General features: G+C 35.9%; 8 protein-coding genes across 13 annotated transcripts in view; 5 read left to right on the top strand and 3 right to left on the bottom strand.

Annotated features, from left to right (window-relative positions):
- The window catches only part of LOC106068826 (tyrosinase-like protein), a 10,745-nt gene extending 9,389 nt beyond the window's left edge, over window positions 1–1,356 (top strand). For both annotated transcript variants that reach the window (XM_013228331.2, XM_056036544.1), the window contains exon 6: window positions 478–1,356. In XM_013228331.2, the coding sequence (XP_013083785.2) occupies window positions 478–972 (495 nt within the window). In that variant the 3' untranslated portion in view covers window positions 973–1,356. The remainder of the gene's footprint in view (window positions 1–477) is intronic.
- Window positions 1,357–8,960: 7,604 nt separating this feature from the next.
- On the top strand, window positions 8,961–25,123 carry LOC106052987 (ribosome biogenesis protein bop1-like). The gene is made up of 20 exons (XM_056036185.1): window positions 8,961–9,055; window positions 10,919–10,984; window positions 11,936–12,157; window positions 12,259–12,410; window positions 14,455–14,572; window positions 14,855–14,956; window positions 15,090–15,212; window positions 15,307–15,417; window positions 15,586–15,747; window positions 16,001–16,081; window positions 16,691–16,760; window positions 16,998–17,130; window positions 17,679–17,773; window positions 21,835–21,920; window positions 22,260–22,373; window positions 22,752–22,826; window positions 23,819–23,921; window positions 24,097–24,181; window positions 24,557–24,664; window positions 24,773–25,123. Exons 1-20 carry the CDS (start codon window positions 9,017–9,019, stop codon window positions 24,924–24,926), a joined length of 2,199 nt encoding a protein of 732 aa, XP_055892160.1. The 5' UTR covers window positions 8,961–9,016; the 3' UTR covers window positions 24,927–25,123.
- Window positions 25,124–36,372: 11,249 nt separating this feature from the next.
- LOC106052988 (uncharacterized) lies at window positions 36,373–39,418 on the bottom strand. Its single transcript, XM_013208463.2, has 2 exons — window positions 39,194–39,418; window positions 36,373–37,347 (listed from the first exon to the last, which is right to left on the bottom strand). Exons 1-2 carry the CDS (start codon window positions 39,390–39,392, stop codon window positions 36,803–36,805), a joined length of 744 nt encoding a protein of 247 aa, XP_013063917.2. The 5' UTR covers window positions 39,393–39,418; the 3' UTR covers window positions 36,373–36,802.
- A 722-nt stretch (window positions 39,419–40,140) lies between these two features.
- LOC106072385 (uncharacterized) lies at window positions 40,141–61,836 on the top strand. 2 transcript variants are annotated; one of them, XM_056034668.1, is made up of 10 exons: window positions 40,141–40,402; window positions 41,821–41,886; window positions 42,017–42,155; window positions 44,139–44,353; window positions 44,576–44,917; window positions 46,164–46,574; window positions 49,020–49,139; window positions 49,539–49,655; window positions 51,049–51,177; window positions 57,448–61,836. In XM_056034668.1, the coding sequence occupies exons 1-10, from the start codon at window positions 40,348–40,350 to the stop codon at window positions 58,428–58,430; spliced, it is 2,577 nt and encodes an 858-aa protein (XP_055890643.1). In that variant the 5' UTR covers window positions 40,141–40,347; the 3' UTR covers window positions 58,431–61,836. The 2 variants fall into 2 exon arrangements, with proteins under 2 accessions (XP_055890643.1, XP_055890644.1); XM_056034669.1 differs by having other exon boundaries at window positions 40,141–40,435.
- A 2,172-nt stretch (window positions 61,837–64,008) lies between these two features.
- On the top strand, window positions 64,009–72,624 carry LOC106072386 (uncharacterized). 3 transcript variants are annotated; one of them, XM_013232749.2, is made up of 12 exons: window positions 64,009–64,078; window positions 64,725–64,915; window positions 65,381–65,513; window positions 66,998–67,126; window positions 67,543–67,637; window positions 68,102–68,213; window positions 68,824–68,912; window positions 69,104–69,280; window positions 70,821–70,981; window positions 71,104–71,290; window positions 71,798–71,909; window positions 72,255–72,624. In XM_013232749.2, the coding sequence occupies exons 2-12, from the start codon at window positions 64,742–64,744 to the stop codon at window positions 72,470–72,472; spliced, it is 1,587 nt and encodes a 528-aa protein (XP_013088203.2). In that variant the 5' UTR covers window positions 64,009–64,078; window positions 64,725–64,741; the 3' UTR covers window positions 72,473–72,624. The 3 variants fall into 3 exon arrangements, with proteins under 3 accessions (XP_013088203.2, XP_013088202.2, XP_013088201.2); XM_013232748.2 differs by having other exon boundaries at window positions 64,031–64,156; XM_013232747.2 differs by having other exon boundaries at window positions 64,035–64,160.
- Window positions 72,625–75,022: 2,398 nt separating this feature from the next.
- On the bottom strand, window positions 75,023–91,440 carry LOC106072384 (integrator complex subunit 10-like). 2 transcript variants are annotated; one of them, XM_013232744.2, is made up of 17 exons: window positions 91,271–91,440; window positions 86,893–86,960; window positions 85,696–85,799; window positions 85,051–85,190; window positions 84,337–84,421; window positions 83,847–83,993; window positions 82,645–82,789; window positions 82,119–82,276; window positions 80,072–80,138; window positions 79,072–79,220; window positions 78,888–78,970; window positions 78,658–78,723; window positions 78,449–78,502; window positions 77,412–77,597; window positions 76,924–77,086; window positions 75,992–76,088; window positions 75,023–75,322 (listed from the first exon to the last, which is right to left on the bottom strand). In XM_013232744.2, the coding sequence occupies exons 1-17, from the start codon at window positions 91,415–91,417 to the stop codon at window positions 75,160–75,162; spliced, it is 2,022 nt and encodes a 673-aa protein (XP_013088198.2). In that variant the 5' UTR covers window positions 91,418–91,440; the 3' UTR covers window positions 75,023–75,159. The 2 variants fall into 2 exon arrangements, with proteins under 2 accessions (XP_013088198.2, XP_055890645.1); XM_056034670.1 differs by lacking the exon at window positions 91,271–91,440 and adding an exon at window positions 88,192–88,240.
- A 20,927-nt stretch (window positions 91,441–112,367) lies between these two features.
- Window positions 112,368–128,105, top strand: LOC106062071 (sodium/bile acid cotransporter 4-like). Its single transcript, XM_056035941.1, has 6 exons — window positions 112,368–113,540; window positions 117,565–117,739; window positions 118,450–118,592; window positions 122,993–123,235; window positions 123,972–125,208; window positions 127,540–128,105. The coding sequence occupies exons 1-5, from the start codon at window positions 112,641–112,643 to the stop codon at window positions 124,497–124,499; spliced, it is 1,989 nt and encodes a 662-aa protein (XP_055891916.1). The 5' UTR covers window positions 112,368–112,640; the 3' UTR covers window positions 124,500–125,208; window positions 127,540–128,105.
- Window positions 128,106–135,516: 7,411 nt separating this feature from the next.
- On the bottom strand, window positions 135,517–141,133 carry LOC106062070 (uncharacterized). Its single transcript, XM_013220336.2, has 3 exons — window positions 140,967–141,133; window positions 138,017–138,092; window positions 135,517–137,677 (listed from the first exon to the last, which is right to left on the bottom strand). Exons 2-3 carry the CDS (start codon window positions 138,074–138,076, stop codon window positions 136,616–136,618), a joined length of 1,122 nt encoding a protein of 373 aa, XP_013075790.2. The 5' UTR covers window positions 138,077–138,092; window positions 140,967–141,133; the 3' UTR covers window positions 135,517–136,615.
- Window positions 141,134–144,179: the final 3,046 nt, after the last annotated feature.

Raw genomic sequence — 144,179 nt, 5'->3', positions numbered from 1 at the left:
AATTTGTCCTAGCATAATGGATGAGGAATGTGCCTTTATCTTTGTCTTTCTGAGTATTTTATTAAATTTTGTTTTTGTATTTGAAGATTATGGTTCAGTGTTTAATGTTTAATTGCTACTTTACTTTTGAGTCTTCTGTCCTGAAGGCTTTCTAAATTTAGTGATTTTACTAAAGTTGTTACTCTAAGACAAATAGGCCTATGTTAAATTGATTATGGGATCAAGCCAGTATTGAGGACAAATCTTATAAGGTCAACTTGAGGAGTTTCGCAAAAAATAAATTGTTGTCCTAGCGTTATAAATAGTTCTAAATGTGCTAGGCTATATATAAAAAGTGTAGATAACATAGTTAGACATAGTTATATATTATAAGAAATAAGATGATTTTGTCCAGATCTCAATCACATGAGCAAAAAATGCTTTATCAATATTGAATTAATTGTTTGTTTTGCCATTGTAATCCCTCCTTGACTTCAGGTACAAAGTGCTGCCTATGACCCGATCTTTTGGTTCCACCATTCTTTTATCGACTGCATCTATGACAAGTTCTTGAAGAAGCAAAGAAAGCTCGGCATCGACCCCATGAGAGACTGGCCAGTGGAACACGGTGACAATACCACTCATGGGCCATTCGCCCCCATGAGGCTCGGCAGTTTGAGAAACATTGACGGAGCCCAGGAGTTCTTCAGCCGCGAGATCGTCAGGTGTGAGCCCATGCCTGTCTGCACTGTGGACGATCAGTGTGGTGAATACATGCGATGCGACAAGTCAAGACAGAAATGTATTTCAGACACACTGCGACCCGCCACCGAGATGGGCCCCATGTGGAGTAGCGTCGAAAACCTTTTGGCGTCCCTGCAGCAAACCAAGTTCGCTTCTCAAAATGATCCTTTAGCAGCATCTAGCTTTGGATTTGGTTTTATCTTCCAGCAGATGGAACAGTTCGCTTACCCAGCTGCTTCGAAGATATAATTCATCACTCGATGAGACATAGAGCCGATTTGATTTAATTTATATATATGTAACTTTATTTAGCTTAACAAAATGAGTAGGCTATAAATTTTTAAACCACCTCTACGTTAATTTAATGAAATATAATTATAATTTTAATTTTTACTATACTTATTACTTCACTTATTACTGATTTTATTTGCTGATACGTAAATAAGAAATACATAATAGTATAAAAACAAAACGCGATATAAAGTGTGCGACTACAGTGCGACGGAAAAAAAAGACGTGATTTATAAGCTGTAGATTGTATGTCGCATAATAATTAAACAAATAATTTACTTATTTTTTAAGCTTCATTTTTTTTTATGTTGACTGTAACATTAAAAATTCAACATAAATCTATGTTGCTTTTTTTTCCTAAAATAGCTAGGCCAAATAAAAAAAAATGGTTTACTAAACTCTTTAAAGCTTCTATGAATTATTATGTGGCAAGATTCATGCACGTGGAATCAGGTAAAAACTTGTGTAGTAGTTAGCTTCCAAGTACAGATAGTTGGTCGTTATAACTAGAGAAATAATGACTGTGTCAATTATCAGTGGGGCTACAGATATAAAAGGGAAAGTTAAAATTATGTGGTCAAATTGTTGTTGTTTTTGTATTATATTAAGACACTTCTTTAAAGAAAATGACACATTAAAATAAAATTCAAATTGCTAAATTTACATACCTACATCACCAGTAACAGAGCAGACTTGATTTTGCATTTATTTCTTTTACCTTAGTTTCATTTATTATTCACTTCCTATAACTCCTTATATGGGCGTAGGGAGGTGGGGGTGGAGTCTAAACTCCCAGAAATAAAATATTTCTCACATTGATCTGTTATCCAACTAGACGCTGGGCCTCATCGAGAAAGTGAATCAACGAGAATTCAGTTACAGCTTAAGAAGACTTCAAGCAAACACAAGATTCCATTTTTAACTTCGTTGGATTAACTTTTTGCGTCTTTTTCATGTTCTTTTCACTCATTCTAGGTAAAGACTTTACCATCTCTTCAGCACAGATTAATTTCCCTTATTGCAGTGTTTCTCAAACTTTCCCCAGTAGCGCCTCCTAACATTAATTGACCGGCATCGACTCCCCCCCCCTCTTCTCACCGGGAGATGACACAGTCATGACGTCATGTACTATACACGTCCCCCCTTCCAATGCCCCATCTCCATCAGAAAATGCATTTCTGAAGCTTAGAATAAAAGAAAAAAACACCCCATGCTGGCGGAAGGGGGGGGGAATTATAATGCTGTTTTACTAACTCCAGAAATAATCTATTTTAGTGTGCAAATGGCTTGAAAGTTATCTTCGATACACTACTTCCGATTGAAAGAAAAAAACAACTGAACGGACTATCTGTAATGAACATTCAGTCCAAAGATTAAGGAAGAGATAAGTCTGTGAATAAGAGATCCACCTGTGACCTATATAATTTGCTGTAAGGGCCTATACTTTGTTGGCTGAGCTTTGATTCGATGATATTGTTTCCTTTGAGTATCAAAGATGGGATTTTTCTCCTGATGTCATTTTCGAAAACCTCTTTAAACTGAAATGCAAATATAGCTCAATATGAGTGTCGGCCTTAGACAAAACCAGAGCATTTGAAAATGTTCACATAGAAATATTTATACTGGCCAACAAGAAGATTATATGGCTAATTTTTCTCTCGTATTATGTATTGCTTTATAGGGAAAAACACCTTTGTCGTTATAAATTATAAGCGATTTTGATCTTCACCCAAAAGAAAATTTTCGGTTTTAAAAGTCCTGGCGATAGGGCGTTGTGAGCATGGTGGTTGAGTTGTAAGGTGCTTGGCTTCTGAACCGATAGTTCGAATCTTGGAGAAGGCTGAGTTTTTAACTTCATAATTTTTTTTTAGGACGCTCTGAGTCCACCCAACTCAATTTAAAGAGTACCTGACATTAGATGGGGAAAGTAGGCCAAAAAGGTGGTTGGTCGTTGTGCTGGCCACATGATACCTCCGTATTTTACATGCTTAACACATCAACTAAACATATTTTCTTTTATACTTAACGGAAACTTTTGAACATTTTTACGAGTGTTTCTCACTTTGAATAGTGATGCTCCCCTAGACCAGTGTTGCCTAATCCATATTTTCCCTGGGGTCTATATACATTTGAAATATTTTGGAGAGAAAGTTAATGGGTGGGGGGTGACACCCTGAGCTAACCGCAGGAGGCGACATTGGCCCTATAGAGATGCTACTTGATGAAGGGTACCGCTGCAACTTCAAGATAAGACTATTTTAAAAATAACATTTAAGACGATAACGGTTAAAAAGTTAAATATATAATTTTAAAAATACATCGCTTTTGATTTTGTTATGAAACTGCATACATTGAGTTTATAAAAAACATTTAGAGGAATATTGATGTGTAAGCCTATAATAAGCCTAATAATAGAAATATGTGATATTAGTTGTTAGTTAATCGAATCATTCTCTTCTAGAATGTGAATTGAACCTTCACTTAGATCTGATTGACAGTGGCGTCACTATGGTGGTGCGGGGGGGGGGGGGGGTGCTGTCCGCACCGGGTGACACCCGTTAGGGGGGGGGGGGGGTGACATCCAAGTGAAAAAATGCACTTTTAGAATAACTGCCAATTTTTTTAAAATGTTGTTTGCTAAATATTGGAACATGTTATTCACAATTAATATATATATATATATATATATATATATATATATATATATATATATATATATATATATATATATATATATATATATATATATATATATATATATATAGGCTCCCTATATATATATATATATATATATATATATATATACATATATATATATATAATATTTTTCAAATATTTCGGTTAAGCATGTTTTAATTTTTTAATGAAACTTTACAAATAGTCCAAAACGTTACATCATACTTTATATCAAAAGCAGTTGTGAAACCTTACTTTCAACTGTATATTATCTGCTTGTATATAAACACTGCTTTGATTTTTAACAATGTTTTTATCGAATCTGTTGAAATAGTAGCTAGCGCCGTAATATCAGGATGCCAACCAATAGCCACTGTTCAACAAATGACGACATTCTTCAGGCATAAAATATTACAGAAATCTCACATATAATTAATGTAAATTTTGTAGAATTAAAAAAGTAAATAAGTGGTAATTGAGATTTCTGAAGATAATGCTGTAATTTCAGAAGTTGAATGTAATAGAAACTCAATCAAGATGAAGGAAATGTTACAATGAATCAGTTGAATGATATAAATATTTTAGTGGATAATTTCTTCTTGTCGTGTGACAATTTCACATGAATTGCGCTGAAAATTATCCAGAGGAAAAGGAAAAGTGCGCCAGTTGTTAAAAGAAGGGTTCTGATGCTTCCTATTTGGGATGATTCAGTCACTTTAATATCAAGAAATTGTATGTTTTTTTTTTGTTGTTGTTGTTAACTATTATCTATGCTATAGAAAATGAAATACAAATTAGTAATTTAATTTAATAATTGGTGGAAATAAAGTCCGAAATTGGAATATCGAAAGATGTATGAAGAATAGTTAAAGAATAGTCCTCAGGATTGGGAAAACAAAGGCATCTGGCTACAAATACAATTGACAAGGAAGTCGTTGCTATAATTGATGTAAAGAAGAAAAACAATGGAAGGATATATTTCACCGACTGTTTCTATAAAATCAGAATCTTTAACATTTTGTGACCATATTAATAACGAGTCTTTATTGAACATAGAATTCCCATAGGATGATGGAAATGTAGTATGGATAAAACCCATAACTGAAAGTGTATCTATAATGTTGACAAGTTTATAGGCCTACATGTCTTAGAAAACCACGTAAGAATTCAGAATTTTTCAGGCATCTCCTAACCAAGTCAGAGTACCAAGTGACTGGAAAGAAGCTCACGTCACCCCCCCCCCTTTTTTTTCTTATTTAAAAAACTAAACTCAGGAAAATATAAAGAAACTGGAACAGACACAACATAGAGCAGAGAGATTCATAACTAACGAATATTCACTTTTGACTAGTGTAACACCTTAAGTAAAATCACTAAATTTAGAAAGTCTTCAGGAGAGAAGACTCAAAAGTAAAGTAGTAATTATACATAAAATACTGAACCATAATCTTTAAATACAAAAACAAATCTAATAAAATACTCAGAAAGACACAAAGATAAAGATACATTCCTCGTTCCATATGCTATCACAAATTTGTACAAATGCTCCTTCTTCTCTAGTGCTATAAGAGCATGGAATGGGTTGCCTGAGCCAGCCAGGAAAACCAGTGACTTGGCAAAATTTAAGTCATTGGTTAACATGCATGACTATAATAAATGCATGACACGTAGGACATAATCATCTTCTTTTTTTAAGTAACGTCTGCATTATATAAGATAAGATAAGAATTGCTGTGAGCACAGTTGCATTTTGTTTGAAAGCACACCTGACATAGTATACACTTATCCAATTCATAAGTTATAAGATTTTAAGGGTAGAAAAAAAGCTGGTGAGATCTAATTAATATATTAAAATGTCTAGAAATGGGTGGGCTTGAATTTGTGATATGTCGAGATCAGAATGTAAAAAATGCAGCTTCGGTGTATGGAGCCATGAAAGAGTACAGGAAACTTTAAGAACAAACAGAATAGCTATTTAATAGATGTGTATAACATTCACTTATTCTATGTGGTCAACATTTTTTTTTCAGAAAATGTTTCTTGCCTAAAATTTTTAGTACAATAGAAATGATTTTTTCGTCCTAAGATTATAGCCTTTAGAGGTGCAGCTTAAGATCTATTGTCAGATTTCTTTTATTTTACCTATCCTTGCTTTATGTTTTGTTTTTTTGTTTTTTTGTTTTTTTTTGAAGGGAAGGACCAAGATACGTATAAAAGTATGCCTACCTTTAAACTATTGACAAAGTGGTGGCTAATCCAACTTTTCCTTTACCAAAAGCATAACACATTCGTCAATGTAACAGGCGACACTTTCACAACGAGCAAATTTATTATAAATGAAATCATTATTGAGATTAATTTAGACTGATTGATACGTTTTCAAGTTTTAAATCCAGAACAGAAAAAAAATGCAATTTACTTATAGTTATAGTTTTCTTTTATAGTTGTTTGACAATCAATTAATTTAGTTAATTATAAAGCATGTGTATTATGGCAAGGGGCGGACTGGGTATCAAAATCGGCTCGGGCACTACCATAAAAACCGGCCCACAAATGGCATGTCATATATTTTCGGTGGGGGGGGGATTTTTACCCCACTCCGCAATATATATATATATATATATATATATATATATATATATTTATATTAGTGTGTGTGTATATGTAATTAATCTTCATTACATTCAGATCGTTCATTCTCTCAAACGTTTTTTCTACTCTAGAAGACTCTCTTCCTATAATTAGTGGAAAGACAGTATACACCGCCAAGGGACAGCTAGGGAGTCCGGGGGAGCGCTGCGAGTTCCCCCAGTGGGGGTCCGGGGAGCCCCGGAACCAGGCATCATTTCCGTTGTTTTAAGCTTTAAAAAATACATATTCTGAGGTATATACAGCGCAATTAGCCTGCTACTCTTCCACTAACAAAAATTCAAAAACTAAATTTGGTATTCACTGGAGTTCAGCGACTGGTAGAAAATGGTAAAATGCTTTAGTTTTATGTACTGGAGGGGGGAGGGCAACCACAAAATCCCTTTTGGCTACGCTCATGAAATTTTGTGATTGTAGTTTGCTTAAGTTGGATGCACTGGGGCAATAAGTAAAGTTTCCCTTTCAGACAATGAGGTCTGAGGCAAGTGATGGTTTGAACCCCTCCCCTCCCGACTACGCCCATGTGTTCTATTATAGTTGTAAGCCTAAATCTCTTTAAAATATATAAAGTTTGATAACGCATCGAAAACTGGATGGGTGCATTCGTAGGATTACATAATGTATTCTATTTATACATGCATGTAGTCTGAAAACTATAAACAACTATAGCAGCCTCAATGAGTTTGAAGCTTTTTGGTATTACTTATAGATCACAGACGTTTCTTTAAAAAATAAGATAATTTTCATCATTAATGACTTCATACTAAACATTAGTTTGCCATTAATTACAAAAAGTATAAAAATTTATTTTGATCTAGATTTATTTTTTAATTAAATAATATTTTTTGTAAGCCTTAAGTGTAGTATTTTTAGATCTATGTTTTAAAAAGAAACAAAAAGAAAACTTACTATTTCTTTTCAAATCGCAGAAAGTAGAACTTTATATCCATATTGAGCTGTGAATAAGTTGGGCGGTTTGCAATTTTGCGGCTGTGTGTCTGTGTTCAAGTTAATTTCTATTAAGTATTGTTAAAGAGCTAATTGTAGCGCCTATTTTTTTATTATTTTTTTTTTGCTTGGTTATATCAATGTTTTCTAACTTAACCTATCTCTCATCCCTCTTTTTCGTTAACTGACAATGGAACCATCAGAAGACGGGGGAGGGAAGGAGCCCAAAAAAATGGGTGCGCCATCAAAGGCCCATGCCGACCAGCAAAATGTTTAGGCCAAACACAGCCTCGAAGACATCAAAGAAGACCATGCCGCTCGTGCATAGCAGAAAGTACAGTCTAACGTTTTGCAAATGATAATACGTAGCCTACAGTGTATTTTTCTTGATATTCTTGTTGAATTTCAAACAAAATTAATTGTAATAATAATTAAAAAAAAAAAACAACAAGAAAACGTGTTCGGGCCTTTGTGTCTTGCTGCTGTCACTTTTAAAGTTGTCTGCATTGAAATTTTGTTTCTTTGGTCGCGGCCAGACCGGCCCATTTGGCACCGGCCCACCGGGCATTTGCCCGTTTGCCCATATAGCCAGTCCGCCCCTGATTATGGCTCAGCAAACTAACAAAAGACCTGAATTCTTTTTAAAAAGGGGGGGGGGAGGGCGGGGTGACATAATATCCTTAGTTGACGCACAGGGTGACACCCACCCTAGTGACGCCACAGTGATTGTCAATACATTTTAAAGCTAGATTTATAGCTTGAACTCGTAATATATGGAACAAAATGTCTTTTTATTTTAAAATTAGATCTATTGGTTTTGAAATTCAAAAAAAAAAAAAAAAAACATGATGTCTTGAACACAGACATTAAAATCTCGGATGCAGTCTGGGAACCGCTGACATAGTGCCTTAGCTATTTAACTTAAAGTTGGCAAGTGTCAACATTTAAGGGGAGGTATCCCTGAAAATCTTATTTTTGTTATTTCTGAAGCTAGGCCTTTGAAATTTGTTATGGTAACATATAATGAAAATCTAAAATAAATAATGCTAAAAAAAATATTTTTTTGAATGATGGTTGCCATGGTAACGGCGGCCATATTGTTTATTGTATACAAATTAAAACTCTGAATTTTGTAAAAACTATTGATCAGAAATACATGAAATTGAATTAAAAGATAAGAAAAAAGAATCCTCTAAATTGATACAACGTCAGAATTAAAGATTTAAGTATGTTAAATTTTTTACACATTTTTGAATTTTTAGTATTTTTTAGACCTAAAAAAACAGGATAAATATTAATTTAAAATACTTTTTAAAAAAAAGTAAATAAAATATTGAAAAAAACTCATTGTACGAGTAATGTTAATGATGTCCTTAAGAAGCGTTTCAAATTTCATCAAAATCTATCAAGTAGTTTAGGAGAAATTCCTAGTAAAGCACAATGACATGTGCAAAAACTAACATTTTGAGAAAAATTACTTTAAAGTATAAATTTTATTAAGATTTTGTCTCATAGCCCTTACAAAAACATTAAAAAAACATGTTTTAGACACAGATTTAAGCAATAAAAATGATTGTAATGTAAAGAAAAATGATTGATCTACTTAATTATGTTATTAGTTAAAAATCGATATCCTAGACCTAAAACTCAATTTTCTCTAGGGATACCTCCCCTTAATCTATCACAGCACAAAGTTACGATAAATTAGAATCAATATCAATTTGTAAACATGGCATCGCGAGTGAGCATGGTTTCAACGAAATTAAAGGTTGGCAATTAGATCTAGACAAGATGTAGATCTTAATTAAATCTGTTTCATTTAGATCTAAATCAACACTATAAAAAAATATAGAAAAATAATTTTTAGCATAACTAGATCTGGTCTAGATCATATTCATGAAGAATTCTTATCTAAATCTAGATCTAAATCCCAAGTCGGGCCAAGTTCTAAGACGTCTACATCTAAGTCTAAGTTAGTAATCTCAGAGTTCTGTCTGAAATCTACTAAGATCTAGAATAATCTAGATCTAACTAACTAGATCTAAGACTAAAATGTCTAAACTCTAAACTAATATAATAAATATTAATAAAGAATAATTATAAGTCCTAACCTAAGTCAGGCTAAGTCTAAGTACTAGATTTACTAGATTCTAGATCTAGATCTACTAGATCAAGATCTAGATCTAGTAGTTAGTAGAGTTAGAGTACAGTAGTTAGACTTAAAGTTAAAAGTAGATTCTAGATCTAGGCAATCTAGCCTATAGTATAGTGATAGTCAGTCTAGATCTATATACTAACTTTAATTTGTACTACGCCTTTACTATTTTTACTGTGAATAGAGAATAGACTTGTTTTTAATGATTTAACTGTATAGGACTATAGGTCTAGAATTTAGCCCTTGTTATATAAAGTAAAGCCCTAAAGCCCCACCAAAGGGAGAGTGATCCTTAAAGTTAAAGGATTACGGGCACGACTTGGATTAAATTGTGCAGATGTGCCTAAACTCAATCTAAGACTAGAGCTAGAAGTAGTAGATTAGATAGATCTAGATTCTAGATTTACTAGATTTAGAAAGCTCTAGACTCTAGAGTCTCTAGATCAGACTATTTAATTTAGTTTAAAAGTGGACGCAAATTGTTGACTTAAGTCTATGGATGGCTGCCTGGTCATGTATTATGCTCTTGGGACATGTCATTTAGCCGTTAGGTGGTTTTGAACCCTGCATACTGAAATCTCTCCCCCCCCCCCCTATTTTGAAGCTGGTGATACATATAACAATAATTACACAAAACTAATTTTACTATTAACGGACAAAAGTCTAGATGGTTCTTTACATAAAAAAATTAAGGCTGAATTCTTTTATTTACTTAGAAATATCTAATTCCATTTCTAATCTAGTTTTTTTTTTACTTGTTCTAGATCTATCTATCTATGTCTAATGCCATGACTAATGATACATTATCTAGATCTATGATCTACAGATCTAGAATAGCTCTAACTCTAATACTATTTTTAACTTAAAGTCACATTTAATTTAGCATACATAATCTATTAGCCTACATAGATCTAGATAGTGAAAGTCATCATAAATCATCTTTAGAGTGTATTTTATAGATCTAACTTCTAAGAGTCCAATGCATTGATATCTAAATTTCTATAAACAAAAACTTTAAATGGATTAATTCACAAGAAATAGATTATGAAGTGATTCTAATCATAAATAAATTTAAACTAGATTCTAGATATATAGATAATTTAGATTTAGTAGATCATATTAAATGCATCAGTTTGTATGCAAGAAGTCAGAACTGGTCCCTTGGGGGGAAAAAAAAGGGCCTTAGAAACAAAAAGTCAACAGCTGTCTACTCAGGCTCTAGATACGTGTGCCAATTATAATCACTAGATGCAGTCAAACATTTTGAGGAGAGATATAGACATCACATCCTCTTGTGGAGACAAAAAAAAAAATACAAAGCTGAGCCCTTGACCCTCTGGATATAGAAAAATACTGTCTTCATTGATAGCCATAGAGATGAACATTATATATAATAGGCCTATATACATGCTGTGTGAGTGATAGTTTGTTAGTAACTTGTAACTCACCATCTAATAGTCCTTTTTTTTTCTAAAGCAGGCCACTAATGGAAAGAGAACATTAGATCTTGATGGAGAGGAAAAGGAGGAACAACAGCTAATGGTCAGTAACAATTTTCTTTAAAAATTGATACATACAGATGATGCAGTTCTAATTTACAATAATGTTTAAAAACGTTTTAAATTAAATGTTAAAAATCTGCTTGGGCCCTTATTTGCTATTTTTATTTTTAAAAGGAAATTATTTTCTTTAATTTACGGAATAATTATGTTTTAGAATAAATTATATACATTTGAAAGAAACCTAATCTTTTTATTTCATGCTACAATCAGAACTAAAAAAATATTCTAAACCCATTTAGGACTATATCAAAATTGACATTTTAGAATATCTTAAAGACAAACATATTTTGATTACTCCCTTGCTTCTCAAATTCTTGGCATTGCTTTAAAAAAAATCTAAGTATAAAATATCTGACTAACATTTACTGTTATTCTTGTTATGGATGAATTTGGATCTTACTATCACATTTGTTTTTCACCAAGCACATCAGTCTGACAATCTTTCCACACATTTATTCATATTTTTCTAGAAAAAAAAAAGACATACCCTCAGATTCATGCTATTCCAGCTCTGATCATTATAGCTTTTGGCTTAGTTTCATTGCTAAATTTCATTATTTTAACTAATTACTTGTATGCCTGTATAACCCTTGGTCAGTAAATTTCATTCTTTAGTTTAATGAGTAGATAATAAGCTTTCATATCACATTTCTATATATATTCTATCTAAACTCTTCAAAATTATGAATAATTAGCAACTTATCACACATATTGAGATTTTTTTTTCTATAGCATTTTTGTTCATTACATAAGAAATCTGTTGGATTGTGCTTGTTCTCAAATTGGCATTCATATTTCAATGTCTTCTGATGGTCACATATGGTCACATATGGTCTGCTTTACTGCCACAAGGCATTAACAAAATGTATGAAACATTTACTTTCCTGATTTGTGTTCATTATACATTTTAAACTTTTTTTTTTTTTTTAAGATGAAAAATCATGTAGACGATGTTGATGACTCTGATGATTCAGAAGATTCTGATGATGAGACAGCCGATGAGAATGAGGACAGTAGCAGTCAAGATGAAGTCTATGAGGAAGAAGATGAAACCAGTGAAGATAGTGAAAGTGAAGATGAACAGCCTGAAAAAAAGGATGATGAACCAGAAAAGCATGTAGATGAATATGAATATGATTCATCTGATGAAGAGGCTAGTGATGAAGTTACATTTTTTTATGTAGATAGAAATGGTGCTCAGTGTAATTTTGATTTATTTTCATTTAGTTGTAACATTTTGTTTCTATCGTTCAGGATGTTCGTAACACTATTGGCAATATCCCCATTGAATGGTATAATGATTATTCACACATTGGCTATGATGTGGAAGGAAGAAAACTTTTAAAGCCAGAACATGGTGATGCTCTTGATGAATTTTTACAAAAAGCTGATGACCCTAATTATTGGTAACCTAACCTATTGACATTATCATATTTAGAATGTTAGAATATAATTTGCTATATTAATTTAGTATCATATTTAGAATGTTAGAATATAATTTGCTATATTAATTTAGTTAGTTCATATCTTTTAAAACTATTGGTGACCTATCCTTTTCACCATATCTTATTAAGAAATTAATTTGCTACGATCAGTTAGTCAATTCATATTTAAAAAAAAAAACAACTTATTTTCAGTAGGATGAATGTGAAAGGTTAAACAAGTCTCTATGCTATTGTTTTTTTCTTGTGTTGTTGATTTATTACAAAGTATAGAAACCAGATGTTGATTTGGTGACAAAATGTCCTAGCGTAGCTTGAGATCCATGAAATATTAGGTCTATAAGCACAAGTCCTCTTTAGAAAATAGATTAATTTAATATTAAAAACTATTAATCACATAGAATGCTTCAGGTATACAAGCACAATATCAAAGAATTGAAATCATAAATCCATTTTAAACACTTGCAAACCTGCAAAATGCGTATTTGTTATGCAAAATCTCCCAAAAATGACAGCCAGTATGCAAATACGAATTTAATCAGTCGCGTTACGCATTTCGTATCTTTTTTTTTTTTTTTTTTTTCCCTCTCTAGACTAGCTTACGAGCGGTCACGGAGATCACGCTAAGCTGTTCTATGATGAAAAAAAACAGAAAGGTGGGGTGAACTCATTGTGCCCTATACGTTGATTGGATGAAAAATGTGGGAGTGGTGGGTTGGTACTATTCAGTTAGCTACTACAATAACATGACTTTATTTTCATTAGAAATTAATTATTTTGGAGCTTAAAAAAAGTCGAATGCAAAAAAAGAATTCCTGATTCCCGTATTCATTATAATCAAAAATATCAAAGCGCTATTGATTCAAAATACCGTATTTTAGCTAGATCTTAGATGCCTAGATTCTAGATCTACATAGTCTTATAGTAAAGTATAGACCTCTAGATTTAGATCTATATATATGGATCTAGATCTACTAATTATACAGTGAGTTAATCTAGAATCTAGATGTAGCTACTGTCTAAGCTAGATTCTCCAGATCTACATTCTAGATCTTGGCCTACGTTTGTTACAGATTCACAGGATCAGTAACACTTCAGAACTAGACTAGATAGATGATAGATCTATCTACTATATAAATTCTAGATCTAGCTTATTGATCTTATTTATTTTAGATTTAGGTTCTAGATCTATCTAGACTAGAAAGAAGTGCAATGACTAGGTCTACATCTAGATTCTAGATGTCTATTCTGGTCTAGTATCTCGATCTCTAGATTCAAGTCCCGATCTTTATTACTATTACTATATTCTATATTGTCTATTAGAAATTAATATAAATTAATGTAGTATATTAGTTAGTAGGTATATCTGGACTCTGGAGGGACTTGAGCTCTGCAACTTCTAGATCTATATTTAGAAATTTTAGATTCTAAATTTACTAGTGACATTTTGACACATATTTGATTTAAATTATATGTCTATCTATCTATCCATAGGCCTATATATTACAGGCCTATATCTATATAATACATATATATACACATACACACCCCCAGTGTTACATTTGACATAATAGTCAATCACACAAGTGTTTCACATTCTGTTGCCAAAATACACATTTTGACTATCAGTGTTACATATTTTTACTTTTTTAGGTAGGCAGGTCTGCACTTGTCTTCCCTTATTCATCCTATTTTTTTAAATCTAGGATCTAGAAATATCCAAAGTCTGCTTATTGTGAAGTGCTAGGCTTATTGTTAGCACCTTTATTTTAGCTCTGTCAGAAACGTTCAGTGATTTTGAGAACAATTGTTGTTTGCGCCAACCATTAACAGGGGGCAACTCCACATTATTATAATTACTACTCTAAACCAAGCTATTTTTGCCTGACTTGTTCCATGCGTATGCTGTCGTTCTGCCTTGTGTTGTTTGCAATATAGCATTAAATTTATGTAAAATGTATTCTAAAAGTAGCTGTTTCAAACACAATATTTCTATATAACTTTTCAGGAGAACAGTGGTGAACAAAATGACTGGACAGAAAGTTGTGCTTAGTGATGCAGACATTGAGACTATCCAGAGAATTCAGGCTTCCAAACACCCAGCAGGATCTGAGGGATTGTATGAAGTAGGTGTTATCCATTTCTGTTAATAGCAGACACTTAGTTAAGAATCCCATTGATTTGTTCTTTCTTTTGTTTATTCAACACTTTCTAGACATTAATTAAAGGTTCAAATTGTCAGGGATGGCAGTAAATTTTTTTTATTGATTGATTTCTGCCAGATATTGCACCATCATTAACTTTTTTATTTTATTTAAAGGTTTTTCTTTGCTTTCTCACAAATTTTTTTATATAGTTGCATGGCAATAGTTATTTAGTCTTACCTTAACCATTTTGTGTTTCAACAGCCATGGGTAGACTTTTTCTCTAATGAAGTCATGAACATGCCAGTTACAGGACGACCTCCAGACAAAAGAAGTTTCATTCCTTCCAAATGGGAAAAACAAAGGGTGTGTATTGCATGGCTAGTTAACAGACAGCTCAAGTTTTATCTGAAAATTTAACAAAATAAACATGTAATTTTTTATACATGTGTAAAAAATAATTATTTTTGTCTACTTTATATATCTTTTCATTGATCAGGTCGGTCAAATGGTTCATGCACTTAAAATGGGCTGGATGAAGCCCAGAGGTGAGATCAGAAAAATGAAACTTGCTCAAGATCCAAATGCACCATCTCTTGATTTATGGAAAGAGGATGCAGAAGTATGTTTGTTTTTTATTTTTTTTTTTTTTTTGTTGTTTTTTTTACATTTTGTATTCATCAATTAATAGTCATTTTCTTGTTTGAATGTTTTAGCCTGAAATAACCAAAAGGTATAGAATGCATATTCCTGCACCAAAAGAGCCTCTTCCTGGACATGCTGAATCTTTCAATCCACCTGAGGAATATCTTTTGGATGCAGAAGAAGTAAGACATTGTTTGACATTGTATGTAAAAGAGATGAAATTCTTTTAATAGATCTTTCTAATTATTTGAAGCTAATTTTTTTTTCAGTTACATATTGTTGTTTTTATGCTTTAGATATTTTATTTTAAACATTTTAAAATTATGGCACCATAAAATTACTTTGCATAGGAAGCTAAATGGAATGATCAAGAGCCTGAAGATAGGCGCATGAATTTTAAGCCTCAAAAGTTTTCTTCTTATCGAACTGTTCCCAAATATGGACTATTTATCAATGAAAGATTTTCAAGATTGTTGGACTTGTATTTGGCAGCAAGACAGAGAAAAATGAAAGTAAACTATATTTATTTTTTCTTTCATGTTGTAATTAGCACTCAGTATTCATTTTATTTTGTGCATTTTAAAGTTCATTTTGTAAACCTGTCAATTGTGTCTTCTTTTTTTTTTTTTAAGTTTATTTTCATTGACAGTAGTAAAGTCTACTTTGTAATTAGCTGTAAGTTGGACTGAATTAGTTTTGACTGTTGATATTGTATTAGAAAGAAAAAAAAACAGTGTTGAGTGATAACATTTGTTATTTTTCAAGATGAACGTCAACCCTGAAGATTTAATACCAAAGAGACCAGATAAGAAAGACTTACAACCTTATCCTACAAAAGAAGGAATGGTATGTAGAGATTTTACTGAATATTTTTACAGGGTTAATAAAAACATACCGAATTGGTCTAATGTGTTGTGCAACTTTATGTCAGTTTCACTTAAAGGATTCAGTCTTGAATGTTTCACCCTGATAAATTTACCTGCTTTGCAGAAGTGCCAGAGTTTTCTCTCTTGAGAGCTTTCCTTTGCTGAAGGGATCATGTGTCATGATGTCCCACTTTCAACCTTCCCGGTGTGATTCAATGAAATGCTATTGGTTACATCCAACATTCATTCACTCATATGCTGGAGCTTTTGAGGGAATTCCATCATATTTAAGAAGCCCAAAGCCTGAGTAGCTTTATACTCCTAATTTTGTTTATTGAGGTTGAAACCTTTAACGACACCAGATGTTTGAAAAAGGAATTCTTCTTTTTACATAAATTGTTTTACTAGACTGACAAGCTCCATTTATTTTAATGCTACTTAAAAGCACTATTGCAACATTATTCTTGTATTTCATAGATATTTTATTGAGTTTTTTTTTTTTTATGTTTTGCATAATGCTTTTATTTTATGCTGTTCGCTATTGTACTTCTAGAGAATAATAATCTTACTATACAATATTTCCACTCAGGTTTACAAAGGACACACTGATATGATTCGAAGTATATCACCAGATCCCTCAGGACAGTGGCTTGTTTCAGGTTTGTAACATTGAGATCAGTTTTTAGTGTTGCACTTGATTTTCTCACAATGTCTTAATTATAACTTAACTGTTCACTTTTAAATTTATTTCTTGGAAGCCCAGGTTGAATGGAAAGCTCTCTTACATCTGATAAACTGGTGGTATTTTTTTTTTTAATGGGGAGTTGGGAGGGGGTGGGGGTAAAAATTACATAGGCAATGACCAGTTGTCTAATGAATGTGAACATTTGTTTCAGGTTCTGATGACTCAACACTTAAATTGTGGGAAGTTAGCACTGGACGTTGCATGAAGACCTTCAAGATGGAAGATAAAGTAACTTATGTTGCATGGAATCCAAATCCTGCCATTAATTTGGTGGCAGCTGTTGTGTATGTAATGTATTAATATTATACATGATTTTATTGGTTTAAGCTTTTCATAGTATTGTTTTTAATATATATTGATTTACAATACCCTGAACTCCCACTCAATAAGATTTCCATAATATGGATGGCTGCCTTGTCAGTTGCCAGTTGGTATGTGCTCTGGCCTGTCATCCCAATGGTCCCTGCTGGAAGTTTAGACTAGCATGTAATAATCTTTAAAATCTGAAGGATCTTCAGAAACATGTAAAACAAAACAATATGTTTGCATATCATGAACATTTTTGTGTCAGCCTTAAGTTTGCATAGCCCTGGTTTTCTTAAATTACTCCCCTTGGAAGTGAATAGTGGGGTTTTACTTCAGTGCTTACTTAGCAAAGGAAGTCAGTAGATTTGTGCAAAATGAGTTTAATCTACTATATTTAATTAAATTATAAATAGCATTCATTTATTTGGATTAACAAGTTAGAGAACTTTAATATTTGTGTTCTTGTCTTGACTGGGTATTATATTTAGTACAAACATTGTCTTATGTTTTTATTTCTATTCACTAGTGGTTCAGATGTCATCATAATAAATCCTGGTCTTGTAGACAAGCTAGTGTGTTCAAACACTGACAACACACTGAACAACTTTGAAGACTCAGGAGGTATGTGCATTGCCAGCAGATTTATTAAGGGGGTCAACGGGTCAAAAATAATCATTTTTCATTAAAAAAAATCGATTTTTCAAAAGTTGCATATTATGTTAGAATAATATCTTATAAATGATATAGTTTAGCTAAAATCATTAAAATAAAGGTATTTTAATGTAAAAAATGAGTTTGAAAGGGGTAGGGGTAAGCTAATTTTGCTCTAAATGTTGAAAAAATCGCCGTTTTACGATGCCGATTACCGCGTAGCCTGCCGTAAAAGTGGGTCATGTTTGGTGTCTTTGAAAAGCCTACGGTCAGCTCTACAAGTCCATTTCAATCACTCATTCATCTAAAAATAACCTTAGCCTTGAAACTAGTTCAAACTAGACCACTACATGTGTCTCTATTCAAATCCGATTGGATCATGATGTATATTTTTGAAATAAACGATTTTGATTGGTTCCTTCCCGCCATGTGGTTCCGATGTTTACAGCAACAATGATGGCGTCCGTGAATCGATAGGAGACCCTTTTGGATATTGTATGCTATCTTTGCCATTATTATTTACAGTAAGTACATGTTTCCTAATATTTTTTATAGATCTAGATATAGCAATATCATAAAAACACAAATCTAGGGGTCGGACAAGCACGTATTCAGTGTTTAGGTTGTACTAGATCTAGTTTTAGTTACTACACTTAGTTGACTTAGTTAGGCTTGGGCTAGGCTAGTCTAACTAAGGCCTAAGGCTACCCTTCTAGAAACTAGATCTAGATTCATATTCTAGATGCCTTAGTTACCCTTAGTATTTAGATTGATCTAGTAACCTCTAGTTCTACAAAATAGATCTAGAAACTTGATTTCGTTTTGGATCTATATAGGTCTATCTCTATCATCTATCTTGTCTACTTTAGTCTAGATCTAGATCTCCATTTCATGAGCAGTAAGATCGTATCCACTGCAGAAGAGAAGATAAGATTCTAGATCTAGAAGATATTTAGATCTAGATCTATATATCTAGATCTATACATCTAATATAGTCTAGATCTAGTTGTTGCTTTTTCTAATTCTAGATCTAAAATAACTTTGATGACTCAAGAATAAATAGTCTGAGTAGTGAATAAATGAGTAATGAGTGAGTCCTAGTTTAGATTTATTTACTAGATTTCTAGATCTAAACTTTACTGGGCTACAATGGCATGCATACATTAACTTTTTTTCTTTTATTTCCAGTCTCAGGTTCTCCTGACTATAATCAGAAGTAATGATCTACCTAATCTGTTACAAGGATTTATAGACATAGATCTACACACATTGGGAATTGTAGGTAAGAAAAAAAAGTTTTGTCCATTCAGTTTTTTCTATCATTCTTTTTAGTTCTTGATTATATATTGAGTAAATAACACTAATGCTATATTTATCATTTGAATATTTTCATAATAGGCTATTTAATTTATATTTTCATTTTCTTTATATCAACAGATCAAAACAACACATGCAGTGCACTGACCCTTCCTCTTGTTGGAAGAAAACATCACCACATACTAGTACCTCGTCAACCATCTACCCTGTCTGAAAGCTGCCTAAATACTGCAGTATGACATAGAAGTACTTCATAATCAAACACCACATCACATGCTGCTTATCACATATATAGCAATAATTTCCACTTTATAGACCTTGATCTATATCATGTTAACAACCTGGGATTCTTTTCTCGTTGGATACTGTCGTTGACCACCACCTCCAGTTACAAAGACTCTTACATCATTATAAAGTTCTACCTAACTTATTTCATTACAAGATTCATCATCAAGCACTGCATGGTTCCTGATGAACCAATTTAGCATCAGCTACTGTTTCAACATACATAAGGACCAGAGTTTTTCTGTCGTTGTAGCTGTACACATGCAATGAGCTTCAGTCTCGCCTTGTCACATTATATCAGCATTTCTTACCATCTATAACATTTATACTGCACAGCATACATATGTGCATTATCAGCTCAATGGCTATATATAAAAAGCCATATCATATTACAATGAAGGACTATCTACTATAAAGGCACTGCACTCCACAATTATTCAGCCACCTAAAACATACAAGTTGCATTTATTTTCAAATACTGGTGCCATTCTTTACTGGATTTATTATTGTGTGTACTCTATCAAACCACTAGTATGAGTACAAATAACATTAGGTGCTTATGAAAAAAAATGCAGGCCTGAAACCTGAGAAAGACTAGATTCCAAATTATTTGAACTGGTGTAGGTAATTTTTTTTTTTTACTTTGAAAAACTTCTTGTGTATAAACCACATTCATATAACGGTATTAATTATATTTTAACTATTTATTTACTTATTATTTGCATGTATTTATAATTAAGGGATACTTTATCTTGATTTTTAGTTGTTTTGGGGCTTACATTAATGTCTGACAAGTAAAAATTGGACTTATTATGTCTTTTTTTTTTTTGCGCTGAGGGGGGGGTGTTGGGAAACCATCTAAAATAAATTTTTAACAATATTTTAATAAATTCTGTGTTTGCTTCTATTCCTAAACGTTACATGAGCTAAATAAAACATCTTTTTGAACAATATACATGCATATCTTGTTTTTCTCATTCATTGAAACTTTAATTTTGATTTTTCTCAAAATGTCAATTTTACATGGGTATGTGTTCTTAAGAATCACTTTCCTCAAAAACTATCAGTTCATTTATAATAATATTTGGTATACGTGTTTAAATATGGTCTTAGCACAGGATGACAATAAAAAATGTCATAAAATGTTTACAGGAAAAGAGTAAAAGACATTTTAATTGGTTACAATGGCTGAAAACACTGTCCGCAGAAGGGGGTAAAATTTAAAAATTTATATAAAAAAATCTATATACATTTTTCACAATGTCTCATTGTCATCCTGTAAGGAGATAGGGTGTCTATCAATGTACCAAATTTCAGACCTATAGCTTTAATGGTTATTTCAGAAACACATTCTTAGAAATTAGATGATTTGATGAAAAAAAGTTGAATTTCATTTAAAAAATATTTTTTAAAGGCATATTATGTGTTCCTATGGTCAAATACATCATTTGAATACATTAAAAAGTCTAAAATGTTAAAAACAAAAAAAAAAAGTTTTCAAGGTAGATGAACCTAAGAAAGGGGATATAACTCTGTATAAATCTATTTTAAAATAGAAATAAAAATCTTCCTTTTATAGTAGAGAGAACTAACCCTTATGATTAGCATCTTGTATTTTGTCTTGATTATGTCTACAGAGCTCATTAACATTTGAATATTACATCAGATTTAGTTACATTTCACAATCAAGTTTAAATAAATCTAAAATTAGCAAAATAGATCCTAAGATAGATTTTATCTTCACTATCTCTATTAGCTACTCAAAATAAAACACCCCTATCATTATTTTCTTATTCTATATTCCAATCATAATCATTTAATTTTCCTTTTGTAGCCTAAACTAAACACTAGCCAAATAATATGTTCCTTTTTCATAGGCTAGTGAGAAAATAAACTACTATTTTCACAAAACCATAAAATTGCTTTCTAATATGCTAGAAATACCAAATAAACACATAAAAATATCTTCACTATTGCTCTCTAAGTTCAGAGTTTGTAAAGGATAAAATAAACAATTGAAAGCTAACAGTGCAGTCATCAATAAAACCATTGTCTAGCAGTATCTGTGACTATAGTTGTGAAAACTGAATTCTAACCTCTGTTGCCTTGCAGCTATACCCAATCATGGGAAAGGCTTCGGTAGTCAACCCTGAGTAAAAATCAGGAGCTGGCGACCCTAAGGCAGTTTGCAGATCCTAGCCCTACACTCTGGCAAAACCTGGAGAGGGGGGAACTGATTTGTGGGCAACATTGTTCCCACCTTGCCTAATGCCCAAGCATTCATCTCATTTCCATAAGATGATCCATAGTCGCTTCACGACTGAAGGAGGCCATATTTAGTTGTGAAATGGTTTTAAAAAATATCACACTGAATAGAATATTTTCTTGTTCAACTGAACTGAACTCTTTATTTTATTTTATATTTCTAGAAAGTAGCAAGTCAGTGGTGGTTTGGTCATCCTACGATGTTGAAGAAAAAGACAAAGGATTTAGGATAAAAGTATCACATACTACGGTAAATTTTTCATCCTGTTCTTAAACCTAAAAAATGTTTCATCCTTTTTGTAATGTTTTGTTTCAAATTTGTAAAACAAAAATAAAAACGTTACCCATAAAAAGATTGTGAAGAAAAAAAACAACATGTTCTATAAAATGCATTTTAATTAAGAATTTATCCAAAGACTCCACAGCAAACATTAGATGCAATACCAAAGTTTTTTGTCCATAGCCTATAAATAAAATCTCCATAATGCTTATTTTGAAATCGTGGTAACATAGAGGCTTTTATAAAGGGTATTTAAACCATATTGTTTCATTTAGAATTCCATCACAATTATTCTTGGTCTGCTTCTAGGCAATTGTTCAGTTTACCTGGCACAATAAGGGAGACTACTTTGCAACAGTTCAAAAAGATGGAAATAAAAGTCATGCTGTTCTTATTCATCAGCTTTCAAAACGTCAAACACAGGTTTTGTTTTTTGATTTCTTACCATTGTTAGTCACTCATGTACTTTCTAATTATCATTTATCTATTGTAAAAAATAATAATAATAATAATCTTTATTATACATATAAGGAAATTTGACTTACAATTTGTGTATTACACCAAACAAAACATTATAATTATAGAAAACCAAAATAAACATTCATACCAGACTCACTCATAATTTACATAATGTGTACAAGCCTCCCCTCTCACTGTTTTTTTTTGTACTGGTAGATATTCATGGAATCTAAATTAAAGTAACTTTGTTTTAATTATATGCAATTTTGTTCTTTTCTACATGTTGAAAATACATTGTTGTGTTATGTGCTTTTTTAAATTAAATAATTTTTTTCTTTATAGGCACCATTTTCAAAACCAAAAGGACTAGTTCAGCGTGTCAGCTTCCATCCTTTACATCCCTATTTCTTTGTGGCTGTAAGTGAAAGTTTTTTTCTTTTGTATTTATTTATTTAATATTGAATCTCACTATTCAGGCTCTCTGCAAACTGCACCACATGACACCATGAACTTAAAGAACTTGACAACTCTGGTCTCCGAAATAACATAAAAGTTTAATGTTCAATAAATCATCATCTAACTCCATTTGAGTGAGGGCTTGAGATGCTTAAATCCTCTCATGCAAAAGCCATGGGCTGAAACTCTGCTGTCCTGCGTAGTGCATACATGTCACCATACAGGTCAAGAATTTTTGGTTTCCCAGACCTGTTCAATAAATCACAGCCAATACTGTACAAGTGGAAACACGTATCGCTGACTGTACAATGTTCTGACGTGGATATCTGAACAACTGTATGAACTCTGTACTGTTGTAGCAAGAACTGCTGGCTTCGCTGTACCTTGTTGAACTCTGTCATAATGTACTGAATCGTAGATCAGGAAGTTGTGTTAATCACATGACCACATCTCTCGTGAATGTCCTAAGTTCTGTTTACAACGCCGATCCTTACCGAAATGTCATGTTCACACTTGTCTCGGCTGACAGATACATCATGTTACTGTTGACCACCTGTGTGGCGGTGCCCGAGGCAATTTGCGTTGGCTATCTACACACACCATTACCCCCATCTGTGCCATCGCCAGGTTTATAACAATATTTTTCAGCATTTCAAGGTTTCAGCTCCATCCCTAACATTTCTTTTTCTATTAGGCTGTAAATAAAATTAACCTTTTGTCTAAAGCAAAGTTGGAAGCATTTTAAATTTAAAAAAAAATATATCTGTATTGTAAGCCTCATTTTAACCTGTACATTATGATACTTACTATGAACAGTTTTATTTTCAGCCATGTGAAAAGTGCTGGACAACTTTCTACCTTGTTCTTAGAAGTTTATTCTTTCCCTGTTTTAGTACATTACAAACTAGATATATTTTAAGTATAAAAAATAATCAATTTACTTCATGTTTCAGACTCAGCAACACATACGTATTTACAATTTAGTTAAACAAGAACTGCACAAGAAACTGCAAGCCAATTGTAAATTTATCTCATCAATTGATGTCCATCCTGGTGGTAGGTTGTGTTCATCTCAAGTGAGATCAGTTTTGTTAGACATAATGAGAGACAGTCAAACCTTATAATATTTACTAGGAAATGAAAGGTTCACCATATTATTCAATATATAAATTCAAAGTGTTATAATTATTACTTGTGTCATTTTTTAAAACTTGTATGTTATTTCCTACAGGTGACAATGTGATTATTGGAAGCTATGACAGTAGACTGTGTTGGTTTGACCTAGATCTATCAACAAAACCTTATCAAACACTCAAGTAAGAATACCATTACCTTCATACTCAATTCATGGCTGTCTTATTTCTTCGGAATCATTTTGTTTTTGTCTCACTTAACACTTAGTTGGCAGGAGGCTTAAAATTTTTTATTATTGTAAACTGTGATGCCCAGAAATGTTACAGAAGTCTGCAAAAGTGATTTCTTGGTTTAGAGAAAGAAATAATAAATGACCAAGACCTAACTGAATGTGTGCATCTTAAAGCTGAGAACACTAGTTACCCAATGTCTCACACCCTTCAGTAGCATCCTGTGAGCATATTTAGCACTCAATCTTGTCCATCCTGAAGACTTACTTTTCCTATTTAAAAATTTGTAACTGATAAGTACACATTGTTGTTCTCATTGTTTCACAGATACCACAAAAAAGCTTTGCGTCAGGTTGCCTATCACAAACATTATCCACTATTTGCCTCTGCATCAGATGATGGTTCTGTTATTGTTAGCCATGGTAAAGTTTATAGGTAAGTTAATATTTTGAAGTGGTCAAAGTTATGGATACAATCAGCCTAGTATCTGTCTCCATTTGAAAATGTCTATTCAACAAATAACATTTTATTTTTACTTTGCAGTGACCAACTCCTAAATCCTTTAATTGTTACAGTCAAGGTTTTGAGAGGTCATAAAACTGCTAACCACCTTTCTGTTCTGGATTGCAAATTTCACCCAACTCAACCTTGGGTATTTTCTAGTGGAGCTGACAGTACTATCAGACTTTATGTTTAGTAGCCTGTTTTGAAGGCAGCAAATTTTTGGATGTGAGACTGAATATGTATGCCTGGTTTTGTGTTGGTTTTAAGTCTAATGACTGACAGGATTGAAACTATAGTTCACCAGCATTTGGAAAATGATATTGAATGCTCTTTATTGATTAGTTAATTTGACATATATTTCATACTTATGAATATAATTGGTGAAAATTACATCTTTGTTGGCATTTTAAAATAGTTGTAATAGTCTTGCAATTAACTTTTTGCAGCAGGCATTAGAAATAGAAAAATATAAATGGCGCCTTGGATGCATCAATGTTCCACATTCAAATCATTGAAGAAAAGGTTGCTTATTTAAAACTAGAATTGATAATTTAAATATTGGCCTTTAATAATAAATGCTAGATACCAATTCATCAAAAATTGCTACTTCCAGATTGAAGAAAAAAGTGTTAGCATGTTAGAAAAAAGAAAACAAGGATTGCTTTTAGTAAAGCAATGAAACAAAGCTTTGATCATTGGAAAAATAAGCTCCAAGGCTTGAAAGCTGTGTGTTTTAGTTGAAGTGCCTCTATTGTAAACTGCTTACTAAAAAATCAACCATCTTAAAATAAGTGAAAGATATTCCATTTAACAGTCAGGAATAATAATACATAACATAGTACCTGGTATTTTTAAAAAACGAATTAGATTGGATGGTTGTGACGAGTAAAATGTCAAGTTCTTTTAAATAATACTTAAAGACCATATCAATTAAAAAGTTATTTATTTGAAGACTTTTCATGATGAACTAAACAATGTCAATGATGATAAATTGAACTTGAACAGTGCCAGCTCAATAAAAAGGAAATGAGCTATAATTTATAATTTTAACACTATGTGTTTTAATGCAATGTCACGAAGTGCTTCCTTCACACTAGAATTATTTAATATCTATACTATAAAGTAGAATGTAAGGCGTATTTATGTATGTATGTATGTGCCGAATAGAAATCAAAACCGTTTGACCAATCTTGATCAAACTTGGCAGAAATGTTCCTTGGGTACTAACTTAGACCGTAGTGTATGTATTGTAGCCCTAAAACAAACTTAAGACCCTCAAAACAAACAAAAAAGTTGACCGAGTCTATGAAAGTATAGTATCTTATAAATCTAGGCCATGTTTACCATGTTGACATGAGAAAAGATCGAAAGGATTTAGACCTAGATCTAATTTTAAGAACTACACTTTGCACAGATTGTTTTTATACTTATACACATGAAAATTACAAAATATAACCTATTGATTTCATTATTTAATAAAAATAAGCTTCAAATTTGTGTTTCAAAAGCATTTTTACATAAATTCGTTCCTTATATCTGCGAATTTAGAATTCCTGACGTACATTCTTTCATTAGACATTACCCGAAAGGTTACAGTTACACATCTCTCTATTCCTAGGTCTAAAACTAATTCAACTCTAAGATCATAGAATTTCTCTTAAACACATGAACATACTAATTATAGTCCATTCATTTCATATTTTAATCAAATTAACATTCAAATTTGTTTTTTCTAAAGCATTTTTGCATGCATTCGTTCGCCCTAAAGCTGCGAAGCCGTGTTATGATATATTCTAATAGTTTCATTCATTCGCGTAGATCTAATTAAAAAGGTCACGAATGCGCACGTCCAGAAGAATTGAAGAAATAATTGTAAATAAAATAAATGAGAAATGGACGAGCTCTCATCCAAATCACAAGAAAGATGACGCTTACTATAAGCTGCCCCGACAAGACCAACGTCTAATCTTTCTACTCATGGTTTGATACAGCTTGCAAAATTGCTATTGGTGATAGGAAAAAACGAATGGCTGCATTTATAAAGAATCCTTACCAGGAAAACCTAAAGCTATTTAGGATAGCTAGAGCAAAGGCTAGACAAACCATACGGTCAGCCAAAAGGAATTCCTGGAGGAATTTTGTCGACAGTCTGGATGCCAAAACTTCTGCTAGAGCGGTTTGGAAGGCAGTAAGACGAATCAAAGGGAAAGAATCAAATGCAATAGGGCATTTGAAAAACCAAGGACGAACTGTCACGTCCCCCAGAGAAATAGCTGACTGCCTTGCATCCTCAATAGCAGATAAATCATCCACTGCACACTACACGCCAGAGTTCCAAAAAGTCAAAATCAGGAAGGCACCCCATTGATTTCAGATCTGAGAACAACGAAGATTATAACAAACCGTTCTCGCTTGAGGAACTGAAGGACTCGCTGGACAAATCACATGCCACAGCGCCAGGAGAAGATGAAATCCATTATCAGTTGCTCAAGCATCTTCCCGAACCCTAATTGGCGACCCTGCTAAAAATCTATAACTGTGTGTGGCAAACAGGCGCTTTCCCAAACAGCTGGAGGAAAGCCACAGTTATACCGATACCTAACCGAGAAGAGATGGGTCTGACCCAGCTAACTATCGACCAATAGCACTAACAAGCTGCATCTGCAAAACCATGGAAAGAATGATTAAACAGTAGGCTGGTCTGGTACCTGGAGAGGAATAAAGTGATATCCAACTACCAGTGCGGATTCCGGCAGGGGCGGACAACAACTTAAGGGACACCTTCCCTGCTTTGTGAGGGAATTCCTAAAGGACCGGAAATTTCAGGTTCGAGTGGGCAACTCCACTTATGACTAGGAAATGGGTGTACCCCAGGGCAGCATTCTCTCAGTTCAACATAAAAATAAACAGCATTATAAATGCTCTGTCCCCTGGCTCTCTGTATGTTGATGACTTTGTCATTCTCACATATGGCAAAAACATGAACACTTTAGAAAGAAAATTACAGTTATGTTTAAACAAAATTCAAAATTGGGCAAACGATAATGGTTTTAAATTTTCGGACTCCAAAACAGTTAGTATGCATTTTTGTAATTTAAGGGGACCCCACCCAGACCCTGAACTATTTATACACAAAAAGAAGATCCCTGTTGCTATTGGTGATAGGAAAAAACGAATGGCTGCATTTATAAAGAATCCTTCCCAGGAAAACCTAAAGCTATTTAGGATAGCTAGAGCAAAGGCTAGACAAACCATACGGTCAGCCAAAAGGAATTCCTGGAGGAATTTTGTCGGCAGCCTGGATGCCAAAACTTCTGCTAGAGCGGTTTGGAAGGCAGTAAGAAGAATCAAAGGGAAATAATCAAATGCAATAGGGCATTTGAAAAACCAAGGACGAACTGTCACATCCCCCAGAGAAATAGCTGACTGCCTTGCATCCTCAATAGCAGATAAATCATCCCAAATTTTTAGGCCTCACCCTAGATTCCAAATTAAATTCTTCCCCCACATTAAGGAACTTAAGAAGAAATGCCAAAAGTCATTAAACATACATAGAGTACTCAGCCATACGGACTGGGGAGCTGACAGAGATACCTTGCTGCTGCTATATCGGAGTCTTATCCGATCCAAGTTGGACTACGCATCCATAATATATGGAGCAGCAAGGAAGTCTTATCTAAAAATACTGGAACCCATTCAAAAAGCTGCCCTGCGTCTCTGTCTCGGCGCGTTTCGTACATCACCTATCCCAAGTCTCCATGTGGAGGCTGGGGAACTCCCCATGGACATAAGAATAAAAAAGCTTGCAATGCAGTATATAGTCAAGCTAAAATCCAACCCCACGAACCCTGCTTTCGACTCCATATTTAACCCTAAAGAGGTAGAACTATACAATCGAAGGCCTAACGTCATACAGCCGTTGGGCCTTCGAATGAGAGAACCCATCCAAAATTTAACCCCACCCATTGACCGAATCTCTAAAATAGAAAGCCCACAGCATCCTCCTTGGCTAATGAATAAACCCAAATTAAATTTATCCCTCCTTAATTTCAAAAAAGAAAATACAGACCCAAGCATACTACAAGTCCACTTTAGGGAACTGCAGGAGAGCTACGGAGATTGTGGCATCATCTACACTGACGGATCCAAAATGGATGGAAAGGTCGCGTGTGCCTGCTCCTTTCGGAACAAAATAATCTCCCGTAGACTCCCCGATGGCTGCTCCATCTTTACGGCCGAATTACATGCAATATCGCTTGCACTTATGGCCGTCAAATAATCTGCTCCGACTCCAAATCTGCATTGCAAGTTTTTGGGTGGATGAAGACTGACATCCCATTGGTACATAAGAGCCTGAAGCTATTGGACCAAATAACAGCCGACCATAGGGATGTCACCTTCATCTGGGTCCCCTCCCATGCGGCATTGAGGGAAACGAAGCCGCAGACAGAGAAGCAAAGAGAGCCCTAAATCACGCGGTGTCAGCAACCCAAATTCCCTGCTCGGACCTGAGACAAAGTATTGCCTCTGCCACCTACCGAGAGTGGCAGGACCGATGGGAGGCTGAAACTCACAACAAACTCAGGCAGATTGTGGCGGATGTCAGGTGGCGGCCCACATCTAAGGGTCTAACAAGGCGTGGTAGCTATACCATGTCCAGACTTAGGATTGGCCACACCTACATCACGCACTCCTTTGTACTGAAGAGAGAGGAGCCCCCACTTTGTGAGTACTGTAATTTCAAAAAAGAAAATACAGACCCAAGCATACTACAAGTCCACTTTAGGGAACTGCAGGAGAGCTACGGAGATTGTGGCATCATCTACACTGACGGATCCAAAATGGATGGAAAGGTCGCGTGTGCCTGCTCCTTTCGGAACAAAATAATCTCCCGTAGACTCCCCGATGGCTGCTCCATCTTTACGGTCGAATTACATGCAATATCGCTTGCACTTATGGCCGTCAAATAATCTGCTCCGACTCCAAATCTGCATTGCAAGTTTTTGGGTGGATGAAGACTGACATCCCATTGGTACATAAGAGCCTGAAGCTATTGGACCAAATAACAGCCGACCATAGGGATGTCACCTTCATCTGGGTCCCCTCCCATGCGGCATTGAGGGAAACGAAGCCGCAGACAGAGAAGCAAAGAGAGCCCTAAATCACGCGGTGTCAGCAACCCAAATTCCCTGCTCGGACCTGAGACAAAGTATTGCCTCTGCCACCTACCGAAAGTGGCAGGACCGATGGGAGGCTGAAACTCACAACAAACTCAGGCAGATTGTGGCGGATGTCAGGTGGCGGCCCACATCTAAGGGTCTGACAAGGCGTGGTAGCTATACCATGTCCAGACTTAGGATTGGCCACACCTACATCACGCACTCCTTTGTACTGAAGAGAGAGGAGCCCCCACTTTGTGAGTACTGTAATTTCAAAAAAGAAAATACAGACCCAAGCATACTACAAGTCCACTTTAGGGAACTGCAGGAGAGCTACGGAGATTGTGGCATCATCTACACTGACGGATCCAAAATGGATGGAAAGGTCGCGTGTGCCTGCTCCTTTCGGAACAAAATAATCTCCCGTAGACTCCCCGATGGCTGCTCCATCTTTACGGTCGAATTACATGCAATATCGCTTGCACTTATGGCCGTCAAATAATCTGCTCCGACTCCAAATCTGCATTGCAAGTTTTTGGGTGGATGAAGACTGACATCCCATTGGTACATAAGAGCCTGAAGCTATTGGACCAAATAACAGCCGACCATAGGGATGTCACCTTCATCTGGGTCCCCTCCCATGCGGCATTGAGGGAAACGAAGCCGCAGACAGAGAAGCAAAGAGAGCCCTAAATCACGCGGTGTCAGCAACCCAAATTCCCTGCTCGGACCTGAGACAAAGTATTGCCTCTGCCACCTACCGAAAGTGGCAGGACCGATGGGAGGCTGAAACTCACAACAAACTCAGGCAGATTGTGGCGGATGTCAGGTGGCGGCCCACATCTAAGGGTCTGACAAGGCGTGGTAGCTATACCATGTCCAGACTTAGGATTGGCCACACCTACATCACGCACTCCTTTGTACTGAAGAGAGAGGAGCCCCCACTTTGTGAGTACTGTAATTTCAAAAAAGAAAATACAGACCCAAGCATACTACAAGTCCACTTTAGGGAACTGCAGGAGAGCTACGGAGATTGTGGCATCATCTACACTGACGGATCCAAAATGGATGGAAAGGTCGCGTGTGCCTGCTCCTTTCGGAACAAAACAATCTCCCGTAGACTCCCCGATGGCTGCTCCATCTTTACGGCCGAATTACATGCAATATCGCTTGCACTTATGGCCGTCAAAGCATCAGAAAGGAGAAAATTTATAATCTGCTCCGACTCCAAATCTGCATTGCAAGTTTTTGGGTGGATGAAGACTGACATCCCATTGGTACATAAGAGCCTGAAGCTATTGGACCAAATAACAGCCGACCATAGGGATGTTACCTTCATCTGGGTCCCCTCCCATGCGGGCATTGAGGGAAACGAAGCCGCAGACAGAGAAGCAAAGAGAGCCCTAAATCACGCGGTGTCAGCAACCCAAATTCCCTGCTCGGACCTGAGACAAAGTATTGCCTCTGCCACCTACCGAGAGTGGCAGGACCGATGGGAGGCTAAAACTCACAACAAACTCAGGCAGATTGTGGCGGATGTCAGGTGGCGGCCCACATCTAAGGGTCTGACAAGGCGTGGTAGCACGACCATGTCCAGACTTAGGATTGGCCACACCTACATCACGCACTCCTTTGTACTGAAGAGAGAGGAGCCCCCACTTTGTGAGTACTGTGACTCTCGCCTCACCGTGGAACATATCCTCGTTGATACCAGATACCAGGATGTCAGGAAGAAATTTTTTAGAGCACACACCTTAAAAACACTATTCGACAATGTCGACCCTGGGTAGGTACTGGGCTTTGTCCGGGAGGTGGGGTTGTCTACGAAGATCTGATTTTTGAATTGTGAACATATAATATTTACATACGATTTTTAACAAATTATTAAATGTTTACTACCTTTACTATTTTAACTGTGAATAGACCTTGTTTTTAATAATTTAACTGTATAGAATTTAGCCCTTGTTATATAAAGGGAGAGTGATTCTTAAAAGATTACGGGCACGATATGGCCTAAATTGTGCCGATGTGCCTGAACTCAAACTCTTTCGACTCAGAACCGGACACAACAGAATGCGACAACACATGTACCGGAAGCTCAAAATTGGAACCAGTGAAATTTGCCCATGTGGAGTATCACCAGAGAATGCCGACCACGTCCTCCAAAACTGCTCTCTTTACCAAGAGGCCCGTATAAGACACTCGCCCCAAAACATCCCAATAGAAAGAAAACTATATGGAGAGCTCCCTGATTTGGAAACCACTGCGCAGTTCATCTCATATATTGGTCTAGTCATCTGAACGCTCCAACATAACAATGAGAACCAAGAAGAAAATTTAATATTTTAATCAAATTAACATTCAAATTTGGGTTTTTCTAAAGCATTTTTTCATACATTCGTTCGCTATAGCTGCGAAGCTGTATTGAGATATATTCTAATAGTTTCATTCATGAATCGCGTAATCTAATAAAAAAGGTCACGCATGTGCAGGCCAAAATGTTACGAATCTCTCTTTTCCTAGGTCTAATTCAACTCTAAGATGATAGAACTTCTCTTCGCAGAGATAGTTTTATAATTTAACACATGAACATACTAATTACAGCTCATTCATTTCATATTTTAATCAAATTAACATTCAATTTTTTTTTCTTAAGCATTTTTACATACATTCGTTCGTTCATTTTGATATTGCGTGCTTCTAATATAGATCTATACACAATCCAATGTTTTCATTTAAAAATTGGATTCAGGTCAATTAGCAATTTTTAGCTCCATTCATAATATTTTTGTATTCATGCATTCGCTTTACTTATAATATTATTTTCTTTAATTGTTTCTGATGCACTATATCAGTGACTATATCAGCAATACGCAAGTTAAGACCCGCGGGCAGCGTGTAATATCTGTCTAGTGTTACTATAAACAGAAGAACTTAGAACATTTGATTATGCAGTCCTAAAAAGTGCACAGAAAACTCTCACATCTAACATACCAGTTACGTGTCTCTTATTTCTACACAGGATACACCAAATCAAAAGCTAATCTATTTATAGTCTTTCCACTATGTACAAAATCCTCCAAGTATTAAGACAAGCAAATATTGTCCCATGCACAAGGGTTTTTAAATAGTGTATTTGAAATATACACAACTGATTGGATTAAGCAGCCTGTGAAATATTGCAACAAATTGATTAATCTATTTCTACCCAATGAAATTATTAGCATAATTTCAAGGTATCATTCTTTAAAAACGGTTCCTTAATTACTGTCATTATTAAGCCTCTTCATAATTATGAGTCACATGAAAGTTTATTTTTTATAAAACTATGATTCATACAGTTTTCACTATTGCTCTTGTGATATCTCTTCTTGCCAAAAAAAATAAAAATAAAAAAAAAACAAAGGTTACTGTCACAGATTACATTATAGAATTGTTTGTACATTTCACTTTTGAAAGAAATATAAGCCCTCGTCATGAGTCTCGGGATTTAATCCTCAAATTTAGACACTTGACATTCAAGTCAGGATTTACCCAAGGGACGTAATTAGTATGTTTGAAATATATTGGTTGATTTGAATTTAAACAAAGACATTTTGAAAAGAGTTAGCGCCAGAGAATTGGCGGTAGTAAGAAAGAAAAGCCAGTCGATAAAATAAGGTTCTTGTAGTCAGTCACGTTTCTAAGAGCTCTGTTTGAAAAGCCTTTGTAATATGTTTCATGCTCATTGATTTGTAATTTGTACATAAACTGTACTTACGTTATATTTAAATAAAGTTCCAGAGTTTTGTTTTATCAAAGAATCGTCAATTGTGATTCTAGATCTTCATTTTTGTTAACTATTAAATTCAAGTAAAATCCCCGGCATCACATCACATCATACCATCTGCATGTTGTTACAGTTACAAAGACAGTCTGTGTGGAAACAAACTCAAAATTGGCCACCGAAGTGGTCCACCCAGGCAGGTAAAAAAGGCTGCTTTCAATATTTTCAGAAAGAATATAAGAATGAAATTCTATCAAAGGCAAAGAGAAGAATGGAGAGAGAATGTTGACGGATCTTGTGTGGTGCCCCAACGGTCCAGTAGACCTAAGGATAGGTGAAAGTGAAGGTGAACTGGGCCTAACTGATGTCATATGATTACCGGTATCTAATTGTTTTGTAAAGGGTCAATCTCTTATTCAAAGCCTCAAGAAAATAAAAATGTCCGTAAAAAAAAAATTTCCTTTATTTACGCTTTGCATGGAACTATGGTTCCACACTGCAGTTTATGGAAAAACTACTTACGAGATCTAAACGGGACAGGCGGACAGACAGACCACACAAAGCTATTAGCGTCTATTCCCATTTCAGGGGCTGTTAAAATGAGTTACAAAAAAAAAAAAAAGTTTCTTTTGTTTTTTAATTATAACTGGTATGATAATAAGGCTTTTCTTGAAGTCTGAAGTTTAATGAGGAGTACAATAGTACCACAACCAGCGCAGACATAACTGTTGTCTCGTGATGGTTGATTTAGGTTCTTTTTTCACCTACTAACTGTCATCAGCTTTAGATTTTCTTTTAGTTACAAATGTATATCCCGCAGTCTTAGTAAGAAATCTCCAGCTGTCTTGTTCATTAACAGTTTGCTGTCAGGTGATCTCTTCTACGTCAGTTAAAGCAAACTGGTGTTTAAAGACGTTCGTATAACGCAAACCACATTTCATCTCGAAAAAAAAAAAATGCCAGTGACATAAAATATTCTCCCATATGGTATATATACCCTGACCAGCGTGGCTGTCCAATTACAGGCAGTCTCTCTATACTGTCCATACTGGCATTTGCAAGAACATTTTGTGGTGCGGTCTTGAAAGTGCTCAAGAAGTCTTAGTATAGTACCTATGCCTCAAATTCATATAGAAGGGTTGAGAGAACCTTTGCCTAGTAGATACTGATTTTTGTAGGAAGACTGAGCAATTTATGCCACCACTCTTGCTGGTTAGGAGGCTGAGCAGTAAAGCGCTTGGCTTCTGAACCAGAGACCTGGGTTTGAATCCTGGTGAAGACTGGGATTTTTAATTTCGGATGCCTCTGAGTCCACCCAGCTCTAATGGGTACCTGACATTAGTTAGGGAGAAGTAAAGGCGGTTGGTCGTTGTGCTGGCCACATGACACCCTCGTTAACCGTAGGCCACAGAAACAGATGACCTTTACATCATCTGCCCTATAGACCACAAGGTCTGAAAGGGGAACTTTACTTTTTTTTTTTTACTTGCTGGTTAAACTGTTAGAGATACAGTTTTGGCTCACAACCAAGTTAAGTATAGCCCATAAAGAGCCCCAAGATATGTCTTCTAGTATTGAGGACAGCTATGTTTCTAAGTCAACTATTTCTTTCTGAAAGTAACAATAACAATTGGTTATTGTTATTCAATTATTGAGAAAAACATGTCATGACATATATTTAGGGAAAAAAAAGCAACCCTTTCAGACATTGCGATCGATAGGGAAGATGATGTAAAGTTTGCCTGTTTCTATGGCTGACAGTTAAAGAGGGTGTGATTTGGCTAGCACAATGAGCAAAGACCTTCACTTGCCCCAACCAATGTCAGGTACCAATTGCCTGGACTAAGGTGTCCTAAAAACCCTACAGCTCAAAATTCCAGTCTTTACAGAGTCAAACCAGAGATCCTGTTAATTTGAAAGCCAAGTAATTTTTCCAATTACTCACCACAACCCACGTGTGGTTGGTAGGCAACACTAAAAAATAAAAAAGATGACAACAATAATAAACAAATTAAGAAATTTGTTTAGCAAGAAATGTTTTTTTACATTTAAAAAAAAAAACAACTTTATTTAAAAAAAAAAAAGACTTTTATGATTTTCCATTCATTTCTCAATTAATGATGTCAATAATTTAAATGATAGCTAACACATTTCATAATTTAAAAAATCTCTAGGATGAGTTCCCAATATTTAACACACTGGTTAATCAAACAGCATTATTTCAATCTTAGTTGTCTAAGTATATTTTAAACAACAACTAATACATAGATTGAAAAAAGTTTCATTACTGGAACAAAAATGAGAAAATAATTTTTAAGCTTCACAGTTCACCATAGAAAAAAAATATTTCACACCTTTAAAAGTAGATTATTTAAGTTGAACACAGATCTAAACATAATTCTTGTACTTATTAATCATGTCTGAGAAAATTAGCCTACAGGTATTTTTTTGAAATAGAACAGAAGTATAGATTGATGCAAAACTGCTTAACAAAGAGAACACTTTGACATATGCAGACAGAACAACACATTGAAATAAAGGTCTAATGAAAGTGTGGGGCAAGACAAGTGAGGAAACAAAAATCCTATTAGACAAATCTTGATAGAAGGAGCAACAAATAATTTGAGGAGCTACTGAAGTTCACACTACAGATATTTTACTGCTATCAAATGTTACAGGTACTAATTTTGGCACAAAAATGAAACCTGGAGGGGAAAAAAAAAGAAGAAGAAGGTCTTGATCAAATAAAGTGAAGCACTATGAAACAGGTATCTGTTGCTAATAACTATAAGAATGACAAATAGTTTTCACCTATTTACTTAATAGTTCACCATAAATGTATGGCTTAAATTCTTTTAACATTGAATACTACTGATAAGGATACATGTTAGTAATATCAGTGGAACACTTAGCACATAAAATTGAACAAATTCATTTTTTTTTGACTACATGTTGCTAAATAAATTTATTGTTTCAATCAATTTGGTAAAAGTAAACTTTAAGCTACTTAAAACAATGGCCTAAAAATGTGTTTATATCCATTTTCAAAAAGTTGTTAAACAAAATCTTGATGTCCATCCTCCGACCAAATGCCCAGTTGGGTGTGTTATTAAAAAATTCAGCAGTCAAACAAGAATTTACACATTAAGTCATGCCAAAAATATGGCTCATAACAAATGCTTTTGTATCTAATTCATCACTGCTACCAAATGTACTTTTTGATTTCTTGGCTTTTTTCTCTCCAGATGAGGTGTCAGATTTGCGCTTCAGCGACTGTTTTTGTGCCAAAACTTCTTCATCTGTTAACCGTTGTCGCACACCATCACCGAATTCCCTTCGCTCAAACACCTCACCCTTTTTCTCTTTACGTTTTTTAATCTCATCCATTGCTTTGGATTTCTCCAAACTACTTGTATAAAATGATGTCTGTTTTTTAACCTGGGATATGTCAGCTCTTAGTCTGCTTTCAAATGTAGCCTTTTTCAGTTCCCTATCAGCATTAACATCTGTCCATGTGAACTCAGGTAAGTATTTAATATTCCAGATACAACTGTACCAAGGATTCCTCTTCTTGCCGCCAACTTGGGTGTTGTTAAGAACTAGTGCAACATATTTGGCAACACTCCTGCTGGAAAACTCAACCCATCCTTCAGTAAAGAGTAGACCCTTTTTATAAGAGTAACTCTTCTCTGTAAAGAAAAAAAAATATGTTAGAAGCTAATTTATATACAAAATAAAAAATAAAGCAAACAATCTGAATTTTGAAAAAAAATCTCAACACACAGGCTTATGATTTTATTACAGAAATATATTTTCTTATGAGTGACAAATACTGCAGCCATCTGATTTAACATACTCTTGCTTGTGCTTATGGGATTTCCGATTTGATTCAAGTGCTGCTTCATCCATGTTTGAAATTTTTTTGTTTAATATTGACAACAAGTTTTAGTTTAGTGTCACTGATTACGATTTCTAAAGACAAGATTTGTAGATCTAGAAATCTAGATAGATCTGAGATCTATCTAGATAGATCTGAGATCTATCTAGATAGATCTGAGATCTTATATCTTTTTCAAGCCACAGTCTGGCACAGTGCATTAAACTTGAATCAATGAATGTCTTAAGCGATGTCTCCTGAGGCATTTTAATATACAAACTAGGTTGTATATAGATCTAAATCTAGTACTCATTTTCAAGAACAATACAAAGATCGAACAATCAAGTCTAAACTAGATAAGGTCTACGATTCTTGTATAAAACTAGATTCTAGATTTAGCTTTGAACACAAAATTAGGACACAGATCTAAGTCACTAGACTAGACCTATCTATGAAATTCCCAGTAAACAGAAGTAATATGATCTGATAATGTAGTCCGACGAAAATATAAGGCACAAAATGAAACAGGAAAAATCAAGTCTAAAAAATTATACGTTCTGAAGATGCGTAATGTAGATCTAATTTGGATGAAAATTAATGCGCTCATTGAAAAATTGACCCGATAATAATACTAATCTATAAATAGAGGAGCAGTAAGCACATTCTGCGCAAACTAGGAAACGCTGATTTCGGATTTATTTCTGCTGTGATGGCCCATCCACTGCAATTGTGCCCAATTTGCCTTTTTATGCCATTTTTTTCCATCAACAAAATTCCAGGACATTCAAGGAGATATTTTAAAATTCCAGATTTCCTGGACATCCTGGAATTTCAGGAGGCAGTGGAAACCCTGCAAAGAGGAATATCTCTTCTCTCTATTGCTAGGAAAATCCTCTCACACATCCTACTAAATCGGCTCATCATGCATCATATAGATTCTAGAACAAGCCAATCAGCTAAAGGCAGCTCCAGGAAAAATGCCAAGCAAGAACAGAATGTACCAAATGCTGATCTCTTCTTAATATATGTTGATCCAACAAAAACATTCAACACTGTTACTGTGTTAGCAGAAAAGATGGACATGGACCAAGCTGGAGAAATCCAGAATATTTATTGAAAATTTTTAGTTAGATCTAGACTAATAATCTAGAGTACTAGGACTATAGTAATCTATACATTCTTTTCTAGACTCTACTAGACAAACTCTAATGATGATTCTAATATTAAATATGTAGATCTAGAGTTTAGTCTACACTCTAAATCTGGATATTATATTACTACAAAAATTACTACAATCAATATTGAATTGTATTCTAGACTCTCTGTCTAGTCTTATAAACTTTCTTTAAAGACTCTGAGACTTGAGTGATTAAGATTCTAGCTAGATCTAGACTATTCTAGACAAGTGATTAAGATTCTAGTTAGATTTGTTAGATCTCATGTCTAGAATCTAATCTAGACTAAGTTTAACTTTAACTGACAGGTTTAAGTTTAACTGTTAGTATTAGATCTAGATAGTAGTAGTGTTACCGTTAGTAGTGTAAGGTCTGTAACACTGTTACTCACTGTAAGTAAGTTGTAAGAATGTAAGTGTTACTGTAGTCACTGTAGTGTTACTGTTAGTGTTACACACAGTGAGTTGAGTGAGTGTTACTTACCCACTGGCTGAAAAAATGTTCTTTTCACTTCTCCGTATTCACCGAAAATATTTTTTAATTTTTGAACACTCATGAATTCCGGAACTGTGCTCAGGTATATAATTCCTGGTTTTTTGTTTTGCTTGTGGAGCTCACGCTTTGTAGATCTATCTTTGTCAACAATAGCATCGGCTACACGTTCATCATCAGAATTTTCCATGTTGATATGAGATAAAGGAATGGAATTTTCTATGTAAAAGAGCTACATGTTATTAGTTGAAACAAATGTTTTATAGGTCAGTGACTTTTGATAAAATGAAATGCCAGATAGGTTATTTGTAATACTAATACAATCTAAATTCTACATCTAGATTTCGTAATAGTTAATTCATTTTTAAGCTGAATTTAAGTACAAGGACTTTTAACATAAATATTAAAAAATATGCATACCCAAGTCTTTCAACCGTGAGAAGATTAAAGTCTTTCTCTTAATTTTTAAAGGCTACCTAAAACATATTTTATTTAAATATTTATATAGTACAAAAATAATGAAGTAACAACAAAGAAATGTGAAATGCTATATTTACACCTATTGTTCATTAGTTTATTACAATCAGTATTACACCAAAGTTATTTCAACTTTATTTAAATTTTGAAAAATACATTATCTGTTTGTTTAAATTTAATAAATGTAATAACAAAATTAGAGTAGCCTACTTTGACAAACTTGTTTATAAATCAATTCATAAAATATTGATTGAAGATTAAAGCGAATTTTTTACAGTGCAGGATCATATATACATTTTTGTTTATATTTTCTATTAACTCAATTGTGACATTGGATATAGATCTATAGTATATCTTAGATCTATATAATCAATATTACTCTAGATATAGATCTATAATGTCTATATTTAATATTATTTGGTGCCTTTGGGAAAAAAATCTGGTACATTGACTACAATTAATAGAAAAATGGATGTGTATATACTATATAAGAAGGAACTGAAATGAAAGAACAAATATTATAGATTTAGTAGATCTAGATTAGATTTGTAAACACATAAAATTCACTCCATACACTGCTTCGATTTTAGATTAGAAATAGAATGTAGATCTTGATCTATAGATCTACCTGCTATTAGTTTTATTTGTCGACGAGATCAGATTCCCACATGAACAGGATATTATTTATATTAATTATTGATATTAATATTGAAAACAAGAAGTGTGAGTCTGAGTGTGTGAAGTGAAAATCAATGGGTACGCAGTCAATACTTAATAATAATAAACTTTACTAAAAATAGGTCGTCTTTTTATTAAAATTAAAGGGAAATTCCGATGGTTTTGATATAGATCTAGATCTAACATGATTAAATATGTGTTTGATATACAGAAAATGATATATATATTGAAAATATATTCTTTTTTTATTAGATCTATTATTATATAATAATTAAATAATATAATAATAATTATCAATAATAACTTAGATCTAGTAACCTAATTACTTGATGTTTTTCTGTTTGAAGTAATTTTTCTGGCATCCAAAACAGTCAGATTTTCAAAGGGTTTCTACTAATTTCTAGATCTACACTCTAGCCTAGCTCTAGGTCTCTGTCGAATATGTATATGCTATATGGCTCCTTTTGTCTCGAAAGGCAATGCAATGGATGCGCCCAGACGAGTCACTGGTTTTGGTTTAATCTTGAGACGGATCAGAATCTGGTGTGGCTAATCAAGCACCCATTAGAGCAGGCAGACTGTGGCGGATCAGCACCTAACTGACTGGGGGCTGCCCAGGTTGAGGCGGGTGGTAGCTGATCAGTGAGGCGCGAAGACCTCTCCCACAGTCAGAGACAACCTGTGGCGTCCATACATTATGCCAATCAAGTTGGACTTATAATCCGTAACTGTTGTCTCCTGTGTTGTTTTAGCTACTTTGCAGCACCAGAGTTTCCTCTCATGATCCCTCTCTTGACCTTGCTGATGTGATCCAAAGGAACGCATTGCATTACATTTGGCACCAATTCAGTTGCAGAAGCTACCGGAGGGAATTTCATAGCCGATACTCCCAACGCCTAAGGGGCTTCACTCCTGATTTCTCCTCGAGGTTGTCTCCTGAAGCCTCGGTACCGCAAGGCAGCGGGGGTTTGAAGTCAGAGTACCTCTCTCCGAGATGAACTGCGTTACTAGGCTGACGAGCTCTATCTGCCCGAAGCTCCCGGTTTTATGGCGCCATATACCCGCCTTCACCCCTTCACCTGTTAGTAAGAGCAGTTTAGCTGGGCTTAATATCTAAGCCACACGAGCAGGCCAGTTGTCAGAGGCTATTTGAGACACATGCCATTAGGAGTATTTTATAGACAATGGGAGCTTAACCCATTGACACCCCTTGCCATGACAACCTTTGTCGAATATGTGATGTCACACAAAAGAACAAACCTATACTATTTATTCAATTTATTGTCTTACTGATACTGTATTTGCTTGTCCAGTAATGAGTAATGGTTTAGTTTTTTTTTTTGGACAGCACAGAACCAAAAGTTGCTTTTCCCTTTTTTTTTTGTGTACAATAGTAGACAATACTCATAACTAGATCTTATCCCAAATATAAATGGCTAATCCATTTTTGTTTTTTCAATCAGACTGCAAAAGCACAATGTGGTTCACATGTCTGAGTTTCTGCTTGTCTGTTTCCTTAATAAACTCATGTAAGTAATTCTAATATATTTGCTAAAAATATGAATAATAGGATCAGACATTTAAAACCATCTATACATTCCTATGTGTATGCATATATTTAGTATCACTGCTGTTAGTAAGTTGGTTTGTTTTTTTCAGATTGTGTACATGATGATCGTATAGTTACTCCTGAAAAGGGCTATTTAGAAAGTCCTTATTATTATTCTCAAAGTTATCCAGTTGATGTATGTGTAAAATGGACTCTGCATGGCAAACCAGGAACAAAGGTTACAGTCAAGTAAGTCATGCTAGTCTATACATTAATTTACTTTTATTCCCGGAATGAGTTATTTTTTAATTTTCAGTTTGCAGAGATCATTTTAAATACAGGGTTCGTAGTGCTCCTAAAATCTCCTAAAAAATGAAAAGTGTCCTAAAATCCTAAAATTCTCTTAAAAATTACCAGAAGTCTCCTAAAATTTATTCCACTCTCCTAAAATTTTTACCCAATATTTTTTAAAAATATAATTGTGCTTATTTTTTGCAAAACATTGGGTGTGGGGGGGGGAACAAGGGCGTAACTAGGGCATTCTGATAACATGACATTACGGTCTGGCTGTGTTAATGAGCTGACCAGTAACGGGCCCGCCCTCGCCAAAAATCTTTTTGTAAAAGAGTGACTTTGCGTGGAAAGTCTATAAATCATCTAGATCTAGCTAGTAATAGTAGCCTTTCTAGAGTTAGATTTTAGTTAATTTAAGGATCTCGATACTCTAATTTCTAGATTACTCTAGAAATAAGCAAGATTTTACATTTACGGTAAATCACTAGAATCTAGGGACAATAATTCATACACAGCTGTGAAAAGTCCGCGAATTTTAGTGACTTAGATCTAGAGTCTAGATTTACGGTAGATTCAGTCAAGATAATATGCACACAGCCGTGAAAAGTCCATGAATTTAGTGACTTAGATCTAGAGTCTAGATTTATGGTAGATTCAGAGAAGATAATTCTCACGCAGACGTGAAAAGTCAGCAAATTTTAGTGACTTAGATCTAGAGTCTAGATCTACTGAAGATTCAATGAAAATATTTCGCACACAGCTGTGAAAAGTCCGTAAAAGTTATCTACATAGATCTAGTTGAAAAAGAAATCCTCACTTGTAAAAAAAATGCTAATTAGGCATATTCCCCCCTCCCCCTCAAAGTCCAAAAGTCATTCTTTAATATTAGTAAGCAAATATCAATTAAACATACTAATAGGCCTTTATATTACAGGTCTGTTTATGAGGAGGATTTAAGCACAGCTAATAAAATAATAATAAAACATTACCTTAAATGTACACCATGACTCTAGTATCTAAAAGATACACATAGGAACTAAAAATGTACATTTCCATCTTATAGAATACACATTATGAAGGCATCTCTAAGAATGTTTCTTATTTTAAAAAATGGAATAGCAACCATTTGTAATGTTCTTAAATAAATCTTAAAAAAAAAATGGTTGTTTGAGGTTTTGGGATGACAGTTAAGTTGTTACTTGATTAAAAGATAACTTTCATTACATTTTCTGTGGACATACCACAGCTGATGACATTATTTCTGTCAGATGTTGGCAAGATATTTATTGTTTCCAAAATCAAGTAACAATAATTGATTTGATAAGTGCATAGTTTTGTGTATGTTTTACAATCTATCACACAAACAGACGGGACACACACACATAATATATATATTATACATATATATATATATATATATATATATATATATATATATATATATATATATATATATATATATATATATCATACATTTCCTCCTTAAAAAAACCTTCTAAAATCTCCTAAAATTTGTCATGGAAAAGTGCTACTAACCCTGTAAATATTTGTATTGTAGGTTTAGATTAATTAGATAACATTAGGTATCAATCTTTTTGATCTTAGTAACTGACTGATCCTGTAGCATTAAAATACTATGCTTATGTTGTAAGATGATTATTAAATATATATATATATGAAATTTTTGGCATTTTCTAAGGAGAATTATGCCTATTATATATTTATGAAATACTTAAGTAGTACATAAAACTTGTATAATCACAAATAAAAAAAATAAATAATAATTACAATAATTGTCAGTTACTGAAATGGGGAAACTTTATTTGTATTTTTTTTAAACCTGAATTTGAAGGTCGGCTTGTTTGTCCTATGCTGTACTTCCTGTGTTTGTAGTTCATACTTGATAACATTTTAATGCATTAACATTTTTTCCACCAGATTTCTATTCTTGGATATCCCTGAAAATTCGTCTTGTGATACCTTTTACATCATGATTGCTTTTACTACTGAACAACGGTATTGTGGAAATTCAACATTCATCATTAGTACATTTGAAGCTAATTTAACCAATTTCAATACACAAGTTTATGTTGTGTTTAATAGTAGTGCTAAAGGAATTAGAGGCAAAGGATTTAAAATGTCTTATGAATCAAGTGAGTTCCTTTTCTTTTTTTTTTTATTATTACTATTTAATTGTATATTTAATTAAAATATCTTGATAGTGGATTTTAAAAACCTCTTAGCCTGGCAGAAATGAACCTCACCTTTTTTTTCTTTTTTTAAGATCATTAAGTCTTAAACCATCTGGTTCCCAGCTTTACAAAAATAGTTCAAACTGTAAAAATATGTAAATAACATTTGTTTTGTATTTCCAGCTGAGGGCTGTAGCCAGGAAATGTATAGCAACTCTGGGCACATCTCAATGACAGCACATGAAAGGCTTTATCTTGAGGACACTTTACAGTCCTGTTATTGGACAGTGCTAAGTCCAGGTGGCCAAAGTGTCATCTACAGATTGTTTTTTGAAACCTGCTCTCTAATGGAAAGAGATTTATTGAAAGTTTATGATGGAAATGGTCTAACAGCCAGTCTTATTGGAAGCTATAATTATATAGATTGTCCAAATTTTTTAATGACCACTACAAATTCTTTCTATATTCAGTTTATACCTGGAAATAGGAGCTCTATTGGAAGTATTTCTATCACATTCAATGCTGGTAAGTTTGTTTCATAGAGTTTACATAGAGGCCTACTAGTATTCAATTCATAGATGCAATAATGACCTAGACCAGGGGTTCTCAACCTGTGGGTCACGACCACCTTGGGGGTCAATTGAGGATTTGCCAGAGGTCGCCTAAGACCATCGAAATTATGGATTGTTATTGTCTACTCTTCTGTATGTGTGTTTGTGTTGGGGGGGTGTCGCGGCAGAGTGGGGGATTGTAAAAAGGGGTTGCCGAACTTAAAAGGTTGAGAACCGCTGACCTAGACAATTGTTTGTATTCTTAAGAGTTTTTATATCTACAATATTATATTAAAATATTTTAGTACCAAAATACTTTGTAAGTTGCTTTTTAATTTACAACTTGGCTTCCCTAAAAAAGTTAATTTTGTTGTAGTTATTGTAACTTTTTTTTTGTGTGGTATAATTATTATGTTTTTGAAGTGTAATGAAGAGTATCACATCCTTGGTGACACCTCATTGTTCACAAAATGAGGACAGTTTGCCTAGCTCAAATTAAATCACACGTTATCACACTTGGAAAAAGAAAATGCCAGAGAGACGCTGATTAAAACGTAGTTCAAGGCTACAGCAGGGAAATATTATTAACACATCTAGGTTAAATTAAAAACAAACAACAGATGCAGAAAATTAAATGTAAAAGGGTCAAGGGCATTGAGGTGTCATGGTTCTGGATTATTCTAAGGAAAGATGTAAAAAGAGGAGTAGTAGCTTGTGACTAGAGGGAGAGAGCTAGAAAGTTAGACAGAAGTAACCAGTTGCTTATTTTTATTGATCATTAGTATTGTATCCTGTATCTACTTTACTTTACTGTACATACATTTATTGTTTCGAGTCCAAAAGAATTTAACTCTAGAAAAAGTATATTAGCACTAGGTTACTTCATTGTTTCTTAACATGTTTGAACTATAATTACGACACCTCTAAATCTGCATATGTCACAAGTTTATCTCATCAAGTGTAACAAACATAAAAAACACGTTGACAAAAAAGTATTTTAATGCACCATAATAGTAACCTATATCTATTAAATAAATAGCTTCTCGTTTAATAAGTCAATTTTTTATTTCAAAATGAGAATTTAAAAAAAAATGTCAAACATGTCTTATAATCCAGGTTCATATTTATAATGTGTTGTTGTTTTTTTTAGCTGTGGAAGCAGTTCTCATATTACTTTTTGTTTAAAACAAATTTGAACTTATTCTTTTTTTTTTAAACAGTCACTTCCAGCAGATGGACAACAACCCTACCATCAATGCCTGTATATCCCTTACACTCTGACTATTGCCACCTCAACCTTTCATCTTCAACTGGAGAAATCACAAACAATGATGATGTTTACTCTGCAATAAAGCATTGCAGCTTTTTCTACTGGAAGCTAAGATATGTAAACCCATCAGGGCCTTACCACTACGACATTAGCATTGAAACTTTTGAGCTGCTACATGGGGATTATGTCTATTTCTATGATGGGCCTAATGAATCTTCCAACCTCCTTGGGGCTTTCATGAGAGGTCTTCCCATTCCTCACCATCTTTATTCATCTGGAAACAATGTGTTCATAAGATACATTCCAAATCTTCCAACATCTAGCTTAAGAGCCAATTTTACATTCAAATTTACCATTGTTTGTAAGTAAAAGTTAGATTTTGTTTTATTGTATTACTTGTTAACTTAGTTTAATAATAGCTAAGTTATACAATAATGTCTTGGAAAGATTTAATTATGTTATATTATACTCTTTTATTATGATACTTTATATATGCAGTAACTAAAAACAAAGATTTACATTATACTCCTACTATAATAGTTTATACATGCAGTAATTTAAAAACAAAGTAAATGTTTAAGAAGTTTATTGTATTAGAGCTACTAGAGATTTATTTTAAAAAAGCTCCTGGAATTTCAAAAAACTTTAAAAGTCCTGGAAATTTCCTGAAATTTTGAAATATCTCCTTGAATATCCTGGAATTTTGCCGAAGGAAACAAAAAAAAACTGCATTAAAAAAATTTGGCACCATAAAGTCAGCAGATGGGCTGTCATGTGCAGAAATGTGAAATTAGCATGTCAGAGTCTGTGCAGAATGTGTTTACTGCTCCATGACATAGATATATAAGGTATCGTTATCCAAATTGTATCTATGTTATCCAAATTGTATCTATGTTATCCAAATTGTATCTATGTTATCCATCTTCAGACCTTATAATTTTAAGACTAAAATTTTTCCTGTTTCATTTTGTGTCATTATTTTTTCATCGTAATAAATTATCAGATCATATTACTTCTGTGCACTGTCACCTGTGAATTTAATAACTAGTGACTAGAGAAAAGCCAAATCTGCTGTCAAATTGAAACTGAAGCCAGCGCTAGGGATGTTTTAAATTTCCAGATTATGGAAAGCAGAAATTTTCTGCTGACAACAGTTCTCAAACTCGTTGAGAAATCTCCATTGAAGAATGCTATTGTCCAGAGTTTAAAATGACAAAAACCTAAATACCCTTTGCAAGATTTTGATGATGGCTCCTAGATTAGCTTTGTTCTGCTTGGCTGTCAGTGCAGATGACTAATAGCATTAAGTCTGAATTTATGCAATGGCACAATTCCGTTTAAGTTCTGCTGCCTCCCAGTCCTTCTGTGTCACCTTCAATAGACTGGATACTTTCTTTAGCCAGCATGTGAACACTAAATTTTTTAAACTCTGGATAGTGCCGACAGTAATTTTGTATATCTATATAATTGTATTTAATTATTAAACCTAAATTACACCAACTTTGACTATTGTAATAATTTGGCATGAATTTTATGTCCTGGAATTTTATCATTTCTCCTGGAAATCTCCTGGAATTTCATATTGACTTTGGTGCAGAAACCCTGTGTTAATAGTTTTAACTTGCTGTTAGCATTACTCAAGTGACAATTACTATCTATAATAATCTTATCTAGCTTTTAAAAAAATGATAGTGCTAATGCTGTAATGCATTTAATAGTTTCTTTTTTTATTCACTTTTAAAAACTTTTTTTAAACTCAAAAATTATCATTAGAAACCAAAATAAGGACCATGTTCAAAATTGTTTTGTAAATTTGCATTCATTGAAAGTATATTTCTTTTGCTCACAATAACAACTATCCCTCTATGCCTGTATTAATATAGTGTTAACTTAATTTAAGGTCCTGCAATATACATGAATTTTCTGTTTCATTCCTTTCAATATTTACAATAGCTTCCTTCACCTGAAAAATTGGAACTATATATATATGTATATATATATATATATATATATATATATATATAAATGTAATGAAAAAACAAATACTAGAAAACCATTATATTGTCTTTATTCAACAAGATTAGTCAACATTGAATGAATACAAGCACATCTCACATTGTTGAAGTACTATAAACAGACACACTGGACATGACCTTCTGACACGCAGAAAATAAACAACTCAGTTACACTACAATGAATATATATCTCACACATTCTCCCACTTTCTGTGGACAAATAAGAAAATTTAACCAGCTATTACCTTCTGTGTGCCTATAACAACTAAACACCTTTCCAATCAAAACTGCATTGGTTAAATTTACCGAAAAAAAATTATATTCACGATTTTGGTTTTTAAAGCAGGCTTGTATAAAAATGTACAAGATTAAACTTTCTTCCGTTTTTGAGCACGATTTAAGCTTTTAATTTATGCGCACATTTCTCCTTGGTTTTGCTTGCTTTTGTAGACATTGTATACATTTATTTTTTGGTCATATGAAATTGAAATAGAAATAGGCTGAATATGTGTTTTTATAAAAACCAAATTGAATGTAAGTATAACTTAATTATTTTGATCTTGCGATGTAGGCTGAACGTTCCATTTAATTACTTAAAATGTATGTTAATCTTAGTATTACCTTTTACAGAGACATTTAAAAAGTAGTACTTGTGTATAGTTTTAGGTTTATTTTTTTACACTTATGTTGCTTGAAATATATTTTTTCTACCAGCACATAAAAGGGATTTAAATAATTTGTAACTCAATAAAAAAATTCAATGATTCTATATTGTTCATTTGTTTTACTAGATGCTTGTCCCAATGGATACCTGAATTGCACAGGTGAAGCTGCTTGCTATCCTGTTTATAAACGGTGTGATGGAATTTGGGACTGTCCTATACATGGTGCGGATGAAAAAGGCTGTAGAAGTAGGTTGATTTTTTTTTTTTTTGGCTCTAATCATACATCACGCAACAACATTATCAGTGGATGCCTTAGTGCCAGGCATAAATGGACCAGAGGGTGATGGGTGTGCACCATCACTTAAATTAAAGATTTGAGGTAACTGTTGTAAGCTGATGGGTGAACTAATTATATGGACCTTTGGTAATGAAACAATTATATTCACAAAACTAATTTATTGTATAGAAAACATATAACTATGCTAATCTGAAGATAAATATTAGACCTTCCTTTGGGGCCTAATTTTGTGCATTGTGCCTAAAACCTTGAAATAGTATTTTAGAAAGTTGCTTATGTTGTTATGTCCTCCCTTCAGTATTTTTTTTTTTTTCTTTTTTAGTTGTTTTGTTTTTCTTTCTTTCCAGACAACTGTGGACTTGGAGAGTTTAGCTGTAACTCAAGCTCCTTGTTTTGTTACAAGGAAAGTGAGCGATGTAATGGAAGAGGCTCATGTGCAAACTATGCTGATGAGATGGGATGTAGTAAGTTATCAAGCTGTATTCAATTATGTGTTGCTGAACTTCTGCCATACTCATTATTCTTCTCGAGTTCATGCAAATACCTTAAATACTTTCTAATGTGTATCATTGTGTAGAGAAAAATAATTTTGTTAATATTAAGGAAACATTTTTATACACTAATATCAAAGGCTATTTCAGGTATGATCCTAGGTGTATAAACAATGTTGAGAGCATTAATGCTTTTGCTTTTACAAAGTTTATATCAACTCTGTCTGTCTGTCCTGTCAGGTAAAAAGTTTGTAGACATTGTTTCTCTGACATCCAATCTCGGATCAAGCTGAAATTTTGCACAATTATTTATTTTACCTCACAATACACAAGAATCAATTTTAAAAAATTACTAATTAGTTAATTAACTATTGGTAATAAATTATTTTGTTTGGTATCTTAAACTGAATTGGTGGTATCAGCTGAATTAGTTCCCTTTATAGGTCGCCACTCTACCCTATATTGAAACAAATAATATATAACTAAACAATCTTCTCTAGTCATAAGTACCTCACTAGCCGAGTGGTTAGCACTTTGGCCCTAGGAGGCGTGAGCCATGAGTATGAATTCAGGTCATTCACCCACACCCCACTCCCATTTTCCCAATTGGTCCAGATAAGTGATAGGGTCATATGTATTGAGAAAGCTAAAAGCATGAAATAGCGCTAAACAAAAATAATTGGTAAAAATATTATTAATCATACAGATTTATTGTTGTTTGTCTAGATCTATTACAAATTTAATTACATGACTGATCCAAACTAATTGATACAATTACACTTTGTCTTGTTAAGATTATGGCTGTAACAGAACTAATATTGTTCTGCATGTTTTATCAATTAATAATTATTAATTATAGTACTTATAGAACAGATGTCCTGCACTAATTCACACACACACACTATTCATAAGAAATAATTCTTTGATATCTATCTTAGACTAAATAGCAACACATTTTTTTCACATTAATATTTTCTAATCCTAGAAATACTTTTGTCCTGAAACTATTTATTTTTGTATTAAAGGATTCAATAAATTGTATATCAATTTACAAATACAAATTGGAAAGTTATGTTTCATGGCACTCCTGTAATATTAATAAAGTTATACAAAGTATTTTAAAGATCCATTAATACATTCATAGCATATCTATTAACAATTTAAAGTAATTTATACAAATAAAAACTTTTGAATCTCTCTCTATGAAACACATTTGGATGCATCAGTAAACATTTTAATCACAGTATAGGTCTCCTTTGCATCCACTTAAACTTAGTCAAAACATTGTACTTAAAATTCAGCTTCATCCTAAAATGTAGGACAATTTTTTTCATCTTGTAATGACTTATTTTGTTTGTGCGTGCAGCTCCTGAGCAGTGTTCCTCTGAGAAAGGCTTGTTCTTGTGCAATAATGGCCGCTGCATCTATGAGAAGTGGCACTGTGACAGGACCAGTGACTGTACAGACAACAGTGATGAGACTGATTGTTCTCCTTGTGAGTATTCGTCCCAAGACATGACGTTAAACTGCGCTCCTCTTTCCTTAGCACTTTTGGAGCTCAAAAGTGCCCTACTTCTTTTCTATCATTGTGTCTGCCTCCTCTTTTCCTAAGTCTGCCTTCATTGATCATCACACTGTCTCCTTAACTTTAAATTCTCACTACGTCCTAGACCAGTCCGTTTGCCGTGGACTGCGACGGGTAAGGGGGAATAAAGAGATCCTGGTGTTTGAGTGGTGGCTATCTGAGGATAAACCACAACAACACAATACTTTGGCTCCAAGTTCCCCTAGACCTGAGACCCAGATGGCCCGCTCTGGGTCAACCGGCTGGTCATGCCGAGCTACCAGCATAGGTCGTCGACCTATGCTGGAGGGCGGTGGCTGGAGGGTCAATCAGTGAGCTGCTGTATCGGACACATGTCCGATGTAGCAGCTGACTGAGTATAGCACCTGTGTAGCCCTGGCGGGCTCATTCTGGACATCTGAATGGCCCGTCCCCTCGTTGGACTCGATGGCGGGTGGGGAGCACAGGTGCCGAATTAACAAGAATATATATGGACAAAAAAACACACACAAAACTACTTGCCCCAGACCTATGTCTGGGCAAGAAACGTCGAATTGATGATAAAAAAGAGGAGGTCCCAAAAAGCTGTGCCACCTGGCCATCATTTCTGGTGGTTAGGTGCACAGAGGAGGGAAAAAGCCTGACAAAGTTGAGCCCTTTTATTATCTATAAGGGACTCAAGTCAGTAGTGGGAGAGCGCAAGAGTGTGTCTAAGCTACACAAATCAATGGAACTCCTTGTAGAAGTAGACAGCAAGACACACTCTGATGGGCTTTTAAGATGCAGAAGACTCTGTGATCTCCAAGTGGAAGTCATGCCACACAAGAGTCTGAACACCAGCAGAGGTGTAATCAGCTCTAGGGACCTACTGGAATGTTCCGAGAAGGAAATAGTGGAGGGCATTGAAGGAGTCACCCATGCCCGGCGCATTACCAGGCGCAGGGAGGGTGAGGAGGTCAAAACCGCCACTATTATCCTCACATTCGGAACTAGGACACCGCCAGAGTATGTGAAGGCAGGATACCTACGAGTTCCAGTGAGGCCCTACATACCTAACCCCATAGGTGCTTCAAGTGCCAGGGTTTTGGACACGGCGCGGCAGTCTGCAAGAGGAACACTGTGTGTGCCAGATGTGCTGGAGAGGGTCATGAGGACAAGGGCTGCACAGCCCAGTTCAAATGCCCAAACTGTCAAGCTGGCCACTCAGCCTACTCCAAGGACTGCCCTGTGTGGAAACAGGAGGTTGCCGTGCAGGAGTACAAGGCAAGAAACGGATGTACCTTTAGCCAGGCGAAATCGGCTGTACTGGCCCTACCCAAGGGCCAATTCGGCTTGACAAAGACCTACGCCCAGGCTGTTGCTAAGATAGGAAGATCCATAGCCACACAGACGAACACATTGACCCCACCACCCCCTCCTCTTCCTCCAACTCAGAAGAAAACACCGCCAAAGAACACACCTCTGAAGAAACAAGAAAGCCCTGTTGTCATGCACAGGTTCTCTGTGCTCGCTGATGAGAGCATGGAGACTGAGCAGCATGTCAAAACCAATACTTCGGGAGAACCCGGAGACATCATGTCTGACACAGGTTCTCCTCAGAGAACCCAGCCAGACACCCCAACCTCTACCGAGTTAGAGGTTGACCAACTCCCCAAGGGGAGAAATCAAAGCGGAGAGGATGCCCGAGGTGAGAGAGGAGGAAATAACCTCCGCTCTAACCAGAGGGATCTCCCCTCTCCAGAGAGAAAGACTTCCCCCAAAAGGGGGTTGTCCTCCTCTCCATCCAAACCCAAGAATAAAAATACCAAGGTCACTGGACTAAAGGGAAACCCCTCCGGGGGCCTCCCAAGGCCAAATAGCTCCAAGTAGGTCATCTAGAATAAGCCATGGGTTCCAGAATTGTACAGTGGAATTGTAGAGGCCTCAAGGCCAATTACGAGGAAATGCAGCTACTGATGGACTCCGAGACTCCTGTAGCTGTCTGCTTACAGGAAACATTTCTGAAAGATTGCATCAGCTTCCGAAGCTACCGTGCTTACAGCAAGAATGTTGAGGATGCAGAGAGAGCATCAGGTGGAGTCTGTATCCTTGTGAAGGATAGCATCCCCCATGAGAGGGTAGAACTACAGACCACACTACAGGCCGTAGCAGCTAGGATAACCCTTCACAAGGTTATCACTTGCTGCGGCCTGTATCTACCACCAGGTGCTCCATTAAACCGAACAGACATGGAGGACCTATTGAAACAACTCCCCCGGCCTTATTTAATCCTTGGGGATTTCAATGCCCATAACACCATGTGGGGATCCAACAATACCGACACAAGAGGTCATATGCTGGAGGATACCTTCCTCCAACATGATTTATGCATACTTAATGATGCATCACCGACCTACTTGCACCCAGGAACTGGATCACTCACATGCATTGACCTCACCGTATGCGTCCCCGGACTTCTGGACAACTTTAAATGGTCAGTTAGCAATGATCTACGGGGAAGTGATCACTTCCCAATCATCATTACTAATAATCTCCCTTCATTAGAATGACCTCAGCGGTGGAAACTGAATAAGGCCGATTGGGAACAATTCCAAAAAAGATGCTCCGAGGATATCACAGAAAATATCCTCGATGAACAGAACCCAGCTGATACCTTTGCTAGCAAGCTACTAAGTATAGCCAGGAAAGTTGTACCCCTAACCTCTGCAAATCCAAAACGGCCTAGCAAACCATGGTTTGATACAGCTTGCAAAAGTGCTATTGGCGATAGGAAAAAACGACTGGCTGCATTTATAAAGAATCCTTCCCAGGAAAACCTAAAGCTATTCAGGATAGCTAGAGCAAAGGCTAGACAAACCATATGGTCAGCCAAAAGGAATTCCTGGAGAAGTTTTGTCGGCAGTCTGGATGCCAAAACTTCTGCTAGAGTGGTTTGGAAGGCAGTAAGGCGAATCAAAGGGAAAGAATCAAATGCAATAGGGCATTTGAAAAACCAAGGACGAACTGTCACGTCCCCCAGAGAAATAGCTGACTGCCTTGCATCCTCAATAGCAGAAAAATCATCCACTGTACACTACACGCCAGAGTTCCAAAAAGTCAAAACCAGGGAGGAAAGACACCCCATTGATTTCAGGTCAGAGAACAATGAAGACTACAACAAACCGTACTTGCTTGAGGAACTGTGGGAATCGCTGGACAAGTCACATGACACAGCGCCTGGAGAAGACGAAATCCATTACCAGTTCCTCAAGCACCTTCCCGAACCCTCATTGGCAGTCCTGCTAGGGGTCTATAACTGTGTGTGGCAAACAGGCGCTTTCCCAAACAGCTGGAGGAAAGCCACAGTTATACCGATACCTAAACCGGGAAGAGACGGCTCTGACCCAGCTAACTATCGACCAATAGCACTAACAAGCTGCATCTGCAAAACCATGGAAAGAATGATTAACAGTAGGCTGGTCTGGTACCTGGAAAGGAATAAAGTGATCTTAAACTACCAGTGCGGATTCCGGGAGGGGCGGACAACAACTGACCACCTGGTAAGGCTGGAAGCTTATATTAGAAATGCATTACTCAGAAGAGAACATCTAGTAGCTGTATTCTTCAATATAGAAAAGGCCTATGACACAACCTGGAAACATGGCATTCTACGTGACCTGGCGCTTATGGGGCTTAAGGGACACCTCCCCCGTTTTGTGGAGGAATTCCTGAAAGATCAAAAATTTCAGGTTCGAGTGGGCAACTCCGCTTCTGACACTCATGACCAGGAAATGGGTGTACCCCAGGGCAGCATTCTGTCAGTCACCCTGTTCAACATTAAAATAAATAGCATCATAAATGCGCTGTCCCCTGGCATAGAGTGCTCTTTGTATGTTGATGACTTTGTCATTCTCACTTATGGGAAAAACATGAACACCTTAGAAAGAAAATTACAGTTATGTTTAAACAAAATTCAGGGTTGGGCAAACTATAATGGTTTCAAATTCTCAGACTCCAAAACAGTTAGTATGCATTTTTGTAATCTAAGGGGACTCCACCCAGACCCTGAACTATTTATACACAAAAAGAAGATCCCTGTCATGAAAACTACAAAATTTTTAGGCCTCACCTTAGATTCCAAATTTAATTTTCTCCCCCACATTAAGAGTACTCAGCCATACGGGCTGGGGAGCTGACAGAGATACCTTGCTGCTGCTCTATCGGAGTCTAATTCGATCCAAGCTAGACTACGGATCCATAATATATGGAGCAGCAAGGAAGTCGTACCTAAAAATACTGGAACCAATACAAAATGCTGCCCTGCGTCTCTGTCTCGGCGCGTTTTGTACATCACCTATCCCAAGTCTCCATGTGGAGGCTGGAGAACTCCCCATGGATATAAGAATGAAAAAGCTTGCAATGCAGTATATAGTCAAGCTAAAATCCAACCCCACGAACCCTGCTTTTGACTCCATATTTAACCCCACAGAGGTAGAATTATATAATCGAAGGCCTAACGTCATACAGCCGTTGGGCCTTCGAATGAGAGAACCCATCCAAAATTTAACCCCACCCATTGACCAAATCTCTAAAATAGAAACCCCTCAGAACCCTCCTTGGCTAATGAATAAACCCAAATTAAATTTATCCCTCCTCAATTTCAAAAAAGAAAATACAGACCCAAGCATACTACAAGTCCACTTTAGGGAACTGCAGGAGAGCTACGGAGATTGTGGCACCATCTACACAGACGGATCCAAAATGGAGGGAAAGGTCGCGTGTGCCTGCTCCTTTCGGAACAAAACAATCTCCCGTAGACTCCCCGATGGCTGCTCCATCTTTACGGCCGAATTGCACGCAATATTGCTTGCACTTATGGCCGTAAAAGCATCAGAAAGGAGGAAATTTATAATCTGCTCCGACTCCAAATCTGCATTGGAAGCTTTGGGGCGGATGAAGACTGACATCCCATTGGTACATAAGAGCCTGAAGCTGTTGGACCAAATAACAGCCGACCGTAGGGGTGTCACCTTCATCTGGGTCCCCTCCCATGTTGGCATTGAGGGAAACGAAGCCGCAGACAGAGAAGCAAAGAGAGCCCTAAATCATGCGGTGTCAGGAACCCAAATTCATTACTCGGATCTGAGACAAAGTATTGCCTCTGCCACCTATCGAGAGTGGCAGAATTGATGGGAGGCTGAGACTCACAGTAAACTCAGGCAGATTGTGGCGGATGTCAGGTGGCGGCCCACATCTAAGGGTCTGACAAGGCGTGGTAGCACGACCATGTCCAGACTTAGGATTGGCCACACCTACATCACGCACTCCTTTGTACTGAAGAGAGAGGAGCCCCCACTTTGTGAGTAAATATGTTAAGGAAGTAAAAATATTTCAAATGACTAAATCTATTACCCAATTAAGACTTTTTTCATGGCTTGATTGATATAAAGTGAAACTAAAATTTCACTGTCATAGGTTACTTATTGTTAAGACACAAGTTGACATTTTTTTTAAGCAAAACCTTTTATAGACAACTAATTTTTTTTTTCTCTTCATCATTTTCACACAAGATGTGTAGGTTCTAGCTCCTGATGTAGTCCAGGTTTTAGTTTCTTTCATAGTATCTCTATTCTAATATTATGGATGATATATAGGCTCCGATGTTGAAGCTTTTTTTCTAGAAGTTCACTGCAATCTCTCTTTATGTGGTTATCAAGACTCTTAAATGGTTTAAAGCTATAAACATTTGTAGAGTAAAGGAAATAAAAATTCCACTCTTAAAAGTCTTTCCATCTTGTTCCTTAGATATTTGCCTATAACCAATGTTGGCCCTAGAAATGTTAATGTCACAAAATTAGTCACATCTCTATTATTTGATTTGAACTAAAATATTTACTTAAAAAATAAACACTTTACTGTTGGTCTGTTTTTAGCTTAAGACCCCAACCTTCAAATATTTAGTGAATATGTGCAGAGCTTGAGCTGAACTTTCAACCTTCAAATACTTAGTGAATATGCTGGACTGTCTTTCAGTCATCTTGAGGGTCTTGGGTTCATACCCCGTCCACTGCCATCCCCAGCCATCCTGCGGGAGCTTAGGATAGATAATCTTCAACTCTGAAGTAACATCCAAAACATGCAAAAACATTTAACGAACAATTTCCAATGCTCTAGTTGATTTACCCTGAGCTGCTAATCAATCATTATTATACTTTCTTTCAGTGTCTTCACCTAGAGTTATTGTAGCTGCAGTGGTTGGTTCATTGATTTGTGTCCTCCTGCTTGTCATTTCACTTGGATGTGTGTGCAAGTTGTACAACATGCGCATGAACACCATGAGGAGAGGAACTCGCCATGAAACTCCACTTAGCCGCCAGCTGGCAGAAATGTTCCACAGACGAGCACCTCCACCTCCTTACCACGAAGCCATGTTGACCTCTCGGCCATATGATGAGGCATTCATGGAACTTCTCGCCCAAGAGGGACAAAATGGAGCTCCTCAATTCAGCAATGGTGTGAATGAACAAGATAATGCCACTTTTGCAGTTCCAAGAGAGAGATCCCATAGAGGAAGCAGAAGGTGTAGACACAGTCGCAGGCACAGAGAAGTCAATCAGAATCCAGCAGGAATAACATCCCATGAAGCTCATTTGAATACCTCCAACATTGGAGTTGATATGTTTCATGTGTTTGACTCAGACTCCACTTGCTTTGCTAGTCTTTCACAGCCACCACCTTATCATGAAACAGTTTCATCTTTGTTGCATTCTCATGACACTCTTGATTCCTCTGGTGAGTCTGATGATGAATCCATTCTGGACAACTGGCAACCAGATGACACGTCTCAGGCTAGTCAGTATGCTGACTCTCAAACTGAGATCAACCAGGCTTCTCTCAATGGAAGCCCTGAAACCACCTTGACCTCTGTGTTGAGAACCTTCCAGCATTCAGTTGGAACCAATATAGTCCAGCTTCAGGTGGACAGTGATAAAGACAATGACAGTAACAGCACAAATATTTCCTTGGATTCCACATCAGGCATAGGTTTGGGAGACAATGATGGGGTCAAAGTTGAATGTCAGAACCAGGACACCTTGATAGACGATGATTCTGATACTGAGTGCATCCTTGCTGGGAACGATGATACTACAAATATTAATGATGACCTGACTAGTGACACAGTTTGCCTGCTAAGTAGCTTTTAGTTGTGATATCTTTACCAATACTTTGACCCAACTTGTTTCATGTAAATCAAATCACCTCTGTTATGTGTAGACATGTTTGAATATAATTGTTAATTTATTTTTTTTTTATTTGTAGGTTAATATTAGTGAGCTGATTTTTATGGTTTTCAAAGATAACATTTTTTTGAACAAATTGTGATGTGCTAAGATCATCTTTCTTTTATTTTTTTTTTTAAATAAATTTTTAATTCACTGTATTTCTTTACCATTATTAATAAAGATTCATTGATTTTGTCATAGCTATAAAAAAAAATTTTTTTAGATATGTTTTATTTATTACCCCAGATTCAAGCAACTTCTATTTATTTTTTTAGTGCACATCTATATGTTAGTATATTGTCATCAATGATATAGCTGTTAAAAGTGAATGAATTATCAGGTCACCTATGAGCTTGTTTGATTACAATGTTTGGCATATTAATTTGCACAAATTATAATGAATTTCACAAGCATATCCACAATTTTAAGCATGTAATTTGTATATATATATATATATCCAAAGGGTTGATTACTTAACATCATCCATGTTTACATTACATTAGTGTCATCTGAGCAAATCTCACATACACAATTTTTTACTCTCTATCAATCCCCTACTATTCTGATAGCGGTAGGAGCTTAGATATATTACATTTTTTAGTCAGAAACTTTCAAAGTACTAAACCTATAATAAAAGACTAAACAAACTATAAATTAAAAAAAATATATATCTTTTTAATACTACAAATTTCTTCAGGTTAAACACCTGATAGAAACTCAGGTAATTTAGTCCATTATTGTCCTTTAAAGGATTTCTTATTTGTTAAATGGTAAATCGAAAGGTAATCACTGAATTCAAACATAGGAAAAAAAAGAATAGCAACCACAAATATTTATACTTAAAATACCTATTCATACATATAATAGAGTTTCAACTCCCAACGCAAGTGCTTTCATAAGATTTTACTTTGTTATGCCTCAAGCTTTAAGTATTTGTTATAAATTTTTTATAAAAATTGTGTTTAATTACTTTACAATTTGTTTAATCTGAGACACACTTTTTGTGGAGATTATAAGGGGAATTTTTTTATTATTTTTTTTTTACAATGGCCAAACAGTTTTTGGGGAAGTTTTATCATCATCGCCATATTGCTTTTTAGTTTGATTATATTAAGAACATTTTTTTAAACTTAATAATGATATAGAATAAGTTGACATCTTCCTTCATATTGCTTTGACTGCCTCTTATAACAAGCTTTATTCAATGCATGCATAATTATTTGAATAACTTCATAGGTATAACTTTTATTTGTTATGCTTAAAATTATAATTTATTTTTTAGATTTCTTCAAAGTGACACATTTTATCTTGCTTTCTTGTTGGTTTCAATGTAATACTACCTAGTAGTTTGTCCTTTTGGTGGCTTCTTATGTTTTTATTTATTTCGTTCACTAAACAATTTAAAAGAGGCTTTTTGCCTATATTATGATGAAGCTTTAAAGTTTGTGTTTCTTGTATAGTTCCCTTTAAAAGTGTAAAGATTGAACTTGTTGCTAAGCTGCACTATCACTTTGTCTTGCTTGCAAAGTGAAGTTTTAATTTAAGATATTAATACTTAAGATCTTGTTCAGAAACATTCATGTTTTGTGGTGCAGCACCCAACAGTCTAAATTTCTCTTATGGATGTATAGGATCCATTATAGTTGGGTCGACTCAGAAATCCTATTTAAAAAAAAAAGTTAAAACTACCAGTCCTAAATCAGATTTGAGCCAGAGCCAGCTTTCTTAGTTTAGCAGACCATAGCTCTGTTCTAAGAATCTCAAAGTTCTTACTAGATACATTTCATAAGAGCTGGTTAAAACCAAATAAAGGGCTAGCAACTTTACCAATTACCTAAATGATCTGTAATATAATGTTGCACTTGGTCAAACATGTTTTTATTGGTCATGTCAAAATGCTTAAAAAAAAATGAATTCTCTTTTAATGTTATGTTTAAGTTAATACAATTCCTTACTGTGAATTCTACTTATCTTTAGCATTTCTGATTTGAATTATTGACTAATTTAATGCTTTTTGTTTTTCTATTTCTACTAGTTAAAAATATTTTTTCAAAACAAATGCTAATATACTTGGTCTAATTTTACATTGTAATTAACCCATTTTTTTTGCTTTTCTTCTTTGAAGATAACTTGTTTCTAAATGTTCATTCAAAAAACTAACTGTACTTATATTTCTTTATGTGATTTGTTCAATGAATTACATATACATCTTGCAGTGTCTTCACCTAGAAGACTTATTGGTCTTTGAATATTAAACAGAAATGGTAGGAAGTGTTTTGAATTAAAGGTTCACACCACAAGATTTGTTTATTTTTATTGTTTGTTTTGAAGTTAACCATCAAATGTTTCCAATGAAATAGAAATAATGAATAGATTGCATTTTAAATTTATTCACAACTTATCATATAACTTATAAATAATAATTAAACCGGGTAGTAACCTTTATTAAGCTTGAATAAACTTGTCTTGCAATTGTGCATTACCCATAACAAAACATAACTATACTGTAGGAAATATACATTCATACTGCAAATCAATCTACACATTGTTTTTATTCCATCAGCAAAGACAAACTCTTGACTTCAAATTATTTATTTCAATAGGCTAACTTTGTAAGGAATGGTTAAGTTAAACTATAGAAAGGAAAATCTATTTCTTAAATCCATTTATATCCTAAACACTGGAAAATAAACGCTTGTTTGAATGTAATATTTTGGGTATGAATATCAATGTTTCAAACTCTGACAATATGTTTATGTTAACCTTTGATGTCTAGGATTATTTAATAAGAAGGAACATCACATTGTTGTAATTTGTTTTATATACATAATCATAGGATCCAACTTATGATTTGAAAACTTCATGTTGTTGTTTATTTTACCTAAAGGCTGTGCTTCAATGTTTAAGAAATTGTTTTGTATCTGTAAGAGCTGCCCTTTGAAAGTTCACATGTTTTATTGTGACATTGGCAGAACTTTTCATTCATTTAAATGTAACATGTCTTACAGCATTTTTGTCAAACAGGATTTTCATAATACATAATCTACAATGTTATGCTATTCTATAACATTATAACATAAGACTGATGACTTGAACCTCTTTTATTGTTAATGGACCTTACTACACTTACAATGTGACTGGCTTCTTGAGCTTTATGACACTAAAGAATTGGTGGACATCATTGTTATTTAGAGTACTTGGTATTTCTCTTAAACTTTGGAAACAGATCATCATAACAGAGAGAAGTTTTTGTTTTTTTGCCTGTTGAAAGGAATTATAACTTGCTTTGTTGTGTAAAGATTGAAGGAAATAAAATGTATTTTGAGCAGATTTTTCTTTCTTTTGTTTTTGAGGTGAATTTCAATTGTGAACGGGAAATAGTTGGCAAAATCATAACATGACTTACTTATTCAAGTAAACCCTTTGCGGGGGATAGGGCTACAACCACACCTCTCCACTGAACTGAAGCTTTTTGTTCATCTGCTCCCATGTTTGTTTGGGCTTGCCCATTTTCCTATTTTTGCGGATTCCAATATAAGAATGTGCAACATTGCAACATTGGTACTGTTAATGTTCTTGCTGAGTGTGTCCTATCCAGCTCCACTTTCGCTTTTAAAATATCCTGGGCTGTGGGTTTTTGCTTGGCACTCTCCCACTAGTTGACGGTAGATATATAGATAGTCAAAAAAACTTATTGAAAAGTGATGGAAGTGTAAACGAAACAATTACTTTGTACAAAACTTGTATATCATCTCACTCAGTCTCTTTTGGTAAACATTTTGTGCACGTTATTTCTCACACTCCCAATTTCGGGTCAAGCTGAACAAGAATAAAAAGAAAATACCAATAAGTTAATTTTTTTTAAAAAAGCTTCCCTTTCAGACCTTGCGATCTACATGGCAGATGATGTTAAGGTCATCTGTTTCTATGGCCAACGGTTAACAAGCAGTGTTTCATGTGGCCAGTACAATGAACAGCTGCCTTTACTTTCCCCAACTAAAGTCAGGTACCCATTAGAGTTTGGGGGGGGGGGACTCAGGGGTGCCCTAAAAGTCCTGAAATTCAAAATCCCAGTCTTCACTGAAATTCGAACCTATGACCCCAGGTTCGGAAGCCAAATGCTTAACCACTCACCCCCCCCCCCCACTTAGTTAATTAACAATTAGTAATTAGTTATTTTGTTTGGTATCTCGAACAAGGGAAAGAAATTGTACTTAAGTGATGTGACGTATAAGTTGAATTAGCCCCTTTATACTTTGTAGGTCGCTGGTTAATTTTTTTAGCTAACAATAGATAACTTTAAAATTTATATTTTCATAAGTGATTCACTGGCAGAGTGGTTAGTGTATTAACTTCAGGAGGCCGAGGAGCCTTTAGCCCTCGAGTTCGAATTCAGGTCGTTTTCCTTTTTTTTTTTTCTAAATAAATCCCCCGTTTACCCCCTTCTTTCTCCATCTCCCCTTTCCAGCTGGTCCAGAGAAAAGAAGCAAAAACAATTGGTTAAAAGTATATGAAATCGCTCAGATCTATTACTCTTAGTCTTTATCTATTACAAATTTAAGTACATGACTGATCCAAACTAATTGATACAGCTACGCCTTTTTAAAAGTATTTTTATGTTTTTCTTGTGTTTGGCGCTAGGCATTTAAATGAGTCAACTTCTTGTTTGGCCTTTCAACTAAGACAAAGAATGCTTTATTGATCCTTATGGAAATTTGTTGTGATTACAAGGACTCTTTTCTCATATGAAGACAACACAACAGAAACATACACATAAATAGAACAGACACAACATAAAGAGTTCATCGAACGACTACACGCGGGCATCTTAGTCCTTCTCATGTTTCTTGATCAACGAATGGCGTTGATATAGAATGACCGAGTAAGGAACGAACGAGTTTTTGAACCGCTCGGTCCTAATCTTGATAGATTGAAGTGGCCCACTTCGCGACGACTTTAGTTATGATGGAGCGGGTCTTGTCTTCCAAGATTTTTCTTAGACATTTCTGTTCAAAACTGTATGAAACATCTCATTAACTCCACCACAAAAGCACTTTTTTTTTTTTTTTTTTTTTTTTTCAGCTCTAACTTCCAAGATGGCTGCGTGGTCGTACGGTTTGCGCGCTGGACTGTCGTTCGGATTTATCGACGGTCGAGGGTTCAAACCCTGCCCGCTCCCATCCCCCGTCGTCCTGCGGGAGGTTTGGACTAGGAAGTAAACTATCTTCAACTCTGAAGGAACATCCGAAACATATAAAACATTTTACAAACAAACATTTTACAAGAGCAACTGCTCTCGCTGCATCATTGAGGCATTGGTTAAAGAGACAGATGATTTTGGCAACAAAAAGAAAAAAAAACTGTCTTGAATCTCAAACATGGATTGTAGATGGGGGAAACGATTGGGGGTGAAGATTGGAGTAGAACTAATAACTAAATGTAAATGATAATTGCACACTTTCATCTATATTTAGGGAAGATCCGAAAATAACATTCACAGAAAAGTACGAACTGTTTTGATTTCAGCGTATTGTGTGGTTGTGTGTGGCCAATCTTCAGTTTAAAATAAGGTAAACTTTAGTCGTGCTCTGGTCGTATTGAAGCTCTCTCAAAGTTGTGTAGCTATTTATTGCACGTAACCTCCACATGTGGGTAGGGCTGAATAAAGATACAGATTCTAGATAGGAATAACTTCAATTAATTCTCGTTATGGATCTAGAATTGAACTGGGCAAGCTACATCTAGATATCCAGATCCAGATCATTCAGTCATAATAAATGATAATAAATGATAATATAATAGATTTAGTTGTAGATCAAACATCTTTTTTTTTTTAATCCAGATCTAATAGGCCTACAGATCGAGATTTGGACTAGTCACTAGATATAATATAATTAATATACAAAAAAAAAAAAGTGCTTGTTTGTTTTACGTACCACACGTTTGGACGCCATGCAAGCTTCGACTTGATAATCTTTGGTTCCGTGTTCGAGCCCAACACGCCGCCCTCCCCCGCCATCCTGCGAGAGGTATGGTGTGTAATAATCTTTTTTTTCCCAGAAAGATGTAAAAAAGAAAAAAAAAACAACACATGTTAATGATTAATATTTTAGTCTTCATTGTAGAGCTGCTTAAAGCAGTTTTTTTTCTATTGAAATAGATCTAGATTTTCTTGTGCACAAGTAGTTTGGTCTACTTTTAAAATATTCTTCGTAGGTATTGTTTGTTGAACAATGGAATCAAGGTTAAGTCAGCTTGACCTAAACAACCTGGAGTCCTCATTTCATCAGAACCTGTTGTCCACTTTTACCGACCTGACGGAGAACCTGCAGCAACTGATCAGCGATGTCGAGACTGATGCGAGGACAACAGACGACAACCAGGACATCAAATATGGCATTTGGGAGGTCCGAGTATGAAAATAAACATTTCATTGCACCATTGGCTCACCCAAAGTGCGAATGTAACGCTTCCGCAAGCTGCTGCCCATCACCACACAGATCTAGATTAATAGGATATAGGAAAAATACTAGATGGATAATTGCTTGAGAACAAATGTAGATTATTTGACCAAGAAAAAAACAACAGCTTTGCAAACGCCACAATCACCCCTTTCCAAGTAGTGATTTGGGTGCGCCACTGCTTTTTTTATATAAAAATAGATGACAATTTTTTTAAATGTTAAGGCCTAAGCTAAGTTAAAATATAATATTGATAAAATAATCTTAATCAGATCTAGATAAGATTGTAAGTTTATCAAATCTATCTATGAATATAGATCTAGACTATAATGTCTGAGAAATAACATATTTTAAAAATATTCTAATTGAACTGTTTGCTTATAAAATGGATCTAACTTTATTTAACTTCAGCTTGTAGAGAGTTTTAAGCATGGCATGAAAGGAATTGAGAAGTTTATTGATGCCCTGAATAACGAATCAGCGTTGCTGGATAGAGAAATTGAAGCAATAGAGGTTAAAAGACAAGAATATCTCACAGAAAGAGGTTAGCATACAAAGGACTGTTTATTTATTGCTGTCATTGGACTGGAAATGATTAGAGTCTAGTCTAGATATAGATCTATAGTCTATAGATTATCATTAGATTTACTTTACTAAATAGTAACCCCCCAAACCCCCCCCCCCCATATTGGTATTACTCATAATTAGGTTTTAATATTTTGTAGTAGATCTAGTACATAGTAGTAATAGTTCAAAAGAGTTGATGGGTAGAGGTTTAGATATTAGAGATGGGAACTGAACTGAATGTGAACCTCACGACCGAACCCAAACTTCACTATTGATTGGTACGAGCTGAACCAAACTCAGAAACTGTCCTTATCTTTTACTTAACTGAACTGAATCAAGATTTTGCAACATATTTGTAAGAAAATTTTCAGCAAGATAACTTAAAATTGACAGTTATTTTTAATTCTTGGAAAATTCTCCTGCTGTCTTGAGCAATGTCCTTGATATCTTGTGTGTGCATCTTTCCAGCATCATTTTAGGTTGTCTTATTTTGGTATCAATGCGAAGGGTGACATAGCATTTAATATTTGTGCATAAATAAAATGAAGATTCCAAGAAACAAAAAGTAGACTTTGAATGTAGAAACTTCCAGGCAAAGTGACAGATCTTTACTTTTTTGTTGAGCATGAAAGTAAGCCAATATGTCTGTGATTTGTATAGAGCTATTTGTGGCTGTTTCTATAGAATGTGATGTCAAACAGCATTATGAAATCAAAAACATAAGTATGGTGGCATATTTAGTTTGAGCAGTGAAGAAAAGATGGCAATAATGTTTAGAGATAAGGGTATTTACAAGAATATTTACCAAGAAGGGACAAGAAAATGAGTCAGTGGTAAGGGCATGGTACAGAGTTGCTCATATTTTAAATAGAGAAATAAAGCTTTTTTTTTTTTTTTTTTTTTTTTTTTTTTTTTTTTTTTTTTTTACTGTGAATGCATAAAAAAGGGGGTTACTATTAGTGATGGAAGAAATATGTCCTATAAATAAGAATGCAGTTGAAACAGCCAGCCTTTTTAGCATGTTTATGTTTTTGTATCTTTTCTGTTATGTGTCCAGTGTCGGAAATTAAAATGGTCTGCAGTTTGAATAACATTTAGCATCACTGTGTGAACTAATCAATTAAATTTAACATTATTACATGTACATAGTTTTTGCTAATATCATAATTTCATAACATCAAACTGAACCCGAACCTGAATTATAAAACTGACTGAACAAACATAAACCATACTCATCATTGAACCGAACTTGAACTTAAATCTGACTGAACCAAACCCAAACATTAAAAGTTGGGTTTAGTATAAATATCATCTAAATTATAGACCTAATAGTAGATTTAGATTAGTTAATTTTTATAGAATATTAATATAAATATAAGCCTATAATATTGAACTTTATAGTACTCTTACTCTAGTCTAGTTTACCTAATTGTACCTTTACAATTTCTCTCTTTTGTACAGATGTTTTGATTGAAAAAGGGCATGAATTAAACTGTCGAATAGGATACAATGCACTAGAGAGAAAACTTGATGAGTCTTTCAGCAGTATTGAGAAATATGCCAATGAAGCAAGTGCTAAATGTTTTAGAGGTAGATTACTCTTTCAGCAATAAATGTATTAGAATTTGTATTTATATCTAATTATCTTTGATTGTTATGTATTCATTTCCAGACTAGTAAACAGGCCTTTGTATTCTGTAATACATTTATTCAAGTTAGATTTTTTACATCTCTGACATAAGATTTACTTTGGTTTTCAGTTATCTTATAAAAGACTACATAAGATATTTTAACTGGAAAGCACATTCAAGAGTTTTTAACTTTGTTAAATCTTTTAATCATGAGATTGTATTGATGAGTGCTTCAACAGTGACAACCAAAATTCCAATCTTACCCATGAAGATTTAGATCTATGCTTGACTAAAAAGTGGGATTAAAAATCTTGAATTCTCATCCATTCTGCATCTGATTTTGTTCAATGCATCATTTTATTTTTCTTTTCTCAGATGAAGCAGAAGAGACCTTAAAGCAAACACATAATCTTATCCGCATCGCAAACATGAGAGCTTGTCAGTTAGACAGAGACACTTTTAAAGAAATGGTACAAAAATAATTGATATTGTTAATGAGCCACATATTGACAGTAATAAAATTCTAACATATTTCTACTCAAACACCATTGGGACTTTTTGGCTGCGTAGTGGACCCTGACAGCAATAAAATTCTAACATATTTCTACTCAAACAGCATTGGGACTTTTGGCTGCGTAGTGGACCCAGAGTAAATTTATAATTTGGTAATTTAAACTGGATGTCACCAATGTTACAATAATTTAATGAAATCTCAATAAACGCCATCTAAAGGTTACTACGTGTTTGCAAGGGTTAATGCAATAGTTATTATAATCATAAAGAATTTCTTCCTTTGGGGTCCTTAAAGATGAGTTTTAATAGCTTAGTGAATTATATTCAGGTGATTAACATGATGATTCATGATTTCAACCTTACTTCTCTTTGATTTTAGTTAATTTAGACAGCCTGTTCTAGTAACATTTAATTACTACAGGAAAAGATCACCACCCTGTTTGAAAATTTTGAGCGAGACAGAGAGTACTATGTCAAAGAGTTGGATTTATTTTCAGATATGAAACGCAACAAGATTTCTCTTTGTCTATCGGGTAAATCAGTTGATTTTTTTTAGAAACTAGGTAAAAGTATTCAATGATTGTTTTATTATTTCCTAATGCTATATGATTGTATGCATCCTGTAGTAGGAGTGGTAGAACAAATGAAAATCAAGTCAAAGTTTGCCAATATAAATTCTGGTAAAAATTTGAGATAGTTTTTTACTAGAGATTCAAGAAATTCCCTGAGTTTAATGGCCATCTGACATTATTAATTATAGTTAGTCATTGCACTACTAAAGTCCCATTGCCCACAAAGACTGATTCACTCAGATTATATTGAACTTGATAAAACGTCCAAGGAAAAAGAAATTGTCAAAATCATGTCAAAATTCTTATTGTAAATATGTCTTGTACTTTCAACTTTTATGGTTAAAAGCCTTTTCTTAATAAAAACAAAATCTTAAACATTCACATCTCACTTTCCTCCCCATTTAAAAAAAAGAAAACCTAATTTTTTATTTTTTTTTACATTAATTTTATTTTTTCTAGTTTGGTTTAAATATGAAAAATTTTAAATCTACATTTTAGAACTGTTCAAGAACATGTTTTTTTTTTCTTTCTTCCTTTTTTTTTCCTGTATTGAATTACATTTAAATTGCAGAGCCTTGTTCACATGAAGTCAGAGAGAAAGGTGAAAATATTCTGGACTATCTTAATTTGTCTCAGAAACAAAGACATATGGAAGCACAGGTCAAGTAAAAAACAAGGATCTTTTTTTATGTTCCTATGATTCCTATTTTTATGGTTCTATTGGTAAAGTACATGAATTTAAAGAATAAAACTGAGATGTTAGAAAATAATGACTTTGGTTAATGTATTATTTAGTAATGTATTAATTAAAGATTGCTGAGTGGTTAATTTGTTTGTCCTTCTTGACACAGGTTATTAAAAACACTCTGAGGATGTATTCCTTCAATGCATCCTTGAACTTTGACAGAGAGGACAACCTAAAGATGATGGAGGAACTCACCAATCTTCAAAGTAGAGCCAACAAACTCACAGGGGCTGCCACCATTTTACCCAGGAGTGCCAAGGCCAAGATGGATGTGACTATTGAGGTGATTCTCATGTGTTTGCAGAAAGTAATTTTAAATTAGCTTCTCCAAAAATAGGGTTCCACAGTCACATGTTAAAGTGTTCCATGAGATGAGCCATAGTCATCCTATGACTGAAAGAGGTCAACTACTTTAGCACATAAAGAAGCCGTGCACCGCTAATTTCTTGATTATTCTAAGATGTAGATTAAGTATAATATTTTAAAGGGTAACTCCGATGGTTTTGACAATTTTTGATATAATATGTGTTTTGATTTATAGATAATGAATATATTATTCTTTTTTTTTTATTTGCAAGAATAACTTAGTAATTGATGTTTTTGTGACATAATTTTTCTGCGCATCCAAAACAGTCAGATTTTCACTGAATTTCTGTGTGACGTCACGACGGTGCACTCAAATCCTATTGATACTCATTGATAGGGAGGCGAAAAAGAAATTATCTTTGATAAAAAAAAATTTTCGTTATTACATCATTAAAATACTTTAAAAGAAATTTCTAATGGTGTATTAATTATGACTGTATGTTTGACCGTAAGAAAATTATGATTTTTTTGTGCTGTTTCGACCTAACATTGGTTGACATGGAAAAAGTGATGAGAGAACTTGACGCTGGCTCAGCCGGCGAGACACACCCCCAAGGTCAAAAGTTAAAAAGTTGGAATTGAGTTTCGTAGACGATAGATCTACTTATTAAATAAGAAATTTAATAGTAGATCTAGTATTCGTAGTAAATTTCTAGCTCACAAATCTGATTTCATTTATATTTATGAACTTCAGTTGTTTAAAATGTCTCAGTAGTATCATTAATTGAATTCTTTGGCCTGGAAATCCAATGTATTGTTGGTACTGCACCTGGTATTAACTTCAATTTTTTTTTAAAATCCCATTTCCACAGCAGTGAAGTTGCTGAAACAGCTTCTCTCAAAATGGTTTGAGCATAAACAGGAATTAGCTAATGCCTTTGTAAAATATTTGCTCTTCAGGCGAATAAATTTTCCCCATTTTCCCTTTAAAACTTCATCTCTTGGAAACAAATGAAAAGAGACACTAATTTCTGTATCAGCATACTTGCTGATTTTATCTTTGTGATTGGAACTACTGCAACAAGCTGAAGAACAATATTTAATTTTCTTCAAGTAGAAATAGAGGTTTATAAACAATGACCGATTATAAATCAACGTGGAGACTAGATCTAGCTGTGAAGCGTAACAATAAATGCGATCCGATAGGTCTAGATCTAGACTAGAGAGTTTATCGGTTATATAGGTCTAGATCTATATTTAGCCAGCACCTTCGTGACGTCACGTTTTTAAAAACTAAAAACATCTCGCAGAATCCCGTTTTTTTGGGGGCGTGGAGAATTTTCTGTCTAATTTATTAAATATAAAATTTTCCGAGCATTTAAATAAAAAATGATATAATGTTTACTATTACAACTTTTTACGCAGAATTTAAATATGTCAATAACTAAAATTTGAAAAACTATCGGAGTTTCCCTTTAAGGATTTCTTTTTAGTTTGTGTCTTATTAATTTTTTTAGGAAGATCCCAATAGAGAGGATGAAGGGCGAGCAGGAGGAGAAAAAGAAGAAGACAATGAAGGAAGAGGCAAAGGACTGCATAGATGTCCACGAAAAATTAATTTGGCCACCGAACCTATCACTGAGCCCACAATGGTTGTTCAGCTAGAGGCTCTACTGAAGTAAATCATAGGATGAAATAAGCAATAAATAAAAGAACATTAGTTTGTAAGAAGCTTATTGATATAAAGTAACTATGATGTCTTATAACATTTATTCAAAAAAAAAACATCATTTTTTCCAGATGGGAAGACTCAGTTGTGACCCCATCAACATCATGTGACATTGACCTAGCAGACGTGGTAGAGGAGAGTTTCACCGAGACACAAAGCTTGACTGTTGCATCCAACAGCCTAACAATGACAGAGGGAAAACTTGCCTTTTCTCTGTGTGGAGATGCTGAAGCTGCTCACATCCGACCCTCACGTTTAGTGAGAATTTGGTTTTTTATTTCTTCATAAGAAAACATGTGCAGATATTTATTCCCTCTACATGCTGTATTGTTATCCCTTACAAATATTCTAGGGGCAGTTTGTTTTTAAATTTCAGCCCCAAAAGTTAATGGATTTTTTACAAAATCTTTTGAGATTTGAACCTAAAATCTTTTTGTGCCATCAGAATTTCTGTTTTCCCTTTATTAAATATGCAAAACATAACAATAACTAATTAGGTAGGACCATGTGGAACAAAATAATATCTAATTAGGTTGTTCAAAATATCTATTTAGCTAGGACCATGTGGAACAAAATATCTAATTAGGTAGGACAATGTTCCCCTCTAGGCATTATTCTCTCTGTCCTAATTGTTTATTTTAGTTCAAGAATGAGACATCCTTAAATATGAATCTCATGCTTGTTAGAAATACTGAATTAAAGTTTTTATTTTGTTTAGAAATAAATGAATTTCTATGAGACATTATATATAGTTTTTTAAATCAGAATGTGACAGATGAAGATGGCTGTTTGGTCAAAACTGATCCTAAACCAATCATCTCAAGTACTCATAGTTTTCTAAGTCATCTGGAGTCTTCTACTGGACTGCTTGGTTCAGGTATTTGGGTACAGTCTAGAATATACTAGCAGACTAAGTTTAACATAATCTATGAAATGTTTTTGCTATAAATTTTCCAACAAGTTTTTATATGATACTATATTTGTATTTAAAAAAAAATGTTTTCACTACATTTGTTTCTCAGAATCACTAAGACAAGTCTATTAATGCTGTAGGATTTTAACATCCCAGTTTGAGATGTTTTCAACAATGAAGTGACAACCTAAAGAAAAAGAAATCACTTAAATCACACGTCCATATTAATGTTGCTTTTATAATTTTGTTCCAATGTAGATTCAAAACCACTAATTGTTACACTAATTAAGCTTTTTTTTTTTTCAACAGATCAACAGATGATGGGCTTAGTAAGAAAAAAACATAACTCTCGGCCCGTAGGAAGTCTGACCAATGTGTTAGACTCAGAGAAAGTCATTTTAGGTTGTCGAGATAATGATTCCCCACCTAGGGACACAAGGTCTCAGAGCAGTGAGCACTCAAGGCCAACTTTCAGTGGCAATAGAAGCCGTGAACATGTATCTAACTCAGGTTGTACTGGGGACTGATTGTGTACCGTAGAGAACTTTTCTTTTGGTTACTAAAAATAGTTTTTGCAGACTAAAATGCTTGGCAGTCAATGAGCTATAAGAAATCTACTTTTATGACAACATTTGTAACATGCTCGACTCAAAATAAACTGTTGTTTTTTTTCTTATATTTAGTTGTTCCTTTTTTTTCCTTTAAAATATGCTATCATAGTTATTTTCAGTTTTAGTACAGGTATTTTGAAAATATTTCATTTGTTTGTTAGCAACTTGTTATGCAAAAGGTATTTTATGGGGGGGATTATTTAATATAGTATTTTCACAATGATCTCTTAAATCTAGACTTCATAGCTGAGTTTCTGTTATAAAACTTTGTAACAAGTTATTAAATTCCATATTCTAAAAAAATATCATTTCTCAATGTCTAATAGCTACAAATATAGATGATGCAATCAAATGTTTGAAGAAAATACTATTTAAAAATCACACATAAAAATCAATCCAGTCTCACCCAATAAATGCAAATCCTTCAATGTCAGCTCCACAATACATTTAATCTTGAAACATTTTAACCAAATAGCTTGGAATCTAGGTCAGTTATATACAAAGTTGTTGCAGTCACAGATAATACACTGTGAAGGCTCTTCCCATTTTCAAAATAAAATAAATGAACATGTGTAGCCTATACTATCTGAAGCCTGGAAAGAATGGTGGAAAAAACCTTGAGGTGGACTTAAGTATCAATTATTACATCAGTAATTATTCCATAAAACTTAGGTTCTTGTCTCACTCCTGCTAAAAGGCTTTTAAAGTATTGGATAGAACATTAAGGTAATTATAGAAGACCCATCAACTGAAGAAGAGGGAGCAGTGGCAGAGTGGTTGATCACTCGGCTTCCAAATCTGAGGTCCTGGGTTTGAATCTCGGTGAAGGCTGGGATTTTGGGATTTTAAGGGTGCCCCTGAGTCGACTGAACTCTAATGGGTACCTGACCTTAGTTGGGGAAAGTAAAAGCGGTTAATCGTTTTGCTGGCTATATGACACCCTGCTCGTTAACCGTTGACCATAGAAACATGACCTTAACATCATCTGCTCCATAGATCACAAGGTCTGAAAGGGGAAACTTTACTTTTATTTACTACTAGCCTGACATTGCCTGCGGGCCTTAGTTTGTGTTTACCAATCTTGTGGATTGGATTTAGATGTATGTTAAACTTAGCTAATGATCCTTTCAAGTTTTTCTCTTTCGCTACGAAAATAAAAGTAGTTTTGCGAAAATGGGTTTACCCGAAGCCGCTACATTCATATCTATTAAAAACAAAAAGAGCGATAGATGAACAGGATATTAAGTACAACTAAAACGGGTTTACCCGATTTGTTAAATCAATGTATTATAAAGTAAGACAGGACGTTCTGAATTCGCAGATATATGGAACGAATGTATGTAAAAATGCTTTTGAAACACAAAATTGAAGGTTAATTTTATTACGTAATGAAATCAATAGACTATCTTTTGTATTTTCATGGGTCAAAGTAAAAAACTATCTGCGCAAAGTGTAGTTCTTAAAATTAGATCTAGATCCTTTCGAATGTAAATATGGCCTAGATCGATGAAGTTATAATGTTTTCATAGAGTTGGGCAACTTTTTTTTTTTTTTTTTGAGGGACTTAAGTTTGTTTTAGGGCTACAATACATACACTATGGTCTAAGTTAGTACCCAAGGAACATTTCTGCCAAGTTTTATCAAGATTGGTCAAACGGTTTTGATTTCTATTCGTCATATACATATATACATACATACATTTGCATTACTTTCTACTTTATAAAGTAGATCAACTGAAGAAAACAGCACACTATTTTTCCTTGGCACAGTCTGCAAAAGAGCTGACAGCTCTGTAGCAAAAAGCTGGCTAGAAGAAGAAAAAGATAGAAGACCCATACAAATCTGATTTAAACAAACCTGCTTTATGGTTCCTGGAGTTGTTTTTTTTTCTTTTTGGTTACTAGTGACATGCCCTAATTTCAAAATTATTTAAAGCTGGCCATTTGCATTTCCACACAAACAATTATCAGGAAGCCTGTGAGGATAAGGATTTTGATTTTCCATGTCTATTTTGGATGTCAGTTAATAGACTTTCACAGCCTTGACTAAATATTTGGTAAAAGTGAGGGTCTTTAATGTCACTAAGGACAAATTTACTTTTGGGATGTCAGAGAAAGGTGTTGGGAGTCATGATTGTGTAATAAACATGACAACAATTTAGTTTCAAACAAAATACATCCATCAAAATGATTCAAATATTGACTGCTTATAACAGTTGTGAAACAACGTTAGCACTTAAAAAAACAAACCTCATATTGAAATCTATAAATTAAAATGAAACTAATAATTTTTTAATCCTATGCTGATTATTATTGCGATATGAACTCCAAACCAAACTCTTTTGTATGTCTAGCAACTTCCAAGCTTAATTTTTCATATAATACACAGTGTTTAGTTTGGAATGTCAAAATAAATGAAATGGAAAAAAATTTAGTGAAACCAATAATTTATCAAATATACAAACTATTCAAAGTTTTGACAAAATAACAAATTTAATATTCTGTTCAGTATCATTCATGACAATATATTTGATTACAAAAACAAATAATGGAGGCTAACTTCTATTCCATGTTACTTGAAGTCTCACTAAAAGTAAATAAAGTCTAGCTTCCTACAAAATTATTTAAAATTTCAGTTCTTTCTTCTTTAAGAAATCTATGCAGCAGAATGTGATTTGGCTCCATGACAGAAGCCACTTGTTTTTCTAATGTAGCTTTAAAGTCTTCCTTAACACCTTTGTTGACACCTCGAGTTACTGTTCTTTGTCTGAGGAGAAAGTAGTCTTGTTTGTATACATATGTAAATTACAGAAGCTCAGTTCAAAGATTAAAAAAATAATATTTAAAAAAAAAAAAATTATAACATCCTATGTATATCATGGTTTTGAAGAAGCAAGTCTGTAATTTATAACCTAGGCATTCAAGTTAATTAAATACTTTACTAAGTCATTGGTTCTCTTGGTTGTAACCTGCTACATACTATAATGGCACTATTTAAGAAATAGTACTTTTTTAATGAATTTATCCTGGCACATGGAATAAGAAATGTGATTTTATTTGGTGTTATTATTTTTTGCATTAATGCCATTTTACATTCTTATCTACTATAATAGTCATATATTTTACCAGTTGTGTTGCTTTATTAAAATATGGGCATTCATAGTTCTATTTCAGGTCTGTTCTACTTCCTTACCCAAATGATACTCAATTTACTATGTTCTAATAACATTTGAATTTTACGCTTTTACTTGAATTTTTTATTGTACAAAATTATAATGCCCTCTTCAATGTTTTATAATTATTTTATTAATATGGGGATCTCATTAATTATAACACTTACATAGTTTTTAGTCTGAGTAACTGTTAACCATAAATAAAATAAGTATGCATAAATAGCTATCTTATGAACACTTGACTTCTTCCTCAAGGAACTTACTGTGCTAATACTTTTGTGCTGTTTGGCATAATATCTAGATTCACCAAGCCTCCTACCCCTGTTTCTAAAAATGCAAATTCTTCCAAAATATCCACTTCTGTCATACATTAAGGAAAAGTAAATTCAAATATATAGAAAGAAACCTATTTTTTACTGTAACATTAAATAAATTCAACAGAAATATTCTTTAACTCTTTCTCTCCTAATCAATGATACCATCATTGATTTCATCCCACTCTTTCAGTCGAATTGATGATATCATTGATGCTTAAAAAGTCATTTGTTTTGCTTCTTTCCAAATTGTTTTGAATTGCTTATAATTTAATCTTGAATAGTTTCCATTAGGAAAATGTATGTTTTTTTTTTCAATGTGTTTTTACCAAAAACAATGTTTTTTTAAAAGTGGGCCTAAAAAAGGCTCTATTTTTCTATATAAATTTTTCAGATGATAGTAACATGGGATAGTGAGGTCAAGACAATTAATTTATATGTTTTATATATGTTATACATTAGGTTTTGTGAAAATATGAATAACTATCATAAAAAATACTTTTAATTCAATTAGAACCAAAAATATTTCCTAGATCTAATCTATATCTAAATAAACTGTACACAGTCGGTAAGTTTTTATTTTTAAATCTTGCTATCCGAAATAAAATTTCATTTTGGTTTTGTAAACATCAATTTGTTTTATCTAAAAAGGATGTGCATTCATTTTTAATTCTATAGCAAATAAAACATTTTCTGTTAACAAACAAAAAAGTTATTGAAGTGTAATCATAACTGGGTAGTGAAATACAAATGAGCAAAATGGATAATTCTGTCAGAAAGTGGAAAATAATTATGGAGAGAAAGAGTTAAATATATCCATTATCACTTTATAAAATGTATGGAATTGAATTTCTAAACAAAAACTATTTAAAAAAGGATCCGGTGCACATATGAAAAAAAAGAATTGTAAGTGAAGCTGCCTTGTTTCTTAATAATAGAGATGACTTCACAAAAGAGGAACTCTCCTTTTGGCCAATCATATTGCAGCAGTATGATGAGATGTGCTAACAGGGAATCCGTTTTAAGGGGAGACAATGTCCTCTCCTGAAATAAAACAAAATGTATTTTTACAAAACATTGTTTCAAACATTTAATTAATTAAAATACAATTTATTTGCACTTGGTGAACTGAGAGATCTCGGGTTCCGATCCCGGTGAAGACTGGGATTTTGAATTTCTGAATTTTTATAATGCTCTGAGTCCACCCAACTTTAATTAGTAATATTAGTTGGGAAAAAGTAAAGGCGGTTGGTCATTGTGCTGGTCACATGACACCCATATTAACCATGGGCCACAGAAACAGATGACTTTTAAATTATCTGCCCCATACAAGGGTCTGAAAAGGGTACTTTAATATTTTTTTTTATACCTTAAGACCAGTAATGAGAAATTGAATGCAGTAAGGGATGATCTCTGAGTCCACACATTGTAACATAAACAGACTGTGTGCTGAGTCAGATTTGTCCTCAGCACTATCCCCTTGAAACCAGGCAGATGAAGTTGCAGCTGTTAATGGAATGGCTTCCAACAAATCTAGAATAAGCTCCACAGCTTTCTAAGGAGAGAGAAAATAGTTGAATAAGAGGAAAATGCACACAATAAACGACATGCTAACAATAAATAGTATAAAAAATAGAAAAATAAAAGGATGATTGTAGATGGTAACTGATCAACTGATCAATTGAACATTAGAAGTTAAATGTATACCAAGATGAATTAATTAGTATTCTCTACTCCCTTCATATTTGCATTATTTGTGCACGATGATACCGTGAAATATGGTTAAAATAAACACATTTATATCAAACTCCATCACCCCTTTTTTTCCCAGAGCTCTCAAGGTATTTTTGTTCAGATGTTTAACTTTTCTACTGGTACTGTTTATTTCAAACATTTATGTTAGATTTGAGCATAGCTACAAGCAAAAATGAATTTATTGATCAAGGCTCTGGACAGAAATGCATCTAGAGTCTAGCTTCATGTCCATTCATCCATATAAAACAGGTGAAGGTTTTATGCTTGTACGCTCACTAGAGCATACTTGTCACATAGCCCATTGGAGGCTATGTTCACTCTCATTCTTAGCCCATCTGCTTCCCTGGCCAGACATTTCCACAGAGGCGACACAAAATTTTCCCTCCATTTAACTAATACCAGAATATCTGTGCAATTAGGCCAGATAAAAAAACTATTAGAGAAATGGTTATTTCATCTTCTCATACAAGCACTTTGCACTTTAAGGTTTTTTTGAGTTTTAGAAAGCAATTTAAAATAAAAAAAAGAGCCTGTTATCCTTTTAAAAAATTCATTATCTGATTAGATGCAAAATTATTTTTTTAACCCTGCAAAAACCTATTTATAGATTTCAATAATCCCAAGCAAAGAAAACAGCAACATATAACTTACTGAATATTGCTTGTGATAAAAATAACAGCAGGCCAATTGAAGGTTATTTCTTACCTATATAGCAGAAAAAAAAAATACAAACAATTTATTTCAAGATAATTATGTTAAAACATAAATAAAACAAAATTATATAGGAAAACAAACAATCAGATTTAGAAAGCTAGCTTATAATTTCTAAAACAATTCTATCATTATTTATATTCCTAAACCTTCATCTTTGGATTTGCTGTAACTGGTAATTGCAATAATAATGTAATGGCTTCTTCATAGTTTGCCTGCAGATATTTAATTGGAACAAATGAGTTATGTTAGTTAGATAAACAATGTATATATCTATTAACTTTCTAATTATCTACTTTCATTTTTTAGAGCTCTCAAACTTTTTTGAAAACTAATTCTATTAGTTAGATATCATTGAATACATCTAGCAGATGTTTACCTGATATATGGCCATGTCAATTTGAAAATATAATAACATGGTTTTGGTTTCTTTCCTCCAATTTTGACACAAATTGTAAAATTCTGAATTGGTAAAAAAAAAAAAAAAATAAAGATGAAAAAGTTTCATTTTCAATAAGTAACTTGCTAACAAAAAATATTTTATTTTAGAAAAATGCATCTACCAAATTTCATTTCTTCTGTAGAATTGAGTATTTCATAACACCTGACAGCAGTTTCAAAGGATTGAAGAACAAAAGCTGAAGAGATTATGTTGGGAGACGTCTCTATAGTTGGATACGTACAGTCCAGCTTAGGTTTTTTACTTTTATTGCTAAAGACAGAAACAATAACAGTAATGAGCAAAGATACACATTTACAAATATATGATATGGATAGTTGAAATAAAAACTATGATCTAAAATAAAATAATTAGCACAGAAAATTCTACTGCTACACTTCACATGTTTTTTGTATCTCAAAGAATGAAAGAAATAAACACAACCTGATACTGAGTTGAAGAAGGTATATGGAGGAGTAAATATATATATATATATTGTATTTGTCACATTATTGATATTATGATTTCACCAAAAAGTTTATACAAAAGTATAAACATTGATTTTTGTTGCTAGGTGAAGAGACTTATTCCGCCGTACTCTCAGTTTGAGGCGACCAAAAGCGCTGTCGGCCTTGACAAAAACACATCGTTGCTGCCTAAGCAGGTTAAGGAGATGACTATTCCCAATGATTTTAGGAATCTGGTTAGTTCTGATTGTGGACCTGTTTTTTGTTTTTTTTTTAGGTTGAAGGACAGACCAAATGAGGCAGCAACCTCAGCTAATTCATTTCTATTTGTAATACATCTTTATAATCATGAATCATTGTATTTGGATCATAAGAATAACTATTATATTTAGATCATACATCGTGTTTAAGCTAATTAAAGTTCAAGTTCTCATTTTATGAACTTAATTAATTTGTCTTCTTTTGAACCTGCATCACAAAGATGTGGCTCCACCTAATGGTACAATGTTGAGCACAACACATTTGCTTAAGTAAACAATATCATACTTTTAAAATAGGATTTCATTGTTGTTATTAATAAATAAAAACCTACATGTTTACAATTTAGTACTAATCATAAATAATCCTAATCAATGTATTTATGAAAATAAAACTAACATGGAGGAAGAGTTAGACCTTGAGCTAAGTCCTTCAACTAAAACTATTGGTACCAAATGTGCTGAACCTTGCAAGAAAGAAAGTCAACATTTTAGTAAAAGAATTAAAATAAATGACAAGCATTTCAATTTGAATTTTTCGTTTGTTAACTAAACAGACATGAAATAATTATTTAGTTTATACTCATTAAAGCATGTTAGCATAAATGAAATTAACAAATCTGTGGAAAATGTTGTTTTTTTTTGTAAGTGTGTATGCCAAAGCATGATGGCAATGCAAAAATTAGCGCAGAGATTTCCAAAAACTAAAATAGCTGTCTAAAAAATACAAAAATAGTTTCGAAATTTCCAGAAACATAAAAAAAAAATACAAAAAATTATATAAAATTAGAAGAAAAGAATTTCGGTCAAATAATTCAATAATGATTTTAATTCATCCATTTTTGTTGAAAACAACTACACTTACATGATATTAAATCATTATAAATACAGAAGCTATTCTGCTAATTTATATACAATGTTTTCAAAGAAATTAATGCTCATGTTATCTTTTCATAGTCACGTTCAAGAGAGGAAACAAGAAGTCATTTTTACAAAGCTTATATCAACTTACTCTGTCTGTCTGTTTGTCCAAAAGTTTGTACACATTGTTTTTCCAACACCCAATCTCGGATCAAGCTGAATTTTTGCACAATTATTTCTTTTACCTGACATCACAAAAATCAAAAAAAAAAAAAGTCAATTAGTTAATTAACTGTTGGTAATAAATTACTTTGTTTGGTATCTCAAACAAGGCAATGAAATGGTACTTGACTGAATTGGTGATATAAGCTGAATTAGTCCCCTTTATATTAGGCTGCTGTCTCAGGCTTAGTGAACACAAACATGAAATAGAAACAATAGAAAACTATACAATCTTCTGTGTTCATAGACTCTTCATTAGAAGTGTGGTTACCATGTTTGCTTGAAAAACCTAAGAAGGGCGTTTCCCTTTTTTAAAATATTTATTTTTATAAATGCTTTTCTATCGTTAGTCTAGATCTATTACAAATTTAATTCCATAACTGATCCAAACGAAATGATACATGCATGCTTAAAATAAGCTTTGTTTTTTTTTTAAAAGTATTTTTGTTTTTCTTGTTTGACATCTTTGAAACAAAAAGTAATTTTTTTTTACACCTTGTACATTGTGCAAAAAATGTGTCTGTGTCTATTGCAAAAAAAAACAACTACACTAGCACATAACTCTTAAACAAGGAACTTTTATTGCAAACCTTATATGCATCAACCATTATCCTACTAACAGTTCTTTAAAAGCAAAATATTTTATTATGTCAAAATCATATGTTAATAGTTAAAGCTTACTACAAATAAATCTCTGATACCCTCTAATCTACTTTAGCTAATAAAAGGTGGAAAGTCTATACCGAATATACATCAGTAATGTTTGTTTTATAGACCTTTTAGAAGCATTCATAAAGAGGACATCGACAGGTTAACAAGGGCTATCATATGAATGTGATGGCAAACACAACAGAATCATCTATCTTTTTTTTTAAAAAGGTTTTCTGATGAAGAGATCAAGAGACACAAGGCTCAAGAATGTTGAGATCCCAAAAATGATTAATTCAATAATTATATTATAGTCAATTATGGATCTTTTCAGACAAGTTAAGAATACTCATTCCTAGATAGCTAGAGAAAGAATTTTGTTGGTCAAGGGTCTCAAGGAATTACACCTCAACTTTTATTGGACATCAGCACTGACTGAAACAGCAGATAAGAATTTAAAAAGCAATCAAACAATACAATTGAAAATGATGCAATTTTAATATTAATACTAACATTTTCAGGTCAGAAGTAAATCGCTAAAGATAACTCAGCATCAACATTACTGACATATCAAATTACCTGCTAAAGATGACTCAGCATCAGCATAACAACAGAACAAACTACCTGCTAAAGATGACTCAGCATCAACATTACTGACATATCAAATTACCCGCTAAAGATGACTCAGCATCAGCATAACTGACATAACAAATTACCTGCTAAAGATGACTCAGCATCAAGGTTGCTGACATAATTCACCATGGCATGAACAAATAAAACCATGGCTGTATGTAAAATCTGTTTGCTATTGGCATCAGATCCGTGAGATTTTATTCTCATTAGCTGATGTTGTAAGGACTGTATCTGACAATCTCTGAAATAAAAATCAGTCAATATTTCAAACATTATGTTGCATGAGTACTAAAAATATTATAAAAAAACTTTTACTAGTTAAACATTATTTATAGAGAATAAGTACATGGAAAAAAAAAGGTAGTTCATACTTTAGTTCTATTTAATTTAGACATTTATAAAATTGTTTACATGCATTAATTTTAAATGTTTATAGATCAATTATTCTTTGAGAAACATATTTAATTTAAGGTTAAATTTTTGTAAACTTTTTCTTACAATACGCTTTTGATGACTTTTAAGTCAATGTGAATATAACTGTCATATCACTTTACATAAAAGAAAAAGATTGTTATCAAATAGTTTGTTGTGTGTGTATATATACTTTACTTTGTTTTGTTCACAAGATCCAGCTCCATGTCCCACTTCAATCGTTGACCAATTAACAAGAGAAGACGAAGAAGATTTCCCCAAGGATCTGTAACTTGCATCTCTGCTTCTGATAAACCTGTAAGTCCTCTGGATTTAGAAGTCTCTGTAAACACAGATAAATCATTTCTCTTAATCATTGTTCTAACATTTATTTTACCTTACAGACTTAATTTGGAAATCTTAACTCAATTTTAGGTGAATACTAGAAACTTGTTAATGTTTTTAAATAATATGAGACATTGGAATTCTGTCTACAAAAGATTATGCTTTATCTTCTTGATATTTGTAAAATATTCAGTAATTAGCTGAATAATCTCTCAATGTTATGTTCCTCTAAACTTTTTTTTTTAGTCTGGCTATTACTGCAACAGCCAACCTTGAAATTGATCTCATCCTTACAAGAAAGTGTACTGGAGATGTCTGGATAAAAGCAAAAAAAAAAAAAAAAAAAAAGTCATGTAATGAGACGTCAATGATTTTACCATGATTTTAGTCTAAGCCTGAAGGCAACGTTGAATATTTTATCCCCAAGTTCTAATGAGTAAATTCCATAGCTTTCAATCCTTCAAGGATGATAAAAGCAATATTTTTTTGGGGGGGGGGGGGGGGGGTTTGAATAAAACACTCAGTTCAAATATATGTAAGGCTGTCTTCATCAAGACGCAGAGGAAGACCAAAAAGAACATGGCGACGCAGTGTACTCGAAGAAGCAGAGAAGACCGGGAAGAGCTGGGACACCATCAAAAAGCTAGCAAGAGACCGTGGAGAGTGGCGTGTTTATGTCGAGGCCCTATGTTTCATGAGGAACTCAAAGGAATGATGATGATGATGATGTCTTCATCAATAAAAGCAATGTGAAATAAAATACACTGCGCTACATGATTCTTTTAGCTGGAAGATTGACAAGAACCTATTTAGATGAACTAGTTGCACTGCAATGGGTACAGTAGAAGCTTCAAACTTGTGCAAGAACTCTAAAAGCATTTTTTCCCCACCAACAATATAGATCATGTAACTGCAGTTAAAATATTTAGCCAAGATAAATAGTGCAGAAAATAGTTAAAGAAGTAGAAATGCAAAATATATATTTTCAAGTAATTAAAAGATAAACGAGCAATGAAATTTTAAAAAGTTCTATCCAACAACATACAAGACATTACCTGCTTCTGAAGTGGGCTCATGGTTATGTGGCTGTGAGACATAGCTTACATAAAACTCTGTTGCTCTCTGAAGCCAAACGTACAGGTGGAACATATTCACTTCCAAGTGACCTCCCTTCTGAAGTACCAGAGGCATCACATCACACACTGATGTCAAAGAATTTGAACCATTGAATATTTATATATTTTAATGTTAAGTGTACAGAGTAATGCATGTAAGAATGACAATATTATACAGCACAATGAAGAAGTGGCTAGTGGTTTACTGGTCCATTGTGAAATGCTGGTAATTACATGATAAGATAGAACAATGATATACACTTGGCTTCTAGTTTTTATTATTGCTTTATGTCTATTAAACGAAATAAAATAAAGGAATAGGATTTTTCATTCTGGCTTTCATTTTGAAATGTGTGTATGTGCATTTAACTCCAGTTAACAAAATCTATAGTAATTGCCTTAAATGAGAAGATCTCTGACTATTACTTACCAAGAAGTTTCCTGTAACAATTAACTGGGTTATTGACTATGCCTGAATTGGTTTCTTCTTTGACCAACATTTCAACAAGCTTAAGCTTCAGATTGAAAAAAAAAACAACAACAAATATTGAAGTTATTGCTAACTACAAATCTCTCTCTCTATTTGAGCAAATATGATATGGGGCATATTTTTTTATTTTTAAATGAGCAATGTTTACATATTCTAGAACTATGCAGAATATCAATTTCTAGTTTGAAAACAAACAAAACAAAGAAAGAAATAATGTAGCTGAGTGTTAACACCACTTGATTTTCCTGGTAAGACTATTTGTCATTTAGCATTTTAAAAAGTTTATACATGAATGCAGAAGATCTTTGTGATTGACCTTAGTCAACAGAAGCAAAAGCACTTTACATTTATCTATAAGCTGCTAGATATAAAGAAAAACTTAAGGCCTTTATTGAAAAAAAAGGTACAATTAACAAACGTTTTTGATGAATATTTGACATTTTCTATAATAGTACCCATTAAAAATACATTTTAATCCTTTGTTCCCTTTATCTCATCTTTTTATGTTAGTCAATAAATTTGTAAATAAAGTTATAAATCTTTATACATAAGATAAGAAAATAAGTAATATGCTCTTAATTCTTTATATACTGTTACATAGACTATATATGCATTTCATGAATAAAAAAACAACAAAAAAATCAACACACAAACCCCATGTTCCTGAACTAGATTGGGGAATTTTTTCATTGCCAACAGTAACAGTTGACACCTCTCCAAAACATCTGATATAGTTTCCGAGACCCGCAACACCATCAAGCACTGGGTTGAGGTGGGAAGTGCAGCAAACAAATCTAAGAAGACAAAAACACCAGAATCTTTGAAACCAACCCCAAATGTTAACTCTTTAGCCAATGGATGATAGCTTTTTGTAAGTCCTTTATTATTAAAACAAACATGAATTGTTCTAATAAAGGATTTACAAAAACCTAAAATGAAACAATAACAAAAAAGATATATTTTTAAATTTACAACTATTTAAAATTTTGAAGGTTACTAAAATAAAAAGTTTAATTCAATAAAAATGTATGTAACTATTTTAAAAGTTTATTCAACAAAACTGCATAATATTTTTTGAAAGCCACTGTCTCACAAATTCATTTGTTACCTCTGTTCAAGTTATACACATACAAACTACAATCTAGTAACATTGAAATTATTTGTAAAACAGCCTCTAGTTAAGAAAGTGTATAAAAATAAACAGCAGTAATAGCCAATATACTGAAAGGGAAGGGGGTGACTTTAATATTTGTATTCATTGCTACTTTATTTATACATCTGAGAAAATTGAACGTTCACCAGTAAGGAAAGTCAATTTTTGATCCAGTGTTTCTTTCTGAAGAGATTCCAGTATGCTATGAACTTCCAACCACAGTCGAGATTCATTGGGAAATGTTTGCAGCCTAGAAGAAATAGAACACAAAATTAAATATTATTGACTTTTTGTCTCACCTCTCTTTACAAGCAACACATTACAAAAATACCTTGGAATCATTGAATATTCAACTTTAAAAGACCACTAAAAACAGTTCAGGGATATGGTGAGATGACAGTAAAACAATCAGCTACCAAACTAGAAGACTTAGAGTTTCAAACCCAGGAGAGGGTGGGGATTTTTATGCACTATGTCCCAGCTGATTAAAAAAAAATAAATAAAGTTACCCTTTCAGACCTAATAGTTAGGATTTGAGCCTGGGACCCCCTGTTCAGAAGCCAAGCCAAACAATTTACCACTCAGCCACCATGCCTCCTCAGCTGATATGTATACCTGAGATATTGTGATGCCATGGAGCTAGAAACCTGACATTTAGAAAATAATGTATTATCTGTACTAGGTTAATTTAGGCGCGGTGGCTGAGTGGTAAAGTGCTTGGCTTCCAAACTGAGGGGTCCTGGGTTTGAATCCTGGTGAAGACTGGGATTTTTAATTTTGGGAACTTTAGGGTGTCTCAGAGTCTACCCAGCTCTAATGGGTACCTGACATTAGTTGGGGAAAAGTAAAAGCAGTTGGTCGTTGTGCTGGTCACATGACACCCTTATTAACTGCAGGCCACAGAAACAGATGACCTTTACATCATCTGCCCTATAGATCACAAGGTCTAAAAGGGGAACTTAACTTTACTGCAATGCCTGTGTTTTCTTGTAAAAAAAAAAAAGAGGAAGCAGGAATGTGATTCTTAATTTTATTTATAATGATAACTGCCCAGTTTGATGCTCAGCTAGAGTAACCACCCAATATGATATGAGGGATAATATTTAGTAACACAATTTACTTTTAAAACAATGCAAAATATATGCAAAAACAAATAAATAATTCTGTATTGAAGAGAATCAACTGCCAGTGAACCATGTGTCATGAAAAAATTTGTTTGTTACTGAGCCAGTTCTAAAAAAACTAATTAGCGGTAGATCATATTGTAGGTGATTTTTTTGTAATTGCATGTTTGAACTTTACATTTAATGTAGACATATCTTTTTTAAGTAACTTCTACTTACATGTCTTGAAGATATCTTGCAGCTTCATCAACATTCTTTGCATTTTTTTCCACAAGATAAGATTCAAACTATGGAAAAAACAAGTATAGGAATATATAAGACAAACTTTAAATGTAATTAACAATCGCCTTTTAATTGATTTTTTTTAATACTATTAACCTTTAAATTAAAATGTAACAATTTTTTGAATTTTCAAAAGTAAAATCCACCAAAGTAAAGTATGTTAAGAGTGTATAGAAAATACAATCCATATATAGGACCAAAGGAAAAAAAGGATGTCTGTACCATGAGGACTTCATAAACTACAAACAAACTATAAAGACCAAAAAGTAACACACTATTGGCTTATAGTTCTAAGCTTATCTGTCCAATGTTGTTGTCTGTCAAGGCAGAAACGAACTGCACTGGTGTATAAGCATGGGAAATAGAAATGAGGCTATAAAATCTAAGATAAATCAGAAAAGGACAAAATGTTTGTTGCCATCTCATTTTAAAGGAAAGTGTGTTGGTTGTTGATCCTGTGAGGGTGGAGGGGCCTAACATGTAAGTTTATTTTCAATCTGCAAATGGGTGTTTTTGTCATTGCATTATTGTATCACAGTGATAAGGAGATCAGATGTACCCCTATGTTGTGTGCTATCATATTGAAATTCCATGGACCTAGTATTCTCTTGATTAAAGATCTACTATATTGATGATTAGATTATTGTATCACAGTGATAAGGAGATCAGATGTACCCCTATGTTGTGTGCTATCATATTGAAATTCCATGGGCCTAGTATTCTCTTGATTAAAGATCTACTATATTGATGATTAGAAGCTATCCTGACAAGACCAACGTCTAATCTTTCAACTCAGGACCGGACACAACAGAATGCCACAACACATGTACTGGAAGCTCAAAATTGGAACCAGTGAAATCTGTCCATGTGGAGTATCACCAGAGAATGCCGACCACGTCTTCCAAAACTGCTCTCTTTACAAAGAGGCCTATATAAGACATTGGCCCCAAATCACCCCAATAGAAAGAAAACTATATGGAAAGCTCCATGATTTGGAAACCACTGCGCTGTTCATCTCATGTATTGGTCTAGTCATATGAACACTCCAACATAACAATGAGAACGATGAAGAAGAAGAAGATGATAAGAAGAATTACATTTAGATCTTAAAAAAAAATATATCAGTATCACTTACAATCAGTCAGTCACTTAACCATTCATTGAGTATCATACAATGATATGAATGATATATTAATAATAATTATAATCCTAACAGACTGACATACTGATACTCACATACTCAATCATAATGTCATTATATATTGAATACTAGTCATATCACTTAGTAAATGTAGTAAGAGTTAAGTCAAAGACTCTTGGAACACTAGTCTCAAGGAAGCTCCCTTCTATCAACTGTAGAAACAACTGTTCTATGAAAGATACAAACAGATGTAAATTTGTTAAATGCCTATTACTGATGGCTTGTATCCCAAGATGCTCAAGTTAGAGGCGAAGCACACTGGGGAAACTCCTCCATATTACTACTCCGGACCACATAAGTCATGCAGTTGTCAAACCATGAAATGACCCCCTGAGGAACTGTGTGGATATTTGTTCCATCCCCATCAATGCAATGGTCATTAGGCACCCCACCATGAGTTCTAATTTGCTTCCATATTAGCCTAATCGTCTCCTCTAATGACCGTTTCCACCTGGGCACCATGATAAGGCTGAGAAACATTGCCCTGGAGTACTAAAGGGGTGGGGGGAGTGGTCATGAATGTCATTCATGAACTTATTTTCTCACTTAAAATATTATTACATAATGTTAATTAACAGTTAAATTACATAAGAATCACAGGAATATTAATTTTAGTGTATCTTAAAACTTAAAATGTTGATATGTTATATATATATATATATTTAAAAGCTAAATTATAATTAGGTAGATCTAGATTTAAAAAAAATAAATAAATTCACACACAGTGACACTGTAACTAGTGTAACTGTAAGTAGATCTAGTGTAGACTGTAGGACAAGACAAAATAACCAAAAGATTTAAAAACGAATTTATCTGATTTTCAAAATTATTTTTATCATTTAGATCTAGATCTAGAGTAAAGTGCGAAGTTCGAGCAGTCCCAATTTGACAAGAGGTTCGAACAGTTCACTTTTTATTGCTATAACTTTTTTATTTGAATGTTTACCAAATTACTACTATATTGCTACTGCGCATGCACCTTTTTTCTTTACTTCCGACACATACTATTTCCTTTTCCTTGTAAAGGCTAAGTTCATGGTGAGGTCAAACTCAGGAGGTGTGGAATTATTCTTTTTTACTACCCGGTAGTGAAGGAAATGGGTAATGGGATTAAGGCTATTTTTAAGTCTGATGGTTCATCAGCTCAAAGAGACTATTTGAAGCTGTGGAGGGTGGGAAATGGTGCAATGGATAGTGTTCTTGCGCTGGAGTAAAAAGAAAATGACTTTATAGTAAAAATTAAAAATATTAAAACATGTTTTTAGATATATTTTCTTTGATCTGCTCGAACCTTCCATCAACCCAATCGAGCTTACTAACTGGGGAAAAATCTGCTCGAGGAAAAGTACGCTTGGCGATACTTACCCTACACCTCTTTGACTTCGTATTTAATTTTAACTAAGCCTAGTGATACATTAAATCCAATCTATTTTTATAGAAAAAAGGACGAGGAATTCAGAGATACCATCAGTTTTTTCATAGGTCAGACCGTTACGGTGCTATAAAAATCCAAACTTGAAAATTGCTGCCAGCGGGCTTAATGCGCTCGAACTTCGCACTTTACTATATATCTCAATTACATCCATTTAGCGGTACCCATTTAGCTGTAGTGGTTTTATTACATATAGATGTCTACTAAGTAGAATCTAAATACTATTTTATCACTAAAAGGCCTAGGCCTAAGCCTTCGAGCTTGCGACAAATGACTCAAATTCTCAAACTTTGAGTCTGACTCAGCTGCACTGCAGCATCCATCATTCAAAGAAACCTGTTCACATTTATAGTAGATTCTTTTCTTATATTAGGCACACCGTATTCGGGAACTAGGTCAAATTTTTATTTTATTTTTTTATTTGGTGACGGTTTAACTTACAAAAAAAACTGAAAGCAGATTCTTATTCTGCAACTAAAGGACTATAAAAATAGCTGTGTTTCTTTGAATTACCACTCATAGTCAAGATTTTATTTTAAAATAAATCAGGTCACTTCATGCTCCTATAATAAACGCAGTTTTTGTGCTTTCTCCTTTAGCGCACATCGAGCACCGTTAAGAAACACCACTATGTTATTGCTAATAAATTATATCTGTGTTAATTAAAAATTATTTAGATTGTATTAAAAGAAGTAGATTCACTTCTGCAATATGTATTTATAGTATATTGTCTCTCTATATATGCCTACCTATATAATCTATGTGTAGAAACAGACAGAAATAAATCTCTATAAATTAATTATTATAATTTAATAAACATGATATTTTCAACTAGGCTACATGTATTCTCTGTCTCTTTCTTTTAATTCCCATCCAAGGACCCTCTTCTTTTCATATTTTGGATGTTCGCTTTGTTACACCTTAACATCCCCTCCCTCCCATAGATGCTTATAATTCTTTTCATGACTCTCTCCCCATTCCCTCCACTGCCTGTATGATAGGTTGTGACACTACACGCTTAGTGTATACCTCTCCTCACCACCAGCGCTCGCCTGGTATGATCACCTGCAGTGGGCATGGTCTCTGGCTTCAAATTAGCAGCCCGCACTTTTTCTTTCATTCATAAATTATATATTCTAGATATCTCGATCTAGGTCACTTTTATTCATTGAAAAAATCATAGATTTATTAATCCCAGTAATATTTCTTATTACGATTTTGCCTTGTGCACTATAGGAGAATGTGTTAAATTCATTATTAATGTTGAAACACCTCCTTTTTTAATTTTATTTAACAGCTTACGGAATAAATGTGATTGAAATGTCTTTCTAAAGATGTTTGGAAGCTTATTTTGATAGATCCACCAGCCTACGATCAAACAGGCTCATAATATAGCCTTCATCCCTTATATGGGTATGAATTGCCGGGGGAGGTTAAATCAATAGCTTTACATACTTGGTTACCGAGAATCTAAAAAACTGCCATCTGCTTTGGAAAAGCGGAACAAAAATACAGGAACTTATCTAAAATTGGACATGCACTGTCGCGAAACGTCGTTTTTAGCTCCAAACATAAAAACAAATTAATTATAAACAAAAAAAGCGACGTGTTTCTTAAAGGAGAATTCGATGAGCTGTGCCTAATATAAGAAGCTACTATAGATCTAGTCTTGATAATGGTACCTGAATAACAAAAGATTGTGGAAATAATGATTTCGCCGTAATAAGCCAAGCTTTAGCTGAAAATGGATCTGACTTAGGAAAACTACGTGCTCTCATAACAAGCCAATCAATGTCAGAGAGTTCTTGCTCAACTACAGCATTCGCCATGTTTGTTTTGTTTTCCTTTTGTTTTTGCTCCTCTTACACAGAAGATTTAATAAAAACGGCTATTACTTCGTAACCTGTACACTCTTTTGGCCTACGTGTCGTATAGAATTACTCACATGGCCATAGTCATCGTTTTCTCTTAATTTGTCTATATATTTTTTATTTATTTGTTTATTTTTATTTATATATCTAAAATATTTTACGTCTTTGCAACTTCTTGTGTGACTTTTGAGGCCAATCCTTGATACACAGCAGCGGTCATCTGTAATCGCCAGGGACCGTTGTGCTTTCTTGCTACTACTACTGTATATAGCATCTTCAATCTGGAACTCTTCCTCTTTGCTCGTTCTCTATGTTGATATATCCAGTGCCAATTTTCCCAAACTGTTTGTGTCGATTTTGAAGATCTTCATGTCGTGTTAGCATACGCCACTACACTTTAGAATTGGACGACCAGCGGCTCTCCTGTCTTCTGCTAGAACACCATACAGAATGTCTTGTGGAAGTCGACCTTGTGGCATTCTATGAACATGACCAAGCCAGTCCAGCCGTCTGCTGCTGATAACAGCGCTGATGTCCTAGCAACCTGCATTCGCAGCACTTCCTCATTGGTTAATTTATCTTATCCCCTTATTTTAAAGATCTGACTTAGGCATCGGAAATAAAAGATATTTAGCTTTGTTTTCTCCCAAGAGTAGGTTGACCATGTTTCACTTCCGTATAGCAGAATGCACATCACACAGTACGGCATCGTTGGATATGATGGAGCCAAGATAACAAACATAGTCAACAATTTCCAGTGGTTGACCATTAAAGGTTACGTGAGGTGCAGTATTTGTGTTCTGATCTAGTTTGTTAGTCTTGCTTTGACTTATATTTAAGCCAAACTTCTGGCAAGCAGCAGATAGTTTGTCAACTAGGGTCTGAAGCCAAGTAGCAGAGTCAGCCACAAAACTTGCATCATCAGTTTTTGCCCTCAACCTTGATATATTCAAGAGGATCATGTAATATATATATATATATATATATATATATATATATATATATATATATATATATATATATATATATATATATATATATATATATATATATATATATATATATATAATAGTTATAGTAAGTAAGTAAAATACCCCTTTCAGACCTTGTGGTCTATAGGGCAGATGATGTAAAGGTCATCTGTTTTTGTGGCCTACGGTAAACGAGGGTGTTATCTGGCCAGCACAACGACCAACCGCCTTTACTTTTCCCCAATTAAAGGGAAACTCCGATAGTTTTTCAAATTTTAGTTATTGACATATTTAAATTCTGCGTAAAAAGTTGTAATAGTAAACATTATATCATTTTTTATTTAAATGCTCGGAAAATTTTATATTTAATAAATTAGACAGAAAATTCTCCACGCCCCCCAAAAAATGGGGATCTGCGAGATGTTTTTAGTTTTTAAAAACGTGACGTCACAAGGGTGCTGGCTAAATATAGATCTAGACCTATATAACCGATAAACCCTCTAGTCTAGATCTAGACCTATCGGATCGCATTTATTGTTACGCTTCACAGCTAGATCTAGTCTCCACGTTAATTTATAATCGGTCATTGTTTATAAACCTCTATTTCTACTTGAAGAAAATTAAATATTGTTCTTCAGCTTGTTGCAGTAGTTCCAATCACAAAGATAAAATCAGCAAGTATGCTGATACAGAAATTAGTGTCTCTTTTCATTTGTTTCCAAGAGATGAAGTTTTAAAGGGAAAAAATTATTCGCCTGAAGAGCAAATATTTTACAAAGGCATTAGCTAATTCCTGTTTATGCTCAAACCATTTTGAGAGAAGCTGTTTCAGCAACTTCATTGCTGTGGAAATGGGATTAAAAAAAAAAAATTGAAGTTAATACCAGGTGCAGTACCAACAATACATTGGATTTCCAGGCCAAAGAATTCAATTAATGATACTACTGAGACATTTTAAACAACTGAAGTTCATAAATATAAATGAATCAGATTTGTGAGCTAGAAATTTACTACGAATACTAGATCTACTATTAAATTTCTTATTTAATAAGTAGATCTATCGTCTACGAAACTCAATTCCAACTTTTTAACTTTTGACCTTGGGGGTGTGTCTCGCCGGCTGAGCCAGCGTCAAGCTCTCTCATCACTTTTTCCATGTCAACCAATGTTAGGTCAAAACAGCACAAAAAAATCATAATTTTCTTACGGTCAAACATACAGTCATAATTTATACACCATTATAAATTTCTTTTAAAGTATTTTAATGATGTACTAACGAAATTTTTTTTTATCAAAGATAATTTCTTTTTCGCCTCCCTATCAATAGGATTTGAGTGCACACTCGTGACGTCACACAGAAATTCAGTGAAAATCTGACTGTTTTGGATGCGCAGAAAAATTATGTCACAAAAACATCAATTACTAAGTTATTCTTGCAAATAAAAAAAAAGAATAATATATTCATTATCTATAAATCAAAACACATATTATATCAAAAATTGTCAAAACCATCGGAGTTACCCATTAGAACTAGTGGGTGGGCGCCCGAAGATCCCGAAATTAAAAATCCCAGTCTTCACCAGGATTCGAACACCGGTCCCCGGTTCGGAAACCAAGCGCTTTACCGCCCAGCCACTGCGCCTCCCATATATATATATATATACTGAATGTCAAATGGCAAGACCAAATACCAGATACTGAAGTCCTTCGAAGAGCGGATATGCAAAGCATCCACACAATCCTGATGCAGTCCCAGCTGCGATGGGCAGAACACGTCTGCAGAATGGAAGACCGTCGCCGCAACCCTGAACGACTCTTGTATGGCCAACTAAGAGAAGGAAAGCGCTCGCAAGGTGGTCAAAGAAAGCGCTTCAGGGACACCCTCAAAGCTTCTCTGAAGGCGTTCAGCATAGACCCAGCCACCTGGGAGACAGAGGCACATGACAGAGCATCATGGCGTCGCGCTGTGAAAACTGGCGCACAGGTTGCTGAGGAAAAGAGAACAACGCTGGCAGAAGAAAAACACCAGAGAAGAAAAGCAAGGCCAATGACACTAGATCCAGCTGTAATTACCTGCCCAGCGTGCAGCCGAACATTCCGGACTCACCAGCCACATGAGGAGGCATAAAACCCCAATGCAAAGCCCTCACCCCCCTGGATGACAAAGTAGTCATCATCGAACCATGATGGACAAACTATATATATATATATATATCATGGGCGTAGCCAGGACTTTTTTTCGGGGAAGGGGGGTTTGGGGCGACCCCCCGGCGAATTTTTTTTAAATATGTATTTATGTGTGTGTGTGTAAACATAATCTTTATTACATTCTGACCCTTCATTCTTTCGGAAGACGTTTATTGTGCCCTAGAATAGGTTCTTCCATGAGTTAGTGGAAAAATTGTAGATTACCCGCCATTACTAGCAAGGAGGTCTGGGAGAGCGCTAGGAGCTCCCCCAGCGCGGGGCGAAGCCCCGCCGCCAAGCACTATTTCTGATATTGAAAGCCAACAAAATGCATATTCTGAGGTATCTACAGTGCATTTTCCTGCTATTAAAAAGTTCTATTTCAAAAACCTAATGTGCTATTCTTACTGACTTAGACCCTACCGCGCCGTTTGGCACATTTGCCGTCAAGCTGTTTCCATAAAATTGTAGATTCCCCGCCATTAGGCCTACTAGCAAGGGGGTCTGGGGGAGCGCTAGGGCCTCGCCGCCAAGCACTATTTCTAGTATTGAAAGCCAACAAAATGCATATTCTGAGGTATCTACAGTGCATTTTCCTGCTATTAAAAAGTTTTATTTCAAAAACCTAATGTGCTATTCTTACTGACTTAGACCCTCCCGCGCTGTTCGGAGAATTGACGTCAAGCTGTTTCCTTTAAAATCTGTCACTGGTAATGTCTGAAGCCTCTTCCCACCTGCCATGAGGACCTCCATGAATGAGTGGCGTCAAGTTGTACTAGGATATCATTGCAATTCTTCTTATGTGTAATTCATTTTGTCGGAGAACATGTTCCGCAAACTTCATGCGTCGCTCTCTCACAATCTTACTTAGGGGTCGACTTCCAGTTCGGCATAGGATTTCCTTGATTTAGACCCGATCTCTTTAACTAACTCCTAAAATCTGTCTTAGCCATCTTTGTTGAGCCACATTTAGTGTTTTTCAATTTCCGCAGATGACTATTCACTGCAGTTTATTAATGGAGCCCTTCCACTGGTAATAATGTGTAACCTCTCTTGAATACGCTTTTGGAATTAAGTGACTGTAGAGAAGTTTTATCGTCAAAATCATTTGTTGGGGTTTTCCACCTCAAAATGCTCTGTAGGGGGATCTTAAACTCTAAACCATCTGGAGGGGTTTTAAACTTTAAAAAAAAAGCCATCTGTAGAAGAGGGGTTTAAACTAAAAACACACGATTGGATTGGCTACGCTCAAATAATTTAAATTTGCTTTTTTTAAAATTTATATTGAAGAGGTATTTTTAGCATCAAACCCCTCTGAACGGGGTTTAAACTCAAAACCTCTTTTAGCAACGCTCATAGCATTTTGAGTGCGTAATTTGCTTTTTTTCGTACATTAAAGATGTACTTTTTAGCCTCAATCCTCCCTGGCGGGGGGTTTAAACTCAAAAGCCCTTTGGCTACACTCATAGATTTTAGAGTGAGTAATTTGCTTTTATTTATATTGAAGAGGTACTTTTTAGCTTCAAACTCCACTGGAGGGGAGTTTAAACTCAAAACCCCTTTGACTACACTCATAACATTTTGAGTGTATAATTTGCTTTGTTTTTATTATTAAAGAGGTATTTTTTACCTTCAAACCCCGCTGAAGTGGGGTTTAAACTCAAAACTGAGTCACATCCCATTTTGCTACGCTCATAACATTTGAGTGCGTAATTAGCTTTTTGAAGAGGGGGTTTTAAACTCAAAACCCCTTTGGTTGTGCTGGGGCAAGTGATGGTTTAGTATTAAAATCTAACCTAAAGTAAACAAAATGAAAGCAAAAAATCAGTCACTAAATTTCGATCCCCCCCCCCCGAAATGAAATCCCCCCCCCTACCAGGAGGTTTTAAATTGGAAAACCCTACCAGGGGGTTTAGAGGGGTTTTGAGTATGAAACCCCTACCAAGGGGTTTTGAGTTTGAAACCCCATACCAGGTGGTTTTGAGTTTAAAACCCCCTACCAGGGGTTTTGAGTTTAAAACCCACACCAAGGGGTTTGGAGTTTGAAACCCCATACCAGGTGGTTTTGAGTTTAAAACACCCCTACCAGGGGTTTTGAGTTTAAAACCCTTTACCAGGAAGTTTTGAGTTTCAAAACCCTAGGGGGTTTTAAGTTTAAAACCCCTACCAGGGCGTTTTGGTTTTGAAACCCCCTACAAAGGAGTTTTGCATTTAAATCCCCCCTCTTCTATAAAACAAAAAAAAAAGCTAACGACAATCCCCAAATTCCAAGAGCACATGTAAGGAAGATTTTGATTTTAAACCCCTCTCCAAAATTTACAATAAACCCCTTTTCAATATACAAAAGAAAATTACACACTCAAAATTGTATGAGGGTAGCCAAAGGGGTTTTGAGTTTAAACACCTCTTCAGCTGGGTTTGAAGCTAAAAATACCTCTTCAATATAAAAAAAAGCATATTACGCACTCAAAATGCTATGAGCATAGCCAAAGGGGTTTTTAGTTTAAACTCCCCGCCAGCGGGGTTTGAAGCTAAAACATAAATCTTCAAAATAAAAAAAAATCAAATTTCGCAATCAAAATGCTATGAGCAAAGCCAAGCCTATTTGGGTGTTTTGAGTTTAAATTTCCCTTCAGAGGGGTTTGATGCTAAAAAATACCTCTTCAATATAACAAAAAGCAAATTACACACTAAAATTCTTTGAGCGTAGCCAAGCCAATGAGGGTTTTTGAGCTTTAACCCCTCTCCTCCAGATGGCTTGTTTAAAAGTTTAAAACCCTCAAGATAGTTTTGAGTTTAGAATCCCCCTACAGAGCGTTTTAAGGTTGAAAGCCTCTCTCTTCAATATTACACTACAGTCACATAATTCTATGACCGTAGCTAAATGTGGTTTTGAATTTAAAAAAAAACAACAACTCCAGATTTATTTTAGTTTAAAACCCCCCAACAGATGATTTTGACGATAAAACTTCCCTTTTCGATATAACATCTAAAGCCAAATAGTCACCTAATTCCAACATCGTAGTCAAGAGAAGTTATATATGTCTACTAGTGGCTGGGCTCCATTAATAAAGTGCAATGAAATTGAAAAGCACTAAATGTGGCTCTACAAAGATGGATAAGACAGATTTTAGGTTCAGTTATAGAGATCGGATGTAAATCAAGGAAATCCTATGCCGAAATGGGAGTTGACCCCTTAGTAAGGTTGTGACAGAATATCAATTCACTCTGTTTGGTAAAAAGTTTGTACGCGTTATTTCTCCCACACCCAATTTCGGAATAAGCTGAAATTGTACACAATTATTTCTTTTACCTGACAACACAAGAATAATTAAAATAAATTAACCAATTAGTTCATTAACTATTGGTAATCAATTTTTTGTTTGGTATCTTAAACAAGGGAACGAAAACGTACTTGACAGAAGTGGTGGTATAAGTTGGGTTAGTCCTCATATCTCATCTCATCTCTGCCTGTGGTCCCTTCTGCGGCACAGGCCACCAAGAAGTCACGCAACAACTAGCTTCCTCCAGGCATCTTGGTTCTGGGCAAGTCTCTCCAACTGTCCACACGTCACGCCCATCTGATTGGCATCTGCTTCCAAATCGCGGCGCCATGTATTCCTGGACCGTCCCCTCTTCCTCTTTACTTGGGCTTCCAGGTTAGGGCTTGCATTGTTATATTGGATTCAGGCTTGCGAAGGGTGTGACCTCCAGCGTCTCAGAAGGACATCTACTTAAATGGGCTGCTGCTTGAGGACACTAATTGAGCTCTAAGTGAACATTTTATGTGCTTTAAAAAAACGAACAAGTAAGCATTCACCAAGATACCTCCCTTTTCCCTAGTCCTACTTTCACAACTGGTCCAGACAAGTGATAGACTCATAGCGCATTGAGAAAGTTAGAAGCTAAACAAACACATAATTTCATGACTGAGATATAGCTTTCAAATGCAGGAATCAGCAGAACTTGAGGTTAGCAGACAAAATAATGTACTTTTAGTCTTCGTGTAAGAATACAATAATCTCTATATATAATTCTCTTCATGGCTCAAAAGTTTGAACATCACGTAAAGGAAATATCACTCTTTTATTTTCGCTAGTCGGACAGTCTAGAAGGGAGGGGGGAGAACAAGTAGTATTCACCCTTCACAAAATAGCAGGGGCGGACCGTTGTGAGCAAGAAAGATCACTCTTTTTTTTTTAAATTTCTACCTCACGTAAATTTAGCGACGAAAAAGAGGGGGGGGGGGAAGAACAAGTAATCTACTCTGTATTCACCCGTCACTAAATAGCATGACCGGACTAAACCATTGTGGGGCCCTATGCGAAATTTCCAGGAGCTCCTGGTAAATCAGGAGGCTGCGGCAATTTTGTTATAAAATGGTTTAATTTAATAATTTACACCTAGAATTAGCGCGGGTCCTTTGAAAGTGCGGGCCACTGCGGTCGCATAGGTTGCATTGGCCTAAGGCCGGCCCTGCAAAATAAAAGGCGTATGCTACGCCGTAAGTCGACTAGTGACTCTAAATTTCTGCAATAACTTAAATAGAAACATTACATTTTTAGTCATTTTGTGCGTCACGTGAGTGATTCACCTTTACAAACATAGCGCCATCTATTTTTACAAAGCTTAAATCAACTCACTCTTGCGGTCTGTCTGCGTGTCAAATTCAAATTTGGCACAATTATTTTTAGTACTGTAATGTACTAGTTTAGAGAGTAGGTTAGTTTTGTTAGTTAAATATATTGTGTATAGTTTTAGCGACTGTAAACGTAATGACGTAGTAAGACAGACAAATGACGTAGTAGACATAGGCGAACAAGAGACCAATATGGCGTTATGTTAGAAGTAGGCTGTGTTTTGAATAGTAGTTGAATAGTAGTTAGATATAGCGAAGTTTTAGAAAGACTGGACGGATTTCCCAGTGGTTAATAAAGTCTCATTTTATAGAACTGAATGTTGTTATCAAGTATATCTATTTTGTAATGTTCTGTGGCTAATGTTAAAGTAATAATTGATACATAGTCGAAGTCAGATTAGATTAGCCCACAACAGTACCTGACAAAACAAGAATCAATTAAAAAAACATTTATTAGATGATTCTATCGGTAATTAATTATTTTGTTTAATATTAAAGGGAAAGAAATCGTACTTTAGTGGCTCAACTAAAATCGTTTTTAAAAGCCAGTGGGCATCTAACTAGAGACGATAGTACAGAGTTGATAGGAAGATCAACTGCTACCTTTGAGTCACGTGATCTTCCAATTGAGCGTCATTTTCATTTCACAATCTGTCCCAGTCATTTGTTTTCCAATTAGTTCCATTGTTTCTTTTTCAGTTCTATTGCATTGCAACCCCATTTCTTCATATTTATTCTTCTTTATTTTTTTATGTCACTGTATTAAGTGTATTTTATAGCTTAAATGAATGTAGACTGGATCTTCCAAACGTTAGTGTAAGCAAGGAGCAGATGAATGTGATAAAAAATTAATAAAGAAAATTTTGAAATACCATAGAATGTGCACATTGGGAATTATGGGTAGTTCTTTCAATCACATTTTCATAATAATGTATAACCAAAAGTCCGAAGATTAAAGAGGAATGCAGTATTTCCCGTGGCTACGCAGCACCAGCTGTAACCTACATATTTTGCCACATCCAGGGCAAGCCTAACCAGTGTCCGCCGGTGGTCGATTTAGATTTTCTTTTTGCCGTCTGCGTCTGTCCTAGGCAGCGGATTTTCTTTTGGTCTCAAATATGTATCCCGCGGCCTTTGTGAGTGACCTCTAGCTGTCTCGTTCTGAGGCCGCATGCCACCAGGTGCTCTCTTCTGTGTCAGCTAAGGTAAGTTGGCGCATAAGCTGTTCTTTAAAGCTTTTCCGTGGGGCACCTCTGTTACGTCGACCGCCCTTTAGTTAACCAAAAAAGACTGCCTTAGGCATACGTTCGTCCCCCATACGGGATACGTGCCATGCCCAGCGTAACTGTCGGACCAAAAGAAGTCCATCTAAACTGTCCATACCGGCGTTCGCAAGGATATCCCTGTTTATAGTGCCGTCTTACCATCGTGTGTACATGTCTCAGGTCCATATAGAGGGTTCAGAGAACCACCGCTTGGTAGACACTGATTTTTATAGGCAGTGTCAGAGTTTCTAATTATATATATACTTGCTGCTGCTTGTTTCTTGTCTTGATTCCTGTGGCTCACTAGGGGTTTCTTGAATATTACATAATACTTGCTTGGTACTTTCTTGGTTACTCAATTATAATTCAATACTTTCTTGACTCAAATACGAACACTTAATATACATCAACTCTAACTCCTTATATTCACGAATATCGATAATACTTTAATACTTAATAAAGCACACAATTATATCACTCTTATGAAATACGCAAAACACCAGTCCATCAACTTATAAATATATAAATACATAAATACCAGTCCAGGAAGTAAACGTCCAACCTTCCTGGACCGGGAGCAAGACCTTACTGACTAACACATTCTCTCGCACATTCAACGAAGACTTAATCACTCAGTCCATAGCACGTGCAACACTTCGCATTCATAACAAGGGGATATAACAATCATATCAAAATATCAAACTAACATTCATTCTCGCCATACCTCTCCCTGACAGGCAGGCGGAGCGATTTATATCGCCAAACTCTCCCACATCCTTTATTTTTAACATGAAGATGTCGATTTGGCTTAGTGATGGTTGACTGCAAACGTCATCATAGTCTAATATCGCCTACTTGAGATTGTTCATGTACTAGGGATAGGGTAAAATAGCCTTCCTGAGAGCGTTCATGTACTAGAGATAGGGTAAAATAGCCTTCCTGAGAGCGTTCATGTACTAGAGATAGGGTAAAATAGCTTACCTGAGAGCGTTCATGTACTAGAGATAGGGTAAAATAGCCTTCCTGAGAGCGTTCATGCACTAGAGATAGGGTAAAATAGCCTTCCTGAGAGCGTTCATGCACTAGGGATAGGGTAAAATAGCCTTCCTGAGAGCGTTCATGCACTAGGGATAGGGTAAAATAGCCTTCCTGAGAGCGTTCATGTACTAGAGATAGGGTAATATAGCTTACCTGAGAGCGTTCATGTACTAGAGATAGGGTAAAATAGCTTACCTGAGAGCGTTCATGCACTAGAGATAGGGTAAAATAGCCTTCCTGAGAGCGTTCATGCACTAGAGATAGGGTAAAATAGCCTTCCTGAGAGCGTTCATGCACTAGAGATAGGGTAAAAGAGCCTTCCTGAGAGCGTTCATGCACTAGAGATAGGGTAAAATAGCCTTCCTGAGAGCGTTCATGCACTAGGGATAGGGTAAAATAGCCTTCCTGAGAGCGTTCATGCACTAGGGATAGGGTAAAATAGCCTTCCTGAGAGCGTTCATGTACTAGAGATAGGGTAATATAGCTTACCTGAGAGCGTTCATGTACTAGAGATAGGGTAAAATAGCCTTCCTGAGAGCGTTCATGCACTAGGGATAAGGTAATATAGCCTACCTGATATTGTTCATGTACTAGGGATAAGGTAATATAGCCTACCTGAGAGCGTTCATGTACTAGGGATAAGGTAATATAGCCTACCTGATATTGTTCAGTTACTAGGGATAAGGTAATATAGCCCACCTGAGAGCGTTCATGTACTAGGGATAAGGTAATATAGCCTACCTGATATTGTTCATGTACTAGGGATAAGGTAATATAGCCTACCTGAGAACGTTCATGTACTAGGGATAAGGTAATATAGCCTACCTGATATTATTCATGTACTAGGGATAAGGTAATATAGCCTACCTGATATTGTTCATGTACTAGGGATAAGGTAATATAGCCTACCTGATATTGTTCATGTACTAGGGATAAGGTAATATAGCCTACCTGAGAGCGTTCATGTACTAGGGATAAGGTAATATAGCCTACCTGATATTGTTCAGTTACTAGGGATAAGGTAATATAGCCTACCTGATATTGTTCATGTACTAGGGATAAAGTAATATAGCCTACCTGATATTGTTCATGTACTAGGGATAAGGTAATATAGCCTACCTGATATTGTTCAGTTACTAGGGATAAGGTAATATAGCCTACCTGAGAGCGTTCATGTACTAGAGATAAGGTAATATAGCCTACCTGATATTGTTCATGTACTAGGGATAAGGTAATATAGCCTACCTGATATTGTTCATGTCCTAGTGATAAGGTAATATAGCCTACCTGATATTGTTCATGTACTAGGGATAAGGTAATATAGCCTACCTGATATTGTTCATGTACTAGAGATAAGGTAATATAGCCTACCTGATATTGTTCATGTACTAGGGATAAGGTAATATAGCCTACCTGATATTGTTCATGTACTAGTGATAAGGTAATATAGCCTACCTGATATTGTTCATGTACTAGGGATAAGGTAATATAGCCTACCTGATATTGTTCATGTACTAGGGATAAGGTAATATAGCCTACCTGATATTGTTCATGTACTAGGGATAAGGTAATATAGCCTACCTGATATTGTTCATGTACTAGGGATAAGGTAATATAGCCTACCTGATATTGTTCATGTACTAGGGATAGGGTAATGTAGCCTAAAAACAGGTAGGTCAGTGATAGGAAGGAATCCAACAGCTTCAAGAAAGGGGAGGGAGTGGACTACAGGATGACAAACACAAATAGCTGTAGAATTCTGTAACCTGATCTAGTCTTGAAGTATCTGATACTACGGTGCACGAGCACTGGGGGAGTCTAGGAGCGAGAGCGTTCCAATGACGGGATTAAAATATAGCTACACTTTTTTTTTAATCGGCTGACTGAGCACGTGACATTGCTATTTGGACTGTGTGTACGTGGAGAATAACGAGATAACTATGTCAGTAAAACCGACGGGACGCCATAAGGTGTCTATACAACAAGGACAATTTGAGAGAGGACAGGCTAATACAGCGATGGGCAGACAGCATACAGAATGGACAGAAATTCTAGCCAAAGCAAAAGACGGGGGAATGAAGAAACAGATTTTGTCTGGTGCCCCAACGGTTCAACAGACGAGGCCTATAATAAGGGATATGCGATGTTGATGGTGAGACACTAACCAACGATAGAGCTAGACTTCTCTATTGCTATATGAGTGGCAATTAAAAGTAACATTTAATATTGACCTATAACTGATTTTGTTCAACTGTGTCTGTGTTATTAACTTATTTTATCTTATCTTATCTAATCTTATATTATATAATACAGACGTTAATTCAAAAAAGAAGATGATTACGTCCTACGCATCATGCATTCAGTCGCGCATATTAACCAATGACTTAAATTCTGCCAAGTCACTGGTTTTCCTGGCTAGCTCAGGCAAACCATTCCATGCTCTACTAGCACTAGGGAAGAAGGAGCATTTGTACAAATTTGTCCTAGCATATGGGACGAGGAATGTGCCTTTATCTTTGTGTCTTTCAGAGTATTTTATTAAATTTTGTTTTTTTTATTTGAAGATTATGGTTCAGTGTTTTATGTATAATTGCTACTTTACTTTTGAGTTTTTGTTGACCTTAGTATTGGAATAAAGCGAGGAAAAAAAAAGATTCGCGTTTTAACTTTGTTTCTTCAACTTTATAGCATGAATATTTGTCTTTGAAATTGATCAGAATAATAAAGTTTTACTTCGTCAATCATGACGTAAAGATGACAAAATTTAAACATTTCTATAACCTTTGAATTAAAAAAATTGGCCTTAATATGTTACAAAGTTCCCATTAATAACCACTAGGAACATTGGGGGGGGGTGAGTATCACTCACGGGGTCCCTCTGTTTTTGGATGACTTCACAACAACCTCCTTCGGTCATAAGACGTCTTTCTCAGCTCGTACAGCAAGTGATGAAAGCCTGGAAATAGGCTACGATCGGAACGTTGTCGCCCTCACAGCAGTCTCCCCATTCCACGCAGCTTGTGGGTCCAAAAGAACCGCAACAGCCGATGCAGTTTGGTACAGCAGCGGTCTCAACCTTTTAGGCTCGGCGACCCCTTTTTACAACCCCCCACTCTGTCGCGACCCCCCTCCGCATACACACACAGCAATAGAAGAATGGACAAAAACAATTCATTTTTTCGATGGTCTTAGGCGACCCCTGGCAAATCGTCAATCGACCCCCAAAGGGGTCGCGATTCCCAGGTTGAGAACCCCTGTATTACAAAGTGCCGCAAGCTGGGACATCGCCTCTTGATATCTTCCTCAGTGTTGAATCTCGAAGCTTTTCCTATGTTTGGGTAAAACTGCATGACAGCGGAGGCCAGCATTCCGAGTTTTCCTTCTCTTGAGTGGGTAGCCAGCCATGCTTAACAAGACTATCTGGTGCTTAAACCAGAAAAGTCTTTATCAGGAATGGCTCGTTAACCTTGGACGACATTTATATTGTCACTACTATTTGTCACTATACTATTTGTTGGTCCATCGCGGAACAAAATGTTGAAGGGTCAACTGGTACTATGACATTTTCTATTTTTAATTTTTTTTTTAATGTTCTATGTGAGTGCTATTGTGTGCCTTTATCCTAAAATTGACAGTTTCCTTTTCTTCCTTACCACTAAAAAAGAGTTTACCATCCTTTACGTTTCCATGTGATAACCTAGCAGTACGTGTTTGTTGGCTATCTAAACTTCATTCGTTTCTCTATCTAATTCAGGCGACTATTTAAAGTTCTAATAGCACTGGGAAAAAAAGAGTGCATTAAAAGTACTTATAAGTAATTATATGAATTAGTCTTAGCACACGAAATAAGAAATGTGCCTCTTTTGCGTGTAAAGTCAAGTAATATCTCATTTTCTAGGTAAATACAATTTGCCATTATTTTCAATAGACTTGAGCTATAAAAGTCTGTAAATATTATTTTTAGATCTATAGGTAAATAAACTCAAGATAAACTATGTCCCACATTTTTGACATAATATCAAGTAGAACAAGTCCAAGATATATCAGTAACATTACTATATTGTCAGCCAAGTAAAGTCAACATTACATAAAAAGACAACATTGAGAAACGAAAACCATTCCATAGGAAGACTTCATAAGTGTTGTAGATAAATATAATAAAGAGAACAATCCACAGAGATTTATATAACCTACTGAAAGCTATAAAACCATAAAATACTGGTTACATTATGGTCATATCTTTGGTTCAACTGTGAACACCAGAGGTGTGTTTAAAAATGAAAATGGGTGTCCATAAATTACATAGAAAGACTAAAATACATTTAGTGTCTAGCTTCTTCTTCTAGTCAGCTTTATTGCTGCTGAGCTATGAGCTCTTTTGCAGATTGTGCCAAGGAAAAATAGTGTGCTGTTTTCTTCAGTTGTTCAACACTGCCGTACAGGGTGTTGGATATGTTGGGATGTAGTGGAAGTAGGGTCTGCCTAAGGTGGATTAGGAAGGGGCATTCAAGGAGGATATGGTTTACGGTTTCATAGGTGGGCGCAATGTCTACAAAGGGGGAGTTGTGCGGAATTTATTTTGTTCAGATGGCAATTTAACAGAGGTGTGTGTCCTGTTCTTAGTTGGAAAATTGTAGATTGTTCTTTGCGGGGGAGGAAGTTAATACTGCCCAGTTTGTTTGGCATGGTCATTTCTTTGCACATGGCTCTGCCTGTGTTTCCTGTTGCCCATTGGTTGAGCCACTCCTCTCTGTGATTATTGACTAACATTGACCTTAGGGTAAAGTAGTTAACAGGTCACTAACAGGTTGTTCTATAGATGAACCTGCCTTTGATAGTTTATCTGCCTTTTCATTTCCCATGATGCCAATGTGTCCAGGGATCCACTGTAGTGTGATATTGATATTTAATTTAGATATCATCTGATGGATTATCACACTTAGAGTTGTCAACTCTCTTGGGCTGTTTGAGGTTAGTGTCTAGCTAAAAAAAATAAACACCAGATACTGGAGCATTTTTTAAAATCAGTAAACGATTTTGACGATTGAAAATTTTCATACATGGCGAAAAGAAAGTGTAAAAAGCTTTTTGCTGTGTAACTGGCAGATTCGGGGAGGGGGTCAGTAGCAGGCTAATTTTTGTAGAGAAATCACTCAATTTGTGTACAAAATTATCTACCTATCTTTTTTTTTTTAAATAAACTAATTAATAGCATTGCTCACCGGCTAAGCCCGTTAATTTGTTCCAAGGTTATATATTGTAATAACTTAAGTGAGGCAACTCAACGAGACATAGACGTTTATTTACACGACATCACAGGTACACAAAACATCTATCTTAGGCAATCTTAGGCACAATCTCTCCATATTGGCTCTCTACTTGGGCGGTAATCGTTATTCCTCTCTAATGTTGACATCCTTTTAGGTCTAGTCTATCACAGTGCGCACCTTCTAGCACTAGCCTGGATGGCGGTGCGCATGGCGGAGTTATAACAGTATTGTTTCTTTCTTTCTTTTTTTTTTTTTTGGTTGATCTTCAAATAAACGGGCCGAAAAGATCCTCCTACATTGCTTTTTAGCCCGAAATTTATAGTATCTGTTACACTAAATTGAAACGGCCCTCTATATTTCTCTTTCATTCTCTCTCTCTCTCTATCTATCTCTGTGTGTGTGTGTCTCCTTGTCTCTCTTTATCCTTTTCTCTATCTATCCGCCATTAATGAAAATCTCGAATAAAATGTTAATGTTTCACCGAAATTTGAATAATTAATAATTGAACAATGAATGGGCGCTGAAGTTTTTATAGAATTTAGGTTAATAGTGTTAATAAATGTATGCTTTTTATCGGTATGTTATCGACAAGAGTTTTTCCAATGATTGATTAGCAACTCTTTACAGATATGTATAAAATCGATTTGAAAAGCTATAACTATTTAAACTAGGAAATCGAATTGATTGAATGATCATAAAACGTTTTAATTGCTGTCAAATTTGACTTTCACTTGTGTCTCTATTAGAGTAGCCCTATCCATTATAGCACATTTCTAGAACAAGGGTCATTCCTAAAGCTACACTCCACTGACAATTACTTCAGTTACGTACTACACCATTGACGTGGCAAGTCTTTCATTCAAGACCTATATTCTGTGGGTTACATAAAACATGCCTTGTCATGGATCTAGAAGCCTTTTTTTTACGCTCTATAGAATAAAATTATCATCCTGCAAGTGGTTCTGTTTTCCTTTTTTCTCACGGGCCACTAATTTTTGTAAGAGCATTAAGTGTAACTTAGTGGTGACCTGTTTTTTTTTTTAGGGGCCAGGAGAAGTGAAGTATGGAGTATGGTGTCTGAATTACAGTGTAACATTCTTGGTTGTTGCTTCTAATATCGAAGGTTAACATCTATAACTTTGGAAATAATATTCTAGTTATGAAATTTAAGAAAACAAGGTTACAAAGACAGTTTGTGTGGAAAAACAAACTCAAAATCGGCCCCCGAAGTGGTCCACCCAGGCAGGTAAAAAGGCAGGTTTTCATATTTTCAGAAAGAACATCAGAATGAAATTCTATCAAAGACAAATGACAGAGAAGAATGGAGAAAGAAGGTTGACAGATCTGGCGTGGTGCCCCAGCGGTCCAGCAGACCAAAGGAAAGGTGAAAATGAAGTTAGATGTGAACCTGGCCTAACAGATGTCTTATAATGAATATCTAATTGATCTAATTGTTTAGTAAAGGGACAATCTCTTATTTAAATCCTCAAGAAGAAAACATTTCCGTAAAATAAAAAAAAATAGTTAAGTGTACGATTGCGATGGTGCGACACTGCAGCTCACGCAATAATATGAAAAACTACTTATTAATTGTTATTTTATAATATGTCCAACTTAGATTTTTTCTCTTTACAAAAAAAAAAAAAAAAAGAAAACTTTTTTTGTGTAAATGTAGTAATTAGTTTGACAGAACTTACATAACTTACCAATACAAATGTAATTTTTTAAAAAATTGACAAAAAATCTAAACTATTTGCATAAATATGGTAAAAATATGGTAAATAGTGCTTTCCCTTTCTAAAGAGCCTCCCGTGTTTGTTACTATTAATAGTGAATAGTTGTAAAAGTTGTGTATTTTTAAGAAAAAACTGCTTGCATAAGTGATTTAAAAAATTTTTTCGCTTTCAGAAAAGAAAAATGTAGTCTTTCCATCAGAACTTTGAATGGTCTATAATATTAGGGTGTCAGATTTTCACTATCTTTTCTAGTTTACGAGATCTAATCCGGACGGACAGACAGACATTCCACACAAAACTTTCGGTAGCCGCTAAAAAATTGTATCAGGCTTTTATAGACATAAAATTCCGTTTAAAATTTTAACACGTAAAAATGTACGTACACTACCACCGCAGACTCAAAACACACACGCTGAGGCAACTATACATTGGTGTGACAAAGTAGAAAGCACCAAACTGTAGGAGATGGGCGGGAAGAGAAATATTAAGGTGCAGATCTTGTAAAGAAAGTGTAGATGGATTGGTCACACCCTCAAAATATATGTCAACAACTGAGCTAGACAAACCTTAGATTTGGAACCCTCAGGGCACAAGACGCAGAGGAAGACCAAAAGAACGTGGCGAGGCAGTGTACTAGATGAAGCTGATAGGACAGGAAAGAGCTGGGAAGCCATTAAATGATACTTATGAAGATCTATGAATTTTGCTAGTGCAAAACTATTTTCGCTTATCAATCACAGTCGTGGCAAAAATAGGCCAATGAGATAAATACAATCGCCACGGACTCCGTGAGAAGCATTCTTCTGACAGAAATGTTCCCTTGCATGTCTGTACTAATGATGAACTGATCTAAAAAGTCTTGCAACTAAGAAATATGATACGTAAATAGAGAACTTTTACAGGCAGGGATTTTATGGCAAGTTAAATCAAATAGATTTTATGGCAAGTAAAATCAAATAGATTTTATGGCAAGTTAAATCAAATAGATTTTATGGCAAGTTAAATCAAATAGATTTTATGGCAAGTTAAATCAAATAGATTTTATGGCAAGTTAAATCAAATAGATTTTATGGCAAGATAAATTAAATAGATTTTATGGCAAGTTAAATCAAATAGATTTTATGGCAAGTTAAATCAAATAGATTTTATGGCAAGTTAAATCAAATAGATTTTATGGCAAGTAAAATCAAATAGATTTTATGGCAAGTTAAATTAAATAGATTTTATGGCAAGTTAAATCAAATAGATTTTATGGCAAGTTAAATCAAATAGATTTTATGGCAAGTTAAATCAAATAGATTTTATGGCAAGTAAAATCAAATAGATTTTATGGCAAGTTAAATTAAATAGATTTTATGGCAAGTTAAATCAAATAGATTTTATGGCAAGTTAAATCAAATAGATTTTATGGCAAGTTAAATCAAATAGATTTTATGGCAAGTTAAATCAAATAGATTTTATGGCAAGTTAAATCAAATAGATTTTATGGCAAGTTAAATCAAATAGATTTTATGGCAAGTTAAATCAAATAGATTTTATGGCAAGTTAAATCAAATAGATTTTATGGCAAGTTAAATCAAATAGATTTTATGCCTGGTTTTTAAAGTGTTTTTTTTTGTCCTCCTTTTGAAGTGTGGGTTTTCATATATCTGGCGATCTTATATAGATAGAAGTTTTAGCCTACATTTCCGGATTGTATGCATTATCTCTTTGTGAGTTCTTCAAACTTAGCCTTTCTCTATCTTCACCTTTAATTAAGAAAACTTGATTCTGCAGTGCTAAAAGGGAACACATATTATTATATACTCTTTAAGTATACGTAGCATATCAGCCCTCCCTATAGTTTGAACACCGGATACACCGACAAGCTAACTATTTAGGCCTATATTTAGCCTCAGTAAATGGTCATTTCCCATAGCTTGATTTCGTGGTAGGGTTTAATTTTATGTTATAGCTTGTTTTATTTTAAATGTGGCCAGAAGTTGAAATGTTGCATGAGACTATTTGAATGTGTCCAGAAGTTGTAATGTTGCATGAGACGTCAGACTCAGCCAATAATGTTAAACAAGTCTCGCAGAAGAAACTTTGATGACGTGGCTATAGCCATTTTCTTTCAAATGCTCATTCCTTCAAGCTTGATGTAATTGTATAGTAGGCTATTCCACTCTTAGATGTACATAAGACACTAAATAGACACCGTTTCAAAGTTGAAAGCTCATTTAAAATTTCCTGAAAAAAATGGCCTACATATCCCGCTGTGAAGATAGTTCTTGAACTAGATGCGAAAAAAAATCTACTCTCAAATGTACAATGCACTTCAAAGTAGAAGTGTATAATCAATGTCAATAAAGCCAACGTAACGATAAAAAATACTATGGACTACAACCGTATCTCTCTACATTGATTTGTGAAGAGATAAGTGCATGATCTTCAATCTGGACCACATATAGGCTGCACACATTTCAACCACATCTAGCCACATATAGACCTTAGTTACAGCCCTAGCATTTGCGGGGCCCTATGCGAAACGGATCGCGCGGGGCCTAGTCTGGGTAGGGATAAGCATAATGTCAAAATTATTTTTTTTTAAATTAGAAAATAGGCCTACTTTCGTCTTTGCAATAAATTTTTATCAAATGAAAGCTCGCAATGCCACTTTTTGTTTATTGGCACCCCAAAATGTCAATTTCGTCTATTCTTAAGAAGATTTGAATAAATTCAAAAAAGTTCAGCGTCTTTATCGTATATTTTGCTTTTTCATGAGATTTCCTGGAGGCCCTGGAAAATCAGGAGGTCGCAAAAACCCTGTTATTTTATATACGTTATAATGGTTTAATTTAATAATGTACACTTGGAATTAGCGCGGGGCCTATGAAAGCGCGGGGCCCACTACGACCGCATAGGCTGCAGTGGCCTAAGGCCGGCCCTGGTTACAGCACGCAGTAGAACGTAGAACAAGTGTATAGTTTTCAATTGGTTCAAAAGAGACTTCAGCTTTATAGATTAATGAATATTTCAAAATATAAAAATGCTTTAAAATGATTCAAGACATGAAAAAAAAAGCATGTCCTGGAATCCATTTCTTTATCGTTCACATCCATCGAGTGACTTATATGTGCATTTATTTTAACACAGTTTACTTCTGTTTTTAATTAATAGAAATTGATTGGTTCATGAAAGAGTCAGATTGCGCGGGACTTACGAAAGAGAAAAAGAAAGCCAAATCTATAAGAGGAGCAAGCCAGTTTTCGGGCTATTTGGCTAGATGACTTTGAAAAATGCTGACATTTTACTGGTATTTGTAAAATGATGTGATTACTTAGGAAGTCTCTAGTTCAACTACTTTCTAGCTTGTTAAAGAGTTAGTCTCGACATGACTTATAAAACTACATTTTTTTATCTTGGGCTGAGCTTTCTATCTACTTACTTACTTCTATTTACTCTGGCATCAGAATTTTGTGAAAACAAATCTTCCCATGGATTCTTTTTTTCTTCCCAAGATAAGAATCTACAAAAACATAGAATAATAATTTTGCTTTTTTTTTCAGAATTGATAAATACAAGCTTAGACTCGTTCTATATCAGTGATATCTTGTTATTAAATTATGTATTTTTGGGAAGAAGGGAATACGGCACACGTGGTATCCTCACCGGCGTGGTACCCCAGCGACGCCACTGACTCTCCCTAATCTCGCCTTTCCTCTCCCCCCCCCCACCATAAAAAGTCATAGGTCGAAAGAGGTATCAGCACTAACAACCCTCGCCAGTGACGCGTCTACTTTATATCTATATAAAGGTCAAAAGGGAAAGAACCATGTAACATATTCCGACATATGTTCTGTCCCTTTGCTCTTGTCATGTCATGGGTGACAGAGCTCAAATAGGAACCATTTCACGACAGACCTATAGGCTGACTATATAGTCTACCATAAAGAGAATTTGATGTTAATTTCCATAGGTTGTTTTTTTTTAAATAGAGTGTGACTGTTTAGGACCTACAGATTTATGAAACATTTTGGATTACCTACGTTTACACCTTCTGTCTTTGAGGAGCTGAATATTTTTCAATGGTAGGATGACAATGTTTTTCCTAAATATGAATAGGACAACACTGTGGGCAGTTTTAATTGTGATGTTGAGCAGTATTGAATTAAGTGATTCTCAAACGGATGGTGATACAAATCCAGACACAACCAAGGTGCCTCCGACTCAGGGGATGAGTGATCAGCTGGTGACCGTCAATGTGGTTTCGAACATAGGTAGACCAGGAGCGCTTCTGTTCTCTTTGGATGTCACGGCCGTGTTTCTGATGAACTACACCCTGAGGTGCCTTAGTCTCGACACTGTCTACGCCCTGACTGCCATGACGATGTCGCCGAACGTTGCAAGAATTGACAACAGCAAATTTAATATCTCCTGCGCCTCGGCTGTCCCCTGGCTGAGCCCTAATTCCAGCGCCAACTCTACAATGCCTCTTTTAGGGGATGTCACTCTTGAAGATGATAACCAAGGGAAACCACCCAGGTACGTTGGCTACGTTCAGGGGCGGATCAACGTTACCTTGGTAACCAATAACATCGGAAGGTCTTTTCTTTTGGTGCTAGCCGACAGAATAGCTGGGGTCGATCCCTCGAACCAGACTCAACCATCTTCTGGTGCTCAAAGCAACCATCAAGGTTTCATTACCCGCAGTGACATAAATGTGTCTTCGGATAACAATGGAGCCTCCATAGGCGCCCCGGTCTCACCAGGCTTGCCTCAGTTGCCCCCAAACACGGTTGGGAGAGCTATGATCATCGTCATGCAGTTGCCAAGACCGATTGACACCATTTTCCGCATCCTCCTGTACATCTTCATAATTCTGGCCACCACTGGAATGGGAGTCAAGGTTGAGATATCTGTCATCAAGGCCGTCCTTAAGAAACCAGTCGCTCCTATCATCGGGCTACTGTGTCAGTATGTTGGAATGCCTCTAGTAAGTCTATCATTTCAGTCTATTGCGTGCAATTACTATTGGGGGAGAGGGGACCTGAAATCCCAGAACTATAACTTTTACTATGCATACCCACATAGAGAAACCTAGAAATACCTAATCGCCACGCTATTATAACTAGTAACATACGTTTTATTTTCGTTGATCTAATTAAACTCTACAAGTAACAAAACTTAAAATGACCCGTGAAGCTTCAATTTTAAATTTTGTTGAAAATAGTTTAGAAATTAATTTTTAATCTCTTTCGTTTATAGCACAAAGTAATTTTTGTTAAAATTAGTTTTTTTATTATTTAATTGGCAACCTATCATTTCAACATTGCGTCCTTGACATTTGTTGTTGGTCCATTTATTCCACGCTACACTTGAATCAGTAAATCTGCTACGATTCGAATGAATTATCTGCTCCTTGTTTACATTTTTTAAAGATCCAGTCTACTTTATTTAAAAAAACCCTCAGTGACATAGAAAAAAAGGAGAAAGTGATATGTACAAATGCGTAGGAGATATAATGAAACTTTAAGAAAAGTAAGGAAATTGAATGAGATTTTAAGTGAATGAAAAAAATAAAACAGCTAAAGCATTGTCAAGGACGCCATATTGAAAGTTGCCCTTTACTACGTAGGCCTGCATTTACTTTACTTTGTGCTGCAAGAGAAAAAGCTGATGAGTTTGATTTTACCGTACTTAAAAGTGGACCCACAAAATTACCGTAAACCTTTTAAAAATAAAAAGATATTCATTAATTCTTGTAATCATTTGAACCGGACACACGAAACAATGTCTAGTGCACTGCACCGGACACACGAAACAATGTCTAGTGCACTACACCGGACACACGAAACAATGTCTAGTGCACTGCAAGTGGGCGAAACTCTGCCCTAAAAAGGGACAAAGTCCATCCAATGGACACACTAACCAAACCAATCCTAAGAAAGCCCTTTCTTTGTTTCTTTGTGTTTTGTCTTGTATCTTAAAGCGGTTCAAAATGATTATAACTTTAAGAACACAATGTTAGCAAGATTCTGTATAACTTTAAGTTCAAATAAAACTTTAAGAACACAATGTTAGCAAGATTCTGTATAACTTTAAGTTCAAATAAAACTTTAAGAACACAATGTTAGTAAGATTCTATAAAGCTTTAAGAATGCAATGTAAGTAAGATTCGATGCCTGTTCCAATCTTTGTTGTGCCCCACAACGGCTACATGGAGTAAGACGTTAAGCCGCAGACCGAACTCCATTCTAGCTACCTTTTCTTTTTCAAAGCTACCGAAAATCTGTTTTACTTACAAGGTCAATGCCTCGAACTTTAACCCGATAGTGTTAAAACACAGACTGAAATGTTTTATTTTAATTTTTAATCGTTGCATTTTAAAAAAATCAGTCTTACAAACTTCATTAGTTAAGCAATTGTATTTTTTTAATCGGGTTGTTGTTCTATTCAATCACTCCTTAGGATGATACGGCCTACATTGTGTATTGTACAACTCAATCAACACCAGGTGGACTGATAATGATGCTTTAGTAGAGCACTAAATGAAGTGGTGTATTTTTTATTGACGAGTTATGAAACTAGACCATAGTAAACTTTACAAATATAATAATATAGACTTTATTCGACATGCGTCTTCTCTTGACCTGACGGACTTGCTGCAAGTGCTGATTAAGCACTTTGTTGTTGTTAAGCCTAAAGTCATAGATAGATCTAAATCTACCTGATTCCAGTCGTCCAACATTTTAGTACTTGATCATTTACAGCAATATTAAGCGGTTGAGATTGTTTACAGCGGTTAGTGAAGAATCAGACAACTACGGGGTCAGGGGCAAGAATCGGACTAAGTAAATCTCGCAGACGACGGCTCAGAAAGGAGATCTCGGCGAGTTTAAAAGTTGGACTCGATATGGTTACGACAGAGAAGCACTGAAACTTGTGCAATAGTTCTATAGTGTAGTGTTTTTTTTGTTTTTTTTTGTACATTAAAATACGCTTTAGGTTTACACTTTAACCCATTCGGTTCACCAATATTGTCAAACCTTGAAGCGTTAGAGAGCTTTTGTTTGGCTTCGTTCTATCTAACTATAAATAGCTAGCTTTTTGGTGTATCCGATCTCTAGATTGAAGACAGTGTTGATAATGTATAAATATCTCTAGAGGGTCTTTTTTTTAGCACGTTTTAGCTCTGCAGAATCAAAGCTAATCTAAGCTCTTCTGTTTGTAGCTTCTATTTAGTTGGAAATATTAAAGTTCGATTTAGCGTCCTTGACATTGTATTGGCCTAATTTATCGTTAAGATCTCCAATTGTATTGCTTTCAATACAATCTGAGTGTCATGAGTGTAGAATAGACATGAGTCTACTTTGTTACGTTAGACTAATTGCGGTCACGTGATTGTCGCATGGCCGCGTTTTCCAAACGGAGGTTCGCCTAAGCGTGAGTGTAGTGGGTAGAACTGTTGAGGGATAATTAGCAAACCGGTTAGGGTGATCACAAGACTAGTACACCCGGGACAGCAAAGCTAGCATCACTAGTAAGCAGAAGTAGCATGTAATTGAAAACGAAGTTAACAAACGTAGCGACGGAAATATTTTTGTTTCAACGTGCCCTACACTCCGGAACCCTTGCCCAACCCACCCTCCCCTTGTAAGCCACTGGTCCTGTTGAGAAGCTCACTGCAGCTATTTACAGTTATTTATTATTATCATAACTTGGCCTACAAGGGCGCAGCTAACCTGCAGTGGCGTAGCTGGGGCAGGGGGTCAAAATTCGAAAGCCCCCCTGGGCCCCCACTTAAAGGGGGGGGCAACGAATGTCCTTATTTTCTTTAAATCTTATATTAAATATTAAACCACTACCATGTAATCTTGCTATTCATGTTGTTCTATAAGCTATTGACCTTGTTGAAATTATTCCACACAGATTAGCTCTTTTTCGTGCGGGATTATTCTCAGGAAGTAACCTGAGTTATAGCTACATTAGCTATATTATTTAGTTATATATTTATTAAGTACATCATCTCATGTCATGATGTTGAATGTCTAACTGCAGGGGCCGCTAAAGAGGTCAAGGTCCCCTGGGCCCCCAAATCCCTACCTACGCCACTGCTAACCTGGGATGTTAGTGGAACTCCCAAGAACAGTAGACATACAGACTAGCCAATCTAGAGCAGAAGAGCAAAAGGTGGTCGATGCATTCATTTTAAAACGATGAAGGCGATTGTAAATTTGGATTTTCAAAAACACTTTTTTTTTCAGATGGACGCACAACTGAAGGGCTTCCCTTCCAATGTATCTAAGATGTTTAATGGGAGGGGAGGGTTTCGTGGAATTTTGAATAAGTAGCCTACCAGCAATGAGAGCACACACAAAAAAAACCCACAAAACAAAAAAACATGAGATTTGGAATAGAATAATAATTATGACACTTGCGTTGTCCTCTGAAAAATATTTTGAAAGTGTTATTTATTGTGTTGATGTGTTTTTGTTAATGCAATTTAAAATTTACTGATTTTATTTTTAAGACTTTTTTACATGTTACTTTTTTTTTCTTACCTGCTCAAAATTATTTTCTAATCTTTGTTAGATTAGACACTCAATGCAAAACTAAAACAATTAACATACAAAAGTGTTTTTTTTTTAAAGAAGCGACTCACTCTTATACGGCTGATCAACCTTTGTAAGAGCATATATTTTGCTCTTAATCACTACTGAATGATACATTTAAAAAAATGGAATTTGATAATATATCGACAAATTATAACTGTCAAATACAGCTTTCCCCGAATGGCCAAAGATATAGGTAACGTGTTAAATGTCTAGAAAATCATTAGAGCAGTTTTTCGAGAACAGTGTCCAGGTTCAACATTTTGCCGATACATTTGCAAGCTGAATAGAGGAACTGTAAAAAAAAAGGGAAGGGCAAGACATTGATAATGTTCCTGTCTTAACCTTGACATTGGGATCGTCAGCATGTCACTGGACGAGGTGTTGATGATTTCTCGATTTCAGATTGCATTTTTGATAGCCAAGACTATACCACAAGATAGCGCTGCTATCTCCCTTGGAATATTCACGTGCGGTATTGTGCCAGGTGGTGGTCCTAGCAACATGTTTACATACTTGTTGGGTGGTGATCTGTCCTTGTCCATTGCTATGACAACCATTAGTAGCGTGGCTGCATTAGGTAAGTAAAGATCTAATTTACTGTTTGTGCCTGTATTCATATAATCTATGATATAGATCTATATGTGATATTATCATCTACGTATGGCATCATGATTACTCATTAAGACTCTACATGTAGATCCTATATGTGTCATTAGTAGCGTAGCAAGATTTTCGTGGACCCGGGTTCAATAATATGATCATAGGCCCATACCACACCTAGGTTGATTGGACAAAAAACAAATTTAATCACCAAGCACGTATCAGCCGGACACCGGACGATAGACAAACGGTTATCTTGTATGCTAGAAATATAATTTTATAATGATAAATACACAATAGATGGTTGCCTGGTCGTGCGGCTTGACTGTCGTTCGGACTTCTTGATGGTCTAGAGACTCCCGGATTCATACCCTCCCCACTGCCACCCTCGTCGTTCTTCGGGAGGTTTGGACTCGGAAGTAAAGTATCTTCCACTCTGAAGGAACATCCGAAACATGTAATACAAACATTTTAAGTAATATTACATAAGAAGTTTAAAAAAATAAAATTTAATCTCAATTTTTTTTCTTCTTTTCAATGGTTTATAATGGTCATGAGCCCGGAAGCAATAAACCACCTTGCGTCATGATGGCCTACGTCACTACGTCACATCACGTCACTACGACACATCACGTCACTACGTCACATCACGCTTACTTAATCAAACATTTTTTTTTACGTCTGCAGGGCTGATTCCCTTCTGGATCTTCACTTTGGGAAGTCTCTTTAAAGACGACACTGTCAATTTGAAAATTCCTTACGAAAACATCTTGGAAACATTGGCAATAGCCATCTTACCCATCTTTCTGGGCATTTTGATCAAATATAAGGTAAACTGAGGCGTTTTGAATAGGTCACTGTTATTAGACATATTAGTTCTGGTGTGGTGCAGGCCTTTGACAGTTCTAATTTCCTCTCAACAGGTTTAAAGAGGGACAATTCCTACATATATAAAATTAGGGCTTACAATTTTAAAATCTCAGCATACACCCCGCCCCTTCCCCCATCACGAAACACAATTTCACACTTATATTAAAAAGTAAATTTTATTTTTAAACAGAAAACTGGCCATATTTGTACAAAGCTTCTATCAGCTCACTCTGTCTATAAGTCTGGCGAAAAGTGTTACTACCATTTCCCATTTTCGAATAAAGTTATAAACCGGACAAGACATGAATCAATAAAAAAAAAAATTAGTTAATAAATTGTTGGTGATTAATTATTTTATTTGATTTCGAAATAAGGGGAGTAAATTCTACTCAATGAGAGTTGTGTGTGTGTGTGTGTATAAATTATGGGCGCCCGCAGGATTTTTTGCAGGGGGTGCAAGTTGCCACTCATGGCTCAAAGTCGTAACTGCAACTTTTTTATTACAAAGATTATTAAAGAAAAGAAATAGTGCACCACGCCACCCCACATACCTATTAAGTTTGCAGTAAATACTTGTTTCATGAAATACAAAACAAAACACGTGAACAAACTATTTACCGTATATACTAATAAGTTTATCCGTGCGGTCCGTACATCCGGACGGTTGATCAAACAAAAAAAAAAAGCCAAAACTGTCAATAACTTTTCTACTGAATTGTTTCTCGTCGCGATGGACAGTGATGAACGCTTATCTGGCAATGCTGATATTCTTCTACACGTTGCAGCTCTTGCATCCTTTTAGGATGTAGCCAAAACAAATTGAACTGAGCATTATTCTTGCTTGAAAAGCGGAACAGTAATGAAGAAACTAACGAAAAAAGTTACGTAATGTAAAGTGTTCTGTAATAACTCCCGAAATCCAAACATATGTTTTTTTCTCGGTGTGTCTGTCGACTACAAATTCTCGGTAGCACCAACTCAATACCCCTTTTGCCTGCCAGCAGTCTCGCCTTCCTCAAGATGCCATCCTTGAAGTGTTCCTCAACATGGCCAAGTTGGTATTTATGTCATCAAATTCATGAAAAGATGAATAATTGACAATTAAAAGACAAATCGGAAACATTTGAGAAGCAAGCACTGATTACACATATGCAGTTTGTCAGGTTTCACTTACAGCCGTTATTTTAAAATACGCCAAACAGTCTAAGATCTTCTCAAAGTTGTGACGTAAAACACGACGGTATTCGTATTTCTCAGTCCATCGTGTCTCACACAAAAGAGGTAAATTTAGCACCAACGCTCTCGCTTGGGACTGTTATGGAAGAAATAGATTATCTTCTGGATGACACCAACAGCATTACGTACATCTGAAATGGCATTCAGGTCAATACTAGCAAGTTTAAGTCTGTGGGACTCGCAACGGACATTGTCTGCTTTTGGATATTTTTCACGAATTCTTGCCTGAACACAGTTTTAAATGCTACCCATCACGTGACAGCCATCGCAGCCTTGGCCGAGTAGTTTGCCCATGTGAAAAATGTACATAATGTATTCCCTGACAATGAAGTTGGACACAGGCAGTGCGTCTCTCTAAACACCAATGACAAAACCAATGAATTCTTATCGAGTACAATGGCCATCAACAAAACCAACGCTCAAACACATCTGTTCAGTGATTGAGATATCTGCATTTTATTATAGAAATACCAAGAAAACGCAGTTAATTCTTGCTGCTGCTCGAATATTTCGATTTCTTGCTGCTGCCAGTGTTCCGTCGATACAAATCAACGTTTTGACTCGGGTGGTATAGGAATAACTTTTTTGAAAATATCTTTTCTATCACAAACTGGTGGACGTGTTTAACCTGCTATTTTATTTTATTGGGCGCTAACACTGACCGCAACTCCGCAAGATGTAATACATTTACCAAGATGACTGTACTCTTCAATCTTGTTCAAAGAAGCTTTCACATATATCAAATCAAAAGACAGCTAGCAAAATTTTTTACTTCAAGACCAAAAAAAAAATACTTTTATCATATTCTAGGTCTTTACTAAATATAATGATAACTATTAATTATATGCAAATTTAAAAAAAAATCGTTACGACTAATGTGCTATATAACATTGAATATTGAATTGCAAGAGTACATGGTCGGACATTAACTACAGATTAGCTTGTTACAGTTTATGACAACAATAGATTATCCTTATTAGCTTTATTTTAGTGAAAGGACTACATGTTAAGCAGCTTCCTAGCAGAAGTTAATTGATTTGAAGGTGTAAAAAACTGGCTAAAATGTGGCTACCCAGAATTCAGAGGGGTGCTGTCAAAGCCTAGTTCTTGTTGTAGGCGTGATGACGCGAATGTCTCTGTGTGTTGTAGATACCTCTTCTGGTACTGCTATAATGTTCTCTGACTTGTTAACTAAATACTTTCTCACACGCACTAGATTTGCAGGTGCGTGAGAACACTGACATACTGAACTCTCCTACCACAACATTTATAACTATTAATAAACTCTCTTGTAGCAGACATGAATTTTATTGACACAATAACATATCACAAAAGATATTGGCGACTTCAGCCATCACAAATCATATGTCCAGAGAAATATATTCTGAATACAAATCAATTATAATAACTTGAGTACATGTACATTACTCCACTGTAAAAGATATCCATAGCACTCCTCTCTCTACGGGAGTCTGAAATTAACTGAGGTGTCCACCTCGTGGTCAGTCCCCGACCAAGAAAAATCTCGTGCTAACTGCACGAAATGGTTCAGTGACTACTAGTCACCAAATATTACAGGGGTTCTAAAACTGATATATGACAGGTGCACGTGAATAGTCAGCCATTAATACGTGATAAGCCTAAGCTAGTTTACTACAACTGTACATCAGTCACCAGTGGAAGCACTAATTGTTCAGTTGCTACTTAGATTTTAATTGATCTGTTGGTACAAAAAAGTAGCTAGAATTGGCTACTCAGAATCCAGGAGTGGCGGTCCCCTTGCACCCCCCTGCGGCGTCCATGATTAATATATATATTATATATATATTCGTTAATGTTGTTTTATATAGAAGAAAGGGAGATAAACTCTGTAATTTTCCAATAAATGTCAGTACTTAGCGGTTCCTTCCCTTAGATAAGCTTTGTTTTTAACTCGTTCTCTCCTAACTGACGATACCAACTTTGATTTGTCCCTACTAAATTAAATTAATTTTTGGTTTTTATAATTTTTTTTCGTGTTATATACAAAGAGCATGCATTCTTCTATAATTATATACCTATTATAACATTTTCTGTTTACATTCAAAAAGTTATCTAAGTTTAATCATAACAGGATAGTGAAATACAAATGAGCGAAATGGATAATTCCATAGTAACGTGGAAAATAATAACGGAGAGAAAGAGTTAAAAAGTATTTTTTTTTTCTATTGCTTGTTAACTATAACAAGAAGTAAACAAATGAATATCCTGATATTTCCAGTAACCCTGAAATTCATTACGTGTTTGTCTCTTGTGAAAAGGAAGGGATGTAGGGGCTAGATAACAACCTCATTGTGTTGTGTATTTAGAATGAGGAGAACAAAGAGCCGGGGAGGGGGGTGTTAGAGGGGAGAAGGGCAGAGGGCAAGAGAAATAGAGAGAGAGACAAACAAAGAGCGAGAGAGAGGGAGAGTAAAATATAATTTATTTATTTCCTTCTATTTACAATCAATTTCTAATAAGGACCAATAGAGCAGTCTTAGTCAATAAAGCAGTCTTAGTCAATAGAGCAGTCTTAGTCAATAGAGCAGTCTTAGTCTTAATGAACAAGAAAGGAAGAGAAAGGAGAGGGGTGGAGAAATAGAGAGGGGAGAGCGATGTGTAGAGAAGATGGGGAACTAGGGGAGATAAAGCAAAAGAGAGAATTATAAAGAGAAAGATCCCGAAAGAGAGAAACAGAGATGTGAAGGAGAGCACAAGAAATTTAAAAACATGGAGAGAGCAAGATAGAGAAAGGTGGAAATGGAGAGAGAGAGCAAGCAAGAGAAAGGTGGAAATAGAGAGACAGAAAGAGAGCAAGATAGAGAAAGGTGGAAATAGAGAGAGAGAGAGAGCAAGATAGAGAAAGGTGGAAATAGAGAGAGAGAGAGAGCAAGATAGAGAAAGGTGGAAATAGAGAGAGAGAGAGCAAGATAGAGAAAGGTGGAAATAGAGAGAGAGAGAGAGCAAGTGAGAGAAGAGAGCGGGGCCCCAGATTTATGGAAGAAACACTTAGACTAACTTGCTCCAACTATAAATAATAGTTCGTTTTCAGGAATAATACGCTTCTCTTATAATTTGTTTAATTTTCCATTATTGTCCACAGTTACCAAAAGTTGCGAAAGTCGTCACAAAAATTCTGAAACCAGCTTTGATGATAGTTGTGTTGTTTATCACGTCTCTCGGTATTTACACTAACCTCTTCATCTTCAAGATGATCAAACCCATGACAATCGCTGCCGGATGTCTGCTGCCATACATTGGCTACATCGTGGGCGGGCTTATCGCCTTCCTGTGTTGTCAGTCCTGGACAAGAGTCAAGACCATCGCCATAGAAACTGGTATACAGGTTGGTCAACTCAATATACTATTTGTTTGATGGTCTGACCCAAACTTGGGTTAACTTTTTACACAGAGAAGGGAAATATTGTTTTAATATAGAAAGGTATTTAAATATCTGTTCCTATGCAGTCATATAAACTGGTTTATCCCATTAATTAGCCTGATGAATGCTCTATAAATGCTAATTGGTTAATGCTTACATAGGTCTACTAAATGCAATCATTTAGTGGTGTTATTAAAATGTTCTAGTTTTGACCCAGCAAAGATTTACCTGACCATTGTATGCTTCATACGTTTAGGATTTTTCTCCATTATTGAAGATTATAATACATCTTAGACCAAACCTCCCGCAGGTTGTCGGTTGGCAGGATTCAAACCCAGGCTCATCGAGACAACTGTCCAGAACGCATACCACAATACCAGGCTTCCTTTCCGTTAATTTGATTACACTTCTTGGGTTTTATAGAGACCATTCGTTATGATAGGCGTCAAGAGAGTCTACACTGGCCTGTGACGTCACAACCTGTGGGCAGCCACGTCATACAGACAATGAGCTATTGGTCTCAGTTGTATTGACATTGTCTTTACTTTGGCTAAATACCGCGACGAATTATTGTGACTATTTTCCCAGCGACATTATCTCTTGTAAAAAAATACTTAACTTTATACTTATTAAGTCTGCTTTATTGATGTTTTTAATCCCAGTTTTGTCTACATTTTCTTTCTTTTCCCAATGTCTCCAGAACATGGGCATCGCCTTCTTGATAGTATATTTATCCCTACCTCCACCAGACAACCAGCTTGCTGTCGTGGGACCTGCCTCCTCCGCCATCATGACACCCCTGCCTCTGTTAGTCCTCGTGGTGTTCTATTTCTTATACCAACGAAGGCAGAATACTAAGGGAGATAAGAGCGCGGAAATCGACGTCGTGAACAACAACGAAGAGAAGACAACTCTAACGACCAGCCAGGAAGACAACGAAATGAGTTCGTCTACTCAAGACAAGAAAACGTCCAGATTCAAACTGTTTAAAAAAACCAACAAGGAAGACGAGAAACGTAAAGAGGCTAAGAAAAATGAGGCCAAGCGATTAGCGCTAAAAAAATTAGCAGAAGGCGAAGGTACAGCCGCCATCATTGTCTTGTGGCAGAAGTTGACAAAAGGCAAAGTGGTGGAGGATCCAGGAAAAGCACTTCTGGATCAAGAGACCATAGTTGCTGCCCCCGAAAAGGAACTTTCGCGTGGCTCAGAGTGTGACATAAAGCAATGACAGTAATCTTAGTCTTAATATTAAATTTCTTTTAGCCTGTATTAACAAGGCGCTGTTTAGAAAACCTGGAATTCATTTTGAGGATTCGATTTGTTCTTACGATCGTAGTGCAACTACATATGAAACAAAGACTATACGTCTGAAAAAAAAATTCAGTTGCCGACTTACATAATTAAGAATTTTCGGCCTGAAGCGCTCACAGAGTTGATGTTTTTTTGCAAGTATTAGAGATTAAAATTGTTGAATGAATTTATTAAGATCTATTTTGCTTAGCCGAAGGTTTAGAGATCCGCATTATATAGTTTTGTAAGTCAATTTGTGACTTAATGAAATTGAGCCTCTAAGTTTTTAGTCCTGTTGCGACTAAGAAAATTCGCATCGTCACAAACCTCTTTCACCTCAACAGGTGCAATCAACAAGGCTAGTGACCAAAAGCCCTTTTCAATATTATTTTGCATGTTAAAAAGGGAGACAAGTAGTGGAAATATTATTGTAGAATCGTGGCACTGATATCCTTAAAGTTATATCGAGTCGACCACAATATTTGTAAGAGGTTTGAATCATGGATTTTTTTCTAAGGGGTATTTTTGTCTTTTCTTTGCACACACACACACACACACACACACATATATACTTTAAATTTACGCAGATAACGTCCAGTACAGCCAATGCGTTCATTTTATTCGGCGGTCTTTTGTACATAGCCTAGGTTCTGTCTGGAGTTATTACAATGACAGATAGCCTAGGTTCTGTCTGGAGTTATTACAATGACACATAGCCTAGGTTCTGTCTGGAGTTATTACAATGACAGATAGCCTAGGTTCTGTCTGGAGTTATTACAATGACAGATAGCCTAGGTTCTGTCTGGAGTTATTACAATGACACATAGCCTAGGTTCTGTCTGGAGTTATTACAATGACACATAGCCTAGGTTCTGTCTGGAGTTATTACAATGACAGATAGCCTAGGTTCTGTCTGGAGTTATTACAATGACAGATAGCCTAGGTTCTGTCTGGAGTTATTACAATGACAGATAGCCTAGGTTCTGTCTGGAGTTATTACAATGACACATAGCCTAGGTTCTGTCTGGAGTTATTACAATGACAGATAGCCTAGGTTCTGTCTGGAGTTATTACAATGACACATAGCCTAGGTTCTGTCTGGAGTTATTACAATGACAGATAGCCTAGGTTCTGTCTGGAGTTATTACAATGACACATAGCCTAGGTTCTGTCTGGAGTTATTACAATGACACATAGCCTAGGTTCTGTCTGGAGTTATTACAATGACAGATAGCCTAGGTTCTGTCTGGAGTTATTACAATGACAGATAGCCTAGGTTCTGTCTGGAGTTATTACAATGACAGATAGCCTAGGTTCTGTCTGGAGTTATTACAATGACAGATAGCCTAGGTTCTGTCTGGAGTTATTACAATGACAGATAGCCTAGGTTCTGTCTGGAGTTATTACAATGACACATAGCCTAGGTTCTGTCTGGAGTTATTACAATGACAGATAGCCTAGGTTCTGTCTGGAGTTATTACAATGACACATAGCCTAGGTTCTGTCTGGAGTTATTACAATGACACATAGCCTAGGTTCTGTCTGGAGTTATTACAATGACACATAGCCTAGGTTCTGTCTGGAGTTATTACAATGACAGATAGCCTAGGTTCTGTCTGGAGTTATTACAATGACAGATAGCCTAGGTTCTGTCTGGAGTTATTACAATGACAGATAGCCTAGGTTCTGTCTGGAGTTATTACAATGACAGATAGCCTAGGTTCTGTCTGGAGTTATTACAATGACAGATAGCCTAGGTTCTGTCTGGAGTTATTACAATGACACATAGCCTAGGTTCTGTCTGGAGTTATTACAATGACAGATAGCCTAGGTTCTGTCTGGAGTTATTACAATGACACATAGCCTAGGTTCTGTCTGGAGTTATTACAATGACAGATAGCCTAGGTTCTGTCTGGAGTTATTACAATGACAGATAGCCTAGGTTCTGTCTGGAGTTATTACAATGACAGATAGCCTAGGTTCTGTCTGGAGTTATTACAATGACACATAGCCTAGGTTCTGTCTGGAGTTATTACAATGACAGATAGCCTAGGTTCTGTCTGGAGTTATTACAATGACAGATAGCCTAGGTTCTGTCTGGAGTTATTACAATGACACATAGCCTAGGTTCTGTCTGGAGTTATTACAATGACAGATAGCCTAGGTTCTGTCTGGAGTTATTACAATGACAGATAGCCTAGGTTCTGTCTGGAGTTATTACAATGACACATAGCCTAGGTTCTGTCTGGAGTTATTACAATGACACATAGCCTAGGTTCTGTCTGGAGTTATTACAATGACACATAGCCTAGGTTCTGTCTGGAGTTATTACAATGACACATAGCCTAGGTTCTGTCTGGAGTTATTACAATGACACATAGCCTAGGTTCTGTCTGGAGTTATTACAATGACACATAGCCTAGGTTCTGTCTGGAGTTATTACAATGACACATAGCCTAGGTTCTGTCTGGAGTTATTACAATGACACATTGCCTAGGTTCTGTCTGGAGTTATTACAATGACACATAGCCTAGGTTCTGTCTGGAGTTATTACAATGACACATAGCCTAGGTTCTGTCTGGAGTTATTACAGTGACACATAGCCTAGGTTCTGTCTGGAGTTATTACAATGACACATAGCCTAGGTTCTGTCTGGAGTTATTACAATGACACATAGCCTAGGTTCTGTCTGGAGTTATTACAATGACACATAGCCTAGGTTCTGTCTGGAGTTATTACAATGACACATAGCCTAGGTTCTGTCTGGAGTTATTACAATGACACATAGCCTAGGTTCTGTCTGGAGTTATTACAATGACACATAGCCTAGGTTCTGTCTGGAGTTATTACAATGACACATAGCCTAGGTTCTGTCTGGAGTTATTACAATGACACATAGCCTAGGTTCTGTCTGGAGTTATTACAATGACACATAGCCTAGGTTCTGTCTGGAGTTATTACAATGACACATAGCCTAGGTTCTGTCTGGAGTTATTACAATGACAGATACCCTTCCCTTGCCAGCTAGGGGGAGGGAGAAGCGCTGTGAGCGGGGTCTGGGTAGCCAAACATTATTTCCTGTATATCTGTTTATTAGATTGTAGCCTACGCAAAAATACAGTCACCTAATTTTGGAATTGTATCTCAAGGGTGGGGATGGGCGACGAGGTTGAACCCCGAACCCTACCTCCTAAGATACGCCTATGGTTCAAATATAAGGTGGACATGTGAATGACGTACAAATCAGGTAGACTCCAGTTTCTAACAAATACGTATCTTGTAAGCAATGCTTTGTAGTATTTTAAAGTCATTTGCTACTTCCATTAATTCCGAAAAAAAAACAACATACGATTCATTTGTGTACAATATTCATCATGATTTCACCCATAGCGTGCATTTAATTACGCATGACTCAATGTTTTCACAGCTGAGGGAATGGCAATGTACTTTTTGTTTTTTTAATCAGGAAGAAAAAATTTAATGTACATTTATCCCAACATGTTTATTACATAATGTGTAATACATTCAACTTGTGTGATTTTTTTCCCATGTTTTCATTTACTTTGTATACATTATATTTAGAATGTGTCTTTAATTTTTTTATGTGTACCAAGCAATGCCTGTGTCAAGGTGAATCAGAAAAAATAACTTGAGTGTTGTGATTAAGCTGAAACCTATTTAATTTTATCAATACTCGTGTCGTCCCGAGACATGACGTTAAACTGCGCTCCTCTTTCCTTAGCACTTTTGGAGCTCAAAAGTGCCCTACTTCTTTTCTATCATTGTGTCTGCCTCCTCTTTTCCTAAGTCTGCCTTCATTGATCATCACACTGTCTCCTTAACTTTAAATTCTCACTACGTTCTAGACCAGTCCGTTTGCCGTGGACTGCGACGGGTAAGGGGGGATAAAGAGATCCTGGTGTTTGAGTGGTGGCTATCTGAGGATAAACCACAACAACACAATACTTTGGCTCCAAGTTCCCCTAGACCTGAGACCCAGATGGCCCGCTCTGGGTCAACCGGCTGGTCATGCCGAGCTACCAGCATAGGCTATGCTGGAGGGCGGTGGCTGGAGGGTCAATCAGGGAGCTGCTGTATCGGACACATGTCCGATGTAGCAGCTGACTGAGTATAGCACCTGTGTAGCCCTGGCGAGCTCATTCTGGACATCCGAATGGCCCGTCCCCTCGTTGGACTCGATGGCGGGTGGGGAGCACAGGTGCCGAATTAACCAAAATATATATGGACAAAAAAACACACACAAAACTACTTGCCCCAGACCTATGTCTGGGCAAGAAACGTCGAATCGACAATAAAAAAGAGGAGGTCCCAAAAAGCTGTGCCACCTGGCCATCATTTCTGGTGGTTAGATGCACAGAGGAGGGAAAAAGCCTGACCAAGTTGAGCCCTTTTATTATCTATAAGGGACTCAAGTCAGTAGTGGGAGAGCCCAAGAGTGTGTCTAAGCTACACAAAACAATGGAACTCCTTGTAGAAGTAGACAGCAAGACACACTCTGATGGGCTTTTAAGATGCAGAAGACTCTGTGATCTCCAAGTGGAAGTCATGCCACACAAGAGTCTGAACACCAGCAGAGGTGTAATCAGCTCTAGGGACCTACTGGAATGTTCCGAGAAGGAAATAGTGGAGGGCATTGAAGGAGTCACCCATGCCCGGCGCATTACCAGGCGCAGGGAGGGTGAGGAGGTCAAAACCGCCACTATTATCCTCACATTCGGAACTAGGACACCGCCAGAGTATGTGAAGGCAGGATACCTACGAGTTCCAGTGAGGCCCTACATACCTAACCCCATGAGGTGCTTCAAGTGCCAGGGTTATGGACACGGCGCGGCAGTCTGCAAGAGGAACACTGTGTGTGCCAGATGTGCTGGAGAGGGTCATGAGGACAAGGGCTGCACAGCCCAGTTCAAATGCCCAAACTGTCAAGCTGGCCACTCAGCCTACTCCAAGGACTGCCCTGTGTGGAAACAGGAGGTTGCAGTGCAGGAGACAAGGCAAGAAACGGATGTACCTTTAGCCAGGCGAAATCGGCTGTACTGGCCCTACCCAAGGGCCAATTCGGCTTGACAAAGACCTACGCCCAGGCTGTTGCTAAGAAAGGAAGATCCATAGCCACACAGACGGACACATTGACCCCACCACCCCCTCCTCCTCCCCCAACTCAGAAGAAAACACCGCCAAAGAACACACCTCTGAAGAAACAAGAAAGCCCTGTTGTCATGCTAAAGAACAGGTTCTCTGTGCTCGCTGATGAGAGCATGGAGACTGAGCAGCATGTCAAAACTAATACTCCGGGAGAACCCGGAGACATCATGTCTGACACAGGTTCTCCTCAGAGAACCCAGCCAGACACCCCAACCTCTACCGAGTTAGAGGTTGACCAACTCCCTAAGGGGAGAAATCAAAGCGGAGAGAATGCCCGAGGTGAGAGAGGAGGAAATAACCTCCGCTCTAACCAGAGGGATCTCCCCTCTCCAGAGAGAAAGACTTCCCCCAAAAGGGGGTTGTCCTCCTCTCCATCCAAACCCAAGAATAAAAATACCAAGGTCACTGGAATAAAGGAAAACCCCTCCGGGGGCCTCCCAAGGCCAAATAGCTCCAAGTAGGTCATCTAGAATAAGCCATGGATTCCAGAATTGTACAGTGGAATTGTAGAGGCCTCAAGGCCAATTACGAGGAAATGCAGCTACTGATGGACTCTGAGACTCCTGTAGCTGTCTGCTTACAGGAAACATTCCTAAAAGATTGCATCAGCTTCCGAAGCTACCGTGCTTACACCAAGAATGTTGAGGATGCAGAGAGAGCATCAGGTGGAGTCTGTATCCTTGTGAAGGATAGCATCCCCCATGAGAGGGTAGAACTACAGACCACACTACAGGCCGTAGCAGCTAGGATAACCCTTCACAAGGTTATCACTTGCTGCAGCCTGTATCTACCACCAGGCGCTCCATTAAACCGAACAGACATGGAGGACCTATTGAAACAACTCCCCCGGCCTTATTTAATCCTTGGGGATTTCAATGCCCATAACACCATGTGGGGATCCAACAATACCGACACAAGAGGTCGTATGATGGAGGATATCTTCCTCCAACATGATTTATGCATACTTAATGATGCATCACCGACCTACTTGCACCCAGGAACTGGATCATTCACATGCATTGACCTCACCGTATGCGTCCCCGGACTTCTGGACGATTTTAAATGGTCAGTTAGCAATGATCTACGGGGAAGTGATCACTTCCCAATCATCATTACTAACAATCTCCCTTCATTGGGACGACCTCAGCGGTGGAAACTGAATAAGGCCGATTGGGAACAATTCCAAAAAAGATGCTCTGAGGATATCACAGAAAATATCCTCCATGAACAGAACCCAGCTGATACCTTTGCTAGCAAGCTACTAAGTATAGCCAGGAAAGTTGTACCCCTAACCTCTGCAAATCCAAAACGGCCTAGCAAACCATGGTTTGATACAGCTTGCAAAAGTGCTATTGGTGATAGGAAAAAACGACTGGCTGCATTTATAAAGAATCCTTCCCAGGAAAACCTAAAGCTATTCAGGATAGCTAGAGCAAAGGCTAGACAAACCATACGGTCAGCCAAAAGGAATTCCTGGAGAAGTTTTGTCGGCAGTCTGGATGCCAAAACTTCTGCTAGAGCGGTTTGGAAGGCAGTAAGGCGAATCAAAGGGAAAGAATCAAATGCAATAGGGCATTTGAAAAACCAAGGACGAACTGTCACGTCCCCCAGAGAAATAGCTGACTGTCTTGCATCCTCAATAGCAGAAAAATCATCCACTGCACACTACACGCCAGAGTTCCAAAAAGTCAAAACCAGGGAGGAAAGACACCCCATTGATTTCAGGTCAGAGAACAATGAAGACTACAACAAACCGTTCTCGCTTGAGGAACTGAGGGAATCGCTGGACAAGTCACATGACACAGCGCCTGGAGAAGATGAAATCCATTACCAGTTCCTCAAGCACCTTCCCGAACCCTCATTGGCAGTCCTGCTAGGGGTCTATAACTGTGTGTGGCAAACAGGCGCTTTCCCAAACAGCTGGAGGAAAGCCACAGTTATACCGATACCTAAACCGGGAAGAGACGGCTCTGACCCAGCTAACTATCGACCAATAGCACTAACAAGCTGCATCTGCAAAACCATGGAAAGAATGATTAACAGTAGGCTGGTCTGGTACCTGGAAAGGAATAAAGTGATCTCAAACTACCAGTGCGGATTCCGGCAGGGGCGGACAACAACTGACCACCTGGTAAGGCTGGAAGCTTATATTAGAAATGCATTACTCAGAAGAGAATATCTAGTAGCTGTATTCTTCGATATAGAAAAGGCCTATGACACAACCTGGAAACATGGCATTCTACGTGACCTGGCGCTTATGGGGCTTAAGGGACACCTCCCCCGTTTTGTGGAGGAATTCCTGAAAGATCGAAAATTTCAGGTTCGAGTGGGCAACTCCGCTTCTGACACTCATGACCAGGAAATGGGTGTACCCCAGGGCAGCATTCTGTCAGTCACCCTGTTCAACATTAAAATAAATAGCATCATAAATGCGCTGTCCCCTGGCATAGAGTGCTCTTTGTATGTTGATGACTTTGTCATTCTTACTTATGGGAAAAACATGAACACCTTAGAAAGGAAATTACAGCTATGTTTAAACAAAATTCAGGGGTGGGCAAACTATAATGGTTTCAAATTCTCAGACTCCAAAACAGTTAGTATGCATTTTTGTAATCTAAGGGGACTCCACCCAGACCCTGAACTATTTATACACAAAAAGAAGATCCCTGTCGTGAAAACTACAAAATTTTTAGGCCTCACCTTAGATTCCAAATTTAATTTTCTCCCCCACATTAAGGAACTTAAGAAGAAATGCCAAAAGTCATTAAACATACTAAGAGTACTCAGCCATACGGACTGGGGAGCTGACAGAGATACCTTGCTGCTGCTCTATCGGAGTCTAATTCGATCCAAGCTAGACTACGGATCCATAATATATAGAGCAGCAAGCAAGTCGTACCTAAAAATACTGGAACCAATACAAAATGCTGCCCTGCGTCTCTATCTCGGCGCGTTTCGTACATCACCTATCCCAAGTCTCCATGTGGAGGCTGGATAACTCCCCATGGATATAAGAATGAAAAAGCTTGCAATGCAGTATATAGTCAAGCTAAAATCCAACCCCACGAACCCTGCTTTTGACTCCATATTTAACCCCACAGAGGTAGAATTATACAATCGAAGGCCTAACGTCATACAGCCGTTGGGCCTTCGAATGAGAGAACCCATCCAAAATTTAACCCCACCCATTGACCAAATCTCTAAAATAGAAACCCCTCAGAATCCTCCTTGGCTAATGAATAAACCCAAATTAAATTTATCCCTCCTTAATTTCAAAAAAGAAAATACAGACCCAAGCATACTACAAGTCCACTTTAGGGAACTGCAGGAGAGCTACGGAGATTGTGGCACCATCTACACAGACGGATCCAAAATGGAGGGAAAGGTCGCGTGTGCCTGCTCCTTTCGGAACAAAACAATCTCCCGTAGACTCCCCGATGGCTGCTCCATCTTTACGGCCGAATTGCACGCAATATTGCTTGCACTTATGGCCGTAAAAGCATCAGAAAGGAGTAAATTTATAATCTGCTCCGACTCCAAATCTGCATTGCAAGCTTTGGGGCGGATGAAGACTGACATCCCATTGGTACATAAGAGCCTGAAGCTGTTGGACCTAATAACAGCCGACCGTAGGGATGTCACCTTCATCTGGGTCCCCTCCCATGTTGGCATTGAGGGAAACGAAGCCGCAGACAGAGAAGCAAAGAGAGCCCTAAATCATGCGGTGTCAGGAACCCAAATTCCCTACTCGGACCTGAGACAAAGTATTGCCTCTGCCACCTATCGAGAGTGGCAGAACCGATGGGAGGCTGAGACTCACAGTAAACTCAGTCAGATTGTGGCGGATGTCAGGTGGCGGCCCACATCTAAGGGTCTGACAAGGCGTGGTAGCACAACCATGTCCAGACTTAGGATTGGCCACACCTACATCACGCACTCTTTTGTACTGAAGAGAGAGGAGCCCCCACTTTGCGAGTACTGTGACTCTCGCCTCACCGTGGAACATATCCTCGTTGATTGCCCCAGATACCAGGATGTCAGGGCGAAATATTTTAGAGCCACTAATCTAAAAACACTATTTAATAATGTCGACCCTGGGAAGGTACTGGGCTTTATTCGGGAAGTGGGGCTATCTACGAAGATCTGATTTCTGAATTTGTGAACATGCACTATTTACATTAGATTTTTACCAAATATTTAAATTTTTACTACCTTTACTATTTTAACTGTGAATAGACCTTGATTTTAATTCTATGACTGTATAGAATCTGGCACTTGTTGTTTAGAGAGAGAGTAGTCCTTAAGGGACTGCAGGCACGACATGGCCTAAATTGTGCCGATGTGCCTCAAATCAAAATCAAAATCAAATCCAATCAATACTCGTAATTAAACAACAAACTAGTAAAATGTAAAAATTTTTATTTTCTTTCAATAAAAAAGGATAAGTCTAAAACTTGTCTAAAATACAAAATCTTTGTTAATCTAAATAATCATCTTTTAAAATATGTCAACATCTATACACATCAATTTATAGTTTACTTTGGCGAGGTCTACAACTATAATTGTTATTTGACATTCTGTATACCATTTATACTATTTACATTGACATCAGTCTTCCCAAAGACATCCGCTGGGCGGCTCCTAACAGGTGAAACAATCTAACCAGTCACCTCGAGTGGAAGTCTCAATTTCTCAGTCAGTCGAAGCAAACCGCCCAGTCAGTCGAAGCAAACCGCCCAGTCAGTCGAAGCAAACCGCCCAGTCAGTCGAAGCAAACCGCCCAGTCAGTCGAAGCAAACCGCCCAGTCAGTCGAAGCAAACCGCCCAGTCAGTCGAAGCAAACCGCCCAGTCAGTCGAAGCAAACCGCCCAGTCAGTCGAAGCAAACCGCCCAGTCAGTCGAAGCAAACCGCCCAGTCAGTCGAAGCAAACCGCCCAGTCAGTCGAAGCAAACCGCCCAGTCAGTCGAAGCAAACCGCCCAGTCAGTCGAAGCAAACCGCCCAGTCAGTCCAAGCAAACCGCCCAGTCAGTCCAAGCAAACCGCCCAGTCAGTCCAAGCAAACCGCCCAGTCAGTCCAAGCAAACCGCCCAGTCAGTCGAAGCAAACCGCCCAGTCAGTCGAAGCAAACCGCCCAGTCAGTCCAAGCAAACCGCCCAGTCAGTCCAAGCAAACCGCCCAGTCAGTCGAAGCAAACCGCCCAGTCAGTCGAAGCAAACCGCCCAGTCAGTCGAAGCAAACCGCCCAGTCAGTCGAAGCAAACCGCCCAGTCAGTCGAAGCAAACCACCCATTCAGTCAAATCAAAACGGTCAGTTTTATTCGCCTCGTGGTTAGAGTTGTCAACCTCGTGGTCAGCGTTGTCAACCTCGTGGTCAGCGTTGTCAACCTCGTGGTCAGCTTTGTCAACCTCGTGGTCAGCTTTGTCAACCTCGTGGTCAGCGTTGTCAACCTCGTGGTCAGCGTTGTCAACCTCGTGGTCAGCGTTGTCAACCTCTTGGTCAGCGTTGTCAACCTCGTGGTCAGCTTTGTCAACCTCGTGGTCAGCTTTGTCAACCTCGTGGTCAGCTTTGTCAACCTCTTGGTCAGCTTTGTCAACCTCTTGTTCAGCTTTGTCAACCTCGTGGTCAGCTTTGTCAACCTCGTGGTCAGCTTTGTCAACCTCGTGGTCAGCTTTGTCAACCTCGTGGTCAGCTTTGTCAACCTCTTGGTCAGCTTTGTCAACCTCTTGTTCAGCTTTGTCAACCTCGTGGTCAGCTTTGTCAACCTCGTGGTCAGCTTTGTCAACCTCGTGGTCAGCTTTGTCAACCTCGTGGTCAGCTTTGTCAACTTCGTGGTCAGTTATTTTTAACCTTTCCGTTAATTTTCCAACCTCGTGGTCAGTTTGATCTATTTTCCAATCAGTTTTATCAACTTTCCAGTCAGTATGTCATCTTACTTTCAAGTCTAAAATATTTAGCTTAGAATGTTGACTATCAATAACATTGAATCAAATCAAATTTAGCATTTAATGTCAACATTTCCATTTCCGTCATAAGTCTACAACCGTAAATCTTTAAATTCACCAAAGATTTTCTATGACCTTTCGCTTAGCTGACTTAACATTAGCGATGCCAATCACTTGTTGGACTACTGTCTCAAGCTTATGTTTTTATCTCAAACTTCTCAGGAACTATATATCAGCCAGCTGGAGTATGATTTAGTCAGCACGCTAACCCCCTTAGCGAACTGACTGAAACACTCGGCCAACTTAGCTATAACTTAAAAGCTTAACCTGCGTCCTCGAGTATTTAACTCCTTCAGCCGACATCCCCCCTTGTCAAGCTGATTATGCTTTAGTCTTGGTGAAAATTAACAATTCTATTAGCATCTGACTATTGGACATGTACAACTATTTTCGAGGTGTTTGGCGTTCGTATTTTAAAGAGTTTTGTTGGCTTGCTTTTCATAAGGATAATCAAGGAATATAATAACTTACTACAGAGGGAAACAATACTTGTTAAATATTTAAAGTATTCTAACTATTAAGTCGATGTCCACACATTTTTACGGCTGTTGGAATAAACGACGTATAGAACTTAATCAAAATAGCTTTCGGTGAAAGTGTAAGAATCAGGCTTATAGGAAGGACTATACATATTAACGAGAAACCCGTCATGGGACGAAATGTTGAGCATGTCAGTAATTCTGGTAGAGGCACGTAAGGACGTTATTGTCAGTGTCAAAAATATATTGGCGTGTAATTAAAATGGCACCGGTTTAAAAGGCAACAATAGCGACATCTATTGGTAAAATCATTAACTGTCTAACATTATTATTCTAAACAGTTAAAAACTAACACGCTAGCCATTAGGATTGAGAACTTTACACTTGGCATGTTATATCATCCACCCTAAACGAGGAAAGTTGCTCTCCAAGCTATCTTGTCTTTTTTATCATTGAAAGGGCAGTGACGTATGGTGTGAGCGAAATCCCCGGTACTGTTACAAAGGCGGCACACGTAATGTCTCAGCAGGGGACAGACCGTCTTTTCATTGTAATGTAGCCTGTGCTTTGTATACACCTCTGGGCTCTCCCCATTGTTCTTGCAGAATTTGCAATTCATTTTGGGAGTGTGTTTGGGAAGCACGAGCTTTCTCTGGCGCTCTCGCTCGGCCTCCAGAATCAAAAGGAACTCTTCTCGCCTCTTGGACTGCTCGTCTGCCAGGCTGTGGTGGCTGCGGCTCTGCAGGAGAATTTTGTCGCACTGATCCAGTTCTTCACTAATGCCGTTCTCGCTAAACCTGGGACACTTTTCGGAGCTGGAACTGGTGATGTACCTCCCTCTGCGTTTCCTCAGATTGCCCAGCTCAAACACCACGTCACAGTCTTCATCGTCGTATATCGGGCTGGACGTCTTCAGGGGAACTTTGGAAGGCTTTGGCTCGGGAGGGTCTTCGTTGAGAGCGGCACACAAGGATGCCGGAAACAGGTTGTGTATAAGTGAATCGTCTTTTTGCTGAGATGGGGAGGATTCGTTAGAATCAGAAGACACGTTAGAAGAGTTTTCTGAGAAGTAGCCCAGCTTCGTTGGAGTAGTGTAATGCCCTCTGTTGGTTTGATTGGCGTTGAGAGACGACACAGGTGAGGTTTCACTGCTTCCAGAATGACTTTCAAAACTATGGAACGGATCTGGAACATTGTAGCCCGGAGCTTTACTGGCACGTGACCTTAACTTTAAACTGAGGTCACGGTCGCATGCTGGTACATTTGCCCTGTGAAGGATGGGTTTGTCGTAGACGTAAGCAACGTCAGAGAGGAACACGTCATCCGACGAAGACATCCTGATCCTCCTTTGGTTGGACGGCGCTGGTGTGGCGACCCAGGCTGGCTGGAGCTGATAGTAGAGTGTCGGCTGTTGCAATGGTTGTTGGTTCATCATTAATGGTGTGCCTGGAACAGCGCTGTACAAGACCTGACATCAAAATGTTTGAAGATAATTATTACAATAGGAATGCTTCTATACATAAACAAAAAAAGAAATAAAATGTACAAGTAAATACACACTATCACATATGTAGGCCTGACGTCTTCAAAGTTAGATCATGTGGTTGGGGGCTTTCTGTGCAATTTTTTTTTGTTTTTTTTTTTAAGTTTTGTGTAAACGCAAATATTAGATTTAAGATTTAAATGTAAATCTATAGTCAATAAAATAACTAACTGTATTAATTTGAGAAAATGTAATTATGCTAAATTTATATTATATGAAAACTGGAGAATGGTGATATTAAAGTTTTAACGAGTAGAGCCCTACCTGTCCAGGAGTAGCAGATGCTTGAGGCCAAACACTCTTAGTATCAAACAGTGAGTACATCTCAAAGTGTATAGATCTGGAATAGGCATACAATAGTCTTTAGTTTTAGATTCAGCAATAAAAGTTTAATTCTCGCTTACTCGTGTTCTATTTTAAATACTGGCGACCTCATTGAATCTAGGGTTACCAGTTCAAAGAAATAAGTCCTTTTTTATGTGTGTTCTGGTTCTTTACAACATTTACCTAAAATGAAAATTGTGCTGATGTTCATATATTAAGGGCTGGCAGTTACAAAGAATCCCTTTGACTCAGGGCTTCTTGAGGTCTGTTTTTTTCTTACATTCCCTCCAGAATGCTAACGTTAAAGCGTACATTTGACAAAAATAGATTCTTCAGTGATACGATGAGACGTTCTCAATATACGATGAGGAAATGAGTTCCGAGTAATATTGTCGCGAATTATCTTCTGTGAAAAGTTGCTTAATTTTTACAATGTTTTATTTACTGACGTGTTTCGGAAAATAAATGTAGGTCTCCTTTGTATGGCTTTGTCCTTGTCCTGTAATGTACGTGCAAGTGTGTAGTAATCCTAACTGGATCTAGGCTCCACACATTCATTCAATACTAAGATATTTTCAATCGAGCCTGGCGCTAAAATTGGAAGGTAAGAGTAAGATAAATGGCATCTCGAAATCAATCCAACCGACCAAAATCGAACATTCAAACTTTTGTGTCAGAACTAAATATGTGGGAGATTAGTGAGGAGTTTAGTCGCTTTATTGAATCCTGTGATTGATTGAAATCAATCTCGATGGTTCTACTAGCGACATTGGCAAAAATGAATTTCGTTTGCAGTTTGTTGCAGTTTCTTTAGAAGCCTCCGAATTCCGAAACAAGAATCTACTGAGCTCTTTAGTTTTAGAAAAACAAAATCGGCTAGTTGATTCAGTCCCTAATATTGCCATCTTGATTCGCATATTTCTGAATATTGTAAGTGTAGCAACATACATGCAAAAGTTGTCCAAACTTAGGTTGATCAAGAACTACTTGCAATCAAAGATGACTAATTTACGGACTCACTAATTTGGCATACTTGCCCAATGAACAAGAGCTAGTGGCAAAAAAAACTGATTTCGATAAAATTATTGATAGTGATAGTTTGCCAGCTAGAAAGTGTGTCAGATTCATTTGTAAAACGTTTTTGAAAAATTGATTATTATTTTTTTTTGCAAACTTATACAACGTTGTGATAGTGTTTTGCAAATACTTCTGCAGAAAAGTTTAGCCCAAATGGTAGACGGAGGAACTTGTAGCGACCAAAAGGTGTGTTAAAAGTTGTTAGATCTGTACAGCTCTTGTCTAACTTAATTTGCCAAAAGGCAGAGTTGGCATCTAATACCGTGAACACTTGACTGCCACTTTGTCGACTGGCTATTTCTTCTATAGTAGGTATTTGATAGTGTTCTTTGAATGGCTTTGTTGAGGTCTCTAGGGTCTAGACATATCCTTAATCCGCCTCCTTTCTTTTCAACAATAACAAGTGAGTTGACCAATGCAGTGGGATGATCTACTTTTTCAATGACACCCTCATCTTCCATTCTTCTCAATTCATTTTTTAATTCCTCACGTAGTGCCGCTGGGACTTTCCTTGCTGCGTGTACAACAGGTTTAATGTTGGAATTGACCTTTATAGTATATTCCTCTTCCATGCAGCCTAAGCCAGTAAATACATCTGTCTACCAAGAAAAAATGTTACCATTGAAAGACATGTTTTTTTTCCAGCGTTCTCAACATGAAGGAGAGTCATTTGACAGCTATGTCACTGACATCAAACTCAAGGCAAAGACATATGAGTTTGATTTGCTTAAAGATTCCCTAATAAAGGATAAGATAGTTGGTGGCATAAGGAATGAGAACACCCGAGAAAGACTTTGGAGAGAACCAGATCTAGAGGCAGAAAATATATGTCGGGCAGCTGAGGCAACTGAATGGCAGCTTAAGCTCGTGAAGAAAGTGGGGTACAAGTTGTGAATTCAACTACCAATAGCTTTAAAAGAACAAAAGGAAATGTGAGTTGTAGCTATTGTGGCAAGGAACACAGACCACGTCAGTGCCCAGCTTATGGGGAAACCTGTCACAAATGTGATAAAAAAGGTCATTTCTCGTCAGTGTGCAGATCAAAGCCTGTAAGTATAGTGAAGTCAGAAGGTCGAGATGACTCTGAGGAAACATTTTTCATCGGCAGTATTGGCTCTCATAGTCTAAGCAACGAATGGAACTCATTACTGTTGAAAACAAACAAAACACATACACTTCCTATCACAAACGTTAACGATGAATGCACATTATTTTTTAAAAAGTCTTTTCGCTGTTTTATTTCGTTTTTTTTAGGAGGGCATCGCTATGAGTTACCGCACCGGGTATCAAATACCCTAGCTACGCCACTGGCTAGTCTATATATTTAAATACCCAGATGTAACTAAATCCACTAGGTCAATGTCGAGATAATGTCAATATATTCTGGTGTTAACATTTGTTTTCAAATATTTTATCGTGGCTAAAACAATGATGAATTTTAAGCCAATGTGTATTTTCATATTTGTGCTTCTAAAAATGTTCATTATAAAGTAATATAGTAAATTAATCGTCAAAAATCAAAGTTCTTGTCATTTGTCTAATTTATTTACATTGATATAACGGAATGTCATCAACTAACTACTTACTAAATCCGTAACAGCCAGCGACAAGCTTTACAATACTTTATAAGTGGCTTATGCCAGGCACTAAAGGCAATGTTTTGGGAAAAGGTTTAAAACTATTTTCATTGGTAAAGTTTCCACGTTAAAAATTTTTCAAAGGCTACTCTAAAATAGAAAGAGGAGAGAAAGAGAGACGGAAAGACATAGAGCGTTAATTCAAAAGTAGATTGAATAAGCTACCATGAACTCACCAAGCTAATACTAATACTTCCAACTAGTTTGATGGCGTAAAACTGAAACCTACGCCAATAAACTTGGGTCAGCTGCTTTGAAAGGCGATGTGTGTTTGTGACAAATGATGCTAAATGTTAGACATAACATTGACCACATTACATGTCACACGGCGGGTGTGTGTATGTGGGGATGTGCTTTAATGGGGCAGTCTTATAACAAAATCAAGATTAACACGGGCCGAGCTAGTATTCACAATATTTTTGTTCCATTATAAAAGTAAAGCGTTTTTTTTTAAAAATCATTAAACCAAAGTGAGGCAGTGATTGTTTGGCTTTTGGGGGGGGGGTACTAGTAAAGGCACGGGAAAGACTGACTCATGAGGACAATTTTATTGAAATATGTAGCTCGATCGCTATAAACACATACATAAACACAGGTAAGCTTAAGTGTGTCTTTTTTATGTCTGGAATTTTCTTTCTTTCAAGTGACACAAAAGGGGAGGCTATCCAAATGAAGCAATAATTCTAAGCACTTCTCCTAGAATCTAGTGTGTCTTCTTTTTTTTTTTTTTCGTGAATTAGATCAAGCCTTTTTTTTTTAATCTTCAAGACACAGAAAGGTGATACATTGAAAAATGAAGAGAGAGGTGGGGTATCATTTTGAGCTACAGGTGGCTAGACACCCATCCCGCCAATTGCAGAGGCGTCCTTATGGGGTGGCGAGTGAGGCAACCGCTCCAAGCCCAGCTACTGAGTGGGCCCCGCGATAGCAGAAATAATTGTGAATAGTTTTTTATTTTTTAATAGAAAATGTTTCTGAATCATTAGCTATGTTGAATAAAGGCCACTAAATCAATATTAGACTAAATCTTACAAGCAAAATCTTACATGTAAAACAATTACAATACAGTACAAAGTGTAGTCAAACGGTCAACAATATCAGTACCTTCGTGTGGTGCAATGTTTTTTGTAACAATAATAAGGCCTAAAGCATTAGAGGCACAGGAGACTGATAGCGTGATGTGGAACGGCATATATAATCTACGCGTATGGTTAATGGGTCCGCATATGACAATCGTCCTCCTGGGTCCCTGTATTGAAATGGCCGCCTCTACGCCCAGGTTTTAGTCGCTGCAGATGTTCGGGGAGTGAGGTGATAGAATGCACGCGCGGCTAAACTCTCAGAAATAGAAATAGAAAAATATTGTTACAAATACTTAAAAAAAAAACACAACAAACTTTTAGAGTGAAGGGAGCGAACCGTGCGTTCAATTGCTACAACTTAATATTTCAAATTTTTTCTCTCCTTTTATAAAATCAAAATTAATTAATTACTACTAATTGGTTAATTTTTTTTTATTGATTCATGTGTTTACATCGACAATAAATACTTGTGCGAAGTCTCCACTTGATCTTAGAATGGGAAGTGCGAGAAATATGTGTACAAGAATCCACCCAGACAGACGAGGTGAGTTAATTAGCATACGTTATGTAATAAATTACTTGTTACCGTCTATACCCACGTTAGTCTCAGTTGCTGCTGTATGTCAATCGGTGGGTCTTGTGTGTGTGATGTGTGTGTGTGTGTTGTGATGTGTTGTGTGTGTGTGAGTATGTCACTTCCTTTCCTCTTATTTTTGGTCCTTCCTCCCTCGTTTCCTTTTCCAATAGCTAAAATTAAAATGACGAGAGTGGGGAAAGAAAAAAGAAATCAAGAAAGAGACAGACAGAAAGAGGGAGAGAAAGTGAGATATCAACAACAACAAAATAAAAAAGAGATTAAATGGAGAGCCAAGAGGAGAGTAAGAGAGAGAAAGAAGGGAGCGAAATAGGGAGCTAGGGCAAGAAAGAGAGAGAGGGAGAGAGAGAAAGCAGCCAATAAAAGACGAAAAGAGAGAAGAGAGCAATAGAGAGAGAACAAAAGAGAGATAAAGCAAGAGTGAGCACTAAAGAAAAAGCAAGAGCCTTTTTTAGTTCTCTTACAAAAACCTCTTTAATTATATAGTACTTTTACAAAAGGTTCCGCAAGGTTGTTTTCGCCACAAAGGGCTTCAAGCGCCCCATTACCTATAAAATGCTTCCAATGGCATGCGTCTCATGACAACCAATCCAACTCCTGGCCTTCACGTGCGGTTCACGTGCGGTTCAGCTATTAAGCCGGGCGGAACTGTTACCACTTAGAGAAGGGGCAAAGGCGAGTGATATCACCTACCTTAAAGCAAATTTTAAAAATAGGGAGGGGCGGACAGCATAAAAAACTATTGTTCAATACATGGGAGGCTCCATACAGTTTTACCATGGCTCTGTGGTTTCACTTTCATCATCATCATCATTCCTTTGAGTTCCTCATGGAACATAGGGCCTCAGTAAAAACACGCCACTCTCCAGGGTCTCTTGCTAATTTTTTTAATGGCTTCCAAGCTCTTTCCTGTCCTCTCAGCTTCATCAAATACACTGCGTCCCCACATTCTTTTTGGTCTTTCTCTATTCTGTTTCTAAGATCTGCACTTCTCTATATTTCTCTGTCCACCCATCTCCCACAGTTTTCTATTTTTTTCGTACCAGTGTATTTTTTTAAATATTTCTCAGACATCTGTTGATGAAGGTCTGTACTTTTTTTTATTCTTTTGTTGCTTCAGTTGTTCTCCATGTTTCAGAACCATACAGTAGGACCGCCTTGACATTTAGAGTTAAAGATTCTCATTTTAGTCTTGTTAGAGATGTGGGGAGATTTCCAGGTTGTTTTTATCAGTATTGAAGTAAACCATTGAACTTTTAAACAGCGAAATATTTTGTTCCTCTATATTGTTTGTATTGGTTGTATATAGAAACGTCATCACACTACAGATTTTACAAAGGGGTATACTTACAATTCTGCAAGGGAGAGAAAACAGATCTATATTATTTGTGAGCACTGGCGGATCCAGAACTTTGGAGTGTGGGGGGGGCGATTTTTTTCTAAACCCTAACCCTAACGCCCAGTAAACCCTAACCCTATGCATAAATGTGCGTACAGCATATATATATATATATATATATATATATATATATATATATATATATATATATATATATATATATATATATATATATATATATATTCGATATATGAGAAGAAAATAAGACTGTTTCTCAATCTTCGGCGAAAAAAAACAGAAAAAAAAACAGTCATGTTGAGGCCTTTCTCTTGCAAGCTTGGAGGTCTGGGAGAGCGCTGAAGCTTCCTCGGTG

The sequence above is a fragment of the Biomphalaria glabrata genome, chromosome 7 (genome assembly GCF_947242115.1).
Source record: "Biomphalaria glabrata chromosome 7, xgBioGlab47.1, whole genome shotgun sequence".
In the NCBI taxonomy this organism is placed as follows: Eukaryota; Metazoa; Mollusca; class Gastropoda; family Planorbidae; genus Biomphalaria; species Biomphalaria glabrata.
The sequence above is the reverse complement of the archived record's forward strand: the minus strand, read 5'-3'. Positions and strand labels throughout refer to the sequence as shown.

What these genes read in the sequence shown, in the direction of transcription:
- LOC106052988 (XM_013208463.2), bottom strand. Translation starts at nt 39,392, where the DNA reads ATGGAAAATTCTGATGATGAACGTGTAGCCGATGCTATTGTTGACAAA. An exon ending in AACATTTTTTCAGCCAGTGG is followed by an intron (nt 37,348 to 39,193) that starts GTAAGTAACACT and finishes TTTTCTTTACAG; the next exon opens with AGAAGAGTTACTCTTATAAA.
- LOC106072386 (XM_013232749.2), top strand. Translation starts at nt 64,742, where the DNA reads ATGGAATCAAGGTTAAGTCAGCTTGACCTAAACAACCTGGAGTCCTCA. An exon ending in GAGACACTTTTAAAGAAATG is followed by an intron (nt 67,638 to 68,101) that starts GTACAAAAATAA and finishes TAATTACTACAG; the next exon opens with GAAAAGATCACCACCCTGTT. An exon ending in AGATGGATGTGACTATTGAG is followed by an intron (nt 69,281 to 70,820) that starts GTGATTCTCATG and finishes TAATTTTTTTAG; the next exon opens with GAAGATCCCAATAGAGAGGA.
- LOC106072384 (XM_013232744.2), bottom strand. Translation starts at nt 91,417, where the DNA reads ATGGCGAATGCTGTAGTTGAGCAAGAACTCTCTGACATTGATTGGCTT. An exon ending in TACAGAAGAAATGAAATTTG is followed by an intron (nt 78,971 to 79,071) that starts GTAGATGCATTT and finishes TTACCAATTCAG; the next exon opens with AATTTTACAATTTGTGTCAA. An exon ending in TTTATCACAAGCAATATTCA is followed by an intron (nt 77,598 to 78,448) that starts GTAAGTTATATG and finishes CTCTCTCCTTAG; the next exon opens with AAAGCTGTGGAGCTTATTCT.
- LOC106052987 (XM_056036185.1), top strand. Translation starts at nt 9,017, where the DNA reads ATGGCATCGCGAGTGAGCATGGTTTCAACGAAATTAAAG. An exon ending in TAAAAGTATCACATACTACG is followed by an intron (nt 21,921 to 22,259) that starts GTAAATTTTTCA and finishes GTCTGCTTCTAG; the next exon opens with GCAATTGTTCAGTTTACCTG. An exon ending in ATCCCTATTTCTTTGTGGCT is followed by an intron (nt 22,827 to 23,818) that starts GTAAGTGAAAGT and finishes TTCATGTTTCAG; the next exon opens with ACTCAGCAACACATACGTAT.
- LOC106062070 (XM_013220336.2), bottom strand. Translation starts at nt 138,076, where the DNA reads ATGTACTCACTGTTTGATACTAAGAGTGTTTGGCCTCAAGCATCTGCT. An exon ending in CATCTGCTACTCCTGGACAG is followed by an intron (nt 137,678 to 138,016) that starts GTAGGGCTCTAC and finishes TTTTGATGTCAG; the next exon opens with GTCTTGTACAGCGCTGTTCC.
- LOC106072385 (XM_056034668.1), top strand. Translation starts at nt 40,348, where the DNA reads ATGAACAGGATATTATTTATATTAATTATTGATATTAATATTGAAAAC. An exon ending in TAAAATGTCTTATGAATCAA is followed by an intron (nt 44,354 to 44,575) that starts GTGAGTTCCTTT and finishes TTGTATTTCCAG; the next exon opens with CTGAGGGCTGTAGCCAGGAA. An exon ending in TGCTGATGAGATGGGATGTA is followed by an intron (nt 49,656 to 51,048) that starts GTAAGTTATCAA and finishes TTGTGCGTGCAG; the next exon opens with CTCCTGAGCAGTGTTCCTCT.
- LOC106062071 (XM_056035941.1), top strand. Translation starts at nt 112,641, where the DNA reads ATGACAATGTTTTTCCTAAATATGAATAGGACAACACTGTGGGCAGTT. An exon ending in AGTATGTTGGAATGCCTCTA is followed by an intron (nt 113,541 to 117,564) that starts GTAAGTCTATCA and finishes TCTCGATTTCAG; the next exon opens with ATTGCATTTTTGATAGCCAA. An exon ending in GCATTTTGATCAAATATAAG is followed by an intron (nt 118,593 to 122,992) that starts GTAAACTGAGGC and finishes TATTGTCCACAG; the next exon opens with TTACCAAAAGTTGCGAAAGT.